Below are 121,896 nucleotides of genomic sequence, written 5' to 3' on the forward strand. Positions count from 1 at the left end.
AAAAAGGTAAGATGAACTAGGTCAAAGCAAGGCTGAAACCCATGGGGGTGGGAGTCCTATAGCTCCAAGTCTGACATTCAAAGCACTTGGTGGCAAGATAGGAACCCATTCAAGACCTTGGAAAGTCTTGCCCTTATGATGTTGCCAAGTTTGGCCCACGTAGCTCTTGCAGGGAATGGGAGAGGGAGCTATTTCTGCCTAGGGCCTTCAGCAGATGTTCCATGTTCCTGGCATGTCTTACTACATGGAGTCTCCATGGCATCTTTGTCTTTCCTTCATGAACGTCTCAGAGGCTGCCTGCCTGTGAGGAGTCTAACCCTGCCACCCATGCCTGGTTTCCCAATCGTTCCTTGGAAATCTTGATGGAAGCCTGTACTACCCCATAACTCTTGCCTTCTGTATGGATGTGAAACCATCATTGGATGGCTGTCCCGAAGGTCTTCTCCCCCCAAGCAGGCAAGCAGTTGTGCCCTGTTGAGTTGTGGCTATGTGGCCTCTGAGTCCCTCAGCAGCTGAACACAAGAAACAAATCCTGGAGAAACAATTTGCTAGGTGATCTTGCCTGAGCCCCAGGGCTCTCCTCTTCAAACAGAAGATTTACAAGTAGTTCATACTTGTATACATTGATGGGTTTGGGCATTGCCTTGGTCCCATCCTTCCTTTTGGAATGGCAATGTTTATTTGTTTATTCTCTGTTATTGTGTCTAGGGGAAGTGTGTGGCTTTTTACTTTTACAGGAACTCCCAGCTTGCCTCGAGTCTCAGAAGAGACTTTGGACTTAAACTTCTGAGTAATACTTTGAGCTATTGACTTTGGGGACTCTTGGAAATGGGCCCCACCCCCTCCCAGCTCTCTTTCCACTTCTGGCCTCCAGAAGCTGAGCAGCCTCCACTACCACCCATTTCCGCCCCGCCGTCCTGCCTCACCAGAGACAACAGAGCTCAGTGACCCTAAACTGAAACCTCTGATTCCATGAGCTTAAACCAACCCTTCCTCCTTTTATGCTGTTTCTTTCAGATAGTATGTCACAGTGAAAGGAAACTTCTGACCCGACCGGGGGACGTGTTCATTTTAGTACCTCAGAGGTTCATTCCGGTCTTTGACTCCCCTTCATTCTCTGAAACCTGTGGCACCTCTTGCAAGCATGGCTCCCTGTGGTCTCAGTGCTGCATCCCTCCACAGTGGGACATTGTTCCACTATCTGGGAGCTGTTGGCTCTGGTTTCACCTCTGTGCAGTGTCCTCCCAGCTAGGACTCCATAACCCATGGACCAGCTCCATCCCAGTTCCCAAGTCCACCTTCCATAACCCCAGCCTGTGCACAGTGCTTTCAGCTTATTGGGGAGGAGGTAGCGTCCAGGTATTTGTTCCCTGGGGCCTCAGTCCCTGGAGACCTGGTCTGGAACAGTGGGTCCTGTGTGTCTTGGCATTCCATGGCCAGACTCCAGCCATGCTCTGAGGTTGTTTCATACACAGCTCTGAGTGCCCTGGGCTCTGCCTACCCAAGAGCCAGGAGCGAGTCCAGCCTGAGGCTCTGTCGCCCTCATTTGGTGGCGGCCAGCTGTGAAAAGAGAAACTGGCCAAGGGCAGATTCTGGAGCTAAAGTAGGTTATCATTTTCTGGGGGCCAAAGCAACCATCCTGCAAAACGTGAGTCCAGATGCAGCTGGGCCTCCAGTGTCATGGCTGCCCTCATACACCCTCAATGCCTCATCACAACTCTTCTCTCCTCACTGCCAATCCCAGAAAAACTGCCCGGTATCTGGGAGAACCAACCTTCCTTTTCCCAGTTGAACAGTACCAAGAAAACCACAGGCTCAGAGGTCCAGCCTAACACACATCTCCTTCTTGGTGTTACGTCAACATGGGACCAACCAACAGGATTCCTTCTTGAGGCTGGGGAGAAGAGTGAGGTCGTGTTCAGGCAATGTGGACATCAACTTGTTTCACACCTGAGGCCCCAGGCCCCAGGCCCAAGTGTTTCAGGAATAAATAAATAAATAAATAAATAAATAAATAAATAAATAAATGGCTCACAAGTCATCAGAGTTCTGGGTAGGAAGATACTAATTAGTAAGCTCAGATTCAGAGGGAAGATACCGGCCCCCATCTATCTGAAGGTTAAGGTTGTACCTGTAGACATTCATGGCAGAAACTCCTAGCGTGGGGGGAGGACAGCTGGGACTAACCAGTTCTCCCCGCAGGGTATGTGGGAAGTATGCCAGCGGCCTATGATGTCAGCACTGCTGCGTATCTTGCCTAGCAATCATGACCCAACCTTCTGCCTCAGTGTTGTCTTCTCCTGGATACCAAGCTATTGAAAAAAAAAAAAAATGTGATGCATGGAGCAAAGTTAGAGATAGAACATCAATCGTTCCAAAATCACCTCAAAGGCATCCTGGAGCCCATCTCTGTGAGAGACACTGATGTTCCCTCACAAGGACATGAACACCAAGTGATGCTGACATTCGCCTGGGCCACCACCTTCACCGCATCGTCTTCAGCCATCACCCACCGTCTTGGAAACAAACAAGAAACTGGGTAGCAACCCCCTAAGACAGAGCAGGAACTTCAATCATTTCAAGTTCAAGTTACTTCCCAAAGACACACTGTTCTTCACTGGCTAGGGCTAGAGCCGCCAGGACTAATTAGAATTAAGGGGTTTTGTTCCCCCCTCTCTTGCCTCGATTTTATTGGAGAAGATTGGGCTTATGGAAGGAAAATGAAACCCATTCCAGAGAACTGTCTGTGGGGCCCATGAGATAGATCTTCAGGTACAAGAGTTTGTCACCCAAACCTGATGACTTGAGTCCCATCTCTGTATCCCACAGTAGAAGGGGAAAACTTCCAACAGATATCCTCTAACCTCCACACATGCAACGCGGCATTCCTGGACACCCACACACGCGTACACATACACTAATAATGACTAATAAATAAAATTCCATTTAAAAATAAGAATTGGGGGCTGAAGAGATGGCTCAGAGGCTTAGAGCACTTTCAGAGGACCGAAGTTTCAATTCCAGGCACCTACACGGTGGCTCATAACCACATATAGCTCCAGTTCCAACAGATCTGATGCCTTCTTCTGGCCTCTGCAGGCACCAGGCACGCACACAGCACAGATACATACATGCAGGTAAGACAGCCGTCCATATAAAATAAAATAAGTCAAAAAGATATTGAAAACAAAAAAAAAGTCTTTGAATTCTAATGTTACCACATGCATGATTATCTAAAGAATAAAATGATCCCTCGTGAAAACATCCAGGCAGCAACTCCAACGGGATGAAAAGACACAAGATGGGAGTATCTACGCTGACTCCTGACTTGGAACAAAGGCTCATAGGGGAACTGCAACCTCAATGGTCGCCATCAGAATGGACCTTAGAGTGAACGACTCTTCTTCAAAGATCACAGAGATTTAAAGCTTTGCCGGGGCTTTGATTGTCTCCGCTTAGCACAGGCCATGGTAGTGCAGAGACGTGATTTAATATCCACAGCCTATCAGGCCTCATTGGTGGGCTGAGGGTCTGGCTCTTGGAACTGTAAGAGAGGGTGGAGACAGAGAGGTGTGAGCCCTCCAGTGGGAGCGTCCTGTTCCGTTTATGACTTCAAACCACGCCTGGATAGCAGGGGAGCGGTGTGGACCTTCCTCAGTCCCCAAAATAACCAGTCCCCAAAAGTGACCAGTCCCCAAAAGGAGCTAGGAGCCAGGGTGCTGGTGAGGTCCTGTTCTTGCTCTTGGACTGGCTACCAAAGTGTGAGAGTTTTGTGACCTGTCCCCAGTCTGAACTCTAAGCTTTGTGCTCTTTTCCACACTTGCTATAATCCAGTAAGACAAAGCCCTCCCCCACTGCCTCTGGTTCTTCCCAGCACCTACACTGGGACATTCTTGCAAGCTGTTGCTATCAACTGTCTGGTTCAATCTGAGTCATCAATAGGCTGGGGCAGGCCAGCAAGGGTCTTCGAAAGACACTTCCCCCTCTCTCCATAAAACTCCAATCATGACCTTGGCCTGATCTTTCATCCCTTTAACACATTTTTTTATGTGCAATTTCCATCAGGTCCTAACTGAACCAAACCCTTACCCTGAAGTCCATCCGGCCTCCATTACACACAGGAAGAATCCGGAAACAGGGATGCTACCTCAATAGCCCCTACCTCCTTACTTAACAGCAACCACCCTTTTAAGCCTGCTTTGGGGAATTTTTGTTTGTTTGTTTTTGTTTTGTCTCTTTGTCTTGCTGTCTATTCACACAGCCAGGTCCTAGACCAGATCTCCACCCTCTCTTCTCTCTTTACCTTGCACTGGTCTGAAATCTGCATGCTTTCTGAAGGCAACAGCACACACCTTTAATCCCAGCCCTCGGGAGGCAGAGGCAGGCGGATGTCTGTAAACTGGAAGTCCAGCTTGGTCTGCAGAGCAAATTCTGGGACACCCAAGGCTACACAGAGAAATCCCGAAGAATAGGAAAAGAGGAAGCAGTCCACCCTATTCATCCCTCCTGACCTCCGCACTCTCTGTCCTCCATGAGACCTCAGGCTCTGTGCAGAGCAGGACCAGTAGGACCGCACACACCTGGTTTCAAACCCACCCAACGTCCTGATCCTGGAGATCCATATGAGCATGCGCGTAACTCTTTCAGCCCTCTGCCTCTGATCCCTTGCCCAATACTGGTTCTTTCACTGATGAAAGAAGGAAGAAAAAGTTTCATGGCTACCTCGCCCAAAGAAAGCACGCAAAACTGGGTAGGAAAAAGCAGGAAGGCTCTGCAGGAGTTAGAGAGTTTGGGATACATTTATGAAGGGAAGAATAGGACCACGGGGCAGAGGGGAAAGCAGAGGTGAATTCGGGGAGAACAGACAACGGGAACAAAGACATGAAATCAGGATGGAGCTTTCTTTGTTTTTTTTTTTTTTTAATTCTTTATTAATTACACTTTATTCACTTTGTATCCCCCCTGCGGTTCCCTCCCTCCTCCCATCCCAATTCTTCCCTTCCTCCTCCTCTGCATGCATACTCCTCCCCACGTCCACTGATAGGGGAGGACTTCTTTTCCTTCCTTCAGATCCTAGTCAATTAGGTCTCATCGGGAGTGGCTGCATTGTCTTCTTCTGTGGCCTGGTAAGGCTGCTTCCCCCTCAGGGAGAGGTGATTAAAGAGCAGGCCAATCAGTTCATGTCAGAGGCAGTCCCTGTCCCCATTACTACGGAACCCACTTGGACACTGAACCACCATGGGCTACATCCGTGCAGGGGTTCTAGGTTATCTCCATGCATGGTCCTTGGTTGGAGTAGCAGTCTCAGGAAAGGCCCCTGTGCTCAGGTTTTTTGGTTCTATTGCTCTCCTTGTGGAGCTCCTGTCCTCTCCAGGTCTTACTGTTTCCCACTTCTTTATGGCCAACCTTTGCGCAGAGTACAGGGAATCTTATGAAATCAGGATGGAGCTTCCTTTGTCTGTGCGGGGCAAACCCAGAACCACAGGAAGTAAAAGCCGTCTCAGTGCGTGGAGGAGCTTGCCATCAAACCTGGTGGCCTGAACTCGGTCCTTGGAACCCACGTGGTAAGAGAGAACTGACTCCCTAATCCTACAGGCACGCCATGGAATGCCTGTGCCCAAACATGCATGTGCGCGCATACGTGTGTACACACACACAGGCAAAGTAAAGTGAGCGTCACACTTGGATGCTTTTTTTTCTTCTACACTTTGCAGGTAGACAGGGGTTACCAAAGAATGCCAAAGCAACCAAACCCATGTTGTTCAATACCAAAAAAAAAAAAAATTATTGTAGAGCAGAATATAAAAGGAAGTATTCCATTCTATCATCGGTGAATGGGTTGGGGAAAAAAAAAAAACAACTACTCAGTTTGCATCAGTTCGCATCAGTTACTATCAGCCAAACAGTGAAAGATCTAAGAATGCAGGAGACCGAGCTAGCTAATCCTCCTCAACCATGCTTCGGAAGGCTTGGGCTAGTAAAAGCCCAGCAAATAGTTACTGCTAGCGACCACTGTCGTGGAGGACAGTGATCAAAGTGACAAGGTGCAGAGCAGGACACAGGTCACTCTGCCAGAGAGGTCAGAGGAGCCTCCAGTGCAAGCAGCCTAAAGGTAAGTCTCAGACCTTTTCCGGGAAGGACTGGATGGCAAGGTCTGAAGCTTTGCCGGCTTTGCTGCCAAACCCTCAGCCCTGCCACTGAAGCCAAGTCAGTCACGGATGACAGACAAATGGACATGGTTGTGCTCCCCCGTAAAAGTATCTACAGACACTGAAGCTATGACCCATATAAACTTTACATGACCCATATAAACTTTAAATTGCACCAGGGAGATGCATCGGTGGTCAGAGATGCTTATTGTAAATGCAAGGGGGCCAGAGTTCGAATCCTCAGCAGCGACTTTCTAAAAGCCAGGCAGCTGTAGCAGCCCCACTCAGAATCCCCGTGATCAGCAGGCAGAAACGGAGTCTCCCTGGGATGAACATGCTCGCTGGATACCCGAATTAGAAAGTTCTGTGCTCAGCAAGAGGCCTTCCTTCAAGAAATAAGACGGAACATGATCAAGCAGGACACCTGTCAGCCCCTAGCCGCCACATACATACGTGTGAACTCGTGCATGTATGTGTGTCAGGGTGTGCATGCCTGTGTGTGTGTGCATGTGTCTGTGTGTGTGTATACATAAAAATTAAAGCCAGCAGTGGTGAAACATAGCTGAAATTCCAGCCCCTGGAAAACAAAAGCAGTGGGACCTCGAGATCAAGGTTAACCTGGGCTACATAATGAGATTCCATCTTTAAAAACACATAGACACAGTACATGTTTTTAGGGCCAGGCACGGTAGGACACTCCTGAGATCCTAGCACTCCCAGGGCTGCGATAGAAGGATCTTACATTCAAGGCCAGCCTGGGTTACATGGAAAGGTCCTATCTCAAAAGGCAAACAGAGCCTTGGAGGCATCTCAACAGGTAAAACTGCCTGCTGCTAAGGCCTGATGACCTGAAGTCAATCGCCGGAAACCAGGTACAGGTAGGAGAGAACTCACTCTCTAAAGCTGTCCTCTGGCTTCTATATGTGCTGTGGCACACACATGAACAGGGACACCTATCAAAAACACACTGTAACAACAACAGTAACAATATTATTATTATTATTATTATTATATAATGTTTATTTTTAAACATTATATGGACACACACACCCCCAAAATTGGGTAGTGGGCCAGATGAGACCTGTGGACAGTTTTCAGATCTGTGTATCAAAAGATAAATAACACACCAGGTGAAGATGGCAGAGTAGGTCGAGGATGGAAGATGTCTCGGAGAAGAGCCTCATGGGAGTCCGAAGAACACAGATTGAGGCAAGCTGTTTGGGAAACAGAGCTCCGTAGCCAGTGTGTGGGGTTGAGAGGAGCAGAAGCACACTCAGTGATGCAGTGTTAGAGGGGAGAGAGAGAAGAGAAGAGAGAGAGACGGGGTGCGGAATGAGGGGGTAGCAACTGTTTGTAACAAAGCACTTCCCGGCAGGGAAGACAGCTCAGGCCATCAAGCGTTTGTGTCACAAGCTTGAGGGTCTGAGCTCCATTTCTAGAACTCATCATGTCTTTTTGGGTTTGGATCTAAAAAAAAAAAAAAAAAAAAAAGAAGACCAGGCGTGGTCCCTGACCCACTGCCCCAGCACACACAGAAGAGTGAATAACCTAAGGTGTCCTATAGCCTCCAATGCGTGTGCGGACACGCACAAAAAGTACCAAAAAGAAACACCTCAAACCCTGGGCTCCACTGGGTTCAGCTGGGCTCAGCTCAGCTTGCTTCTTCTTTGACGTACCTTTGCACTGACTTCCAGATCCAACAGGCCCTAGTATTTGAGTCCCGGCCCCTGCCTACCCTGCGTGTACTGTAGCATTTGCCTGAAAGCGTGGAAAGAGACGCTGGCGCGGTCCGGCCAAGCCTGCCACCGGCTCTGTCAGTGTGTGTTTACATCATATACAGCCGCCCGCAAAGCTGTTCGGGCACCCGCCGAGCTCCACGGGCGAGCCGTGTGTATTTATAACCGCACAGGCATGTGTGGACAGCCCCACACCTAGATCTCACCTCCATCACTTCACACATCCCCGAGGTGCCCGGGGCCTGCTTCCTGACCTCACGTCAGGAGCTGTGTGCCCTGTAATTGACTCTGATGGGAACCGTGCTCTGCCAGCCAAAGGCATGCAGCCCACCACCTCCCACAGCCCACGGCTGCTGCCCTCCCACAGATTCAGGGGCTGAGCCTTCCTGGTAAAGCTATGCCTGCCCAGAGACGGGCTATAAACATGCCACAGGCTGACCTGCATATGGAAATGAGGCTCGCGGCTGGGACTGGCGCCCAGCCACAGGCCTGCGGCCTGGCTGCCGCCAAGTATCTTTAGCATGAACTTGGTTCCCAGCAGTCCTTTCTCTGCCCAGCCTCCCATCGCCCTGGTCTCCTGCCTTGTCTTCCACTCCCAGCTGGCGACTGAAGTCTTAAACTCAAGCTTGCACAAGGGGTTCGGCTCCCGGCTCCCGCCTCCCTGTCTGATAATAACAGCAGAATCAGAGCACGGTGCTCTTAGATCTTAGCCAATGCTCGAGTCTCCCACATTGCAAATAACAACCAGAGGCTGGAAGAAAGTCAGTCATTCCAGGCTAAGGAGGACAAAGTGAGCCCAGTCGGTGGGAGCTCCCAGAGCGCCTGGGGTGGTGGCACACGCCTGCCTTTAATTCCGGCACACAGGAGCCTGAAGCATCTAGTATCTCTCTCTCTGTGAGTTCAAGGCCCATTCGGTCTGCATAGTGAGTTCCAAGGCTGTTATACAGCCTCAAAAAAAAAAAAAAAAAAAAAAAAAAGGCACCACCTTTCAAAGAGTCAAAGAGGGTGTTACATTAGGCCAAGACAAAGCAAGGATGGAATACCTAAAATGAGGAGGAGAGTTGGCAGAGAATCTCATTGCCTAGGATGACAACAGAGAAGGCCACAACAAAGAAGAAATAAAGGATGAGAGCTATTTACAGAATTCCTTTTCTTTTTTTTTCTTTTTTTTTTTTTTCTTTTTTTTAGATCCGCCTGCCTTTGCCTCCTTGAGTGCTGGGATTAAAGGCCACCACCCCCTGCTACAGAGTTCTTTATCAAGAGACAGTAGGGTAAAGGCCATCCAGCAGGCCTGATTAGAACACTGAAGATAGTCAGGCCCCTTGAGAAGGAGCCAGGCTCAGCGCCCTGAGGGGTCTCATGGGGAAGCTCTTCTTGAAAACAGCCCAAACCTAACTCCTGACACCCTTGAAGCTATCATCCCATCTTCCCATCACCAACAATGCCCAGCCAGTCTTGGAGTGGAGTCCCAAGCCCCTTGGAAAGATGAAACGGAGGAGCACTCTCAACTGCTTCTCTGATGAGTGGACTGTGGTCCCTGGGCTCAGCTCCCACAGGGGCTCCTGTTGGAGGCTTGGGCATGCCTGTCTCCAGTTTAGCCGCCAATATATATGTGTATGTAAACCCTTCACTCTTCCTTTCCCTGTCTCCTTATCCCTTTTCTTCTCTCCATCCCTTCTTCCCATGCCCTTTTTTCTACAATTCTTAAGGATTTTTTTCTTGGGTTGAACCATGATCAACCTCCCTAAGATTTCTGGTCATTTGTTCTGCTTCTGACTGTACCAAATACATGCCAGCATCAGTGATGAAGAGGATGACAGAGAAGGTGGCGGGATGTTAGTTATCCTTCCAGCAACCACTGCCACCCACCCCGCAAGAACCTCAGCTTTGGGGCTATTCCGTCACTACCCCATCTCGAAGCCAACAGGTGGCAGAATGAAAGTCTTAGACTCTGGCCAACCGATGCAAGAGCTAGTTCCTAGAGGCACTGAGAAGCTCCGCCCCCCCCCCCCCGCCCTCCATTTGCAAATTTTTAAATACTAAATGTCCATCTACCTATCATCCATGCATTTATTTGTGTGAGTATGTGTCTGAGTGCCCAAGTCTCCTCAGGGTATGCCTTCTAGTCAGAGCTGGCAAGATGGCTCAACAGGGAAAGGCACCTGCCTGCGAGCCTTGATGAGTCAGATCCCCAGGACTTACATGGTAGAGGGAGAGAACCAGCTCCCACAAGTTGTCCTCTGAGCTCCATGACACACATGCACCCAAAAGCATGCACATACAAATAGATACATAGATGATTGATAGACAGACAGACAGACCAGACAGATACAGGATACATAGATAGATAGATAGATAGATAGATAGATAGATAGATAGATAGATGCAAGATAGATAGGTGCAATTTAGTATTTTAAATACTGATGCACTCTTCCCATCTAATTGGGCCAAAATCCATTGGCTTCCTAATCATGTGCCTGTCACATCACTAGTCACTCCATCAAGCTCTCCAGAGTGCAGTCAAACCACCTCTTCCCTGTCCTGTCCCCCTGACAGGACTTTGCAGAGCTGATTACAAACCTTCCCCCCACTTCCAATCTGCCAATCTCCACGAAAATGTCATACTGTCCAGGCACAGCCTGTGAGCAGTTGGACATGAGCGCCCTGTGAAGATCCACTCTCTAAATCACAAGAGAATGGGATCCACTGTGCTGAGCTTGCCTTGCTCCCAGTCACATCCACTAGGAAGGTCGCTCATTTGGGGATCCTCTCTAAATCAGCTCTTACTGCTTCCCATTCCCAGCTTGTGGATCCTCCCTGAGCCCTGAACCTCTGGCTTCCATGCCTCCGGCCTTCACAAACCCGGCTGAAATGTCCGTCCAATCCCTGTCCATTGTCATCCCAGTAAACAGCCTGGACCCGAAGACTGCCTCCCTCCCTCCCCAGCACATTAATAAATCAGTCTCAGACGCCCATTGTTCTGGATGCAGTCAAAGTCAATTGCAGGATTTTAAATCTCTCAGCACAGAGCAGCTGGCTGGCTATGAGAGGCCCCGCTCTGTCTCTGGGAAAGCCAGCTAGGGATGGAAATCAGAAAGAAGAAAAAAAAAAAGAAAAGGAGGAGAGATCAAATAATCAATAATGAACCTCCGTATTGGTGGTATCTGGGTGGTGTTCCCTTGGATCTTACAGGAAGCAGATCCCCAACTTTGATTCACTGTTAGGCTATCAGGGAGGGGACAGAAAGTCAGGCCAGGAGGAGCAAGGTCTGGGAGGCCTGGGGTTAACCCTCAGATGGGTGGGGCCCCTCCACACCTATCCTCCAACCTCACCAAGGGCTAATTTCATCTGCAAATGTTTGAATGGTTCCTAGGTGAGCCTTCACTGTCCCAAGCCACTCGGTGAATTCCATCTTATTACCCCAAAATTCCCAAGAAGAATTCATAGAAATCCCGGGATCTTAGACTAATTATCACTCCCTGGACACCCCCACCCCTCGGGCTCTGGTTTTGTTCTGTTGTTTTGTTGTTTAATTCCTCGCCCTCTTGGGAGACATGGAGTGTCTGCCACTGCCGCCTGAGTGGCTGCTGGCGTTTTTCCCTCCCTGTATATGTGGAAAATCATAAAAATATTTGATGACCAAAAAAAGAATGGGGAAATGCTTTGGTGGTCTGATGCAATAGAAATACTTTTACGGAGGGAGGGGGGAAGGGAAGCTGGATGTCTCGTTCTAATCCAAAAACATGCACAAACACTGTATTGATTGGAAAGTGCTAGGTGGAAGGCCTTTTCCCAGGAGATCTGGCCCGTCCCAACCCCTCCAAGCAGACAAAAGCGGTGTTGGCATCTGGCAGAGGGTAACTCACTTAGAACCAGACCACAGAGTTTGGGAAGAGCTGAAAGCCTAAATTTTTGTGGGCTATGTTCGAGGCTCCTGCCCTGGTGGCCTAATTCTCTTGACTGAAAGAGGAGCCAGTGGTGCTGGCACTGGTACTCAGGATGGAAGCTGATGATAGTGCTAAAGTGTGGGAGGTGGGGAAGGTAGAATAAAAGTGTATTTATTTGAATGAAAAATGTCCCCCACGGGCTCATGTATTTGAACACTTGGACCCCAGTAGGTGGCGCTGTTTGGGAAGGACGTGGAACTTTGAGAAGCAGAGTCTAGCTGGGAGAAATCCATCATCCAGGGCATGGCTTTGAGAGTTTATGACCTCATTCCCTTCCAGCTCGCTCTCTGCTTCTTGTAAGGGGTTGGAGTGTGATCTGTCAGCTTCCTGCCCTCCCCAAAGCACCATGAACATCTAGGCTTCTGGAACTAGAAACCAAAATAAACTTCCTTCCTTAAGTTACTTCTGGTCATGGGATTGTATCACAGGAACAGAAAAGTAACTAATACAGGAGGGGAGGAAAAGAGAGAAGGGAAAAGGGAAGTGTGCTGCTTAGATTCATGACAACTTGACACAAACTGGAGTCATCTTGAAAGAGGGGATCTCAGTTGAAAAAACCATATTGGCTTGTGGGAAAGCCTGTGGTGCACTTTCTTAGTTGATGATTGATGTAAAAGAGCCTATCTCACAGTGGGTGGTACCACCCCTGGGCTGGTGGTCCTGGGTGCTATAAAAAAAGCAAGCTGAGGAAGCAGTGAGGAACAAGCCAGTAAGCAACACCCTTCCATGACCTCTGCATCAGCTCCTGCCTCCAGGTTCCTGCCGTATTTGAGTTCCTGCCCTCACTCCCCTCAGCAATCGAGTGTGACCTGAGAGTTGTAAGCCAAAATAAACCCTTTCCTCTTCAAATTGTTTATCATCATGATATTTTATCTCACCAATAGGAACTTAAGACATGAGGGAAGAGGAAAGAAAGAGGATGGAAAGAGAGAGGTGGGAGGGGAGGGAAAACAGAGGAAGGGAGGGAAGAGGAGATGAGGAAAAGAAGGGTAGAAGAGGGGAAAGGAGGGGAGAGGGAAGGGAGATGAAGGGAGTGGTTTATTCTGTGTGTTGGTGCATGATTATCTCCTTCAAAGTCCCTGGTGACTCCCAGGAGCATTCTCGTGCCCTGATCACATCACACTCATCTCACAAAACAAAAAAATCAACCCAAGATACCAACGTGACTTAGCCAAGGGTAGATGGCTCATCAGGGGCAAAGCTACATGTCAGCTTGATACTATATGCCCCAGGTACTTTCCAACAGAAAGATACTGTGAGTCACAGGTGTCCCTAAAATTGTTCTAGCAGCCACATTTTCTTTTCACATTTCTTTTCACATAATATTTTTATTAAAGTTAAAGTTTTAAAACTGATCTTGATCCTATAAAGACATAGTACAAAATATCCAAACTGTCACTTGTATTGTATTGAGTTTGGAGATGTAGCAGGATCAGATGCATGATGGATAAGGGCCATTTTGCACGACTAATGACATATAGTATTGAATGGATCTGGAAGCATTGCCCAGGAGACAAGCCTGTAGGTATACCTGTGAGTAATCCTTTAACCTTGAGCATGCCTGTGAGGGATTGTTTATTGTGTTAGTTGTGGTTGGAATGGAACTAAAAATTGGATGGTACATGCTCTAGGCTAGGATCCTGAACTACATAAAAAGGAAAAAGTGGACTGGGCACAGGCATTCTTCTCTCTCTGTTTCTTGATTACGGGTGCCCTATAACCAGATGCTTCAAGCCCCTGCTGCTTAGACTTCTCTGTGATGATGACCTTCTGTGAACCTAAAAGAAGGTCTTTCTCCCTAAGTCCCTTTTTCATTTGTTTATCTGTATGTGTATGGGTGTTTTGTCTGCTTGTTACAAGTTAGTGCGTCACATAAATTCTGTGCCCTGGGAGACCAGAAATGGCCGTCAGATCCCCTGGAACTGGAGTTACAGATGGTTGTAAGCCAAACTGCAGTTAGTAGGAATCGAACCCTGGTCCCCTGGGAGAGCAGCCAGTGCACTTAACTGCTAAACCACATCTCCAGTCCCTTAAGTTGCTTTTGCTGTGACCTTTGCTCACAGCACAGCAACAGGAAAATAAACCGTGATACCATCATAATGAAGCAAAGGACAGTTAGCAGTCCTCTTGATCAGCCTTGTCAGCCCTGGGAAATTTTAAATATTTTATAATTTCTTCATTTCAACACTAACCTGAGACATGGTGTGTGTGAAGCCAGTAGCTATGCTAGTGGTCAGGACCAGTCTAGAAGAACATAACAACTTTAATGGTAAGGATGGGGCTGTGAGAACCTCAGCCAGAGGGAACAAGATCCTTGCTTGATGTAGAAAAAATCACCTCAATGTCAGCTGCCTATAGTCATGCAGTGAATGCACAAAGATCACTTCCATTCCCAAGCTGCATCCCTGCCCCTCCTCTTCCTGTCTTTACCCCTTCCTTCCTTCTCCTCCATCATGAGATGATAGAACATCTCATCTAGGCTTTAGTATCGAGGCTTTTTTTTTTTTTTTTGAAAGGTGAGCTACCTCATAGGCCAGTCCCCAGTGGAAACTGGCCTGGGAAATATCAGAAAGATGATAGAGGAGAGGGCTGGAGAGATGAGTCAATGGATAAAGACACTTGCCATGCACAGCCAGTGACCTGAGTTTGATCCCCAGAACCCACACATGAGTGGAAAGAGAGAGCTGACTTCACAGTTGTTCCCACGTCTCCATACTCACTTGTAATGGAAGTTTTTGGTTTCTTTAAAAACTCAGTTATGTTATATAAGTATGTTTTTGTTTTAATCCTAAGTGCGGGATTTTAGTTTGGGCTTTAGTTGTTCCACAGCTGATAATTGCCCCCTGCAGGGCGTGGTCTTTGCTGGCTGGTAACAGCCTGCCTCTTGCAGCATGGAGAGTGGTATGGGCTAGGACTCTGAGGGCTATAAAATACAAGAGCCCAGAAGGAGAAGGTATGACCGTCTGGAGAGACCAGAGACCGGCTGAGAGTAACATTTCAACACAGTGGCTTGGAGGAGACTGCTTGCTGTGTTTGCTGTTGATAGAGATTGGTTTATCCCCAAAAGAACCCATCGACCCTAAACAGCCAGAAGAAGTGAAGGGGTCTGTGCTCCCTCTCCCCAATAACCTTCTCTTTCCTACCTAGGGTTGAGGGGTTGGAAGGAACCCCAAATGAAAGAGTTTAAGAATGAGGGCAAAACCCACTATGGAACAAAACCCCACAAACACACATTCCGCATACACTCACACACAATAAGAATTGTTTAAGCTAGAAAGAGGGAGTTTTATGTTTGGGGCTTTTTGTTTGTTTGTCTTGTTTTGTTTTTTCTTCCGTCATCACAGAAGCTGCTATGGTAGAATAGGCTGAAGGCTGTTTCTGAGCAAGAACATTTCCATCTGGGCAAAAGCAGTAGAGTTAAGAAAGGGTTAATATATGAGGTGGGAACGCCCCCTCCCCCCCACCCCGTGGAATGCTATAACACAGACCCTTGCATGGACGCTATACAAATGGAGGTCCCTGATCTGCTGTGCTCACATCCCCAGTACGGCCCGTGCCACATACGTTCGCCCTGCCCTTGACCTGGTTGCTCCAATTCTCATATATTCCTAGTAATAAAGGATAGCAGTCAGAGAGCCAGGGGAGGGGCTGAGAGTAGAGAAAGCCAGGTATAGGTTACAAGTATGAGGAGGCAGGAAACACAAGTAACCAGGAAAGCCAAAAGGGCAGTGTGGATAAGAGAAAGCAGAAAATAGCATACATCCTGTCGGCTTATTTCTGCATCTCAAATGCTTTCAAAAGTTAGTGGCTCAGAACAGCAATCAAAGCATCACACGGCGTGAGTTTGCAAGTTGGGAATACGGCAAGGGCCAGCTGACTAGTTCTTCTGCTCAGTACGGAATCGACAGAAGCCACTCCATGGTAGTCCTCAGGCTGGTACAGTATCCAGAATGGTTTCCCTTACCACTGGCACCTGAACAGAGCTGACTGAAGGCTAGAGCTTAGCTGGGCTGTAAACGGAACCTTCCTGGAATCTGTCTACGATGTCCTCTTGGGGAAGCTAGACTCCACGCGAGAGTGAGCCAAAGCTCCAAAATCTGAGTGTTTCGGTGAACAAGGCAAAAGTTACACGGCCTTTTATGACCTAACCTAGAACTGACCCATTTCTGCCATATTATGTTGTTCACAGACCTCACCTCTGCACGAGAAGAGGGCCAAACGGTCCGTGGCCTTGGTTTAAAATCATTGCTCCACAGATGTGTGAGAGATAAGGAGAGCTGCTCTCTAGTTCGTGATTCTCATAACAGACACTGGGGCTGGGAAGGCGGCCCCGGTGATATATTTGACCTTTAGCCTCGCAAAATAAAATAAGAGAAACGCTTTTTTTTTTTTAATTGTGTAAATACATGTGTGTTTGTGTATAGGAATGAACACATGAGTGCAAAAATGGTAAAAGCCAGACGAGGTCATCCAATCACCCGGAGCTAAAGTTACAGGCAGGTGTGAGCTACCCAATATGGGTTCCAGACGGGAACCACACTTGGGTCTTCTGCAAGACGGGTACACACTCTTAATCACTAAGCCTTCTCTCCAGCCCCTGCCCCCAAAACACTCTCTTTTGAAAATGTGATGTTTATGGGTGTTTTCCTTGCAGGTGCATGGTTGGAGCCCACAGAATCCAGGAGAGACGTTGGACCCCCTTAAACTGGAGTTACAGACAGCTGTGAGCTGCTGTGTGGGTGCTGGGAATAAAAGCCGGGTCCTCTGAAACAGCAGGCGGTGTCCTTAAACACTGAGCCATCTCCCTAGCCCAAAGCTTTTCGCCTTCGTCTTTTTTAACCTAGATTCTGTATGTGGGCTTCTGCTCCCCACTGTGGTCTGAATTGTGTCTGGCCAAAAAAAAAAAAAAAAATCATGTTGAAATTCTAACCCTTACACATTTGAAAATGTGACTGTATTTGGAGACAGAGTACTTAAAGAGGTAATTAGGTGAAAATGATGTCATTAGGGTGGGCCCTAATCCAGTACGAATGGTGTTCTTCTATGTGGTAGAAATCAGAACGCAGACAGGCAGAGCATGAAGACACAGGGAGGCCAGCCATCCACTAGCCAAGGCAACGGGTCTCAGGGGAAGTCAGCCTTGCCAACACCTTGGGCTTCAGGTTCCGAAACTTAGAGAGAGAGAGAGAGAGAGAGAGAGAGAGAGAGAGAGAGAGAGAGAGAGACGGGGGGAGGGAAAGGAGAGAGATCTGTTGTTTAAATCTCCCAGTCTGAGGTAATTTGTTATGGCAACGTTAAAAACTTACTGCAAGCTGTGGCTAAGCCACGTGGCCAGCAAAGGTGTCCTGGTGTTGCTATGAGCCGTGAGCAGTCCAGGCCTGCAACGTGACTGGTCAGAGCAGGTATAGAGTCCGTGTGGTTCCACTGTGCTGCAAAACATTAGGACATCCTTGGCACAGGCCAGCTGCCTGCTCCCTGCGTACCAGAAGCTGAAGATGGAAAGTGGGTGGCTCATCGCTCTGTTTCCACCTCCGGCAAGGGGAGGCATTCACCTTCATCCTCCACAAAGACGATAAAATTTTTTCTTTGCAAAGATAAACACTGGCCCAGTCCAGGTTTCTTATGAACACAGATCATGAATGCAAGCAAGCACACATACGCACACACATAGATGCTTGCACGCACACACGCACACATACATACACATTATTTCTGGATCCCTTCCCAAAATACTCTCTTTCTCAGTCCATCACCAATATCCATAACACATCAGGAGTCAGGAGACCCAAAGTCGGTTGCAGCTCTACCAATTTTCCTAGCTTTCTGTTTGTTCGATTTAAAGCCAAAGAACTAGCCTGGAGATGATTTCCAATGCGATTTTCAGCACCCGGGGCTAACAACTCCTTAGGCCAAACCCCATAAAGATGCACCAGCCTGGCATGCGTTCTGCTTAGCGGTCTGCTATTGATCAGCCATGAGCAGACAGCTGGTCACTTATCCTGGCCTCCATTTCCTCTAAAGACATGGGCTTAGCGCCCTCTCACAGTCTACGTGTGAGACCTGCTCTTCAGCCTGACGATTCACCCTCTGGCCTTCCTTGATTTTGCCTTTCCTGCCTTCAACGAGAATGTCCCCTCCTCACCCTCCTGAGCCTCCTCCATGTCTTCTCAGTGCTTTTCTCTCTCTATTCCCAGCCTACGCCACATGGCTTCTCTGAGTGCCCCTGTTCACACTCCTCCTGCTCCATTCCAGGTTATCAACTGCCCCAGCCTCAGCCAAATGACCCTGATGACTCACCTCCATTTCCACCCCCTCTCCCAAGATCAGAATCCCCTGGGCCCTTTCTGACCAAGGCAGCCATCACCCTCACACACCCTTTGTTTGCTGACTCTAACCATCCCCACCCCTCATCCACACAAGATCTCTTTCCTCCGATTGCTGAGTTCCCCCTCTCTCCTGCCGTCACTGAGAACACCTTGCCTCCTGTTCCTTAGTCCCACTTAACCTTTCCTACCTTAGGGTCTTGGAATCAACCCTACAAAATACCTTATCTTGCAGCAGCTCTGGACACCAGAATTAAACAGAGAGAAATCCTCCAGCTACATGACAGGTGCCAAGCCTGATGAAGGAAAGCCTCCTGCCATAGCTGGCCCTAAACAGAGATCACCTGTCCCTAATAGTCCCTCTATCCCACACCCCAAGGTCCTTCTCAGCCTCCCCCAAGCCAGTCCCCTCAATTCCCCCAGCCTGACAAGCTGTCCATCACACCCTCACAGGATGACCTCACCTCCTCCTTTGCAGAGAAAATAGAGGCCATCAGGAAAGGACGCCCTCACCTTCCTGCCACCCCACCTACAGCTCTGCATATGTGCGCCATCCTTCCTGCCTTTCCTTTTGCAGCAGGGAAGGGCACTGCCCCCTGTGCCAGGGCCAATCCCACCTCCTGGACCAGATTCTTCCCCACCCCCTTCTCCCTAAATCCTTGTCCTGCCAGAAGTAACAGACCCTTCTATCTTTGTTTATCCTTTCATCCTAGTCATAGGCACACGTGTGTGATCATAGCTCTCCTTTTAGAAAAAGAGGACTAGACTTCAGTCCTTGTCCTTTGAAGCAACTTACACCCCCATTTCCTTTCTTGGCTCAGACACCTGAAATCAGGCACTGGTCCATGGCTTCCTTTTTATTCACCATTTAGAGATTTTAAAAGTGAAAATCTTTTAGTATTTCTATTTGTATGTTTGTTTGTTTTAATGCGCTCAAGTGAGTGTGTGCATGCTTGAGAGTGTGCACTTGCATGCCTTTCATACAAGCACAACTTTGCCAGCTCAGCTCTTGCCTTCCACCTTGCTGAGGCTTCAACTCTCATCCATACTCCTGTGCCAAGAACTCCAGGTTAGCTGTCCCCTGAGCTTCCAACAATCCTCCTGCCTCCACCTCCCAAAGGAATGCTAAGATCACAGATGTCTGAACCAGGATCCAGCTTTAGGTGGGTTCCAGGGATCAAATTCAGGCCATGAGGCTTGCGCGCCAATGCTTTTTCCCACTGTGCTCTCTTCTTGACCCTAAGGTTTCTTTCTTACTGTTGGTAAAGGGGCATGTGCTCATTGTTGATTCACAAGAGGCAGACACTGCAAGAACATCTGAAAAAAAATTTTAGCCAGCAAGATGACTCTGTGGGAAAAGCCACTGACACAAGCCTGACAATTTGAGTTTGACCTGGTGAACCAACTCCAGAAACTTGTTCTCAGACCTACACGTAGACACACACACACACACACACACACACATACAGTAAATGTACACAAAGAAAATTTAAAGCCAGGCATGGTGGTGCATGCCTGTAATCCCAGCACTCAGGGGGCAGAGGCTGGCAAATCTCTTTGTGTTCAAGGCCAGCCTGGTCTACAGACTGAGTTCCAGGACAGCCAGGGCTATACAGAAAAATACGAGAGAGAGACAGAGACAGAGACAGAGGCAGAGACAGACACTGAGAGAGACACAGAGAGGGGAAAAGAGTTTAGAATAGATTAAAAAAAAAGAAGAAGAAAAGTCAAACTTTCTCCCGCTCAGAGAGAAGTAGGTTTGGTGTGTTCCCAGGCATCTGCCCTTCCAGACTCATGGGCGCAGGCCCTGCTCTGCACAGATGGGCTTTCATAGTCAATGGTTGGCCTGGAACCTGCTTTTCTCAGCACACAGTGGGTTGTGAGTGTCTTTCAATGGTAATCAGTGTGGGTAGACACCACAGGAGGTGACTCCCTGAAGACTAGAGTGTGGCCTTATCACCACTGACTGAGCTGGTCTCCAGAGAAGGGATATTTAGCTTGCCATTCACAGACCCCCCTCAACTTGGCCATCTGTCAAAGGAGACAGCCTGGGACTAAAGCTGTAGAAAGTACAATCGAGCCTTTCCACCTGAATGGCTCTCCCAGCTCTACTTTTTCCTGAATGACTACTTCTTCCTTCCTTCTCTACTAACCAGCCTCCTGGGTCCCTCATCAGCACATTCAAGTCCACCAGGCCACCCATCTTTACTTCCCAAGGAGCAAGCTGTTCATTCACAACCATCCGAGACAGGCTGGCCTCCTCCTGGGCAAAGATTCTCCAATGTCCAGAGCCAGTGGCCAGTTGGGTCAAGTTTTCATGGCTTCCCCTTTTCACCGGTATTCATAAAGACATTATTGGCCATTCTCCCCACATCCCCCTTCCATTTGCTTCCAGGCCACTGACTCTCTACAGACCCTCAAACCAGCCTTTCCTGTACCTGAAAGTATGCCCACCACCACCCTGCCTGCCTCACCCCCAATCCCTCCCAGTATCTCTCTACCCACCATAGGGACTGACGTTCTCAGCTGCCTGACAAAAGATTCTAAGTAAAATCTGGCATTTCTGGGGGGTGTGCCATACTCACTTCAGCGCCTGCTTGACCCAGAAAAGGCACAGATAGACCACACACACACACACACACACACACACACACACACACACACTCGCACACCAGGCCACCAATGCCACAGCATTCTGAGAAACACCCTAACACAAGATCCAGGACAAAACCAGCATCCATGCTGATCTGTGGAGAACGTGACTGTGGCCAACAGCCATGTGCAGCTGTGCTGAAGACACAGCTTACCAATAACAGGGGCTTTCTTGCTCCAAACCTCTTTCTCTCATTTGGAAAATGTGAATAAAGACACAAGGTCTGTGGAGAGGTGGTAGCCTAAAAGCAGATGGAATGGGGATGCTGGGAGAGGGGTTGACAGTGTCCTTTATGGGTATCAGTGGAAAAGGAAAGCCAAGGAAACGAGGTTTAACAATGGGATGACTGAGAGATGGTGTGTGTGTGTGTGTGTGTGTGTGTGTGTGGTCATATGTATACTGAATCTTCCACTCTTTCCTCTGTCTTACCTTTTCCCCCCTGCCAAAGCTTACCAGAGTCAAGGCTCATTTCTGCCGCTGTCCTTGGAGTAGGTGCCACCGGTGCCCACTGCAGCAGTGCCCCAGCTGAGTCACCTGCTGTCTTCCAAGCCGGCTCCACACTGGCCAAAGCTTCAAGGACACATCTGGATAGCAGATTCAGGGAACCTTCCCCAGGTGTCCCCAAACTGCCTACGAAAGCAGAAGAAAGAAGCTGGGAGGGCGGGCAAGGAGTCAGAGGGAAACTCTATCAGAGGGGGACTACTTGGATATTGTCAACAGCTCTAGCAACGCCGATGCTGGCTGTAGCTGTCCAGTCCAGTGTCTGTCCTCCCTCCCTGTTCCCAGAAGTCCTAGCTCTACTCGGGAAGTCAGCAGATGCTGTGCCCGTCCATGCCCAACCAAGCCAGGCAGAGTGACACTGTGATTGATGGCTTGAACACAAAGTGTCCCTCCAAAGTGCCACTGTTGACTCTAGGGTCAGGGTCCAGGCCCTGGCAGCCTTAACAAACTAGGCTCAGCTGCCCCCCTCAATAGCTCAATTAAACAAACAAGTAATGGTGATAAGAGGATTTCAAACAAGCGATGACAACAAGGAGGTTTGTTCAACACAACCACACTAGGAAGGGGAACCAAGAGTTCCACTCACGCTTCCTTCATAACAAGTTCATCTATAGGGTCCTGACCCGAGGTTGAGATTTAAGTAGGGGGCAGAGGTATGGATAGCCAAGCAGTCCTGGTCAAGGTCTGATCAGTCTGGTGAGTCTGACAGACCTGCATAGATCTGTTGACCTGAACTGAACCTCATCCTCTGTGACAAAGGAAAAAAAAAAAAAAAAAAACACCTTGTCAAGATCAACCCTAGTGTTCAGAAAACAAAAAGTACAAGCTTAAGGTCAGCTTCAGAAGAGCTCAGTGAGGCAGATAATTTCTCCAAGTAGAGATAGAGACGCTGAGCAACAACCAACAGTGTCCTGCCCAGAGCTGAGAGGCTAGACAAGAGCCGGAGGCTGACAGGGGACCTACCGTAGGAGCAGATGTGGCATAGATGTGAAAAGAAGAAGTGTCCCCAACCCAAGCCAGGATTGGTGGCACATACCTGTAACCAGAGAACTTAGAAAGTAGACACAAGAGGACTCAGAACATGAGGCCATCAGCAGCTCTCCAGTAGGTCTGAGGCTCCTCTGGCTGAGCCACATGAGACCTTGTCTGGAGGAAAAAAAGAAATAGTGTCCCAACCTCCTGACAGTGTCTCCCCTTGGACAAACCTAACAAGAAGCCAACGGATAAGTAAGGCAAGGGCTTGTGGTCCATAGGGACCAGCCTCTGCATGGAGAAAGGGACCAAGAGCAGCCCTAGAGAAGAAGAGCACCAGGCTCTCCCACATCACTCCGGCATCACAGTGGTCAGAAGCAAATCCCTGCACTCAGCACACTCTGGTTCTTATCCTTGTCATTATCAATTACATCACTTGTCTGTCATAAACCCAGTCTCTGCTCAGCTCTTTAGGACTGCCCTTTTGTGGGACAAACTTGGTTATCTTTTATCTTCTTAGGGAGGAAACCGCTGATAACGGTGACAGCTTTCAGCTTCATCCTAGTGACCACATTTTACCTCAGATCTCACATTCCAGTATCATAGGCTTGTGGTGGCTGCTGTTCCCCAAGCTGCTGCCCCCGCTGCTGCTGGGTTTTCCTGCTGCTGCATTTGCTATTGCCGGTTTGCTGGTTTACTGGACCGCTGGATATTCTGATGATGAAGATTGGACTTGCATCAAGGAACTCTGTGTCCCTAATCAGCAGGAAACAGTGTATAGAGGTCTATGCCTCCTTTCACCTCTAACCTTCTTTCTTCCCTACTTAGTGTTGGGGGGGTGTTGAAAGGGATTAGGATGGAATAAGGGTTGGAAGGGAGGTAGAGGTTTAAGAACCCAATAAAATAGATAAAATAAATACACCTACGGACCCCAACCTAAAGCCATTAACAGCTCACACACACCCTACTGCACCTCTCCCATCAGAGGCCGTTGTTTTGAAGAAGCTTAGACAATACAATTCCGTGGTCTTGTTTTTCTGATGACTGTTGCTGAGTTGTTGGGGACAGTTGTGCATGAGTATGGGATCGGTGGCCTTCTTGGCTACAGGACTCCCTCAGAAAGAAGGATGATGGCAGCGACTTCAGCTGAGGGAAACCTGATTGTGGTCATCCACACAAGGGGGGCAGCTGAATGCATTTGTCCTTTTATTAAAAGTGCCAGTGGTAGGGACTTGAATGGGGGCCCCAGAAACCCCAGTGCTATCTCTAAGATGTCAATCTAAGCAGCCCCTCAAATCTTCCAGAGATGAAAGATGGCCCTGCTGCACCCCCAACCCCCTGCAAGGCCTTAGGACTCTGTTTCAGCACTCAGAAATCTGGGCCCCAGAAAGTCAATGTTGGGGTGCTTTGGAAATGAACGTTGAGCCGGGCACAGTGGCACATGCCTATAATCCCAGCACTCTGGGAGGCAGAGGCAAGTTCCAAGACAGCCGGGTATACAAAGTGAATCCAGGACAGCCACAACTACACACAGATAAACCCTGTCTCAAAAAAAAAAGAAAAAGAAAAAGAAAAGAAAAGAAAAGGAAGGAAGGAAGGAAGGAAGGAAGGAAGGAAGGAAGGAAGGAAAGAAAGAAAGAAAGAAAGAAAGAAAGAAAGAAAGAAAGAAAGAAAGAAAGAAAGAAAGAAAGAAAGAGAACTAGACTGGTCTCTGAGCCCTGAGGAGAACCTTTTTCTGTGTGACAATGGGAAACTAATCTTCCAGGCCTCAGTTTCCCCATCTCTGAAGCAAGCCTAACTATTGAGGTCACGTGTTTTGGGGGGGGGGGAAGGGGCACAGCACTGAGGTAGCCAAAGCTGTGGTCTCCTGCCAGCTCCAGCCAGGGATAGCAGAACACACCAGGTTCTTGAGACAGAATCAAGGCTGCTCCTGTCTGTGGCCTCAGGACTCTGGCCCCCTCTGGCCAGGGTTTCCTGTTGTCCTCCTTTACTCCTTTCAAAGGAAGAAGCAGTCTTCCTCTGGAGACCTTTGTCCTGAGCCCAGCCCTGGAATGCTGGAGGCTGTTCGCTTGTCCTGAGTATGCTGAACCACTTTCTGGGTTTAAGAAAATATATTACTGTTTACCTAACAGTTCCTCGGTGAGAAATGGGTGTCTGTTGCTTTAAACAGAGGCAGAGTGTGCAGACAGAAAGGCTCCGGACTTGTTTGCAGCTGAAAGGAGGGAGGAGGGCATCCTGTTGTTAACCCAAGAAGGACAGACAGACAGACAGGCAAGGAAAAGGTCAGCAGAGACCTGAACAGGGAAACCTAACTCATTTTCCCTTTCCACGGAGAATTATCTCTTTCCAAAAGTCAATTTTTTTTCTTTTTCTTTCTTTCTTTTTTTTTTTTTTTTTTTTTTTTTTTTTTTTTGGCATATGTTCTGCCAGTCTCACCTCAAATACTATTACTCTGCGTAAGAAAAGCAAATTTTCTCCTCTTAGGTTCTGCAGGACTGGCATTTCTACCCGACTATACCAATCCCAAAAGTTCACACAGCAGTTGTGAACAAGCAGCTCCTGAGCTCAGAACCTGGGTGCAGGAGTGTCAAAAGCCATCTCATTAGCCAAATGGCCCCACGGCTAGGACTTTCTTTCCACGGTGTCTGCGGGCGCCTGCCTGTTTAGCTGGTACAAAAGCAGAAGTGGAGGCTTTGCAGAGCCGAGGGTACGCCAGACAGGCACACAATTGACTAGGAGTGGTCCGAGGCTTCACTGTGGATCTTCGGGTCCCTCCTCCCTGCGTCCTACCCTCAGAGGCCAGGCAGCATGTGTGAGGCTGGCATGAGGGTGGCAAGAAGGAAACGGAGAGCAGCTGGGTGGGTTTCTAGCCACGTGGCTTGCTAGCTTCTGAGTGCCTCTGGTTGCGTCTGGTGACCCCTTGGTTCTTTAAGGTGCTCCAGCATCAAGATACAAGCCCAGGATTGGAATATTTCAAGGATGTTTCTGATTCCACTGTCGTCCTTCTCAGCAACGCAGTTTCCGAGCGTTTCAGAAGCATCTGCCAACTGCTCATTCTGTGTGGCTCTCCCAAACCAAACCTCCCTGAATGAGCTGATCTCTACCTACTCCTCCTATAGGTCCATCTCCTCACTTTAGTCCTATCTGGGTATGCGTCCCCGCGTCTTCAGGGGTCCCTCAGCACCTCTGACTCACCACCAGCCTAAGCGTAAATCTGAGACTCCTAGCAGATGCGCCAGCACCACCAGGAAGCTCGTGGGCAACTCCAGACTTTTGCCCCCATCTAGAACTGCCAAAGTGAGCATCTCCCTTCTGATAAGATCTGTGGGTGAGCCACACAGTGAGGGCACACGCTTTCAATCCCAGCACGCAGAAGGCAGAGGCAGAGCTAGGAGTAAGGATCTCTGTGAGTTCAAGGCCAGCCTGGTCTACAGAGCTAGTTACAGGACAACCAGGGCTACACAGACAAACCCTGTCTCAGAAAAGAAAAAAAAAAAAAAAATATATATATATATATGTATATATATATATATATATATATATATATATATGATGCACAGTAAAGTGTGAGAGGCACCATGACTACACATTCACCCCCCTCTCCCACAGGCCTGTGGACAGGCAGCACCCTCTATCCAGAACATGCCTCTTGGTTGTGTCAGTCTTGGTTGGGTCTTACTCACCCTTAGCTTATATGTCATTTCCACTGAAAGGGGTCACTTGATCCCCTGACAAAAGCATCCAGTTCTTTCCTTTTATGATATAATTTGCAGTGTGTAATTACATACCAGCTTGCATCTGTCTCCGTGAAAACTCGGGCCACGTCTTACTGGCTGATCCATTATACAGTGGGAGCTTCACAAATGCCATGTTGACTGAACAAATATATTGCCACCTAGAGACAGACTCCAGGGGATGCTTCGTCTCTCCGGGCATCGCCATGCTGTCTAAAAATATTTGCTGAGTATTCCTATACATCCCAATGATTGCTGTTACAAAGTGGAGTTTAAAATGTGAAAGAGTGGGTCTACTGTCTCGTTCAATGGACACGGTGAGGGGTCTGAATGAAACAGGCCAAGTTATTCCTGGTGGTAGCAGCAAGGAGCCCTCAGAAGTAGGGAAAAGAAATTTGTGTATCCAGCTCCTGCTTTTGGGTGAGATGTCTACATAGCCAGCAAATGCCAAGGAGTGGGGGATTTCAAGCACCTGAGAGTAACATGTGAATCATTTCTCTAAAATTCACGCCTTTTGCCTTGTTTTTAGGTAAAAGCAGCAAGGCACAAAATCTGGGGCTGGAGAGATGGCTCAGCAGTTAAGAGCATTCATTCACTGCTCTTTCGGAGAACCTGAGTTCAGTTCCCAGCACCCCCATGAAGCAGTTCACAACCAGCTATAACTCCAGCTGCAAGGGATCTGACAGCTCTTCAGACCTCCATCTGCACTGTAAGCACATAACCACACAAAGACACGTACCTGTATACACAACCAAAAATAAACCTCAGAGCCTGGCAAGATGGTACATACCTTTAATCACAGCACTGGGGAGCCAGAGACAGGCAGATCTCTGGGTTGAAGGCCAGCTTCCTCTATAGAGTGAGTTCTAGGGCAGCCAGGGCTACGCAGAGAAATCCTGTCATGACAGACCAAAAATATATAAATAAACCTTAAAATCATACACAATTTAAAAATAAAACGGCGCAGAAGTCTCTCGTACCTCTCCACCTTTAATTCTATTCCTCGGATCTAACTACACTTTAATTCATATCCACTTTTTTTTTTTTTTCTAAAAAATATTTCAGATCTCTAAATATCCTTTTATACAACTGCTCCTTGGCTTATTCATGGTAGGTGTTGCTTATGTAATTCTTTGTTTTCAAAACTCTTATGACATTGATTTGTGTGTATGTGTGCATGCCCAGCGGGAACATGGCTGTAGAGGTCAGAGGGCAACTACTTTCTCTTTCTTTTCTCTTTAGTGGAAGAGAGCATGTTACGGAAATATTCACGTGGTGGTAGGAAGACTGCCCCATGGAGTTGTTTCTCTCCTTCTGCTTTTCCATGGGTTCCAGGAATCCAACGCAGGTCATCAGGCTTGCACTATCGGCAGCAGTCTCCTTTAACCACTGAGCCACCTCACCAACCCTAATTTTCATTATGACATCAAGAAGCAAATTTACCCAGACTACCCACATCCTACTCCAAAGTCTAACCTAGTCTCTGTGCCTCAGCAAGGCGATTTCTCTTTGCAACCGATGGAGAACACTGCGGAAAACCAAAACCAATTGATGTAAAGACATGTAAGTGTCCAGTCCGAATGAATACATCTACAAAACCCTTCCATACTTAAGACTCGGGGACAACTGAGGAAGAGGGGGCGGAAAGACTGTAAGAGCCTGATCATCAGGGACTTTGCTGTGAGACTGTGTTTTTTAACACTAACAGAAGCTGTATCCACAAAGGCTCACCTGCATGACTGCCTAAATGTGAACTGGACAAGGATGACACCAATGAACATGCCAAACCACACAGGGGGAAAAGCCCTTGAGGCCTCAGTCCTACGCAAAGAACTATAGGCGAGAGTGTAGCCAAGAGTGAGAGAAGTGCCCTTTCCCAGAGAAAAGCACACCAACTGGTTGTCCAGTGCCAAATAGTCAACCCCGAAAACATGCATACAAGTGACATTATATGGACCCAACAGGCTATAGTTGGGGACATAAATGTATATACAAATACGTGTATGTAATTACAACTGATGAAAAACAAGAGGTCGCGGATTTGAAGGAGAACAGGAAAGGGCATATGGGAGGGTTTGGAGGGAGGAAAGGGGAGAAATGGTGTAAAGTACAATCTCAAAAATAAACAACATAAAAGAGAAGTGAATTTAGCTGTTCTTTATCATTGCTAACCCCTGTATCTATTTGAACTGAATGATTACATCACTGTTAATTATCGTTATAAATTCAAGCAATGCAGTAAAGGTGCATTATTCCTTCAGCTATCACTGGCCCATCTTAAGTTACCATCTTATAAAAGTCCCAGGGTCTCTCTATTAGCTCATCTCCCCAAACCCACCTAGCAATTTCAGACATCTCTGCAATTACTGTGCCAATGGTATTAGCGTTCACACTTCTGTTATGTGGCCAACATAATTGTCTTCAGTTCCTCATCTACCTAAAATTTGAAAATGCACAGCATTTATTTTATTGCTCTAATAATATTTGTAAATAATGCATGACAATACCTCCTTTGCCATAAGCTTTATTATTTTCTTTGAGTTTCCAACTGCTTTTGTTTTCCTTGCAGCATTTACCTTTGCTATAACTTCTTCCCTTTCCACTGCAAATTTTCCATTCATACAAAGTGTTCCATTGGGACTTCGTTTTTTTCCCCCAGGAGACATCTTGCTACACGGCCCTGCCCCTCACCTAATTTCCACAGCATCTTCCAGCATGGTTGCTTTCTAGTGCCTCCCAAAACTCTCATAATGTGTTCTCTTCGGTTAGATTCAGAGTATTTTAAAGCTGTGTCTTAGGGTTTCTATTACTGCAATAAATACCATAACCAAAAGCAGCTTGAGAAGCAAAGATTTTTTTTTTTTAACTTCATCTTATGGCTTAGAATCCATCATACAGGGAAGTCAGGGCAGGAACTCAAGGCAGGAACCTGAAATCAGGAACTGATGCAGAAGCCATGGAAGAATGCTGCTTACTGACTTGCTTGCTAAGCTAGGATCACCTGCCTGGGGATGGCATTACCCACTGGGCCTGCTCACATCCATCTTCAATTAAGAAAATGCACCACAGGCTTGCCCACAGGTCCACCTGATAGGGGTGCTTTTTCTTTCTTCCTTTCTTTTATTTATTTATTTAGTGCTTGAACTCTCTATGATTTCTTCTGCACCCAACTGGATGGGCCTCACACAATCACAGCCTCTAGGAAAAAAAAGAAAAAAAAAAAAAGGGTGGACCCAGAGGGGACGTGGGAACAGCAGCCTCTACTAGGACATCCTCTGAGATGCAAAGGGAGGGAAGGTCAGATGAGAACCTGGTCCCAGGAATAACATGAGCCTCAGGAAGGACCTGCTGGCTGTCAGTGCCACTACACGCCAAAGAGAGAGCCTGTGGTTCTCATGGGACCGACTCCTTGCTCTACCCTTCCAGCCTTAGGCACCTACTGGCAAGCACTACCTGCTGAGAGCAGAGACAGCAGAGAAGCCAGCAGCAGCAGACAGGACCCGAGGACCTCTTTTTCAACTCCACAAGTATGCTGGCCTCCACTCCCTCCGATTGCCTGTGGCTCAGGCATACCGGGTTCCTCAACAAACCTGTCGTTTTGGAAGAGCCTCCAGTACTGGCTGTGGTGTCTCTAATCTGGCAGTCAGGCAGTTCTGTAGGTGGACGAAGCCAGGAGAAGAGCCGCTTATGCTGATCATAGAAGATGAGCATGATCTGGTCTTCAGTAGTGTTGGACACCTGATGGTAAGTAGCCTTACAGCTCCAGAACCTGGTACCCCTTTCCCAGCATAGCTGCAACCAGGGATCATGGGAGAAGATGGCACCCAGACATTCTAGGAAACGCCCCAGGCTCTCCTCCAGCTCCTGCTAATGGTGGGGCCAAGTGCCTAATACAGAATTTGTATTTGGCTGACCTTCTGCACCTGGGCAGCCAGCTCCTTGACTTGGATGGGGATGAAGGCAAAGTGCACTAGCCAGGATCACAGCACAGGTCCGTCCTGGGACCCACCATCCCACTAGGAGGCCACTGTCTGCCGAGGCACAGCACGAGGGGAAGAAGGCCTGAGCACCACACCGCCGGGAGTCCAAACTGTAGGGAAGGGACTTGATTAGGCACCAGTGTTCAAAGGGCCCAGGTTGGCGAGGGAGCAGAGGTGCTTTTTCAATTGAAGTGCTCCCAAAATGGCTCCAGCTTGTGTGGAGTTGACATAAAACTGTCAGGCTATTAGTTTTTCTTTCTTGGTTTTCTCCCTCATTGTATGTGAATGTGTGTGTGTGTGTGTGTGTGTATACAAGAGATCAGCTTTGGGCGCATGGACAGGCCAGAGTCACCCTCAAGGTTAGTTCTTTGTTTTGGGGGGGACATTGTCTCTTGCTGGGACCTGGAGTTTGCTGATAAGGCTGCACTGGCTGGCCCCTGAGCCCCAAGGATCTGTCTCACCTCCTCAGTGCTGATACTACAAACGCAGAGCGCCACTCTCAGTTTTTCGTATGGGTTCTGGGGATTGAACTCAGGTCCACGTGCTTGCACGGCGGGCACTTTACTGACTGAGCCCTCTACCTAGTCTCTTCTCCGGCATTTCGACTGGAACATATTCTAAAGTTCTAAATAAATGAAGAGTTTGTAACAGACACCTTTTGTAGCTTTTGAAGATATCTCTCATTTATAATTGGTACTTTTCCTAAATGGAGAATCTTTTTTTTCTTTTTTTTAGATTTTATTTATTTATTTCACGAATGAGAGTTCTATCAGCATGTACACCTGCATGCCAGAAGAAGGCATCACTTTCTAGTACAGGTGGTTGTGAGCCATCATGTAGTTGCTGGGAATTGAACTCAGGACCTCTGGAAGAGCAATCAGTGCTCTTAACCTCTGAGCCATCTCTCCAGCCCCAATCTCAGGAACTCTCTAAACATTATTTTGTTTGTGAACCTTTGCCTTCTATTTCCTTTATCACCTCTCTGAAGGCCTGCCTCCTGAATGACTCCTTTATGTCTCTTGCTTCGTTTTTCACCACTTCTATCTCTTTGCCTGTGTTCTGGGATACCTTATCTCATCCTTATCGTCCAGATAGACATTTTATTTTTTTTTAATATTATTTTCATTTTTTTAAAATAAATGCTTTCCCTCTTTTTTTTAAAGGAAGACTTGTCTTTAATTTATGTGTGTAAGTGTTGGCAGAGTAAGTTCAGGGCCAGCCTGGACGATTTAATGAGACCTTGTCTCAAAATATAGGAAGGCTGAGAATATAGCTTGGTGGCGGAACACTTGCCTAGCATGGGAAGAAAAAAAAAATCCCCAGAGCCACAGAAAAGAAAGAATGGAAAATAAAGCCTCTACAATAGGAGACGGGATCCTCCTACATCCATACTCTGACCTTGACCTACACCAGGGCAAGCCGAAGGAGATGAGCAGAGGCTGAAACCAGGCCCCCTCTTCTTCCCAGTGCCTGTGGCTGTATTTCAGCCTCTCGCTGCCCTCTCACTGGAGCGTGCGTGCAGTGTTCAACCCGCTCACACATTCACAACAGCCCTGTCGCTCTGGAAGAAGACTTGATATGGCAAGAGGGGAAGGAAACCAGATACTACACCCTCCTCAATGTGAGCACATTACTCCGTGATGCCACACTCTTCACCCAGCCTGATTTCCTTATTTATGTTACCCACGTGACCCCCCCCAAGGAATTTGAGTTTATGACCGTTATCTTAAACAATATTTTTTTTATGTCGATTCATCCCAGTAATTAGTCTCGTGGCCTATTTCTGAACGGCATTTTTCTTTCCCACCCAACCCCCTTGCCCAGCACTCTTGGTTAATCTATTTGTGTTCACTCTACCCTCTTCTAAAAATACATACAATGCAACAGGATTTTTTTTTTTTTTTAGGTAATCTCTGGAATGTGCGAAAGGCATTCTGACCACAAAGTTATATTAAGGTGTTTAATTATCAGAAAATTGCTGTATAATAAACCTATCAAACAGTGAAGTGTGTACCCTGCATATATGCACTGGGGATTCCTGAGCAACCTCAGTCTGTAAATGTATTCACCTCACCCAGGCACTCAACCGACTCTTTATGCCTTTGCTTTCACTAGCCAGGGAGACTTGAAGGTTCAGTTGCTTCTGCACAGTTTCAGGATCCACCAGTTCCCGGGAGTTCTCCATGCAGTCAGAACTTCCTGTAGCTCACCCAGAAACCAAGGCCATTCTTCCTTCCTACCAGCCTACTCTTAAGGAATTTATTTGTCCACTTTCTATGTTTTAGGATATCATCGGGGCTCCAGGTCGCTATCATGGATTGTCTCAGTCAGTTAATACTGCACAACAAGCAAATACACATTACTGTAGCCTGTATCGATACTCATTTCTGAGGGGCTCATGAGGGGCTTGAATTCAGGATACGGTCTCCGGGTTGCCTGGAGCATCTTAGCTCCACACAGCTCTCGTTCTGCCGAGCCCATACCCTAGCTTTCTGATGGAGGTGGCATGAGGAGGCTGGATAAGGAGGAAGTCCAACAGCACAAGCCATTTCTACTTCTGTTCCTACTGCTTCAACCATTAGCATCAAGTAACACAGAGAAGCCTTCAAGTCAAGGGCAGGGGAATACGCTTGTCTCTGGAGTTGGGTGGGAAGGGAAGGGAGGAGTATTTACAGAGCTTCCTCACTCGTCTGACCTTTTGTCTGCTCCTTTCCTACATGCAAAAATACGCTCACTACGTCCCTGAGACATACTGAATGTCTAATCCAAACCCAGCATGGATCTGCAAAGCCAGAGTCTTGTGAACAACACCAGAGCTGCCTGAGGCTCTTCATTTGATAAAGACCTAAGAATCAACAAGACATGTTCTTTTTCCTCATACACGTAACATGCAATGGAGTAGCGTGTACTGAGTCATTGCAGAAATGCTCCCATTCAGGGTGGGAGAGAATGGAAGCATGCACCGCTCCCTCACCCCCACAGTTTCAACACTGAGCTGGGAATATTCTCACAGAGGCTGTCTGAGGTGGATTAGTGAATGTTCTTTGAACTGGTTCCTGTTCTTTGCTCTCTCTCTATGCTGGTTCTTTCTTAGGAGCTTCTGGCTCTTTCTTCCGGAGGATCTTCCCTGCCTAGCTGGCTCAGCCACTTTGGAAGAGCACTTCTGGGGGTAAGCAGAACACAGCTCCGGGCTGTCTGCTTCCAGCCAGAGGTGTGTTTAGCCTCCAACAGCCTCGTTTCTTCTTTTGAATCAGCTGGTGGAAGTTCTTTCTGATACTTTGTTAGCATTCTGTAGGGTTCCTTTCCTTTGACTCCAGGTACAAAAGCCATGTCCACCATCCTTTTGAAAACAAGCTGCTTTCTTTCCCTGTAGAGTCACACCCTTCGTTTTTGTCCAAGAGGCTTTGTGGCCAGCTGAAAGGGTACACCATATCTAGATGGCCATCGGGAGCTGCCACTTAGTGAAAATCTAAGCCAAGAGACTTCAGCTAAGGAACATCAGTGCAACTGAGCCAAAAAGTTGCAGTGAATTTCCTGATGGACAATGCAGTGAGCAATGAAAAGATTACTGCTAGATTGCTAGACAATCTAGCAATTTAAAGATCATCAAATACAGAAAGCAGGGTAAAATTCAGATTGGGGGAGAGCCACTTTTTGCAGTGAAAACAACTTCTCACAGGGCAGAGAACTTAATAATGACCTTGGAGTAAAAACAAAACAAAACAAAAAGGAGGGCCTGTTGGCAAGTATAAGCATCAAAATAGAAGATGTGCTATCCTAAAGGCAGCTTCCTGATACCTGGGAGAGAGAGGAAACCAGGGTGCTGAGAAAGAAAGGGTGTTTAAAGCCACATCCAAGGAGGAGAAACTCAAGATTTAGCCAGTTGTACTTTGTTGCGTTTTTCAAGTTGCAAAAAGCTGAAAAGAGTCCAAGCCAGTGAGCTCACTTCAGAGGCGAGGAAGGAAGACGTTTCGTTCAGCTGACCCCTTGATGGGTCCGATGTCCAAGCTCTGGAGACTCTGGCCTGATCACTGAGAGCTAGTGCCGTCCTGTTTGTCTGACTGTGTTGGGGAGCTTCCACCGAGGCTACGGGAGGTGGGCTGCCCGAGCAAGAAGCTGGCCTGCTCCCTTTGTTCTGAAGGGGTACCTGCGCACTGGTGTATCCGAGACAAGTGAGGTTGATAACAGTGGGGCCAGCGAGACGTGAAGGCTCTCGCTGCCAAGCCTGATAACCTGAGTTTGATCCCCAGGACCCACAGGGTGAAAAGAGAAAACTTATGCCTGTAAGATGTCCTCTGGCATACACACAGAGACTGTCATGTGTTCTTGCACAGCACACCATCACAGTAAGTAAAAGACAATGTGTGTGTGTGTGTGTGTGTGTGTGTGTGTGTGTGTGTGTGTGTAAGAGAGACAGAGGGAGAGACAGAGAGAGGATGTTTGTCCCTCTACAGGAATTCTAAGAAAGTGGACTGTCCTCTCCTCCAGTCAGAACTAGCCGACCACAGCCATACAGGCTTCTGTCCAGCTCAGCTGGGTTGACACAGAAGTGGGGGCTCAGAGGATGGAGGATGGAAGGCTGGAGTTGGAAAAGCGCCCTAGGGATGATGTCACCAATACAAGAGGCACTTGTGTCTCCTCCCTAGTGTCCTGTCTGGCTCATGGCTGTGGCCCAGAGCTGAAGCCAAAATTCGACCAGACTCCGGATTCCCAGCTGGGTCTCTCTGTCCCAGGTGACCGGCGTCTCCCCCACTTACTAAATGTGCGTTGTGATCTCAATTAATGGGAAACAGAAAACCCACTGCTAAACCCAAAAACGCCAGCATGTCTGGGCCGGTCCTGGGTAATACTCTGGCTTCTCCAGTCCATTCGTGCATCTCCCCATTCACAATGCCATTACCTGTCTCCTGCATCGAGAGGGCTTCTCGGGAGATGATGATTCACTCACAGTGGTGGGCACGGAGGTCAGAATAAGGCAAAAATGCCTTCTGTCTGCTGTGACACCATTTCACAGAAGGAGACTCTAATTTGAGGCTCCTTCCGGAAGAAGCGCGGTGAAGGATGCCGTGAAGAATGGGCACAGCCAGCCCATCAGTAAAGCAATTACAGAACAAAATTAGGCTGGTGCTCGGAACTGGCTTGAGGAGGGTTACGGTTTAGGATTATGGCACAACAAGGCTGCCCTCAAACATGCCTTAGCCTAAGGGCCCATCGATGGAGGGACTGTGTGGCCCCTCGGGCGGCCTCCCTGCTGGGGCTGGAGCATCCTTAGCAAGCAAGAGAAATCATCAAAGGCCCAGCAGCGGGGATGCTCAGCCGCTAGGCGGGGAAGACAGATCCCCTCTAAAACCATCCTTTAAAGGCAGCTCATTTACCTTCTGAGGGCCTCAGGAAAGCCCCAGATAGGTGCCATCCAGGAAACAGGGACGCTTTGAGATCAGCAGGGTATAATGCGGCGTAAGAGCAGCAGGTCAGGCCCAGAAACAACTTCCTGACTCCGAGGGCTTATTGGACCATGAAAGAGGACTCCCAGGGAGACTGCGAAATCGCCATCTCTCCGGACCTTTAAATGCCTGTTTATGTGAGGTAGTGGCTTCCCAGCCAGCCCAAAGACAGGCCAGGAGATGTGAGTCCCCTCCCGACACCCGAGGAAGCTATTTTAGCCCAAGAGCCCAGGTTTCCCCTTTCTGAGTGGAAAATCCAGTCCAGAAAATGGCATTATCTTTTAGTACATGGATCTATCCATTTACCCGTTTATTATTCATTCATTCATTCAACATATACAGTAAACACTCACTGCGTGAATTATTCAGTTCTGCCTACTTGAGAGGAATAGCAATGCTGTGATTGTTTGCGATTTTATCTTATTGTCTAAAGAGGAATGGTGTAAGCAGAAGGTGGCAGATCTGCCTCAGAAACAGTCTCAGCCTGGGAGCCATTTCAGTGTCTTCACTCTACGGGGCTCCTCCAACTTTGGAACAGCTGTGGATGTAAAATCGGATCCATAGTTCTAAAGTATCAAGTGGTGACTCGGGGTGGCGGAGGCAGGAGCTAGAAGCAGGGGAACGGAAACAGGCAGCCGAGGGTGGCATGAATAGCGGTTTTCTTTATGTCGTCTCACACGCATGCACTACACACACACACGCACATGTCAGGGCTAGAGAGACAACCCAACTGCTAAGAGAAGGTACCGCTGTATAGAGGATTGGAGCTCAGATCCAAGCACTCCCATGGCGTGGCCCACAGCTGCCTGGAACTCCAGTTCCAGGGTATCTGACATCCTCTTCGGCCTCCTTGGTCACTGCACTCACATGAACAAACACACACTCAAACACACACATATACACATAATTTTAAGAATTTTTAATAATTTAATATATACATTAAATATATATATATATACATATGCATATATCAATAAAACCAGAACCCTTAGCATCCCCCGGAAGCTATAGATTTTATAACAACAGAATGCCTGCGAGCTCTGGTTTGGAAATTCTCCTAAAATTTGAATGCAAACTCCCTGTGTGACCCGGTCAAGTACAGACAGGCGATATTCCCAACAGCTGGACATGAACCTTCCCTGTGGGAAGGGTGGAGTGTGGGGGTGGGGGTGAGCCTTTCATCACAGCTCTTTGAGGTGTGTGATCTTTCTCCAGAATCCCTGTGCTTGGGTTCACAAGCACAGGGATTGCACCTCCAGGCCTCTGCCGAGTCTATTGAGTTAGGAGCTCCTATGCTCTAGGCCTATTTACTGGTCATTTTTGTTACCCCTGGAAGTGAGCTACAAGGCTGGGCTGGGCTTTGACAACTGGCTCCGACTTTTCCTGACCTTCCCCACCTCCTGGGTTTGTATTCCTAGTGCCACAGAGAACACAAATTTATTCACTCACTCTATCTCTTCATCCATTCATTCATTTAATTGTTCATTGAGTTCCTTGTTCAACACATCCAGTAAATAGCTTTTTGTTACTTTTTTTTTAACTTGGAAAAAGGGCACACAGGAGCTATGTCGTGCGTGTAAAGATCAGAATGGGTCCCAGGGATCAAACCTAGATCATCTGACTTGGCAGCAAGCACCTTCATCCACTGAACCATCTCACCAACCCTGGAAAGTATTCTTGAAGCCTTGTCAAGAGCTTGTCAATTGCAGCAATGAACAAGACAGCCACAACTCCAGTAGTGCTTAGGGCTAACATTCTAGTGAGGAAGAAGCCCATAAACAAGAGCAATGGAGATGTTAGATGGATGGATGGATAGGTAGGTAGATAGATAGATAGATAGATAGATAGATAGATAGATAGATAGATAGATAATGTAGAATTTCATTTTTAATTATCAGTAGGTTATTATTATATATGCATATACACAGGTGTACAATTTCAAAACTAGGGCCAATGACCAGAAAGACTAGGGTAGGCATAGCATTGGCTCAGATGAGTGAAAAAGCTCCTTCTGTACCACTGTGACTCTATGAAGCCTGCACCAACGGGAGCAGGCCCAGGCCCTACCAACCCTGGAAAGATCCTCCAGACACAGCCTGGCAAGTGCCAAGACTGTGGGACAGGAAACATGTTGGTGAAAGAAGAGCCACAGAGGAGGACACAGGAAGACAGATCTGTAAAAGGCCACGTAGAGCAAGCTGTGACTTAACCCAGCATCGGGGTCATGTGGAAGTGCACAGATCCTGGAGTTCAATTCCCAGCTTGAGAGCTGGAGAATCAGAGGCCAACAGAGAATGCCTAGCTTGTTCACGGTGGCCCAGCTATGAAGAAAAGAGACAGAGCAGGCCCCTGAGCCTGCTGAGCCTTTTGCCCAGTCGCAGCCCCACTTTGTCACAGCCCCCACTGAACCTGAAGCTTGCACCCTGGAACCTCCAGAGGCCAGTGTGGTTTGTAGGGGAGGGATCCAGGTTGGTGAAAGCAGGAGCAATAGGAGACCAGAGGAGAACATCATGAAAAGTCCATGCTTTGAACTGACCAGAAGTGACCTTACATTCCGATGACCCATTCTCAGGTCTATGGCCTGGGGTGGGGTTAGGGTTGCATATAATCTCTCTGAGCTTCAATCTTGCCCTGTGCAGTATGAGGCGACACAGGCACACTCCAGAGATGAACGGTGGGCTTAGCGCAGGTCTGGCACATGTGAGGAGCCTCTGGGATAAGTTTACTGTTTCATAAGTTTACTGTATGCTTGCTCGTACCCTCACCAAATTTTTAGCAGGCACCTGTCCTGTGACGAGTCCCCTTCTAGTCCACTAAAATTACCATGTGGAGTAGATACAAATGTGACCATGCTAGTACAGGAGGGAGGCCATGAGCAGCCACATGAAGACAGGCAAAGACACAACCTCAAGAAACGTTAGGCCAGGACCCTGGACTGGTGGAGCATGACTTTACTCCCAGCGCTTGAGAGGCAGAAGCAGGGGGGTGTCTGTGAATGCGAAGCTAGCTTGGTCTGCGTGGTAGCTACATAGTGAGACCCTGTCAAAAAAAAAAAAAAGGGGGGTTAAGCCAGGGTTAAGGGCGAGTAACAGTTGGGTTCACTGTGAGACAACTCTATAGTATGGAAGATGGCCCAGCTTTGGCCCCTACAAACAGCTGAACAAGCAGACATATTAGCAACAACTCACTGAAGAAGGAACACTAGGCGTGGATACTGAGTTCTAGGTTCAAGTTCTAGTTCTGCCTACTGGTGAACAGCCCAGACTTCCTCAGGATTGAGGCTGAGTTTGATCATCCCTAGGTCCCAGCACCTACTTTCCAAGAAGCTTGACACAGTTAACACGGTCATGGAACCATGGAGAATACCAAGAAGGTCATTGCTGCTCAGTGCTTTTTCACTGTGAAGTCCTTTCCCCGGCCTTTTTGCCGCATGATGTTCTGACCTCACGGCAACCCTGCGATATGGATTTAGAACAGGTTACATGACTCACTAGTATAGAAAAAAAAAAAAAAATGTAGAGCTCTCAATCCAGTGTTTATACCGCAGAGCATTAAGTCAAATCTGGGTTGCTCTGAACAAGAGGTCTTGTGCGAGCATACACGTGGCCCAGGTGTGAGCCAGCCCTGAGGAAGTCCAGCGCGCAAATGGCAAGCTGAGACACAACAGAAATAATTCCGCTGCTGTCACCCGGTTCAGGAGCTGGAAGAGTGGCATCCACAGAAAACCCCACCTGGGTCCAGCTCCAACGCTTCTCGCTGACATCAGGCTGGCCTGGCTTCTGCTGGAGGGTGGAAGTGGGGGCATGACTGTTCCTTGCAGGGCAGCTCTAATCCTCTATTTCAACAGCCACATGGAAAGAGACAAGGTAAGGAAAGGTCCAGGGATCTTGCCCTCTGGAGCTTTTATCGTCTCCTGTCACTCTCGGGGCAAAAGGCAGAGCCTCGGATGGACACGCAGAGCCCTTTGGTGTCTGAGCCCTCGTGAAAATTTCCCAGCTGCACTTCCGCCCCTCCCTCAAAGTGTGTTTCCCAAGAGCACACATCTTCTTGCCTCTTCCCAAGCGGACTTTGATCCTTCTGGCTTGCAGACTTTTGCTTCTTCTAGTCACTCTGTCTCTGACGCTGTGTGCCAAAAGGTGACTAAAAGCCCACGAGGAGAACAGAAGGAAGGAAGACACCTGAGGCACAGAGAGATCATGGCCCCTCTCTCTGCATCCTTGGAATACTTCTAGGCCCTTCATTCGTTCTGCCTTCCAACCACCATCCAGCCTCCCTAGATACACCTGTCTCTCCTTTCGTCCATGTACCTGTTCATCTGCTCATTCACCTACTTGTTAATCTATTCAGTTTTTTTTTCGTGTATTCCTTCACCCTTCTGTGTGTCCTCTATCCTTCCACCTGTATTCCTATTCATCTACCTGTCCACCCATTTGTTCATCTGTCCACCCATTCACCCTCTAGGCTTCCGCTTATCCTTCAATCCTTGTGCCCCTTCGTCTCCCCCACTCATTGGTCTGTTCATTCATCTAGCTATTCTTCCATTCATCCACCTATCTTTCTATCCATCCACCTATCCCTCAATCCACCCCTTCATTCACCCACTCCTTTATCCATCTGTCTTTACTCACACACATCTTACCTCCCTCCCTGAGAAGCTAACAGTCAAAGGAAAAGGCAGCCAGTATCACCCACTGCACAGACCACTGCACAGGCCATGGCACGTGTGAATCCACACCTTGTCCTTACATTTGGTGACAACTCTCCTTTTTCTTTTCCTGATTCTATCTCTGGCAGTGGCTTCCACAGGTACCGTCCCACAGTGGGTGGTGGGGACATAACTCCGGGATTCTTTCCTAATTTTTTACAAGAAACACAACTCCAGGAGGCTTATTGTGAAGTTGGTGGCTTCTACTGTAAGAGCCGCAGCCTTGGGGTGAAGGTGATACCCTGAACCCCATAGATTTCCACTGTTTTGTTACTTTTCCTCCAATTTACTCCCTCTTCCCAGTGTCCAAGCTACTAACATGAGACCCTCTCCAAAGCATAGCCCTCTGGCGGTATAATCTCACCCTCACTCTCTGCTGCGGAAAGTCCCCAAGATCTGGTGAGCATAACACATCTCGTCCACATTTCCTCTTGGCTGTTTGCCAGACTGAAAGCCAAGACCTCCAAAATCACAAACGTGGCCATCTGGTAGAATTTCTATTAATTTCCCGATGTCTTCAGGTCAGCAAAACCTCAGGTGCACTTTTCCCAGGATCCTTTGCTCCTCTCTACATCTCCTACCACTTATTGATGCACTATCTAAAAGCACCACGGATTTCAGAGGGAAGCCTGGTCCTGGCTCTGTCCCCTTTGAATCCTAAAGCTGGATGCTTTGTAAGAGACCATGGACCTCCAAGACACCTTCTTGGGTTCCATTAGTCAGCACCTTGTTTTAGATCAGAGAAATTGTATTTTTCCCAGAACTTTGTATTCAAATTCAATATTGATGCCAGAAGCCACGAAATGTGAGTGCCTTCTAGGGTGAGGGAGGGGGATGTGTGTTCTCCAATCTCATACCTAAAGCATTCCTTGAGCAATTGACGTTGGAGGCAACTATATCATTTGACTTAACTACGTCTGCTGGAAATGAGATGCTGAGCCACACAAACACCAGCAGATGCTTACTCAGCAAATCTGTACTCCGATCCCTTCGTCATTGGCTTTTGGGGTTCACAGCAGAGGGAACCCAGGAGACAGGCCATTCCTTTCTTGAGAAAACTGGAGACAGAGTCTTGTTTCCATGTAACACATCTGCCCTAACTTAAACTTTGACTCAGTACCAGTATCCTTTCTGAGCTGTTTGTGCTGTGAACATAGCACCTAAAAAAATTTATTTAAAAAAAATTTTTTTTTTTAAAAAGAGGCGACTGTCATTTTTAGCAAGGCGAGACACCCAACACATCCTACTCTGAGTAGATTCCTTTGACAGAGTGGGATGTTGCCTGGGTGGTAAATATACCCTCAGACTGCAAGCAAACAGTCCATGGCATGGAGCTGGGGTATAAAAGAGGACATTTTACCCAACGTGGCCACACACACCTTGTTATTTCCCAGAAATTAGAGGGTCTCCCACTGACCCCATAAATTCATCACACGAGTATTATTCCACAGCTTCAACAGCAGGCTCATTTTGATAGCGTTTTCTAGTCCCAGTAGATAAGATGCTAGAGGGAGAGGGTGGGGAAGTGAAGGAGCCCATCAACGTTCCCAAAAGCAGAAACCAAACTCTTGGCCTCTGGGTTTCTGAAGGACACTCGGTTAGCAATGAGTATCTGTAGGCTGGAGGGGGGTGGTGAGAAGGCAGATGAAGGTGAATTTCACTAAGGGGTGGCCTTTTTTACTAAAGTGATATGAGTTTGTAGGGTAGGCTGAAAGAGAAGCCCACACACACTGCAAGGACTGAATCAGGCAGGTTACACGTGGTCCTGGATAGCACTCCTGGATAGCCTACAGAAGGGATTAGAGAGGTTTTGAACTAAAGATTTCACAGCCTCACTTAAAAATTATCTAGCCCCCCCAACCCCCACCTACCCCCGTTTTTACAGCCGAAGATTAAACCCAAGCCCTCAGCATGCTAGGGAAGTGCTCTCCCACTGGGCTGCGCATGCTCCCAGCCCCTTTACCAGCCTTTTATTCAGCAGCAAAGGAGAAATACAAATCCCCACGTTCTAAGCAGTTGCCCTTGATTCCCCTTAAACCGGGTCCTTCCACCACTGACAGTGAGTGACAGACACCCATCCAAGAGCCCAGCTTAGAGGGATTGGGGAGATGGCTCAGTCAATAAAGTGCCCAATATGCAACCATAAAGTCCCGAGTTCAGTCCCCCCAGAATCTATATTAAGGAGCCAGGCACGGAGGAGTTTGATGCATTAGAGAAAATACGTCCTTCAGTGTTCACCATCTGGAGTGCCGAAGATGGGAAATGAGACGAAATACAAAGAGCTCAGAGCCTGGCCCAGGGTCCCCTTCTGGGAAGGACAGAATGGGGAACAGCAGCAAGCGTGGGCTTGCATGAGTCACTTAGGCTCTCATCGGTTAGCTGGCAGCCTGGAGACTTTGTTTGGGGTTTGCTGTTCTGTTTTACAGCAGCATTTCCAATCACCCTCATTACTGATTTATCCACCCAGCAAACCTTACTGAACCTTTACCATTTATGTCACTGCTGTATATTTGTCTTATAAAGGACAGACTCTGATGTAGCCTTGAACTACAAGCCAAGATGGCCTTGAACTTTTGACCTTCTTTACAGGCATGAGCCACTATTCGAATTTTTATGCCAGAGGCTGATAAATCCTATGCTGACTGTACTACATCCCAACACCTGTCTAGACATTTTCTATAATATTTTATTTTATGTATATGGGTGTTTTGTCTATGTGTGTGTCTGTGTACCGTGGAAAAGGAATAGGGCCCCCCGGAACTGGAGTTACAAACAATTGTGAGCCACCATGTGGGTGCTGGGAATCAGACCCAGGTCCTCTGGAAGAGCAGCCAGTGCTCTTATCTACTGAGCCATCTCTCCATCCCCCCTTCCCTGCACCTAGACTTTTAATTAAGACCTTTTCAATGGTCAGGTGTTATCTTTCTAAGGTGGGCTTCATACTAAATCTTTAAGCCTTGAGCCAGCATCTCCTCCCACTCCATCTGATTACAGAAGCCAGTATCTGTTTCAAAGCTGGTGGTCCACAGAGTTCTTCGATACAGACTTAGGTGTATGAGAACCCGGCAGGAGAAAGAAACATTCTAAAGTCACGAACACGATATTGTTTAGAACAGTTGGCACTGTTTCCATTTTCATACCTATCAGACGTGAGGCCTGTGCATTTTGAACAAATGTTGGAGCCAGAAGTCAACCCCAGATCCTGAGGTGCCTGTCTCTGAACTCTTCCCACACCAACACATGAAGCCGTGTGGACAGCATCCTCTGGACGGCTACCATCAGGAGTAGCATGGCTAGATGCAATCAGCACAGAGAAAGACCCACAGGCTCCTAAGCCAGACAGCCTGGGTTACAAGTCTCACCTCTGACACTTACTAGTCTGATAGCCTTAGGCAAGTGGCTTAATTCCTTGATCCCTCAGCTCCACAAATACCAATATCAAATAATGACAGTGATCTTTACACTATTGTAAAGATCAGTGATTAGTACACACAAAGCTCTAAGACTGTCTTAATACATGCTACTCAATTGCCAATTGCTCTTGCATCGTTACAGATACCCTGAAAGTGACATGTTATGCCCAAGTCTGGTGGACCCCAAAGACCACCAAGGAGCCAATTCCAATGCAAATGCATCAGGGTGTTTATTACAAACTCGAGCTAGGCCCTACACTGTTACTAATGCAGCAGGTCTTGAATGTAGAGCACCAAGCTCAGGAAGAGGCTATGAAAAGAATACAGAAGACTATGGCGATCCCTAGCTAGGAGTTCCGGGGGAAGAGGAACTGAAACTAACAGGAACACAGTTGGCTCCCACTCTACCACTCTCTCTGCACACCCTTGAAGGCGTCCACTGCTTTCCCAATCATTGGTTCCCTCATCAGTCGGGCAAGAGAGTTCAGTCATATTAGTCACGGCTGCTTGGCAGCGACCACTGACTCCCTCGTATGTCCCAATGGTCCCTGGAGACTCAGAAGCATACCCAGATGTACTGTTTGGACTTACGACAGCTGGTGAAGATGACTGGTCAGTTCACTGAGGTCCAGACTGGCCAATTCATCCCAGATGGCTGGGGCTTTCCCCGTTCTCACGGGAAGTTCTACACTCTAGGAACACAAATGGAGGAAAACCAAGATGGCAGGCCACCCCGGTGGGGTCAACTCCTTTTTAAAATTCTAGAATCATTTTTTTCCAGACATTGCCACTCATTACCACCTTCATAGATTTTTTTTTTTTTTTTTTTGCCATAGCTGGTATGGAAACTCTTTACCAAATACACCTCTTTCCAAAGATGTTTCCCATCATCCTATCAGCAGTCAGTATAAGCCAGGTCCAACTGAGGAGATAAATATGCCCATAAAACAAAGCTTAGAGGGATTGGGGAGATGGCTCAGTCAATAAAGTGCCCAATGTGCAACCATAAAGGCCTGAGTTCAGTCCCCCCAGAATCTATGTTAAGGAGCCAGGCACGGAGGAGTTTGTCTGTAATCCCAGCTTCCGGGAAGTGGAAACAGGAGGGCTCCTGGGAGTTGCTGGCCAGACAATCTATCACAACTGACCAGCTCCAAATTCAGTTGGAGACCCCATCTCAAAAAAATAAAAATAAAAAAAAAGAGAATGAAGCCCCATCCCCACTGATCTGAAGCTAGACCAACCCCACCAAGGGCAGGAAGTCGGCAATCTAGTGAAATGGTGCCAGAAGAATCTAAAGAATGCGGCAAGGCTTTGATCCCTTTACAACAAATCTTGCGATTGATGAAGGTATGGAGATGGCTACTAATGAACAGCCCAGTTAATGCCAGGACGGTAGTCAAACAAGGAAACAGTTCATCCTGTGAGAAGCCTCAGGACAAGCTTAAACAACGGCCATTCAGCAGGGAAGCCCATATCCCTCCCCAAAGGGCTTGTTTTACTATGACATAAACTCGGATCATACACACTTTTATATGAAACTTTCCGCTAAATAAAACTTCAAAACACTCAAGAGAGGTTGGCTGGGTTGGCTTTGTGTTTAATCCCAGCACTGGACAAGCAGAGGCAGACAGGTCTCTGCAAGTTCAAGGCCAGCCTGGTCTATGTGAAGTGTTCCAGGTCTACAGAGTGAGACCCTGTCTCAGATAGATAGATAGATAGATAGATAGATAGATAGATAGATAGATAGAGGGAAAGAACAGTCGAGACATCTGATGCTGACCTCTGACCTCTGACCTCTGACATTTATGTGTGCCTACGCACGCACGTGTGCTTACACCTATTTGCACAAAAGGGGGAGCTGAGCCGGACTAAGTTACCCAAGCTGCTTCCTCCCCGCCTACCTAACTCCTGTTCATCCCTCACCGTTCATCTTGGACAACACTCCTCTGCTAAGATGAAGCCCTTAACCCCACGTGGAAACCCCATCGCACCCTGAGCCCCGTGGTCTTTTCTGTCTCAACATTCAGTACAGCAAGGCCTCACTCTGTTAGGCAGGCTCTCTCAGGCTGCAGCCTCCGTGGAGACGAACGCCTCAGGCCCACTGCACTGCTCAAGGGTCTAGCGGTGCCTCGTAAAGAGAACCGTAATCCCGAGGGCCACTCTCAGGCAGTCACCAACCCCCCCGTCACCCTCCCCCCAGTCCCGAGCCTTTCCCAAAATCAAGGCCTCCCCCCTCCCCATCCACCTTCTCAAGGAAGGCAATAGCGCGCATTCCGGCCACAGAGAACGTGGTATCTGGTGACACGACTGGGAATGCTGACAAAAATGTGGCCGTAGTGGGTTCGCCCAGCTCTCAGGAAGGACTAGATATCAGTCAGACAGCCTCACACACAGGAAGAACACGAGCTGGTGCCGGCGGCGCAGGACGGCCCGAGCCTTTGGTCTTGGCTTTCCCCTCCTGGAGTATTTATATCCATCCGGAGAGGCCGGCTGGCCTTGTCCACTGTGAGTGTGTGTCCACCCAAAGTAGCTATGCCCTGAGTATGTTCAGGACCAGGCCTCAGATGGGCATTCTAGGCCGTCTTGAAGGTTTTAATAAGACGCATGAGGTGAACGGTGGAGTACTCTTTGTCTCCTCAGAGGGGTGAGCCCCTGGCTTGAAGTATTATTGGGGTTTGGGTTGGGTTTGGTTTGCAGTCCTGAGGATTAAACCTACAGCCTCGGGCATGCTAAGCAAGCACTGTAGCAGTGAACTCCCTTTTATTTCTTTATTTATTTATTTTATGACATGCTTTCTCTGTGTAGCTTTGACTATCCTGAAACTTGCTATGTAAACCAGGCCGGCCTTGAACTCACAGAGATCCACTTGCTTCTGCCTCCCTAGTGCTGGGATTAAAGGCATGTGCCACCACTGCCTTGCTCCCAATCCTTTTCCTAATTTATCATTATTATTATTATTATTATTATTATTATTATTATTATTATTGAATCAAGGTCTTGCTAGGTTGCTCAGGGCTGGCCTTGAACTTGGGTTCCTCCTTCCTCAGTTTCCTGCATATCTAGACTTACAGGCCTGTACTAACAGGCCCAGATCGTAATGTTTGTTTTCACAGAAAGAACTACTTTATAAATGAAAGGGGCTGTGAAACCCTCGATGAATGCAAAAGGACAAGCCATTCAGAGATGGCAGCAAAGACTGCAGATTCTACGTCCAGTGTCTCCAAAGACTCAGCCCCTGTGGCCATCTTTACGGGTTAGGCTGGTTTCCGGGAGACCTGGTCCCCAGCTCTGATTTAGCCTTTCTCTCCAGAGGGCTGCGGAAAAGCTGCAGCCACCTCTCTAGCCTTGGGGGCTTAATCTTCTCAGGGAGAGCACTCTCAGGCACGTTCGATTTCCAGCCTGTGTGAGCATGCGCTCCATGCAGTGGAAGAGCCGTAGGTGCAGCAGAGCTGGCTGTCCCAGAAGACAGACAAGACGCCAGTCTAGAACTGGGGTTCCTCCGTTACTCCCACCCCGGGAACACGATAGTTATGGTGGAATCCTTGGCCAGGATCCCCCCTCCCCCAGTATCAGTATAAAATAAGAGAAAGCAGGGAGAGTCGTTTTGACACGAAATTCATTGAGCGCCCACAGGCCGTTATTTCCAGCACAGGGGTTAAGGCTATTGTTCTCTAATCTTTCCGTGTGTATTTATTTTTGCTGCTGCCTACTGACAACGTACCAGGCATAGTACCTGAGATTAAGAACGTGGCAGCCTGGTCAGGCTTCCGGATGCTCACTGTGTGAGACTCAAGTTCAGAGAAAAGGACTGATGTGACAGGAAGGTGGAAGTTGGATGTAGAAAAGGAGTGGTGGAGGGAGGTTCAAAGGATGCCGGGTAAGGCAAGGAGACCACTTATCCCTACCCCGTCTGCTCCGTGGTTGGACTTGGGGATGAAAATCAACCCAGACCGGATTCGATCTAGGTTCCAAGCAGGTAGCTCCCGTCCTGAAGCCCTACACCCAGAGGCCACTCTCGACAAAGGAACAACGAAACGCTGAAGTGACATCAGATCAAAGTGGGTGGTTTTTCTTTTTATGGCCAGTTATTTGGCTAGGTAGCCAGACTGGGGGTAAAACCGAATCTGTCATCGTCCAGAGACACCAGAAAGTGAAAGGAGAGAGAAGGGACTCCGCAGGAACTTCTTATCCGCCCGCCGCCTCCCCCTTCCATGAGTGGAATCCTGCAGTCTGGTCTCCTGGGAGCGGTTCGCTCTCCAGAAAATATGACACTATTTCCTGCCCTTGTTTGTTAACACGCCCCGTCACCATCCGCCTCGGTTTCATGTAACTGCCAACCGGCATTAACACCCTCCTCCTCGCCGAGGCAGAAAATAGAAAAGGAAGAATTCAACAGACACCCCCCCACCCCACCCCACCCCACCCCCGCCGCCGCCGCCGCCGCCGCCGCCGCCGCCGAGCCATCCTCGCGGCACCAAGATAACCAGGACAGAAACCGCAACTGGATCTGTGCTCCCTCCTCCCAGGGAGGCTAAAGGCAGCGCGGCCTCCCTCACCACCTTCTGTGTCCTCCTGCAAAGAGAAAGCGTGTTATGTAAGCTGGTCAGGCTCTCTTCCTCGCTGCAGAGAAAGATACTTTCTTTTTTTCCCCAAAATACAAAGCAAGAGGTGTTGAACTCTGCTGGGCAGGAGCTGTCAGCTAGCGCCTGCGGCAATCAGGTGAGCCACCCGCCAGCGCCTGAAGCGGAGATACACTGACCCCTACTGGCAGGATGAGCCCTTGCAGCCCTGTCCTCACCCTTGCTCAGTAAACTAGCCCTTGTCACAGAGTAATCCTGTGTGCTCCTGAATGGAGGTGGCCCGTGCTGTGACTTCACCACCTGTCCCAACACGCTCACGCATGCGTACACACACACACACACCGTGTCCCTTTCCCCTTCCAAACCACAGGGGCAATTTCTCCTCCTTTAGTCCGTTCCAGAGAATAATTTCCTGGTTATCTTAGGAGGGACCCGTGGGCTAAGGCAGGTTTCTAAGTTCTGGAGGAGTTAATGGGGAAAAGAGAGAGCGTCCCCCCACCCCCGTATAAATGGGGCCGGGGAGCAGGTTCAGTGGGTAAGGGCACTTGCTGCTCAGGCATGAGGATCTGAGTCCCACTCACTTAGCACCCACGGACAAAGCAGAGAGGGTGCTGAAGAAACGACCCAGTGTTAAAGCACCAACTCAGCAAACATGAGGGCTTGAGTTCTGACAGCTAGAACCCACAGGAACGCCAAGTGGTGCCTGCCTGTGACAGGTGAGCTCCAGAGCAAGCTGGCTAGCCAGGCTAGCCTGTGGGTGAGCTCCGAGTTCAAGTGAGGAGCCCTGCCTCGCTTCATGTGGTGGAGAGCAACCAAAAGAGTTTCCCAACATTAACCTCAGGCCTCCAGGCACACAAACACCCACCTACACACACAAATATACACACACTTTTTTAGTTAGCCATATGCCATCTGTATGCAGTTGGAACTATAGCACCATTTCACAGAAGGCAAACTGAGACCTAGAGGGTTTTAGTAATGAGGGAGGGTGGCTCCCGCAGGAAACCCGGGCAGCCTGTTTCTCGGCCACTGCACCAGGCGCTGTGCTCTGTGGGTACCAGAGGGGACAATGACAGGGCGTGGCGGACTCTTCTTTGTGTGTCTCCTTTACTCCTAAGGGTTAAGAGCCATAACCGTGCAAGAGGCTGTACAAGGGCAGCTCAGCGGGCTCATTGGCTTCACAGAGCATCACTCATTTTCGGACCCTGGGTGCAGGATGCTGAGTCAAACCTGAGCTGGACAGAGTTCGAGGAAAGGTTCTAGGAAGATGGGAGAGCAGGAGAAGGGGAACCATAACGTGAGGCGGAAGAAACACCTCATGCTCTCCAGGACCACCGTGCAGAGGGGGTTTCAAGCACACCCTCACCATTCCTTTATTTTGGAGCTGGTCCCAGCGGGCAAGGTGAGCCGCAGAGGAACCCTTCCTGCTCGCTCCACACTGCTCCGATTCACGTCTGAAAACGGGAACCCCTCGCCTTAGTTTAATTGATTTTTTTGTTGTTTCGTAGAAGTCTTATTACATAGAAGTAGATATAACCATGTGGGGTTTTTTAATGTTTTTATCACTTATCGTGTGTGTCTGTGGAGTAGGGGGACGAGTGCGGGTGTCATGGCCCACATCTGGAGGTCAGAAGATGACTTACCAGGGTCTATTCTTTCCTTCTGCCATCTGAGTCCCAGGAATTGAACTCAGGTCAGAAGCCTTGCCAGAAACTACCTTGGTCCACTGAGGCAACTCAGAAGCCCACCTGCCTTGATTCTGTTAACAGGAGAAAAAAAAAATGGAAGTCTCTACTGAAAGGACTCAGTCACTAAATCAAGTCTCCAAGGGAATGAGCAGAGGCCCCGTACACCCTGGCTTCCTGAGCCAAAGGAGCTGTCTTCCCATGTCACGACTGTCAGCCAGGATCCTCACATGGTGAAAACCCAGGCACCTGTCCCCCCATCTCCCCTGTAGCCGCTCTGTGAGGCTTGTTCCTGTCTGCAGACCTTTACCCCGGGTCCCTCAGCCGGGAGTGCCCTTCCTGTACATGGATCTTCACGAGGTTGGCTCCTTCCTGCCATTCCGGTGCCGGCTCAAGTGTCACCTCCTCCGAAAAGCCTTCCCTGTGCGCCCAACCTAAAATAGCCTTCCAGTTACTCTCTGTTGCATCACCATCGTATCTGCTTCCCAGCAGATATTAATCTCTGTGATGTGGTGTCCAGTGACCCTTGGGAGTTTCAGCTTGGTGTAATAAGGGCTTCTGTTACACAGCAAAAGCCTACCGTGCGCCATGCAAGGGTCCCAAAGCTTCGCCCACCCTTGTCCCCACTGAACGGAAGAGGAAACCAGGGCAGGGAATGTCCTACAACTTGTCCAAAATTCTACTCTTCGTAAGCCTCACTCTTAGCATGACAAGAACATTAGCCTGACAACAGCAAAAAACAATTAAAATCTTAAACAAGTGCAAGGCTTGGAGACTACAGCTCCCCCCCACACCCAAAAAAAAAAAAAGAAACAGAATTGGCCAATAAGCAACTAGAAAGATGCTCAAAATTAATATTAGTCATTAGAGAAATGCTGCTCAAAATCCCCCATGACCTCCCTTTCACACCCACTAGGAGTGCTTGATTATAATAATGATTTGTTGGCAAGGGCGTGGAGAAATCTTGGTGCTTGTGTGTTGCTGGTGGGAATGAGAAATGAGGCAGCCGCCAAAGAGAACAGCTCTTCAAAAAGTTCAATACAGGGCTGGGGAGATGGCTCAGCCAGGAAGGTGTTTGCCTTGTAAGCCTTGAGGACCTGAGTTCAATCCCATTAAGAAATGTTTTGTTTTGTTTTGTTTTGTTTTGTTTTGTTTTGTTTTGTTTAAATCGGGTTGTAATGTGACGGCAAGCTCACTTGAAATCACAGAGGTGGACAGGTGGAAACAGATGGATCCTTGGAGCTCAATAGCCAGCCAGTCAAGCCTAATGGGAGACCCTGACTCAAAACAACGGGGGTTGAGTTCCTAAGGAATCACACACCAACGGCTGTCCTGTGACCTCTCCACCCGTTGTGCACATACAGGTGTGTAGCTGTGCACGCCAAACTTGCATGCGCACAATGACAGCAAAGCTCCATGGAAATCACGTATGACCCGCCAATTCCCACTCTAGGGAGAGACCAGAGAAAACTGGAAACAGTTACCTTAACAAAAACATGTACCTGAGTGTTTATACCACTGAGGAGGGCTAAAAAGTGGGAAGAACCCGAATGCCCACTAACTAATGAATATGCAATGGGATATTCGTTGGCCCAAAAAGGAAGGTTGACATATGCTACAACAATGATATCCTTGAAATCATATGTGATATGTAAGAAGGCAGAAACAAAAAAACAATTACAGGAGTCAATGTGTGTGAAATATCCAGAACGGGCCAATTCAGACGTAACAAGCGAGTAGATGTTGCCGAGGACGGGGAAAGAAGGGAAAACAGAGAGTGACGGCTTAAGGGACACAGGGACTCTTCGGGAGGATGAAATGGTGGGGACTAGACAGCGGCGCTGGTTGCATGACACGTGAGTGTAAGAAACATCAAGTTCTGGTGTTCTGAGGTGGTTTACAAGAGGGTGGCCAGATAGACGTCTCAGCAGAGAAAAGCCCTTGGCAACCTGAGTTCAATACAAGGTGGAAGAAGAGAACCAACTCCCGAAAGCTGTCCCCTGACTTCCAGGCTCACGGCATGGCACATACGTGAAATAAACAAACAAACAAACAAATAAATAAATAAATAAGCAAGCAAGCCAGCCTTTGGGTGCAGGGGAGATGCCTCTACGGGTCAGTCCCTTGATGCAAAGGCATGAGGGCCTGAGTTCACATCCCCAGCAGCCGTAAAAGAAGCCAGCCAAGGTGGCATGTACCTGTAACCCCAGCTCTGGAAGGCAGAGAGTTGGACGCTCAGTGGCCAGCCAGGCTAGCCCAACCATGAGCAGCAGGGTCAGCAAAAGACCCTACCTCAAAATGCTTCCTCAAAACGATTAAGAACTACTAAAGACGTTGACTTCCGAACACACCGTCTGTTTGTTGGTCGCATCCCTGGACCTCGAGCGGTGTTAGGTATGTGATAAGACAGAAATGATTCCCTGAAGATGTGAGTGATGGAACAAACACCCACATCTCCCAGAACACGCAGGCCCTTTCATGACGTTCCAAGAAGCTCTGGGTCCAGGCTTCCCAAACTCCAAACACCCCTGAAAATCCCACTGATTCCGAGGGCTGGTGAGGCCTGGGAGTTTGCACGTGTGACTCAATGCCTGTCTTCCCTGGGGGCTTTAAGAACGTGGCTGCTTACCTTCCATTCAGCCACAAAAGTGGAGCCTTGGAGAAAGGAGGCACCTGGATGAAGAGCAGGGCCCACATACTGAGAGAAATACACTCAGTGTGCTCAGAGAGACAGAGAGAGAGCAGGAAAGTGAACCATACTGAGAGACTTACTGAGTCAGTTTCATAGAGAGAGGTCCCAAGCAGGGTCTCAAATTCTGTGTGTGGAAAGGGGAGTTAGAGGCATAGGAAGGGGGTAAGATAACCAGATACAGGCTCCAAGGACCTGCTCCCAGTGCCCTGTTTTCCAGGTAGGCATGGCCTCCTGAAATTGTGCCGCTAGCTGGGAATCCAGCCTTGCGGAACATGGTGGTGGTGGTTTGGTAAACGGTCTCAAGAAACTCAAGCTGAGCCTCAAACTTGCCAGGTCGCTGAGGATGACCATGATTTCCTGGTCCTCCCTCTTCTGCCTCCTGAGTGCTGGGATTACAGGCATGTGCTACCACGGCCAGTTTTATGGAGTGCTAGTGGTCAAACCCAGAGCGTAGGGAAGCACTGGTCACCGCTCCAGCCTTCTGGAGCATCTCAGATTAATAGCACGCTTCTGTGTTAGATCTGCAGTTCAAGGCTGAGCTGGGGGTGGGACAGGACAGGGAGGGGGTTCACAAGGGAACAAACAGGTCTTCAGTGTGGACCTCCTCCCACTGTGACAGAGACTTGAGGCACCTTTCCAGAAATGTCTGCCAACTTCTGGCCTATATAGTGCAGCCTCTGAATACATATGTGTCTCTCCCAAAGTGCAGTAAGTCGGTTTGAAAGGAAACCATATTCATCTTTGAGCATCTAAAAGAACAAACTCACTTCCTGGCTAGAGGCTGAGCTGGCTAAATGAAATATGAAATGCAATTTCTCACGGAAGTCTTGACGCCCATCCACTTTTATTTTTTTCTTAAATCTTATTTAGTGTGTGTGTGTGTGTGTGTGTGTGTGTGTGTGTGTGTGTGTGCATGCCTGTGTTTGTACATGCATTTGTCAGCATACTGTAGTGCCTGTGTGGAGGAAAGAGGACAGTTTGTGGGAGTTAGTCCTCTCCTTCATGTGGGTCCCAGGAATGGAGCTCAAGCTTTCAGGTTTGGCATAAAATTTCTTTATCCTCTGAGCCATGTTACCGGCCCGGGCACGTCCTTTCTGTCGACAAACCCAAACCATCTGAGCCAAGAGTCTCTGCCTGTTTCAGGAAGTACGTATTGCGTCGATCAGCAAGCCAGGAACTGAGACCCTTTTCACACAAGTGACCCAAAGTCTACACACTACCTTCCATGGTAGATGCCTCAGTGAGGCTGTTTCCTTCGACGCCACCACAGACCCTTCCCAGGAGGGATGCCTCTGATACAAAAAAGAATGTCAAAGGTCAATGTTACTTATATCAATAGGGCAAAGTTCTTGCTATATAGCCCAGGCTGGCCTCAAACTCTCTATGTAGCTGAGGCTATCCTTGAACTTGCTCTCCTCCTGCCCCAACCTCCTGTATACTGGGATTACAAGCATACATCACCTCACTCGGCCTATTAAGAGTCCCATAAGGTACATAAAACTGATGCCCTTCCCTGTGGGGGGGATGCACACCTGACCTTTCTTGAAAGATGCTAGATTTTTATCTTCCCTGGAACCACTCTGGACATCTCCCATACTCTCCCAGTATCTGCTTCTATTGACCTTTTAGTTAATCTCTAAAAGTCAGTATTTATTTAATCTCTAAAAGTCAGACCATCAGCCTGAATACCAACCGGAGATATTCTAAAATATAACGATACTTACGTGGAACCAGCGTTGTAATGGGAATACAGATGTTGTAGTAAGATGTGGGAATATTCAAAGAGGCAGAAGCAAACAGAATTTTCGAGACAAAAGGGAGTTTACATCAGATGTGTTGAATCAATAGTCCTCCGACACAAAGATCAGTAACAAGAGTAACTTCAGCCTGGTGTCCTTACAGAGCTGTCTTAGCTAGGGTTTCATTGCTCTGAAGAGACGGCATGACCAGAACAACTCTTATAAAAGAAAACATTTCCTTGAGGCTGGCGTGCAGTGCAAAGGTTTAGTCCATTATCATCATGGCAGGAAGCTCGGCAGCGTCCAGGCGGACATGGTGCTGGGGAAGGAGCTGGGAGCTCTACATCTTGATCCACAGGCAGCCGAAGGGGATTATGTGTCTCACTGTAGCTCGAGCATCTATAACCTCAAAGCCCACCTCCACGGTGACATGCTTTCTCTAACAAGGCCACACCTCCTAATAGTGCCACTCCCCATGGGCCTAGCATTCAAACACATGAGTCTTTGAGGGCCATACCTATTCAAACCACAAGAACACTCTGTATAAGGTTTCCGTGGCCTTTGCCTGAGGTCTGCTAGAGTTCATGGCGACAGGCATGGAGCAGGGTGTATGCACTGGCGACCCTGGGGGTTTCTTGCTCAGAAGGGGGTTAATGCATCATTTGGGGCTGCTGAGTTTTGGGTCATCCACTTTTATGATCAGGCAATCATGTGTAAGACCCCTGTCTCACACCAGCTTTACTGTATTGTCTTTGTAGGGCTGACACAAGGGACTCCATCTTTGTCCAGCTGGCTTTCTTTCACATTGCTATGCAGAGGTTTAATAACTTTCTCCCTAAATAAACTCACCCCTGACACCACTCAAGATCACTCCCCTGCCCTGCTTGAGCTTTGACTGTTTTATCTCTAATTCTGGGACTGAGGTACAGGTGAGGGCTATGGGGTACAGAGAAGCACCCTGCTTTCCACAAGAAACATCTTCTTTGCTGGAGGACTATGTATTTGGTGTTGCATTATGGTCCTGTTGAGATGATCTTGCGCAAATATCTTCTTTGGGGGAAAAAAAAAACAGAAAGTAGCCCTGGTGGAAAATTGCTTGAGTGTTCAGGTTTCCACTCATTTTTCAACTGTATTACATGTTTATTCATTCCATGTGTATAACTATTCTACCTATTCATATGAGTGGATGTGTGCATGCCACAGCATGCTTGTGGAAGTTGGGGAATAATTTACAGGAGCCAACTCTTTTTTCACCAGGTAGGTCCTAGGGAGCAAGTCATCAGGCTTGACAGCAGGCACACTTAACCACTATCCATCTCACCAGGGCCCGGTCACATATTTAAAGAACAGTATGGGAGCTTGCAGAGGACCCGGGTTCAGTTCCTAATGTCCCTACACACACATGGTGGCTCACAGCCATCTATTAACTCCAGTTCCAGGAGATCGATATCCTCTTTCTGATCATCCCCAGTACCAGGTGTACATACACGTACATACACGCATGCAGCCAAACACTCCATACACATGAACTAAAAATAAGCCTTTAAAAAAAAAATAGGGCTGGACAGATGGCTCAGCTGTTAAGAGCAATGGCTGTTCTTCCAGAGGTCCTAAGCTCAATTCCCAGCAACGACATGGTGGCTCACAACCATCTATAATGAGATCTGGTGCCCCCATCTGTCATAGAGGTATACATGCAAATAGAATAGTCATACCTATAAATAAATACATCTTTAATAAATAAGTATCAGTATACTTTCTGGAACTGGGTTTACAAAGATGAGCAAGGGAAGGAACTTTCCAGTATTCTCCTCGTAGGAAAAAAGACACAGAAAGATTAAGCACCAGCCTTTATTTAGTTCAACAAAGAAATGAAAAAGCAGATGACCCAAACCTCAACAGCCCCAAATGATGCACTTTCTGTTTCTGAGCAAGAAACCCTCAGGGTCTCCAGTGTGGAGACCCTGCCCCGTGCCTGTTCTGTAGCCCCAAGCTGCATCCCTCTCAGGGAGAGCTAGGGTTATGCCTACACTTACAAACCGACAGGAAGGCCTTCGGGAGCCCTGTGATTCAAGCTGTTAGTTCTCAAGACGTAGACAGGTTAGTAAAATAGAGCAGACTATGTATCTGTCATGTTTCCCCAAAAGCAACTTCTGGCCTGTCCACAAAGGGCCACAAGTTTCCTGAGGTCAGAAGACATTGTTTCTACAGCTGCAGATCAAATGGAAGATGAACTCTGTCCCAGCAGTCTCCAGGTCACTGCCTGTCAACCTGCTGCTGGAGAAGAAAAGAATGAGAAAATAACATTAGAATGGTGCTGGGGGGGGTGGAGAAAGAAGAAAGGGATGGAGCCACCAGCCGTTATTTCCTGAAAAAAAAAAAATCCGCGTGCGCGCACCAATTTTTAAGGTTTTGTTTATTTATGTATATGTGTACCTGCACAGTGTACAGATGGGTATGGATGCAGCTGTGCCAGGAGGCCAGAAGAGGGCATCAGAGTCTCCTGAGGCTGGAGTTAAAGAGATGGCCGTGAGCTGCCTGACACGAGTGCTGGGACTTGAACTCAAGCCCTCTGGAAGAGGAGCAAGCACTCTTGGCCACGGAGCCATCTCCTACTTTTTGGGGCCTCAGACAACAAAAGGAGGGGTTCTCATTTAGCTGCATCTTACAGGAGAAACAGAAAGTAGCCAGAGCAGACTCGGGATTTGCAAGCTCTTGACTCTAAATTCCAGGCTGGGCCAGACCACCAGGGCTAGAGTCTGAGCCCCTACCCACTTCACAATTCTGTTTCCATTTTTTTTATTATTGTTATTTTAGTTTGTGTGTGCATGGCGGGGAGGGGGCGTGCACATGCCACAGTGCACATGCAGAAATTGGAATGCAAGAGCACAGCTCAGGGGAAATGGTCCTCTCCTACGATTCAGGTCTTAGTATTCAAACTCCGATCGTCAAGTGTAATGGCAAGTGTCTCAGTGGCAAGTGTCTTTGCCAGCTGAGCCATCTCACCTGCCCCCACCATTCTGTTTTCTAGAAGAAACCAAGTAAGAGGGGTTTTTTTGTGTGATGGAAGACAAGGCCCTTGACACAGGAGGAAATGGCAGCCTAAAAGTCAGGAGCACATCTGTATGTAACCACCCTAACAGAGATAAACATTCTGAGGAGACACTCATGGGGATGAAGATACAACTCGGTTTTTAGGGTGCTGCCCAGCATGCATGAAGCCCTGTATTTGGTCTCCAGCCCTGCATAAAACCAGTGTCAGGGGCTGTGGGAAGAAGGATCAGAAGTTCAAGGTCATCCTAGTGTATATACAAGTTACACTGATAACCCTCCCTTTGGTTATCAGGCTATGAAGACAATAAACCACTAGAAATCGGAGGTTCTCTAGGAGTTACACGATGGGAGCGGGAAGACTGAGGCCTAGGGTCTGCGGGAGAAGGAACTGTCTGCTCCAAAGAAATCAAAACGCTCTGTCAACTTGTCACCTCCTGACAATGATGGTTGACAGACGACACGCTTTGGCCAGGGCTGCTTAGTGACGCGTGCCTCTGGTCCTCTATTTAAACCTAAACCCCAAGTCAGGACCCTGGGGAAAAAAAGGAGATACACGGCATGCTGGACCTCTGTTCCTCTTCCCAGTGTGGTCCCACGGAATAAGCCTCGTTTCTCTAATTCTCCCCATTAACTGTGTCTTTGGTTGGCCTATTGCAAACAAGCAGCTGAAGTGGAGATTTGGGGTGGAGCACGCCTTTAATCCCAGCACTCAGGAAGCAGAGACAGGTGGATCTCTGTGAGCTTGAGGCCAGCCTGGTCTACAGAGTACGTTCTAGGATATCCAAGGCTACATAGAAAAAAAAAAAAAAAACCTGTCTTGAGAAAACCAAGAGAGAAAGAAAGAAAAAGGAAGGAAGGAAGGAAGGAAGGAAGGAAGGAAGGAAGGAAGGAAGGAAGGAAGAAAACAAGCAGCTGAACCTAGCTTGTGGGAGCTTCCAAGGCCCATACTCTTAACATAACAACTCAGTTAACACCAAGCACGCCAGAGGAGCCGACCCAGCACAGGCACTGGGGCCAGAAAGTGCAGAGGAGGGAAGTCAGCCCACCCTTACCCTCCAGAGTAGAACCCCTCTTCTACACTGAGAGCATCTTCTCGCTGCGAGACTGCCTCCCAGGGGCACCTTGAACAGGACCAAGCAACAGTCTGCATAAAGCTTGCAGGACTGGGAGCTGTCAGAGGGTAGCCATGCCAACCCTTTCTGTGCCTGGGTTAGGAGCTCCATATTGCCCAGGGAGTGTCTCTGTGCCATTACAATAGCTAATCCCAGCACTCAGGAAGGCAGAGCTCTATCAGTTCGAGGACAGCCTAATCTGCACAGATCCAGGACAGCCAGGGCTGCACAGAAAAACTGTATCTCAAAAAACAAAAACAAAAAAACAAAAAACAAAAAAACCTTTGGGTTCCAGGCCAGCTGGTTGCCACGGGGAGCTCCAAGCCCTCTGAAGCTAAAAAAGCAAAACAAAAACAAAAAAGCAAGCAAGCAAACAAACAAACAAACAAAAACCTGCAGAGAAGGGGCTAGAGAAATGGCTGAGCAGCACAAGCTGTTCTTGTAGAGAACTGTTTCAATTCCCAGCTTCTACACGGTAGCTCACAGCTGGCAGTATGGGCAGTCCCAGGCGATCTGATGCCCTCTTCTGGCCTCTGTAGGAATTACATGCATGTGATATGCAGGATCTTTCCTGGATGCAAAAAGGGCACCATCCCCTCCCCATCTGGGATCTCTTGGTGACCAGTAGGCTCCCCCATGTTCCCCCTTGCCTGGCTCCCTTGCCACCTCCCAAATAAGAAGCAAGTGACACTCGGGCCCCTCGGTACCCTGCCCCAGAAAGTCCCCCCACCAACACACGCTTCCCAGAGTCCCCCTTTCCAACAGAACCCCCGGGACATACCGAGCTGGCCCCGGGTCCTTTACACAGGGTGGACGATGTTCCTGTCGCAGTGGGGTTTGCAGTGCGGATTCAGCCAGTGTTCCAGAAACTGCTCCTCGGCACGGTGCTCCAGGGCCAGGAGGTGGTGCATATATTCCTGGAGAGACAAACCCATAGCAACGGGAGGCTCCTGGGACTCACCTTGTAGACCAGGAGGGCCTGGAGCTCACGGAGGGAGCTCGGTCTGCCTCTGCCTCCCAGGTGCTGGCATCACAGTTAAGCGCCACGCCCCCTGCTTGCTCTTTCTCCTTACCCTCAGTATTTCCCACAGCCCGGTGGGAAACCAGCCAGCAAGGGAGCCAGATGGCCGTGCAGCCTGCGGGGGGTCAGCCCACTCTGAAAGAACTCTGGGTGCTATGACCCCGAGATGTGAATGACTGCCAAGTGCGTGTGAAATGGAACCACATAAGTGTGTTTAAGTAACTCTTAAACAGCAGGCTGTTAACCGGAAAAGTGGCACGTCGCCATGGGCGAGAGCAGACACATTTCAGCAATTCAGTATGTGTGACTAGACAAAATCACTTCGGTATGTGTCTATATCAAAAGCATGTTAAGGCACATATAACCTTTCCTGCAGCACTGAAAAGCCTTTAACAGAGGGCCCAGTTTGAACTTGAAGTTTTGGTGCTTTTGAGAATGTCCTCCACGAACTCTATAGCCAGTACTAAACACAATCATTAAAAAGAACAAAGGGGGACTGAGTGTGATCGTTCACACCTTTAGCTCCAGCACTCCTGAGGCAGAGGCAGGTAGATCTCTGAGTTCCAGGTCAGCCTTGTCTACAGAGTGAGTTCTAGGACAACCAAGTCTACAGAAAGAAGGGCTGTACAGAAGAGAGAGAGAGAGAGAAAGAGAGAAAAAGAAAAGAAAAGAAAGGAAGGAAGGAAGGAAAGAAGGAAGGAAGGAAGGAAGGAAGGAAGAAAGGAAGAAAGGAAGAAAGGAAGAAAGGAAGAAAGGGAAGAAAGAGAGGGAAGAAAGAAATAAAGAAAGGAAACAAAAAAAGAAAGGAGGAGCCAGGAAATAGCTCAGTTAATAAATTAAGACCTACTTAGCCAGGTGTGGTGACCTTTAATCCCAGGACTGGGGAGGCAGAGGCAAGCATATCTCTGTGAGTTCAAGGCCAACCTGTTCTACAAAGAGAGTTCCAAGATGGGACACACACAAGGCTACACATAGAGAAACCCTGTCTTGAAAACAAACAAACAAATAAAAAAGATTAAGACCTGAGTTTTAGGCCCCTGGCACTTGCATTAAACAAAAATGGATGTGGTGATGTTTGCCTATATTCCACCAATGACGAGGCAGAGACAGAAGGTGCTCAGGGCTTGCTGGGTAGCCACTATCTCAGAATAAGTGAGCGCTGGGTTCAGTGAGAGACCCAATAAAACAAGGTGGAGAGCCATTGGAGACTTCTGGCTTCCAATTGCACATGCATACCCCCCACAGGGAAACATGAGGGCCTCGGTGTAGCTCACTGAAGACATATATAACGAATACATGGAAAGATGGGTTTTTTTATCTCACTAAGTCCTCCTTCGAAGGTCCCTTGCCATCTGTGTCAATCGTCTTGCTATAATGGCCAAATGTACGTAAAAGCAAAAGTTAGTGTGTTTCACAGCAGCTGAAGTCATCACTGAAGAAAAGCCACCAAAATAGACACACACTGAGAACCAAGAAGGAAGCCAGCACCGGTTTCCATGACACTTCAGTATTTATTTTAAATGTTGGGGAAATGAATATGCCACAAAGGCCTGAAAGCAGTCATTAGTCAAAGATGAAAAGCCCAACTACAAATCAGCTAAAAACCACAAATTCAACAATTGCATTGGCCGAGTCAGAAATGACCCAGCATTAATGATCATCTCAAATGTTCCTGGACTGAGAAGGGAGAGGGAGATGGAAAACAGGTTTTCATTCCTTTAGATTCTCTTCTCTAGGGAGGGAAGAAATTAAACAAAAACAAAAACCAGTATTTGTGTTCCATGTCAAATGCCCATTGTAATGATTTAAGTGAATCATTTCTCAGTAATTGGAATGGAAACTACACATAGACCCTCGTTGGAGTGGCGTGATAATGAAATGAAATGTTTAGCAGAGCCCGACCTGACCCGAGAATGACATAGCAAATGGCCTATCAAGGCATAAACTTTTTCCAAGATGTCCCCAGCCTTTCCTATGACATTTGGGCAGGATTACAGGTCCATTGACATTTGGAAGAATTTATTTTGCTCATTAGTCAAAGTAAGGTAATCACACAGGCTGAAGGATGGCTCAGAAGTTAACTGCCCCAGATCCCCAAAGGCTCCATGCCCTAGGAAAGTCAGTACGCGCTGAGCACAACGACATCTCAGTTATTCTGAACCATCTTTGAGATCATGGGAATAAAAGGGTAATGGAGTTCCCAGGACGTTTGTCGTGGGGCTAAACATGAAAGCATGTTTACAAAGGCTACTTACCATAAAGCTAGCATGATTTATCTGCACCCAGTAAGAACATGCCTGGAAGAGACACAAGCCAAAACAGCCAAGCTCCCTAGAAAGGCAAATCCCCAAGCTACAGGAGTAGCTTATGAACATGATCACAAAAGACATCACTGAAGCCTAAATGTTGTCTTTCTTAAAGAATTCACATGGTTCTCCCTGTCAATTGGCAAGCAAATTCTTCCCTAAAGTTTGGAAAGATTAAGAGAAGCTTGATGAGCTTAAATAAAGCAATGGAAGAGATTTCCTTGAGATAAACTCCACCTTCCCAAGTAGAGTCCTATCCCGCTGAGTTTGAGCATCCCCATCCACCCTCTCCAGGAAGCACAGAGAAACAACCAGCCTTTAAGAAATGCCAATCGTTGGTTTGGCGATGGAGACCCAGAAGTAAAACAAATTGCCTATCCCCCCCTTAAAGTGATTTAGAACAGTCTAATAGGAAAGACATATATATATATAACTCAAAATTGGGGCCTAGAGGCCTAGAGAGATAGTTTAGTGGTTAAGAATACATACTGTCCTTGCAAAGAACCTAAGTTCAGTTCCCAGCGCTCACATGTATACACATACACATACATGAATACATACCCACACACAGACGAGCACACAAATGTATAATTAAAAACAAAATTAATCCTTTTAAACAAATAATAGTTAAGCGTTAAATATAAAGATCGCCACAGTGACACCTTCAATATTCCGTGAGATGGTAGGGCTGAGAGAGACAGCACTATCTTTCTGGGCCTTTCTCTAGAAATCCACAGTCACGTGAGTGCGTTTAGGTAAGTGCACAGCATTGTTCTGTAGATGAGTAGGGTAGTTTATCTACAGGAGATACCCTCTCCACACCCCCTCCCAGGGGCTGCTTCAGATTGTCCACAGCAACAGACTACTTGCCTCGTGCTGGCTCAGAGAGGGACATAATCTTTGCCAACTGCAGACAGTTTAATTCTGGGGACTCTGAGAGGGTATAAATGCCCAGAGAGGGACGGGGCACTCTCAGAAAGCAGAAAGCAGAAAGCTTCTCCCCCAAGCTGCTCCTGGTTGCTGCTGTCGTGATTTGATGTGAAGAAGTTAGAAATATCCTGAAACGAAGATTGTACTCGCCCCAAGAAACCCAACCACCCCAGTCAGCAGGAAATAACCAAAAGAGAACTATGTCCCTTCTCCCCGCTAACCTTCTTTCTCTCCTGCCTGGTGCTGGGGCATTGGAAGGGATTGGGGTGAATAGAGGGAAAGGTATAAGAAACCCAATATAGATTTTTTTTTTTTAATTCATGCCAACTGTGTTGTCAGGACCTCTGTTTGCAGTTACAGTCCTCCCAGTCAGGATAGCCATTCTAGCTCAGTGTTAACATGCAGGACTCCCTCTCCCCAGCAGGGCCTCCTACTCTCTGCCTGACTTCATCTAGAGAACATCTTCAGACATAGATGCCCCTAACCACATTTGATATATGACCTTTGACACAGCTCCCCTGTTAGTTCTCCCTTCCCTGTGCCTATAGGATACTTAGGTACTATGTTTCCATTCATATGATAGGAGTATGTTGTTTAATGCAAATCAAGCATCCTTGAAGTGCCTACTTTTAACCAATTATGTACACTTATCCAGCACTTGGAAGCCGGGTTTGGTAGCACACAACTGTAATTCCAGCACTTGGGAGGCAAAGGCAGACGGATCTCTGAGTTCCAGGCCAGACTGGTCTGCAAAGCAAGTCCAGGACAGCCACAGAGAGACCCTGCCCCAAAAGAAAAAAAAAAAATGATGACAAATAATTATAAAATAGAATAATCAAAATGTTACACTACAGAGCTAGAGGGGTGACTCTTCCAGTAAAGTGCTCACCCCCACTCAGGGAAGAGCCTGTGTCAGGGGAGGCTAGGTGGGTCTGTCAGGGAGGAAGTTACTGAACTTATCCATAATAGTGAAAAAGAAAGCTTGCAGGCCAGATAACTTCACTAGTAAAGCCCCTGCTTTGCAGGCATGAGATCCTGAGTTCAATCCCCAGAACCCACACCTGAAAATTCAGGCACAATGGCGTGCACTTGCAAACCCAGTGCTGGGGAAACCAAGTCCGGCAGACCTCTGGGCTCACTGGCCAGCCTGTCTATCTTACTTGGGGAGCTCCAGAGTCAAGAGAGACCCTGTCTCAAAATACAAGGTAGATGGCACCTAAAAAGTGACACTCCAGGGAAGCCCTGGTCTCCACATACCTAAGCACACACGTAAAAGCACAAACATGTACACACAAACATACAAAAATTAAAAAAAAAAAAACATGCTATAATAAAAAGCTTTGTAAATGCAGTTTATCTCACGCACACCCCTCAGCTCTTAACATAGCTTACTGGGCTGCGTTTTCCCTTCTTCCTACGAGAACATGAGACGGTGGGATGCCTATGGGGATGCCCATGGGGTAGGATAGAGGGAGGGGTGGGACGGAAGCTGTACACAGCTGCTGAAAGAGGAGCAATGGACCCAATAATGGAGACAGAGACAGAGACAGAGATGCTGTTCTGTTGCTGTAGAGAGTCACTATGCAGAGAGGCAACTGGGTTTTGGTTGTTTGTTTTGTTTTGTTTTGTGTTGTTTTATTTTGTTTGTTTGTTTGTTTGTTTTTTGAGACAGGGTTTCTCTATGTAACAGCCCTGGCTGTCCTGGAACTCACCCTGTAAACCAGGCTGGCCTCAAACTCACAGATATCCCCCTGCCTCTGCCTCCAGAGTGCTGAGATTAAAAGTATGCGCCACAACGGCTGGGCAAAAATGCTTATGAGAGAAAGCATTTAACTGGGGGTTGCTTACAGTTTCAGAAGGTGAGTCCATGATCGTCATGGTGGGAAACAGACAGGCCTAGCTCTGGAGCAGAAGCTTAGAGCTTTCCATCCTGATTCCCTAGGCAGCAGGCAGAGAGGGAGGGAGGGAAGGAGGGAGGGAGGGAAAAGGAGAGGGAAGAAAGGGAAGGAGGGAGGGAGGAAAAAGGAGACGAGGGAAGGGAAAGAAGGGAAAGAGGAGGAGGGGAAAGGGAGAGAGACAGAGAGACAGAGAGACAGACTAGGCTGATGTGGGCTTTTGAAAGCTCAAAGCCCACCCCCAGTGACATAACCTCCTTAAAGCACACTTATTCCAACAATGCCACACTTCCTAATCCTGTCAAACAGCTCATCAGCTGGCAGCTAAACATGCAAATATATGGGCCTGTGTGGGGCATTCTCATTCAAATCACCACAGACTAAGTGACTGACAGCTGACTTGTGGAGAGTATGGACACACTAGACTCCCCACCCCAGGCAAGATGAGGCAAGACAGCGTAAGTTCTCCTCACCCTCCCCAGAGAAGTGCACAGTTTTGATCTTATGCACTGTTCCCTGTGAGACTTTCCCCCATTTAGTATTTGTAGACCAAGGGCAACCCTAAGTCACAGAAGCTTAAGAAAGCAGATGTACAAATGTATGGAAGGCTGAGCGTGCTAGAAGGGCAGATAGGAAAGAGAGAAACACCATGACATTTGAAGGAAGAGGAGGGTGCCAGGCAGATAAAGCCACATGTCGGGAGGTGCTGGGGTCTCACTTTAAAAGGAAGGAGACGTTCTGGGTGACTGAACATCAGTTACCTTGGAAGGGTGACAGGGAGCCCAGGGATGGCTTGAGGCTAGCATGTCCCCAGGCCAGAGTGCACTGACTTTTATCTATCAGCAGAAAGAAGGTAGAAGGCTCTCTTAGGGTTACTACTGCCATTGATGAAACACCATAACCAAAGCAAATTGGGGAGGACAGGGTTTATTCACTCACACTTTAATATAACAGCTCATTACCAAAATCAGTGAGGGCAGGGACCCGGAGGCAGGAGCTGATGCAGAGGCCATAGAAGGGTGCTGCCTACTTGCTTGCTCCTCATGGCTTGCTCAGCCCGCTTTCTTATAGATCCCAGCACCACCAGCCTGAGGTGGCTCCACCCACAGTGGGCAGGGCCCTCCCCCATCAATCACTAATTAAGAAAATGCCCTACAGGCTTACCTACAACCTGATCTTTTGGAGGCATTTTCCCAATCGAAGGCCCCTCCTCTCTGATGACTCCAGCTTGTATCAAATTGACATAAAACTAGCTTTTTTTTTTCTTTAAGGAATCGCCCATAGATATCCCTATGCTGAGCGCTCACACATTTTCTCTTACAGTGGACAGTCGTGATTTCCTCATTTTCTAGCTGCGAAAACTGAGACTCAGGGAGTTGTAAGGAATTTGGCCGAGATAACAACAGTCGGTCAGCGGTGCGTGGAGAAGCAGACAAGCTGCTGCCCGCTGTGAACTGCAGGATCTTGTGGAAATCATACACAGGGTTGTTAATTATTTCAGCTGGCAATTTAAATAGTATGTCCCCCAAATTCATGTTCTGTAGTAACGTATGAGGGAAAAACCTTTGGCTTTGCAAACCGGATCTTTACCAATGTTACCAATTAAAGATGACATCACACTGGATTCAGGTGGGCCCTAGCCAACGGCTGCCGTCCTCTGTAGAAGCGGGAAATGTGAAAGACTAGGGCGCTAGCTCAGGGCCAAGGCACTGGCTTAACACATATGGGTTCAATCCCCACCGGATGGTTAATTTTCATTAACAGCTTGGCACAAGGTGGAATCCCCTGGGAAGGGAACCTCACTGCGGCCTTGTCCTTAGGCTTCCCCGTGAGGGAGAGACCATCAGGACTAGTTAACTGAGATGGGATGACCCGCCCACTGCGGGTGACATCTTTCCCTGGGTTTGGGTCTTGGGCTGTAATGAGCTGAGTGCAGGTGATGCACTCGTTCATCCTCTCTGGCTCGACAGTGGCTGTTACCGCTTCAGGCTCCTGCCACCCTCGCTTCCCCACAATAACAGACTGCAGCCCGGAACTATGAGCTAAAATAAACCCTCTCCCCTAAGTTGCACCGCGTCGGGATAGTTTAGCACAGCAGCCAGAAACAAAAACAGAGCATCCCAACACGGAGAAAAGGGGGAACATAGACACAAAGAAGCCCCGTGACAGCAGGCAGGCTGGTGTAACGCAGCCATGGGTTAAGAAACAGTAGGGACCACCAGCCACCACTAGGAGGCAGGCGAGGGACAGGTAACAGACAAGTCTGTTCAGAACTTCCGGAAAGAACTAATTCCAACAGTGCCTGATTTCAAACTCCGGCAGGCCGCGTTGTGAGGTAATGAAGGACTGTTGTTCTAAATGCCACAATCCGTTGCGGCAGCCCTAAGAAATAAATACACATGGACCACAAAGAGGACGGAGGTGAAGGTGAAATTTTGCCCCAAATCTTATCACTCAGAAACATCATCACTTTTGCCTCCCCGCTCCCCTGCCCCCCTACACACACATAACAGAGATAAACAGGGATAGGCTAAGTTTTCCTTCAAAACTTCATCTCCATTTTATATGAGGTTTTGTCAAGAATACAGGAAACCAGGCTACCAAGGTGCGCCAGGGGAGAAAGGGGCTTGCGAATACGAGCTTGGTGACCAGAGTCCAGTCCCTGGAATCCACATAAAAGTGCAATAAGAAAGCCAGCTCCATAAAGCTGTCCTCTGACCTCACATGCACACTGTGGTATGTACGCCCACAGATGCTCATGACGACAGGCACACACACACACACACAAATAATCAGTAATTTTTAAGGCAGCATAGGATGGTGGGCACGGGGCCATACACCTTTAATCCCAGCAGGCTGGAGGCAGCTGTATTTCTGAGTCTGAGACCAGCCTGATCCAATTAGCAAGTTCCAAGCCAGCCAGAGCTACAGAGTGAGACACCATAGGAAATAGAGGGACACAGACAGACAGACAGACGGACGGATAGGCAGACAAAGAGACAGGAAGAGGAGAATAGGTGTTCTTATACATACGGAGGATAGGGCATGGTACAATTTGGCAGTGACTAGTTAAAAGTGCATGAAACTCTGAAATGTTTCTTTTTGAAAAACATGCATGTGTATGAGGGTTTTTGCTTTACTTTATTATTTTATGTTTTTGAGGCCTGCATGTATGTCCATGTACCATATGCAGGCCTGGTGCCCTCAGAGGCCAGACAATGACAATGGATCCCCTGGGATTGGAGTTAGAGACAGCAAACAAGAGCTCTGAACCTCTAAGCCATCTCTCCAGCCATGTGTACAAGAATTCTTATGATATCTAAAATGCCCGTTGTTCAGGAAAATGGTAACCAAGTTGTAATACAGTTCTAACACGCATCATTTAATAATAACGAGCTGGAACACATTCTTTAAAATGCAAGCAACCGCACTGCAGAAAAGGTGTAAACAGGACCACCTTACTAGCTTACTTTCAGGCAAGTGGACTGGGCAAGGAGCGTCCTTCTCCCGACATGGTGGAGACACTGTACAGATGCAAGCAAGGCTGGAGCAAAGGCAGGACAACAAGATGGTGGAGGGTTTTTAAACAGGCCTCTCATGCTTATAGAGCCCTGGAGAATAGATGACACAATGGGGAGGGAGGAATACTGGCTGTGGGGTCACTGCTTGCTCTACTCATAGCTACCACAATAACAGCAAAGGGTAAGAGAGAGCCAGGTTCTAGGACAGGGTGCTGTGAGTGTAAAACCAGGACTTCCTTTTGGAGCCGTTAGATTGGAGATGCCTAGTAGATATCCAAGCACAAATGGGGAAGTGGACAGTTGGATAAACCAGTCCAGAGCTCCTGAGGGAGTTCAGACAGGTGGCAGAAGCACACAGCCATCTCACCAAAGCAGAGGCAAGATTCCAGGCACAGGGCTACCGAAACAGGGAAACAGGGAAGGCAGAGATGCCATGAAAAATAAGTGATGTCAAAGGCTATAGATCTGGCAATGGAAGTGCAGCTGCAGAGCCATGAAACAAAAGGAGGGAAAATGGGAGAACAGGGAGAATGAAGGTCCTAAGAGACTAAGCAACCAGTGCCCAAGGCAAAACAGAGACACCAAGTGTGTTGGGATGAAGCAAACAAGCCTATAACCCCTTTTCTAGGGGAACAGAGATGAAGCCAGGCCTTGTCCAGAGCTGGACTTCCTAACTCTGAGGTGCCCAGGAATTGCTGGGTCATGCGCAGACATGGGCCACATTTAGGGGATGTGAGGAGCAGCATGGGTTCTGCCCATCTGGTGAGCTCTGACTAAGCCTGAGCAGCTCTCTAGGGACCATGATGAGGAGCAACAGTTAAGATCCAACCCTAAACATGAAGGCAAGCACCCTCACAGCCGGGGAATCTTCCAGAGGGAGCTCAGAGGCATCCTCATGTTGGTTACTTTCGCATCACTGTGACCTCAGTACCTGACAGAAACACCTGAGGAAGGGGAAGATTTAGTCTGGAGAGACAGCTCAGTGATTAAGAGCATTTACTGCTCTTCCAGAGGACCAGAGTTCCGTTCTCAGCACCCATGTCCTGTGGCTCCCAACTACCTGCTACTCCAGCTTCAGAGAACCTGTTACCTCTTTGGGGACCTGCATTCACATACACATATCTTCACAGAGAGAGAGAGCAAGAGAGAGAGATACATGCAAACACTAACCACTGAAAGTAGAAATCTCTCTTTTAAAAGACTTAGGAAAGATTTGTGTGGCTCGTGGTTTTAGAGAGTTTAACTAGTTTATCTAGTGCATCTAGAGTTTATCTAGCAGCTATCTCTGTTCAAGGCAGCTGGAGTGTGTTCACGTCATAGTGAACAGAGGGACAGAGAAAATGGGGCAGGAACTAGAGGCCAGGTATAACTTTCAGAAGTGTACCCCTTTGGTTGGTTTGGTTTGGTTTAGTTTGGTTTGGTTTTTTGAGACAGGGTTTCTCTGTGTAGCCTCAGCTGTTCTGGACTCGCTGTATAGACCAGATTGGCTTTGAACTCACAGCAATCCGCCTACCTTTGGTTTGGTTTGGTTTGGTTTGGTTTTGCTCCACCAGCCAGACCTCAGTGCTGGCTGAGGAACAAATATTAGAAACATGAGCCTCTGGGACCATTTCAGCCTCAAACTGTTTTCCATTCCGCCTCCTCTTCCCACAGCCCTGTCTTCATGCAGTTGTCTCCTAACAAGGTTGGGTTGTTTGGTTGGTCCTGGCCTCTGTGAGCCTGGTGAAACTTCATTAGACCTATGAATCCTCTGACACAATAGAGTCACTGTGACAACTCAGTAAAACCTACCTATCTCCGCATGGCACATCCCTAAATGAATCGCCAGCCTTTGGAGAGCTCCCATCCCATTTCCATGAAGTCCAGACCCTGCTCTTTAAAACCTCCAAAGATCTGGAGCCCGGTTAATTATAAATGACCATGACAGCCAGTTTCTCTACCGCAGCAGCTTCTAGATTCTAGGGGTGACTTTCCTCTCTTGACAGCCATGCACACCCCACCAGGTACCACCTGCCAGTCATCATTCCCTCCAGAAAACCACTAACACAGATGGCTTTGAGTGGTTAGGGGTTGCAGAGGAAGCAGCAAAACCAACTGCAAACCCAAAGTCAAGTGTGTTCTGATACCTGCTGCATCAGCTGTTTCCTAGAGCAGAGAAATCCAGCCTTAAGCTCCCTTAGGCATCCTTCATCTGCCCCTCCCTCTGGCCTCTTTTTCTATCTCCCTCTTGCACCCTGGCTGCCTCCAGACATTTAAAGTCTGGGGTGTGGGGAGGGAGGTTGCCCAGAGCCATCTGTTTCCCTCTAAGTATCTTTTCTTTTTCCCTCCAGGCCCGAACTTCCTCCATCAAGGGCCCTGCTCCCCCTGTATCTCCAGGGCAGATGCTAGCAGCCTGTTCATTGCTAGCATATTGTCAGGTGAGGGAAATACTCAGGAGCTACTTCAAACAGTCAAGGCCCCTGTGTGCATAGGCCGTTTGTCTGAGCCAGTAACTCTGCAGAAGCCAGCCTGTGCGATGTTTGAGCCAAGGGTCAAGATGACAACTACCGCACCATAACTCTTCATGAGAACAGATTGCGAATCCCCACGAGTGTCTTCATTTTGAGTTAATGCACATCCCCAAAGCACCACCCACGACCCTCCTCCATGGCTTCTCCATTCTCTGAACCAGTTTTCCTTTATCCAGTCACTTAGCGAGGAACAAAATAAGACACCCCCACTAGTCAACATTTTAGTTTGCTATGTTGGCAGTAAGCACGTGGGTCTCCAGGCTTAGTTCCCAGGGGCACATGCCTTCCCCCAAAAGCTTCCCACTCTACTTATCTGCCCAAGCCCACCTATCCATCTCCTGAGTACCATGACAAGGAGATGCATAATGTTTTCAACAATGCCACTGCCTGCTTCCCATGTGCAGTGAGGTCTGAAGGCCAGCGTCTGAGAGGCTCTGTGTCCTGAACCTCTAATTCCCAGGCCTAATCATATCAGTGTCCTGCTTGAAACCCCTGGAAGGTTCCATTGTGTGTGCAGCGTGGAAATTCAACCTGGGCAAGGATGCCCAGGGCACCCTAAGACAGCCTTCCATAGGCATCATTCCAAGCAGCCCAAGGGGCTCAAGACAAGGCCCAAAGAGGAACACAAAAGAAGGATATCAGATATTCTGACACAAAATACTCTGCAAAGCCTTCTTCAAAACACATACATGTATGCCAGAGAAGGTGGCACACAACTTTAATCCCAGCATTCAGGAGGCAGAGGCAGGTGGATCTCTGTGCGTTCAGGGCCAGCCTGGTCTACATAGTGATTTCCAGACTAGCCAAGGCTATGTGGAAAGATCCTGTCTCAGACAAACAAAAGAGAGAAAGAGAAAGACAGAAAGAAGCCATGGCTCTCCAGAAGCCAAAGGCCCTTGATTGATGTCCACCCACTGTGCAGCCCTGACCACCAGCCCCTGAGCCTGCCTGGCCAGAGGTGGGACCTCACTGATATCTCAAGACATACTGGCAAGCACAGGGCCACCATGCTTTGCATTGAGATCCAGCTGTGAGTGTTCTTAAAGCTGGCGATGGCCCCAAGCCAGGAAGAGGCACGATGTCATCAAAGGAACGCACTCAGAAGTTTCTAAGTTGGATGAGGACCGAACAATGCAGAATTCAGAGCCAAGGGCAGCCCAGCTGCGGGAGGCAGGAAACTGAGCGTCAACGGTCCAAACACCTGCAGATAGAGGCTTACAAAGTCTTCAGTGAGGGTACAAGGCCATTGCCCCACAGAGCTCAAGACAGCCAGGTGCAGGCGTTGTCCAAGAAAACCTCAGAGTTCGGGATGTGGTAGGATGCTTGCCCTGACACATACAAGGCCCTAGATTCAGTCCCTGGCGTAGAGAAGAAAGTAATGGTGTATAGCAGTATAAGGAAACTTCCCCTGTACACAGTTAGAACATAGATTTAGGCTACCTGAAGGGCTCAGTGGGCAAAGGTGCTTGCTGAACGCTGACAACCAGAGTAGTCCCTGGGGCCACACACACATGATAGAAGGAGAGAACCAGCTCCCACAAGCTGTCCTCTGGCCTCCATCTGCATGCACACCCCACAAGGGGAAGAATTGAGAGAAGAAGCAAAGTACGTTGAAGGATTCAACACTAGTCCGACCTGAGCCAGCAGCATTTGCCATCATTTTTTTTTTCAATGCTGGGGATCAAACCTAGGGCCTTGTGCATTCCGGGCAAGCATTCTACCACTGAGCTTCATTTCCAGCCCAATGAAAGCCTTTTAAATATCAACGTAGGCACACTGAGCCTGCAGTGAGAGACGGCAAACACGGTTCTAGGTCCCCATGGGCCTCACCGTAAGACTCTGACTGAGAGCCAGGTGGTGACCCACACCTTCAATCCCAGCACTCCGGAGGCAGAGGCAGAGGCAGAGGCAGGTGGATGTCTGAGTTCCAGGCCAGCCTGCTCTACAGAGAGAGTTCCAGGACAGCCAGGGCTACACAGGGAAACTCTGTCTCAAAAAACAAACAAACAAAACCTGACTGAGCGCTGACACTAGTTGAGGGGTCCAGGAAAGAGGCCAACCTGAACCACAGAGATACCACCAGACAATAATCTCCAGACGTCCCTGGCTTGCTGGTACAGTGTGTGTGTGATGAACCTTCACCTCGAAGAGGCAGAAATACCACCAATGTCAGAAGTGCTTCCGGCCACAGCAGGAGCCAAGCTAGGCACCAAAACGGGCTGAACCAGCCTGCTGGGGTCTCGAAGCGTCCACCAAACACCCAAAAGAGAGGCAGGAAAGGGGGCTGTGTCATTACTTTCCTTGTTGGTGTGACAAAATATACAGCTTAGGGAGGTTTCTTTTCCCTCACAGCTTGGGGGGACCAGTCCATCGGGATGGAGGGGCGCATGGCAGTGGGACAGTGTGGCTACAGGTTTTCCTGCTGCCACAATCAGGAAGTGACCCAGCCCCAGCTGATAGGACACATCTACAACACAATTCCTCCTCCATCTAAGGCTCAGGGAGCGTTACAGAAGAGGACCCCGAAAGACTGTGAGCACCGGAGGAACAGAAACTGTGCCCCTTAGAAATGTCAGAGAGAACCGGGCGCAGTGGCACACGCCTGTAGTCCCAGCACTCTGGGATGCAGAGGCGGGTGGATCTCTGTGAGTTCGAGGCCAACTTGGTCTATAAAGTGAGTCCAGGACACAGTCAAGGCTAAACACAGAGAAACCTGTCTCAGAAAACCAAAAGGAAAAAAAAAAAGGCAGAGAGGCTGCATCTATGAAGTCTTAGTCAACACAGCTGCCTAAACAAGTCTTGAACAAGGATGGCACCAGCATGTCTGCCAACATGGAAGAGGGAAGCTTGTGAGGCTTCAACCATAGACAAACAACTATGGGCAACCAGGGAATTCTGAGAGAGGGAAAAATGGTCTTTTCCAGAGGAGGACCTCCCCCGAATTGCTATCCAATGCCAAGTTGTTAACCCTGAGATTACATGCAGACTGAGTAGGTTGTATTTCTGTATTTAGGGGGGGAAAGGAATTAAAGAAGAGGAGAGCTGGGCGTGGTGGCACATGCCTTCAGTCCCAGCGCTCAGGAGACAGAAGCAGGTGGATCTCTGTGAATTTGAGGCCAGCCTGGTCTACAGAGTGAGTTCCAGGACAGCCAGGGCTATTACACAGAAAAAAAAAAAAAAAACTATCTTAGAAAAAAAAGAAAGAAGAGGAGGCCACGAACTTGAGAGATAGAAAGGTGAGGTGCATAAGAGGGGTTAGTGAGAGGAAAAGGGAGAGGGGAGTATGCAATTATAATTTCAAAAGAAATAAGAAAAAAATATTATTTAAAAAAAAGAAAGCTAATGGTCAGCTTGCGTTCTGTTTTTTAATGCAGTCTAGGACTCAGTACAACGAATGGTGCTGCTACATTTAGGGTGGCTCTTCCCCACCTCAATAGCTCAGTCTGAAGCACTCATGGACATATCCAGAGGCTTGTCCTGGAGACGATTTTAGATCCTGTTAAGTTGGCAGTATTAACTATCACAGATGCCAGAACTCATAGGGCAGAGCTGAGGAAAGCCATGGCCAGAGGCCGCTGCAGCTGCTACCAAGATTCTGCCCAGGGAGGCCATCGCTGGCTGACGATGCTCCTCCAGCCTGCTTAGGATCCCAAGAGGCAGACAGTGGGTTGGGATCATCTCCTGAGCAAGCAGAGTGGAGGAGGGAGATGCTGAGCAGCCCACTCAGGATGCTGGGATACAGGCTCTGCACCCCCACTCTTTCTGTTTAAAGTACCCCCTTCGCCTACCCCGTAGGTGAGTAGAGTCGGCATCTCCAGGAGTGGGGATCCCACCCATCTTAGAATCCCCCCCAATCTCACAGCCCAGGGTGCGACCAGCCCCCAATCGATATCAGAACGAATGCTCACTCAGAAGATGGCACGTTCTATAAAATACCAGGGCCAAGCACTCACCCGCAGGGGCTCGTCAGGGAATCCAGGTTTGCTGGGCCTGTCCTGTCGCCTCGACCTCAGGAGCTGTTTGGCTTGCTTTTCTGTCAGAATCGGGGAGGCTTCTGGAAAAACCAGGAAGAGCCATGAGAGATTCCCAGGCCTGGGAATCCACACTCCCATTTCAGGACTCCAGAGAGGATTTGCAAGTTCAAGCTTGGTTAAAACACAAAAGAATCTGCCCCAGAGGATGTAGCATTTCTGAGGGCTCAGTTAACTCAGGGCAAAAGCTTCAGGATTTAACATCTATTTACCTCCTGCAATGGCCCATTTCTTTAAAGTGGACATTTCTGTAAAGTGTGGGTTTTCTGTTCGTTTGCTTGCTTTTGTCTGTTTTGAGACAAGGTCCTTTGGCTGGCTGGCCTTGAACCCAGTGTCTAGTTGGGGCAAGCTTGAACTCCAGATCCTCCCAAGTGCTACAATTACAGTTGTTTGCCACCGAGCCATTGATGTGGCCCTGGCACAAAACTCAGGAAGGACTTCTTCACCCATGCCAGGCAAGCACTCTGGCAACTGAGCTACACCGCCCCCCCCCATTCGGCTTTTTAAAGAGCATATACTTTCCCATTGTCTGTGTGTGGCAGTAAGACTGTGTTAAACCTAGTCTTCACACATTCCACTCACAAAAAAAAAATATAAATGGGGAAAGGGGTGATGCAGTGCAAATATTCAAAGATATTAGCATAATAAAAGTAGGTGAAGCTTCCAGCGGTCCCCTAGAAGCTTTAAAAGAAGAGGTAACGGAAGGCTTTTCAGAGTTTTTTGAAACTAGTGCTCAAATGCACTAGTTTGAGACTTTTCAACGAAAGCAACTTACCTCCCTTTTAAAGAAAAGTCCTAGAGTTTTAAAGAATAATTCTAGAGGCTTGCTCTTAGGAAAAGAAAGAGCATCAAAATATCAATATAGACCGTATCTTATCATGTCAGTGTGAAAACAGGTGGTGTCCTGGGGGAGAAAACCTACCTGAGGAGAAAGCCAGCAGAGCGAGAGCGAAGGCGAGCACAAACAGCTCCTTCATGGTACCAGGCTCCTCTCCGCTGACTGGACTCCCGGGACCAGTCCCACCTACTTGAAAGAGGCCCCGTCAGACCCAATGCCGTGTCGACTTTTCCCTAACGAGGTTCGCCACGTGATCCTGAGCGGGTCTGACTCCGGGCTTGCAATAATGACTGTTAAAATATTTCCCTCCGAATTCCTGCAAATTTTCATCCTGAGACAGGAAATGATCCCTCTGTAATGTGACCTCCCGAGTGTGGTCTTGAGAATATTCATTTCACGCAAACAGGTCTGTCCTTCCTAGTCGGTAATTGTTTCAGAGTGTTTCTCTAAAGCTTTTGCTTGCTTTATTTTTGTTTGTTTGTTTCACTGAGTAGCGCATCTCTTTTGTGACATGTAGTTATTTTGTTTCTATGGGTGTGTGTACATGGGTACTCACGTGCCTCCCTGCGAGACGGAAGCCAGGGGCCAGTTTGTGGGAGTCAATTCTCTCCCTCTACAGTGTAGGTCCTGGGATTGAACTCAGGTTGTCAGGCTGAGCAGCAAGCACCTTTACCGACTGAGCCACCTCACCTGCCCTAATTGTCTCTTATATTTCCATATTTTATGACATTTTTACCAAAATCCATTCATCAGTCTGCGTTCAAACACACACACACACACACACACACACACACACACACACACTGATAATTTCAGAGGTAGGTAGGGTACCAAGCAAGGAGCATGATGAAGGAAATAAAAATATTTTCCCCTGACTCTGGAGCCAGAGAGACCAGCCTGGAATCTGACGTTGCTCCTCAAGGCTGGAGCAATGTCTCAGCAACCAAGAGCACCTGCTGCTTTTGAGGAGCACCCAGATTCCGCTTCTGGTCCCCACATTCATACCTCCAGTTCCAGGTGATCCGATGCCCTCTTCTGACCTCCCCAGGCACCAAGCTTGCACATGGAACACATGTGCGCATACAAGCAAAACACTCATCTATAAAATAAAATAACTTTTAAAAAAAGATTTAAGGAAAAAAAGCCATGAATTAGAAAGAGTGCAAGGCAGGAGGGTACACAAGAGGGTTTAGAGGGAAAAGGGGAAAATTATATAATTACATTATAATCTCAAAAAAAAAAAAAGTAAAAGCTGAGCATGGTGGCTCATACCTTTAGTTTCAGCACTCAGGAGGCAAAGGCAGATGGATCTCTGTGAGTTCAAGGCCAACTTGTACTACCAAGCCAGTCCAGGACAGCCAGGGCTACAACAGAGAAATACTGTCTTGAAAAAAAAATTAATAATTTTGTCTTTATAAGTTGATTGTGTCAGGTGTTCCATTACAGGAACATAAAACTGACTAACACAACCAAAACACACTTCTTCCTATACAGGGCCTCGGGAAAGATCAGCTCTCAGCAGACTTAAGGTTATCTTCATAAAGATAAGAGACCCTGCTGGGTGAGACAGCACAATGCAGGAATCCCAGCTCCTCCCAGGTAGAAGCAGGAGGATCAGGGGAGTTCAAGGTCCTCCCCAGGACTTAGAGGTTCAGCGCAAACCTGGCTCTCATGACCCTGTCTCAACCGAGGAAGAGGGGGATCCAACAAGGCTGCTGAAATTCGTCAACAAGTATCACATGAAGAAGTCATTAAATACATAACAAATTATAGCCAGAAGGGATGTGGCATTTCTTCGCATAAGGCTTTCCATTCAGAAGAATGGCTGTTGTCCTGTGGTCCCTTTGCCAGCTCCAAAGAAAACAGAACCTGACCCGAGGTTACTGGAGTTGATGCTAATGCTGGCTAACTGATATGAAACCGAAATGTCCTCAAAAAGAAAAGAAAGAAGAAAAACAAACAAGATTTTTTTAAAGCTGAAATATCCTGTCACTGGGTTGGTATCCAGAGATTTTTAAGCAGACTGCAAACCGTGAAAGAAATCATGTACTGTCAGCAAAAGATGTCCTTTCCCCCTCCCTTTCCCCTCCCTCTCTCCCCTCCCCCCCCCCCCCCCCCCGCCTCCGAAATGGCCTCATTTTGTAGTCCTAGCTGTCCTGGAACTCACTCTGTAGACCAGGCTGACCTCAAACTCAGAGATGCACCTGCCTCTGCCTTCCAAATACTGGCATTAAAGGCACCACTGCCTGGCTTTTTTTCTTTTTCTTTTTCTTTTCTTTCTTTCTTTTTTTTTTTTTTTCTTTAAAGGCTGGCAAAATGATGAATACTAAGCCTGACAACCTAGGTCCAATGCCCAGGATCTACAAGGTAGAAAGCCTGAACCAATGCTGACCTCCACGTTAGTGCCAGGGCATTCTTATGCCATATACATACGCATCTAGAAACACACAAGTAAATAAATAAATGTAATAAAATAAAATAAAATATTTAGGTATGTGTTTTTTATGCACTTAGCATTTTTTTTTTTCATTTCTTCTACTCTTTGTGGTTGGATAGAACACTGTTGGGTTTGTTTGTTTACTTGCTTTTGTTTTTGTTTTGGGGTTTGCTTTTTTTTTTGTTTATTGGTTGGTTGGTTGGCTGGGGTTTTTGTTGTTTGTTTTTTTCAAGATAGGTTTCTCTGTGTAGCCCTGTCATGCTAGAACTTGTTCTCTAGATGAGGATATCCTGGAACTCAGACAGATCCACCTGCCTCTGCCTCCCGAGTGCTGGGATTAAAGGCCTGTGCCACTGCACCCATTGAACACTGTTGTTTTGTGATATCAAATAAACTTCCTCAGTCCATTAGAAAACAAATCTGTACTAGCTAGAAATTTCTAAAATGTTCGGCACACATTCACTCTGAAAGCATCTCTCTAATCTAGTAACTTCTGTCCAATAAAGAATATAAATAGGGCTACAAAGATGGCTCAGAGGTTAAGAGCACTGACTGCTCTTCCAGAGGACCTGAGTTCAAATCCCAGCAACCACATGGTGGCTCACAAATATCTGTACTGGGTTCTGATGCCCTCTTTTGGCATACAGGTGTACATACAGACAGAACACTCATATATGTAAACAATAATAATATGATAATAATAATAATAAACATAATGTGGCTGGGTGGTGGTGGCACTTGCCTTCAATCCCAGCACTCGGTGGTCAGAGGCAGGTATATCTCTGATCTCTGAGTTCTAGACCAGCCTGGTCTACAGAGTGAATTCCAGGACAGCCAGGTCTACACAAAGAAATCCTGTCTCAAAGGAAAAAACAACAAACAAACAAAAACATAATGTGAACCAGGCACAAGCACATAGCTGTAATCCCAGGATTCAGAGAACTGGTGAAAGAGAATCATGATTTCCAAGTTGGACTGAGATACATAGTAAGACCCTGAATCAAACAAACAAAACAAATGGATACAATAGAAAGAAACTTTTCTTTGGCTGAGCATGTAGCTCAGATGTCAGATGCTGGCATGAAGCCTTGGGTTCGAGTCCTTCCAGATCATAACTGAGTATGGTGGCACTCAGCAGGGAGAGGTAGGAGGGTCAGAAGAAGCTCAGGGCCATCCTCAGTAACATAGATAGTTCAAGGCCAACCTGGGCTATGTGAGACCCTATCAAAAGAAAGAAAGCAACAAACAACCTTTGAGGGAAGGTCATTCAAGACATATAGCCTAGGCTGGACTTGAACTCCTGATCATCTCGCTTCTACCTCCCAAGTACTGGGGTTACAGGTATGTGCCACCATGCCCATTTTGATTCAAGGCTGGGAATCAATCCCAGGCTATCATACATGCTGTGCAAGCACTCTACCAACTGAGCTGTAGCCCCAGTCCTGGGAAACTTGTTAAGCAATGTAAAACAGCCCAGCATAGTGTCCCATGCTATTGTTCGTCTGGGACACAGCTGTCAGCTTCTAGACAAAGAACAGAGAAACCCTGAGATCAGAGGTTCTGTTCCTCTCACCCTAAGCAAGCCTCCTGGTCTCACAGGTGGTGGGGTGGAAAGGCGGTTTCCACTGGGTATCACAGTTGGCTCTTTTAAATGAGATTGTCATTATCAGGCAGTAGTGCCTGTGATGATACCGAAGTGTTACAGCCCTTTGGCTAAGCCTCTGTGTTAATGGCAGGGGTTCCAGTCAAAGCCCGTGCCTGGTCAGCTTACAGCTGAAACACACGCCTGGTGAGGCTCATGACCAGCGGGCCAGAAGGCCGGTCTGGTGAGGCATAGGCTCAGCAGGCCAGAAATCGGGCTCATGGAGGTCAGGTAAGGCTCTAGCAGGCCTGACCAGCATTCAAGTCCTGGGAGTTCAGCAGCCTATCTCCAGGGAGGAGGGGAGCCCTCCTTTCCCCAGAATAAATGAGAAACTTCGGGCGGTCATGGTGGAAAGCTGATTGTATCACGAAGCATGTTTATTTCGTGTGAAATCGGGGCTTTATAAACCTTGGGCAGTGGAAAAGGTTCTGAGGGGGAGTGTGTTTGATTCGATGGGGCTAGAAATGCCAGAGATACGTGATTTTTGTGTAGTGGTACAGTAGCACTGTCCTAACACAGGAAGGAAAACACAGTACTTAATTATCCTAAGGGTGGTGGGGGGAGTCTCCATGCATAATTAAAGGTGTTTTGCAGAAAGCTTAGATCCCTGTAGCAGAGACTACCGGAATCCCCAGGTGCTTGCTGGACAGGTTTCTTATCAGGAAAGAGTCAGGCCTGTAATCTTCCCTGAGGGTTATGTGAGGTTTTAGGGTTCAGGGAAAGAGGGCACACGGCTGAGAAAGGGAATCCACTGTAACAGATAAAGCTCAGAGGCTATCCAGAAATGCCAGACTTTGACTTAACCAGCAGATTCCCACACCACACCTTTCATTCCAGCACTCTTGTGGCGGACACAAGCAGATCTCTGTAAATCTGAGGACAGCCTCGGTCTACACAGTGAGTTCCAGAGATCCACTCTCAAAGACCAAAAAAGAAAAAATATTATATACGAAATACAAACCAGCCATTTCTGGACTACTTCGCACTCCGTCTATTGTTGCTGAATCAGGCCTTCAAACTCTGGGTGTTGGGATCAAACAAATGAGACTTACCCTAAGTACTGCCATCTTGTTTTCAGACGCCATTTTGATCATATGGTGAAATTAGGTTCAAGCTCACAGGCCCTGAAGAAGCTGGAGACTTTCCAGGTGACTAGCCAACTTCCTTCTCATTTTTCTTTTATCCCCCAAAACATAAGGATTCTTCTTAACCGAGATAAGAACAAATGATTCTGATTGATGAAACATTGTAACTGTATCTTGGCACAGAGGTTTATGGGCTTCATGATTTTTCTTCTTAAATGGTTACTAAGATGCAGCACTTAGGGAGGCAGAGGCAGGAGGATCACTGTGAGTTTGAGGCAAGCCTGGTGTACAAAGTGAGTCCAGGACAGCCAAGACTACACAGAGAAACCCTGTCTCAAAAAACAACAAAGATAGTTACTAAGTGTTTGGGGACGTGGCCAGCTCCCCAGTCTGTGCTATTTCCCTGACTGGTCAGTTTTTGTTCTAATTCAATAAAAATCTTGCTTTGCCGGACTCTTGTGACTGCTTGGGACACTTTGGATTTTCAGATCCCCACGTTTCAAGCGTCCCACAGCTGCAGATAGCTAGTGGCTACTGAATTAGACCGCAGGGGCCTGCAGCCAGCCAGCCAGTGGTCTCTCTTGCTGCTACAACTCACCCAGCTCCTGTACCAGGTCCGAAGCTGGTCTCTCACTGTCCCTGCTGCCCATGTCAATCCAGGCTCCATGCAGGAGCACCCGGCTACCTCCATCAAACAGAAACTCAACCAGGCGACGAGGCACACAGCTTTGGAAGGCAGAGGAAGGTAGATCTCTGTGAGTTCTAGGTCAAGCTGCTCTACACAGTGAGACCCTGTCTAAAACATTAAAGAAGAAGAAGAAAAGTTTGAAAAAAAATGAAATTAGAAACCCTACTACCTTGCCAATGGACTCAGAACAAAACCAGGGTCCTTACATTGTGATACATTACCTTGGGATCTATGCATAGGGTTTTTTCCTAATCCCACTCTCACCACCCTTCCAACCCTCCCCGATCACTCTCAAGTCAGCAAATTCTTTCCTACCTCAGGGCTTTTGCTTATGTTCTTTTCCCGACCACCTCCTTCCCATCTTTCGGGGGTCAGCTTGAAACTTCTCCCATCCGGGTAGCCCTGCCCTCCTTAGCCTTCTCATAAGATTCCCCTGCTCCTGACACTCATTTCTGTCCCCGACTCTATTAAATATCGATCGTATTTACTTGTTTGCTTTTTAAAGGCTGTGTCCTCCACTGGGCTGTAAGCTCTAAATGTGTGTGCATTCTCTAATGGACTGGAAAGGTGACCCTGCAGAGGTAGAGCCTGTCTCACATCCTGGGATGCTTGGGTGGGAAAGACGCAGCGGGTGTGATGCTGGGAGAAGAGCCATTTCAGGTTTGCCTCTCAGAAGAGGGTGCAATTCCCAATATGGCCACAATGTGGCAGAGTAGAGAGCAGGACCCCAGCACTCAAACCACAGGGAGCCGCCAGGCTCCTAGGGAATCACTGGTCGTAGGGAGAGGTAGCGCTCCAATGCCCAAGATTATTTCTCTACTACGTAGTTAATGTACTACTCGAGGTCTTTCTCATTATCTTTTTCATTCCTTGGGGCTCAAACCCAAGACGCTGAGCGTGGTAGGAAAGAGCTCTAACTCAGCCCCTTACTTGAAGGTCTTCATCAGATGCCGAGGGCTTGGAGAACTCAATTACCCATTTGACAGCATCTAAGGACCTAAGAAGGTGCTCCCCAGGCTTGGAGGGGCACACCTGTAAGAAAGGAAAGCTCCTAGGTATAGTGGAGGAGAAGGTGTAGTGTAGATAAAAGCGGGAGCATAGCCAGACACAGACACATCTGGAAGACTGTGGTCAAGACCACCCGAGTGGTCATGACCTTGAACCACGAGCAAGAGAGAGGAACCAGCTGCAGCAGCCAGAAGACCATAGGTACAAGAACAACGGTTAACCAAAATGTCCGGATTATGTAGGGAAGAGCCTCTGGGGGAAGGGCAGCCCAGCCCCTGGGCAGGAGAGCTCACGGTAAGGGGCAGGTATGTCAGCCAGGTATGTAACAGCCAGGTATGTAACACGCTGAGGAAAGCTGGGAGAACCTGGCAGCCAGGTCCGCTTTGATTTGTTAAGTAGGCACCTCGGCCACTTGTGAAACTTAACACCACCCATAATCTCAGGACATTCACATAACTAATGTTTTCGTGAGAGTTCCCCATTTTCCTTAAATATCTGCAGTTTGATTTTTGATAAAGCGAATACTGTAGGGTTCTCAGCATCCCCCCTCCCCCACTCACTACATGATAATTTAACAGCAAAAAAAAGGGGGGGGGTAAAATTCCAGGAAGTAAAAAAAAAAAATTCTGAGACATAGGAAATCTATTTGAGTTTTTGTTTATGTTTGTTTGTATTTTTGGTTTGTTCTTCTTTTAGTACAGAAAGACACCGAATCTATCCCAAGCAAGAGAAATAACATGTTTCCACATTGTATAGGCCCAGACTCAGCCACATAAATTCTTTTTTGTTAGTTTGGGTTGTTTGTTTGTTGGTTTGTTGGTTTGTTTGAGACAAGGTTTCTCTCTGCAGTCCTGGTTGCCCTGGAACTCGCTCTGTACACCAGGCTGCCTTGAACTCAGAGACCTGCCCGCCTCTAGCTCCCCATTGCTAGGATTAAAGGAGTGAGCCGCCACCACCCGGCTAGACTTTGAAAAAGTAGCGACGGCTGTGTTATAAACTGCAGGTTCGCACTACCCTCGTTGACCTGCAGCTACAGCGTGCAAGCAGGTGTTAGGTGTGGGTGGGTGTGGTAGGACTAATTGTCAACACCAATTCTTCACCATCTGTACCTGGACTCTGGACCGGACCAGAGCTTCATAAACTTTTTTGCAATAGGAACTCCTTTTCCCCCTAATAAACATGTGTGTGACCCAGGTTTACAAATCTGATGTTAACTGAAAAATAAATCATAAAGAAACTTATTTTTAAAGCATGTCTTTCGTACACAAATAATGTTAGTATTAAGATTAAAATAAATTTCGTACTGATTAGGTAAATATATTTATTTTTTTAGGGTATCTTCAACAGTTTTCAGAGATGGTAGATGTTTTGATTTTGTAGATGTCAGTGTTAAGCCTGGTGTGGTGGCTCACGCCTGTGATCCCATCACACAGGGAGGCAGAGGCCAGTGGATCTTTGTAAGCTCAAGGCCAGCCTGGTCTACAAAGTGAGTCCAGGACAGCCAAGGCTACACAGAGAAACCCTGTCTCAAAAAAAAAAAGTATCAGTGCTAAGAGCATTATTTCACATAAATTCACAGCACCAGATAGCAGTAGTATGTTTAGGACCATTTTGGAAATTGTTGGAAAGCATGTCCTGATTACTAGTCAAATCCATTGCACTTTTAAAAAATACTTTTATTAGCTGGGCATGGTGGCACATGCCTTTTAATCCTGGTACTTGGGAGGCAGAGGCAGGAAGATCTCTGAGTTCCAGGCCAGCCAGGGCTACACAGAGAAACCCTGTCTTGTAAAACAACAACAACAAAAAAAAAATATTTATTTATTTATTGGGGGGGGTCATATACGTGCCAAGATATGTAGGTAGACGTCAGGAGATAACTTTGGGGAGTTACTTCTCCCCCTTCACCATGGGGGTCTGGCACTATGGGCCTCTGCTGGATCAGGTTGAAGTCTGACCTCTCCAGATAGCCTTTTATCTGTGCTCTGTCTATGATGACAGACTCCCTTTCCCCAGCAGGGTTCTAAAAGTCTCCCCTGATCTGGGTGACCCCAGGTCTTGTAAGGAGGATCACATAGCCTTCAGGCCAGACTCTTTCCTGATAAGAAAACAGCTCGAGCAAGCATCTGGGAATTCCTTTCAATGTCCCACCTTGCTAAGGATGTTACTCTTAAGCAGTGACCTTCAATTATACTTGGAGATTTTTCCCTCACTTCTAGGATAATTAAGTACTGTGTTTTCCTTCCTCTGATAGGAACATGCTACTGCACGGAAAATGAGCCATTACATGCAAATCAAGTATTCTTGACCCACTGACCCCAGCAAATCATTCAACATAGAAATTCCTCCCACTGCCCAAGGTTTATAAATACCTGATTTTTAAATAAACATCCTGACTGGCCAACATCAGCCTTACACCATGACCACCTGAGATTCGTCATTCATCCCCAGCAGACAGTCTTCCGACCCACCAGGCCTGGGCCTTGCCAGGCCTGGGCCTCAGCTGCAAGCCAACCAGGCATGTGCTGTCGCCCGCACCTCTGCCAAGTTCAGCACAGCAGCTTAACCAAGGGCTTTGGTATTGCCATAGGCTTTGGAACTCCTGAGCTTCCATTGCCACAGGCTCACGCTAAAAGAGCTAAACAGTAACAGGCTGTGGAAAACCTCTTCTACACCCCGGCCTAGCACAGGGGCCTTAGCCCTAAAGCACCCTAGGGAAAAGGAACCCTGTTCTCCATCCAGAAGCCAAGACTTCCAGCCCAGCTGAAATCCAAGCCCCAGCTGAGCAGAGAATGACAAGGCTCAGTAGCAAGTGTCTTTATCTGGCTAAGACACTTCAGTGATCCTAGAACGGAGAATTTTGTATGTGCGGCACTTAATGACATTTCATTCTGAGCTGGGGTGTTTCTGGTGGCACTCGGCACAATGCATCAGTCTGCCGTACAGTGGAACCTGAGCACCACACGGAAGCACGGTCAGAAAGGCCTTGAATTTATTACACATTTGATTCTGAGTTTGGTTTTGGTTGCACATTCAGAAACCTTTCACCACCACCAAATTTTCCACTGCCCGACATTCAGACGGAGTCACAGCTACCACTTAAAGAAGCTCTCAGGGCTGGGCCAGGCGACTCTCTTCGGGCAGCCGGACAATAGCTGATGTGACATAAATGAGGTGTGCAAATGTGTTTACGGGGCTAGTCATTCCCTGGGTCAGACAGCCTGCCCAAACCTGCTGGCTAGGCCTGGCAGGATACCTAAGTTATTAATAAGGCCTTGACAAAATGGCCATTCAAGAGCAAATGGATGCCTCTGTGTAGGTAGGGTGGTATAACAGCTGCAATTGTGGGTTTTGGAATCATCACCAAACCTGGGTTTAGCTAGGGGTGGCATCTGTCTATAATCCTAGCAGTTGGGAAGTGAAAGCAGAGAGTCAGTCACAAGCTTATGGCCAGCCAGGGGTACATGTGGTGTGAACTTGCCTCCAACACACACACACACACACACACACACACACACACACACGGGAGTTGGATCTGACTGCCCTTCTTACTCTTCCCCCTTTCCTGTGTAAAGTCACCCTTATTCGTTTCGCATACATGCATGCAGTCCCAGACACAGGACAGAAAATCGTATACCATGCCAGGAGTGGCAGTGCACGCTATGGTTGTAATCCTAGCACTTGGGAGGAGGAGACAGGAAGATTAGGAGGTCAAGGTCATGTTTGGCTCCCTAAGAAGTTCAAAGCCATTGTGGAGAACATGAAACCCTGTCTTTAAAAACAGAAGGGAGGAAAAAAAATGAGTCTGTGAAACAGTTTCAGAGGACCTAGGATGCCCAGGTTAGTCACGCGTAGCAGGATACAGAACTTCATATACTGTTTATTAGAAGAGAATTTGGCCCCTTTTTAATGCGAGGCTACTTGCCCCCACTCACACATCCACCTCATCTTCCATTTCCTTCAGGGCTTTGCCCAAGCACACCCTTCCCTTCCTGTTTGGAACTGCAAAACAATGGTGAGATGTTTTGGCCTTGGACAGAGGCCTTCCGGCCTACTGAGTGCTTCCACAAATGGACTTTAATTTCTCCTCTGGGTCCAGGGATGTTGGCCTCAATTTGCATCTGCCCAGCAGGTGAGGACAGCCAAGGTCAGCAACGGTTCTGATGGCCAGAGCCAGCCTGCTGTCCAATCTAAACAGGAAGGAGAGGCACATGGGCAGAGGAGCAGGAATGTAAGACTCAGACAGATGCTCACTGGGCAGGACCACGAAGTTTGGGCACACTGGAAAGGCTGCAGTCCTATTCCGTAGCAATCAGGAAAACCGTCGGGCCTGGAACTGGAAGACACAGCATTCATTCTGGGGAAAACACTGACCTTCTTAGGGTACTATGGAGTACCCTAAGAAGTTAGGCTGACAAACCTCCTAAGACCAGGGCCCCTGAACAGTGCTCCTTCAGCCTCTGAGGAGCTCTGATGCAGAAGACAGAAAAAGAAAAGAGGAAGATTTTGAAAGAGAACCTGTGGTCAGACATGCTGACATACCTGTAATCTCAGCAATCAAGAAGCTAAGACAGGAAGACAGAGCTCAGGACCAACCTGTACTTCATAGCAGCATAAGGAACGAATCAAACAAATCCTTAGGGGCAATAAGAAACTGTAAAAACAGAGAAAATGGATAAGTGATATTATTATTTCCTGAGGGGTAAGAGAACGTGTTTGTTCAAAAGCTAGAAACGGGATGCTGGAAAAAAAAAAAAGAAAGAAAGAAAGAAAAACTTTCCCAACAAAACAACAAAATTCTAATCTGGCTGTGATAGTACATGCCAAGGTCCCGGCTGCTACAGCAGCTGAGGCAGGGGGATCACTTGAGACCAACCTGAGCAACACGGTGAGAGACGAGACCATATCTTAAAAAAATGGAGAAGAGTTAGGCAGGGGTAGGACATGTCTTTAATCTCATCCTCAGAAGGAAAACCTCTGAGTTTGAGGCCAGCCTGGCCTACAGTGTGAGTTCCAGGACAGACCAAGAAACCCTGTCAAAAGAAAGAAAGAGAGAGAGAGAGAAAGAAGAAAGAGAAAGAGAGAAAGGAAAGACAGAGAGAAAGAAAAAAAGGAGAAAAAGAAAGAAAGAAAGAGAGAGAGAGAGAGAAAGAAAGAAACAGGAACAGGGAGGGGGAAGAGAAAGAAAGAAAAGAAGGAAGGAAGGAAGGAAGGAAGGAAGGAAGGAAGGAAGGAAGGAAAAATGAAAGGAAGAAAGGAATGGGAGAGGTGGAAAAGAAAGAAAAGAAATTTCTAGAAATTAAACAAGAAGGTTGGTGAAGGACGTAGCAGATTTGGGCTGGATTTTAACCTCCATACCTATCTTGGAAGAAGACTGCTAAGTCCTGCAACGTATCCCTTGACTTTCAGGCAGTCACTGCCACAGGTGTACACACACACACACACACACACACACACACACAAGTTAAAGATTTTTTTCAACACAAGAGCAGAAAGTAAAAACTTAATAAAAAGATTTAAAAGAAAAACTGAAGAAATGTTTTTAAAATAATCAAGAATGACAGGGAAGCTCAAGAAAACAAGAAAAAAATGTTTTAAAGAGAGGGTGTTTGCCTAAATGACTTGAAAGCTGTGTCCACATGAAAAACTGCACATGGATATTCATAGAGGTTTTATTTGTCTTCGCCAGACCCTGGCAACCATCGAGATGTCCTTCCAGAGTGGATAACATGACCTGAAAGGAAAACAAAACAAAATTTAATAGTAAATGAAAGAAGCCAGACTGGAGCCAAGGTGTCTGGTACCACGGTACAAAGGGAAACGGGAGCTGTGAAGGTCTCCACCTCCTCCCCGAATTCCTGAGCCACGTAAACATACTGATCGCCCACAGCATCCTCCCTCTAAGAAGCATATTTTTGCCAGATGTTCAAACTATAGACCCACCAGGAAACTTCCACCATGCTGAAGATCTTCCTCCCAGCCCACTGACTTCCCGGGCTGGGATCTCCTTCTCAGGGAGGCTGAATCCACGCTCTGTCCTTGAGACATTCAGCCCAGGTGGCCTTCACAGGCATCTGGCCGCCAGGGGCTGTGGAGAGTTTTCTGGCTACTTCTGGATAGAGCTAAATTGCGGCTTATTTTACAGTTTGTCAGAACAAAACTACATTGTTTGGAGAGATTCCTGGGGATGGTAAAACTAAAGAAGAATAGAAAAGGAAGACCCCCCCTTCCTCCCCACCCCCAATTTCCGGACAGCTATTTCCTGTGACAGGGAAGGGACGAGACAATGCACACAGTAGTGCTGTTAGAGTGCAATGTGTCCATCTGGGTAATAGTTTCACAGGTGTACGTGTGTGTGTGTGTGTGTTTAAAAACATCTTTAACCATTATTTTACGTGTATAGGTATTTTGCCTGTATGCAGGTCTGTACACCACGTGCATGCAGTACCCCAAGAGACCAAAAGAGGGCACCAGACTCCTCTGGGACTGGAGTTACAGCTCGTTGTGAGTTGCCACGTGGGTGCAGGGAATTGAACCGTGGGAAGAGCAAGCACTTCTTAGCCGCAGAGCCATCGCAGAATGGAATATTACATGACCTTCTCCTCTCTAAATATTAAGTGTATATACAAATACATACACAACCTTCTGGGTCCATTTAGTGTTGTTCGTACACAGGTGTTTGTAAGGCTGGACACCGGATAACCAGTCAGGACGCTTATCCCTGGGCATGGCTGGTTCTCCCTCCCTCAGCAGTCATTAACGGATTGCAGCTTTTCATCTGCGGGCCTCGTTGAGACACGCTGTCATGTCAACTTGGGTCATTTAGGTCTTGATTAGGCTATAAATAGGACTTTTAAAAATATGTAATAGTTATTTTGCTGCCAAGCCATGTGGCGCACACCGGTCACCTCAGCACTGGGGAGGCTGAGACAGGACGACACCACGTGTTGAGAGCAGTGGTTCTCAACTTTCCTAAAGCTTCCACTTTTTAATACGGGTTCCTCGTGTTGTGGCGACCCCCAACCTTCAAACTGTTTTCGTTGCTACTTCATAGCTGTAATTTTGCTACCGTTATGAATCATAAAGTAAATCTTTTTTGGAGATAGAGGCTTGCAAAGAGGTTGAAACCCACAGGTTCAGGCTTACTTGAGCTACATAGCCCGACTCTGTCAAAAATACATGCACACATACATCATCTTGAAATCTAAATTTAAAATGCAACCAGATAAAGAATGTGTTTACCGGGGCTGGAAAGATGGCTCAAAGGTTAAGAACACTGGCTGTTCTTCTAAAGGTCCTGAGTTCAATTCCCAGCAACCACATGGTGGCTCACAACTCTCTATAGTGAGATCTGGTGCCCTCTTCTGATGTGTTCTTGGAGGTACCTGCTGGTTGAGGTTGCAGTTCTTTTTTTTTTTTAATCTTTTTTTATATATATTACAGTTTATTCACTTTGTATCCCAGCTGTAGCCCCCTCCCTCATTCCCTTCCAATTCCACCCTCCCTCCTTCACCTCCTCCCATGACCCTCTCCAAGTCCACTGATAGAGGAGGTCCTCCTCCCCTTCCATCTGACCCTAGCCTATCAGGTTTCATCAGGAGTGGCTACATTGTCTTCCTCTGTGGCCTGGTAAGGCTGCTCCTCCCTCTGGGGGAGGTGATCAAAGAGCCAGCCACTGAGTTCATGTCAGAGACAGTCCCTGTTCCCCTTACTAAGGAAACCCACTTGGACACTGAACTGCCATGGGCTACATCTGTGCAGGGGTTCTAGGTTATCTCCATGCATGATCCTTGGTTGGAGTATCAGTCTCAAAAAAGACCCCTGTGCCCAGATATCTTGGTTCTGTTGCTCTCCTTGTGGAGCTCCTGTCCCCTCCAGATCTTTCTATCTCCCCCTTCTTTCATAAGATTCCCTGCACTCTGCCCAGACCTGATGGCCATTATGAGCTCAGCCCTAAAGGCTGAACTCCTCCCCTCAGCGGGGTCCCCTGCTCTCTGCCTCACTTCATCTGGAGAGTGCCTTTAGAGTATAGATTCCCCTGGCCACAAGTGATATATAGCCTCAGACACAGTCCCCCGCTAGCTCTCCCTCCCTGCCCTTATCTATATGTTAATCAAACACTGACATTCTACTTTTATGATTGGAGCCTGCTGTATAATGCAAATCAAGCATCCTCGACGTGCCTAGCTTCAACCAATTATGTTCACCTATTCTTGGAGCCCCCTAACCACTCCCCTAGAGGTATATATTCTTTGTTCTCTGGAAGTAAAGTTGAACTAGCCATCAGCTGTTCCCGGGGTATGTGATCCCTGTCCGGTTCTTGAGGGCCATTCCAGTCACGCTCCTCAGTCTCCAGCCCCTCCTGACTTCGTGCGTGGGCTGATGACAGGCAGCCCTCAGCCAGGAGGAGAACAACAGTGCTCGGGCACACATGCAGGCAGAATGCCGTCTAAATAACAAACAATAAATTAAAAAAGACAAATAAGAGCCACTTGCCCCTAAGTATGTACACAAAAAGGTAAGCCACTATCTCCAAAGAGAGCAGCAGAAGAGGGGTGGAATTCAGACTTGCCTACTGTTCCATCCCCAATCACCAAGTAAACCAAGCTTGATGCCACTTGCCTGTAATCCCAGCACTTGGAAGGTGCAGGCAGGAAGATCAGAAGCTCAGGATCATCTCCAGCTACATAGTAAGTTCCAGGCCAACTTGGGATATATGAGAGCCTCTTTCAAAAGGAAAAAGAAAAGAAAAAGAAAGAAAAGACAACAGAGGGAAAATAGGTCAAATGTTTAAATAAGAGTTGTCTCTGGAATGACATTTAAGCGATGGTTTTTTTTCTTGCTCGCTTCCCTTTAAAAGGTTGTATTTTCCAAATATTCGACACTGAAACATGAAGACAAGTAGTCACTTTTTAAGAGTATGCTTTGCTGTTGCCTTTTAATAAGTTTAAGGGTTCTGCATCCAGGATCTGTAGAACGTGGTGACACTGAACAGGGTGCGGTGGCACACATCTGTAATCCCAGCGCTCCGGGAAGCTGAGGCAGGCAGATCTCTGTGAGTTCGAGAGGCTAGACTGGTCTACAGAGTGAGTCCAGGACAGCCAAGGCTGCACAGAGAAGCCCTACACCTGAAAAAATAAGTGGTGACATTTGTGCACTTGGTGCCAGTGGTCAGAGCAGAAGTTATGCCAGTTTTCAGGTTCACGGCGTAGTCCTGAGCTACCAGCAGCATCATAGCCCTAATCTATGACAGAAGCAGACTCTCACAGCCAGGCAAGGCGGTACTTGCCTCTGCTCCCAGCCCTGGAGAGTCAGAGGCAAGACGACGGCCACAAATTTGAAGCCAGCCTGGCTTGTGTAGTGAAAGTGTCTTGAAGTGAAAAATAATCCTGGGTCTCCTTCCCAAGGAAAGGGGAAGCAGAGCCTGCATTTTAGAACCCCAGGACAAGGTTCCCACAGGAACAACGAATTATTGAAACTCTTTCTTCCATGGCTTAGACTGAAGGTGACCTGAAAGACCAAAGCGGTTCTTTTTAGAATTATATGTATTTATTTACTTATGTATGTTTGTGGGTGCTCACGTGCCATAGAGAGTATTTGGGTCCCAAGAATCAAACTGGGGTCGTAAAGCTTAGTAACAGGTGCCTGTACCTCTGGAACCATCCCCCTAGCCCATGAATGGCCGAAGTAAAACAACATGATCTGGGGTGTGATAAACTAGTATTGATACCATTGTTTTGGGTTTTTTTTGCGGAGGGGGGGTGCTTTTGCTTTTGGGATGGATTTTTTGTATACCCTTAGCTTGCCAAGAACTTGTGTTTGTTAAGAGACGGTTTTCTGGATCTAGCCATCTCAGGAACAAGTTCCATCTTGCTGGCAGGGTCAAAACTGAGTTCATATTTCCAGGCCCCGGAACCCAACTCCTATCCTGCTTCTTCAGGTGTTTCATGTTTGTCTGTTAACCAGTAAAGGATGTAAAGAGGGAAGCTGCCACCACCCATTATCTAAACTAAGGCACACGGGTTGCAAATGTGCTACCTGTCTTGACTTAAAGCTTGCCCACTCCTTTGTTCCCCTATCCTTCTAAATTCTAGGCCAAAATTCCAAGTGGGGACATTACTGCAAAAAGCTGAGTTGAGGGTCCTGAAAAGACCTGGAAAGGCCCAACCTCCCACACTTTCTTCTTTGCTCAACCAATTGTGTCAAAATATGACTGGTCAACACAACAGCCCACCCGGCTCCTGTTCTCATCCTTTAAAAATGTCGTACAATCTCCCTTTGGGGATGCGGTTCAGATCCTGAGCTGGCTACCTCCCTGCACGCACAGAAAATAAAGCTTGCATTTTAAGCTTCTGTCTCTGAAGTGAGCTTTCTTGGCTTCCACCCCAAAACCAACAGTGTTAATCCCACCAGTCAAGAAAAAGATCACCACCGTAATTTAAAACCAAATTTAAAGAAAGCTTTAATTAAATAGTGGCCAGCTTGGTAGGCTCTCTGGCCAGGTCTATCTCTGGGTTCCCAGAAAATGGTCACTAGTCATGCTTTTCAGAGGCTTAAAAAGGCCTCTGAAAACCCACATCGCACTGCATTTCCCGTCAGGTCCAATCAGGAACAAACATATATCCTGATGTATTTCCTCCATGTACATCCGGCCCACATGTAATCAAGCGCACCCATGCAGATGGGTCAAACAAACATAAGACAAACAAATTTATTCTTAATTGCAAACACAACTCTTTTTTTTTTTTCCCCTCCGAGACCAGGATTCTCTGTGTAGCCTTGGCTGTACTGGACTCACTTTGTAGACCAGCCAGACCGGCTTCCAACTCACAGAGATCTGCCTACCTCTGCGTCCCCGAGTGCTGGGGATTGCAAGCATGTGCCAAACAGAACTCTTAACCTGCTACCGTTTCCTATTTTGATTTCAAGCTTGCTATGTAAGTGCGTGTAGGTTCCAGAGGAGGCCAGAAGAGGGCGTCTGATCCCCTGGGGCTTGAGTTATATAATCAGTTATGTGCTACCTGACAAAAGCGCCGAGAACCAAATTCAGTTCCTCTGGAAGAGCTCTCAACCGCTGAGCCATCTCTCTAGCCCTTAATAATTGTTGTTAGGCGTGTTTCTACAGGCCTGGCATCCTGGTTGGGATTTCCCACATACTGATGCATAGCAAACACCCGTATGTGTGTAATAATACTGAGAAGACTAGGATAGCGAAATAGTGTTGTCTAGCTTGTGATACCTCTGGGTTCAATCCACAGCACCAATATATACATCAGTAAACACAGACAGACAGCAAGAGCACTGGTAACTTTTAACTTGTGCCTTTCAGAGTGGAACACTTTCAAAAGAGCCAGTTTTCCCCCCTTCCAATATCCATAACCATGCCAATCCCACATCCACCGGTGAGGAAGGGGTCAGGCTGAAGATCAAATTGCTAAAAGTCACTTGTGGTAGAACTTCCTTTGGTTCCGAACTTAGGACGGTCAACCACGTACCACTAACATTCTCGTTGATACTCCGCCCTGATTCTCCGAAGCCACACCTCATTCCACGCTCTCTTGCCGCTTCCACTGTGTTCATCCTTTCCTAGCGCCCAGATCCTTGAAGCCTTTCAACTTTCCCAGACACCTCCAGGCTCCGCCTCCCGCTCTTATCTGACCCCTCCTAGCCAAGGGGAGCGCCGCCGCGGGCCCCGCCCTACACCCGGCCCCGCCTATAAATGGGTAGCACCCACACAGGCCCCGCCTTTCTTTAACCCCGCCCACGAGCGGAATGCGCCTCCATAGGCCTTGCCCTACCTGGCCCCGCCCATGCCCTGGGCGCGTCGGCCCCGCCCATTCCTCGCGGAGCTGCCGGCCGGTGGGCGGACTGCGCAGGTGCATTCGGCACTGCCGCCTCACCCCACGCAAATCTCGCGGCGCAAGGGTGGGACGGAGGCCGCAGGCTCGGCTGGAGGTAGAACCCGGGGCCAGGCGAGCGGACGCGGTTCTCCAGAGACCTCGCGAGAGGGACGAGGCCCCGCGCGACGGCCGTTGCGAGCGCGGTGGCCGCAGGCCGGGCCTGTGCGTCCTGCGCCTTCCCCGGGTCCGAGGCCGCGCGCGGAGAAGACGAGCCGCAAGCCCACGCAGGGAGTCCTAAGGCGAGCCCGCTGGGCCCGGCCACTCCCTAGGCCACGCCCCGGCTTGGGAAGATGGAGGAGGACCAGCGGTCCAGCACATCCTCCCAGGGCCTGCTCCCCGATGGCCACTTGGTCCTGTGGACGCTGTGCTCCGTGCTGCTGCCGGTATTCATCACCTTCTGGTGCAGCCTGCAGCGGTCGCGCCGGCAGCTGCACCTCAGGGACATCTTCCGCAAGAGCAAGCACGGCTGGCGCGACACGGACCTGTTCAGCCACCCCACCTACTGCTGCGTGTGCGGGCAGCACATCCTGCAGGGAGCCTTCTGTGACTGCTGCGGGCTCCGCGTGGACGAGGGCTGCCTCAAGAAGGCCGACCAGCGCTTCCCATGCAAGGAGATCGTGTTCAAGAGCGACTGCAGGGCCGCGGATGACATGCCCCACCACTGGATCCGCGGCAACGTGCCTCTGTGCTCCTACTGTGTCGTCTGCAGGCTGCAGTGTGGCAGTCAGCCTAAGCTCTGCGATTACAGGTACGGCCCTTGTGGGAGGCAGGATTGCAGACGGTGGGGTGGCGAGACCCAAATTCATCTCAGCGAATGACCTAAACCATTCGCAGGCAATCCCTGGTACCCTTGGCAATTGTTTGTTTGTGTTTCTTTTTTTCCTTTCTGAGACAGGGTCTCCTGTAGCCAAGGCTGGCCCCAAACTCACTGGATAGCAGAGGCTGACTTTGAACTTGTGGTTCTTCTGCCTTCACTCCCCGCGGCACTGTGCGCCGCCAGAGCCAGTACATGGGGATCCAACCCAAAGGCTTTGAGCGTGTTACTCGAGCACTCTGCCAACTCCACCACCACCCCCGACTTCGCCACCCCTGCCAGGGCTCTCCATTTTTCATCAAAGGCCTCTTAAGTGTTGCCTGCCTCTTGGCTACTCTATAGCACCCCATTTTATATAAGGAAAACTGGATGGCACGAGAAATGACTTTATGCCAGTCACCAAACCAATGGTTTCTTGGTTTGAAACTGTGAAAACAGTGCTTTAAATTTCTTCTGCTAACACAGCTGTTGGGGTCAGAGTGAAAGGAGTATTTTATGTTTCCCATTTGTTTATTTACGGGCGGGGTGCACATTTGCAGTGGAGTTGTGTATGCAAGTTCCACCCCTTGAATCTATCTAATAGATCCATCTGCTCTGCCTCCCGAGTGCTGGGATTAAAGGTGAGCACCACCACCAGCCAGGCTGGCCTAATCTTTTATTCTTTTATATATATATATATTTATGTATATGAGTAATGTGTTTTCACACATACCCAGAAGAAGAACTCAGATCCCATTACAGACGGTTGTGAGCCACCATGTGGTTGGTGGGAACTGAACTCAGGACCTCTGAAAGAGCAGCCAGTACTCTTAATCACTGAGCCATCTCTCCAGCCCTGCCTGGCTTAATTTTTTATTTTTGTCTTTTGTAGTTGTATGGTTGTGGGTCTTTTTACTTACAGGTGTATCTGCATTACATGTCTGCTTAGTACCATACCACGGAGTCCAAAAGATCCCCTGAAACTGAAGTTATGGAGGGATGTGAGCTGCCATGTGGGTGCCGAGAATCAAACACCCAAACAGCCAGCGCCCTTAATCATAGAGTCATCTCTCTAGCCTTCCATTTAACTTTTAAAAAAATGTGTTTGATTAGCCAGGCAGTGGTGACACATGTCTTTAATTCTAGCACTTAGGAGCCAGAGTCAGGAGGAGGATCTCTGAGTTCAAGGCCAGCCTGGTCTACAGTAAGTTTCAGGACAACCGTGGTAAGACTCTATCTCAAGAGACAAAACAAACAAAAGTAATTTACTAGATTTGGACCTGGAGAGGTGACTTAGCATTTGCACTAGTTGCTCTTCCAGAGAACACAGGTTCAATTCAAAGCTCCCGCCTAAGAAGGGTCAGAAAGGAATGCAGGGTCATCTTTGGCTACAGAGTTCAAGGCCAATCTGGGATACAAGAGACTATCTCAATATAATTAAATAAATTAAAGATAAACATGCATATTTCATAGCTATGACAAAAAGATTTCCAGGTAAATAAAAGTATATGCAGTTATTAAAATCTAATGAGGCTGGGCAGTGGTGACACACACCTTTAATCCCAGCAGTTGGGAGGCAGAGGTGGTTGGACCTTTGTGAGTTTTAGGCCAGCCTGGTCTACAGAATGAGTTCCAGGGTAGTTAAGACTATACAGAGAAACCCTCAAACCAATAGCAACAACAAGAAAAACCTAATGAGAGGGCCATCAAGATGGGTAGACTTTTGATTTCTCAAGACAGCGTTTCTCTGTGTAGCTTTGGCTGTCGTGGACCAGGCTGACCTTGCACCTGCTTCTGCCTCCCCGAGTGCTGGGACTACAGGTGCCACCACACCAGCTTTTGTAGACTCCAAGTTTTACACCCCAAGTTTGCCACCAAGTTTTACAGCCCGAGTTCAGATTCTCCAGAGTCCACAGAGTAGAAGGAGAAAACAGACTTCCAGAAGTTCTCCTCTGACCTCCACACATGTGCTGTGGCGTGCCCCTGTCGCACACACATGATACATTAGAAGAGAGAGAGAGAGAGAGAACTTTTTCTAAACTAATGAAAGATGGATATGGCCAAGGCTACATGGTAAGACCATGTCTCAAAAAAAAAAAAAAAAAGTGGTGGCACACATCTATAAATCCCAGCACTCAGGAGGCAGAGGCAGTCAGATTGCTGTGAATTCAAGGCCAGCCTGGTCTACAAATCAAGTCTAGGACAGCTAAGGCTACACAGAGAAACCCTGTCTCAAAAACAACAAACAAACAAAAAAAAGATAACTGTGGGCTGGAGCTGGTGGTACATGCCTTTAATCCTAGTACTTTAATCCTGGGGAGAGGCAGGCAGATCTTTGTGAGTTCAAGGCCAGCCTAGTCTAAGAAGCACATCCAGGACAGCCAAGGCTATTTTTACACAGAGAAGCCCTGTTTCGGGGGGAAAAAAATAAAAGACTGTTGTTATGTTATGCAGGCACTTCAACTGTAGCACATAACTGACTTCAAAAAAAGGCAAAAAAAAAAAATCTAACCTAGTTATCTAACCCTCTGAAGTAAAACAATAGAATATCTTTTTTTTTTTTTTTTTTTTTAATCATCAGGACTAGTTTTTAGGTACTAATGAATAGCATTTTTTTTTTTTTTACTATGGAACACTTCATGAATTTGCAGTCATCCTTTCAATGAACAGTACTTTAAAAAAATGTTTTGAGGGTCATAGGAGGAGAAGAGGGAGGGAGGGAAGGATTGGGAGGAGAAAGGGAGGGGGCACAGCCAGGATACAAAGTGAATAAGTTGTATTAATAATAAATAAATATTTAAAGAAGTTTTTAGAGACTGGGATGTAACTTAGTTGGTAGAATGCCTGTCTAGCATGTATCTAGAAGCCCCAGGTTTGATTCCTAGTACCACGTAAACTCCTCTGGTCGTGTATGCCTGTGATCTCAACACCTGAGAGGTGGAGAAGAGGATCGTAGAAGTTCAAGGCCAAGTAGGGAATTTGAGGCCAGCCTGGAATATATGAGACCCAAAGAAAGAAAGAAGAGAAAGAGAGAGAAAAGAAAGATTCAATAGAGCAAAGATTGAATAATTTATTAATTAATCCACATAACATAATATTACACATTTCTTTCTAAACCTTGCTTTTAGAAAATATATACTAGCTTAGGAAAATATTCCTGATACCAACTAGGAAGAACACAGTATCCAGAATGTACAGATCATGTTCCTACCTGAAAAGCATTTTTATACTGTAAAACTGGGAATAAGTGTTCCAAAAGAATTGAGTGGCTGGATATAGGTGATTTTATAAGGCCACAATCATTTGTAAGCCTGTGCCAGGAGACTGAACCAAGGCTCTGCCCTTGTTGGTGGGGAGGAAGGGTTCTTCAGGGGGTTAGATTTATTTCACGTGCACTGGGTGTTCTGCCTCCATGTATGTCTGTGTTCCACATGCGTGCCTGGTGCCCCCAGGTCAGAGGAGGGTGACAGATCCCCTAGAATTAGCATTACAGATGCTTATGAGCCACCATGTGGTTGCTGGGAATCTAACCAGCTCAGCCGCAAGAATAACACATACTCTTAACTGCAGAACCATCTCCCTAGCCCCTGTGTTTTTTCAAGACTGTAGGGTTCTTTCGTTGTGGTTGTTTTGTTTCAAGAACAGCACTTTCTGAAGGGAAACTGATTCCTCACAATGTGTCCCCTATGCTTGTCTCTGTGGTGGTAACAATTGACCTCCCAAATCTGATTAGCTGTGCAGGTGTGAAACCAAGGAGTTAAGTAGAACAGTGTCTCATAGTCTTAGTCAGCTTAAAAATTGGTGGAGAGATTTGACTCTCTTCGTCACAAATAAATGTGATGATATGGGGAAAAAGAAATATAATGGTTTAGAATTAGCTGGGCCACCATTGTATATAGGTAGGTTATAGGACATTTAAATAGCATGAACAAGTTCTGGATTGCATCCCCAGTACTGGGGAAAAAAATGTTTACCCAAGCCAGGTTTGGCAGCACTTGTTTATAATCCCAGCATTCTAGAGCCTGAGTCACTAGGATTAAGGTTAAAGGCCAGAGAGGACCAAATAGCAATAATAACATACAATAATAACACATACAATGGTTGAAATAAAATAGGAATTAGCTATAGGCTACCAGTAGATGGAATGTTTACATCAGCTATGTAAGCATCTGTTGCAGTTGAAAGATTTGTAAATGTCAGGAGCAAGCTATGTTATAATTGTTTCTCAACGCATCGTGCAGGCATCTGTTTTTAGCCATCAGAACTCTTGAGTAAACAGCAGTAATTACTTGACAGATTTCAACACCCAAAGGGAAAAGACACCTTTAAAATAGAAGGCCAAGATCTAACATTCAGCAGGGAAGTGTTCATTCCCTCCTTTTTAAATTAGTTAATTTTATCCTTCTCTGTTGGCCTGCGCTTGCTCAGTCAGATGTGTCTTATTTGTGAGTGGATTAAACGGCTTAGCAGATTAATAATAGAAAGCCTAAGTCGCGCCAGCGCTAGTGCCTGCCTGTTGCTGGTCCTGGCACCCAGTACAGAGGGAAATCTGAATGCACACATCCTATTTTTGTTTCAGAAGTAGATATGGAAACTATTTATCTGCTCCTAAAAGAAATGGGATTTTTACTTTCCACATACAAGTTGAAAAGTTTCCAAACCAGACCTGAGGAACCACAGATATTATAAACAGGTTTCAGCTAAAGCACACACATTTCCAATGTGTTCAGCTGTTCTGTATTGACCTCGTTATGGGGGGAGGGAGGTTGTACCTATAGGAGTTGCCATGTTACAAAATTGCCCCAAGACGTTGTTGTTTTAAAAATTATGATCATAAGTAGTACATTTTTGTGAAATTTTTTTATTGTGTTTATTTTTGTGTAGATACACTGTTTTAACCTTGACCGAATGTCATTTTTTGATTAGGAACACTAATTTTAAATTAATTGACAGCTGTCTCTTCTTTCCTCAGGTGCGTTTGGTGCCAGAAAACAGTCCATGATGAGTGCCTGAAAAGTAACTTAAGGAATGAAAAGTGTGATTTTGGAGAATTCAGAAATCTCATCATCCCACCAGGTTATTTAGCTTCCGTTAACCAGATGCGTAAAGACAAAAAAACAAATTATGAAGCGGTAATTAGTTTATTTTTTTTTATAAATTTATTCACTTAAAGTTGGTATATAAGGTAGTTAGTTCTGTATATTTGAGAAAAATTGGGAAAATAAGAGGACAAGGGATATAAAATGTTATTGTGGTATGCCATAAAACCTTACCCAAGGCACCGGGCACAGTGGCATACACCTATAATGTCAGCACTTGGGGTGAGTACAGGCAAGTGGATCTCTGTGAGTTTAAGACTAACCTGGTCTACAAAGTGAGTCCAGAACAGCTGAGGCAACACATAGAAACCCTGTCTCAAAAAACAAAGCAAAAAAAATTTACCCAAGACCCAGCATGATGGCAGCCAACTTTAATAGCAGCACTTGGGAGGTAAAGGTAGCAGAACCAAAAGTTTAAGGCCAGTTTAGTCTATAGAGCAAGTTCTAGAATGCTTAGCAAAATCTGATTTCAAAAACTGAGAACCAGGGGCTGGAGAAATGACTCAGCAGTTAAGAGCACTGGCTGTTCTCCAGGAGACCCAGGATTTGATTTCCAGCACATACGTGGAGTAAGAACCAGCTGTAACTCCAGTACGTACGTAGGGATCTAGTCCCCGTTCTGGACTCTAGACGTTGCTTTCATATGGTATACAGGTATAAGTGCAACCAAAACACTCATACAAGTAAAATAATAAAAGAGGCTTTAATCACAGTACTCAAGAGGCAGAGGCAGGAAGCAGACAGCTCTCAAAGAACAAAGCAAAAAATTAGGAATAATGAAAAACCAAAAATTTCAAACTAATACATCTTCAGATACATTCAGAAAAGGAAAACAGAAGAGACCAGAGAAAATCTAAATCCAGTGGCTAAAAGAGCGTCAAGTGTATTAACTGGGGTAGGCTCACAAATGTTAAGGTTGAGCAACATCATGAGACCACAAGTAGGTAATCATCCAATCTCGGGACAAGTAATGGTCAAAATGTAGGGACACTAAAAATGTCCTGCAAAATTGCCATTGTGTTATATATGAAGGTACATACATAAATCAACTTCATATTAAACTTGGATCCTCTCTCCAAGATACCCCATTATGTTTGTGCAAACACTCCAAACCAAGAAACACTTCTGGCCAGGCATGATGGTGCATGCGTTTAATTCAAGCACTCTGGGAGGCAGAAGCAAGTGTATCTCTCAGTTCCAGGCCAGCCTGGTTTACAGAGCTAGTTCCAGGATGAAAAAGTATCTTTTATTCACCAGAAGTAATTGTCTGTTAACCTAGGCCTAGTCCTGGAAGCTTCTAGCCTCCATACAATCTAATCTAGGCCTAGAATTTTTGAGCCTCTGAGACTTGCTAATGAATAAGCTCACCCTTTCTAGTTCTTTCTGAGTGCTGGCTGACTTGTTCTTTTTTTTCAGCTGACTAATTCAAACTGGCTTCGCTTATCTTCTGCCTGAATTGCTCTTCTTGACCTCATACTAACTTTGGCAATATGTTCTAATCTTCTGGCCATTTTCATTCTCTGGCTCATTCTGTCTTCACCGCTGTCTAGTTTGTTTTCTCTCTGCAACCTGTCTCTATACAACTGTCCTGGTCAAACTGCCTTCTCCCTCTGCCCTCTTAAATTGCCTTTTCCTGTGCTGTTCTCCTGAGAGTTGGGTGAATCCTACTCTGTCAGATACTTCCCTGATTTGTCACTTTGTCTGCCCCTCAATTAGACATCACTTTCAAACAAGGGTGCTTCCTTCTACAAACTAACTTTATCTTCATTGTTTGGGATTAAAGGTGTGCATTAAGGGCGTGTCCACATTCCAGAGCAACCCTGGTGCTGGATTAAACGTCCTGTATGGACACCTATCACTTGCTCCAGATCTGCTGGCAACAGTCCAGTAGAGGGAGAGACATAGTGTCTGTCTGTATATTAGCTGGTGAGCCCAGCAGGCTCTGATGGGTAGTTCCAAATTCAGGATCCCACAGGTGCCCCTGATTAAGATCTATGGAACACCAAACAAAACCAAAATTAGTAAATAAAAGAAAGAGGTTTATATATTGTTGGGGAGTGCTTGGGGGGTGGGGTGGTGGAAAGGAAATGGGAGGGGAGAACCAAAATACACAATACACAAGTATGAAAGAATAAAATGATGCCGTAGGCATCAAGCATTTCAGATAAGGGATACTCAACCTATGTAATGTTTTAAGTATTTGAACACAGCAGTTGTGTGTTAAATTATGTGATGACTTTGGTTGTTTTAGAAGCAAAATTAGTAAAATTATTGAAAATTAGTAAGAACCCCATTTTCAACTTAGCTTTATATTAATTTAGCAGTAGAGTGAACTGCTGTATTAATGAGTTCTTTAAATTTATTTCTTGTGTGTGTGTACGCGTGCGTGTGTGCGCATGTACTATAAGCACGTGTGTACTCATACATTACACACATGCATGCAAACGCTCAACAGGAAATGAAAACAAAGCATGTTTAACTGTGTGCTGCGTTTATTTCATGGGGTGCACATGTGCCATGGGCATGCGGGGAGGTCGGACGTTAGCTTGTAGGAGTTGGTTCTTTCTGCCAAGTAGGCTCCAGGAAGTGACCAGAGGCATCAGGCTTGGAAAGAAGGCCTTCTGTCTGCTCAGCCCTCTTGCCAGGCCCTAAATATTATTCAGAAGTTATTTAGAACATTTAAATATGCCATTCTTATTGAAAAGGACTTCTGGCTGTCTTCTGAGAGGCAGTTATGAGCCACCTAAAGTGGGTTCTGGGACCCACACTCAAATCCTCTTCAAGAGCCCCATGAAAGTACTGTTTAAAGAATGATAAAGGGGCTGGAGGGAAGGCTCAGCTGGAAAGAGCACCAACACTTCAGAGGGCCAGAGTTCAATTCCCAGCACCCACCCAGCAGGTCACACTGTCTGTAACTCCAGTTCTAGGCTAAGGGATCTGCTGCCCCCTGACTTGGGAGGGCACTCCATTCTCATGGTGCACATACATGCAGACAAAACACACATGCACATAAAAATAAATTTAAAATACATTAAAAGTTGATTAAACTCATCCTCTTGGTGGTGGCACACACCTTTAATCCCAGCACTGCAGAGGTACAGGCAGGCAGATCTCTGAGTTCAAGGCCAGCCTGATCTACAGAGTGATTTCCAGGACAACCAAGGCTACACAGAGAAATCCTGTCTCAAAAAACAAACAACAAAAAACAGTTGATTAAATTTGATTTCTTAAAAAGGATGATATGAAAAGAATACAGTAGAGACTGGGAAAGCGATTCTCTCAGTAAGTACTTGCTGTGCAAGTGTGAGGACTCAGTTGTCACATCTATGTCAAAGGCTGAGCATAAGGGCATCTGTTTGAGACCCTGCCCTAGAAAGGTAGAACTCCTAGGGCTCAGTGGCTAGCCAGCCTAGCACAACTGACAAGCCCCATGACTATCAGGAGACCCTGTCATGGATAACCTCTCATGGAACACCTTTCATCCCAGCACTTGGGAGGCAGGGACAGATTGATCTGTATGAGTTTCAGGCAAACCTAGTGAGACTCTAAAGAGAGGTGGGGGAAGGGGCCTCCTGAGGAACATATCCAAGGGGGTCATCTCACCTCCGCATGGAGATATATACTGTTATGCCAGGTTCACGGGACCCTCAGAGACCACCAGGAGGCGACTCGATGCAATTGCAAGAGAGCTTTATTACGAGAGTGATCGAACTCGGGACCCAAGTCTCACTGGTGCAGCAGTAGAGAAGTGGGACCCCGAGCTCTGAATGAACAGGATTTTTAAAGAGAAAGTCTGAGCAGGTTTCCATGGCAGCAAGCAGGGGGGCACAAGCCTTGACGTTACAGAATTGGGTGAAGTTTAACAGGGTGGGGTGACCTTTTCTGAGGCACACAGTCACAATGGCTATTTTTCTAAACCATATCTGAAACATTGGGGAGAATTTTCCCACCCGATCTCAACTGATTCCCATTGATTATTGCCAGGGAGTTTGTCTCTGTTTTCTATGAAGCATTTATTCTGTTATATTTCCTGGAGGCTGTTGCTAGGAGAGTTAACTTTGTTTTCTGCCAGGTGTACATTCTGTGGTATTTCCTGGTACCTGAATTCAGTTCCCAGTCAAGATCTTTATTTCAAAATGGAGTTCTATTCAGGCTATCTTAAGCTCTTCGATACTACATAAGAAGTCTACATGGCGTGGAAGGTCAAGCTAGAAGGGCCTCTGCCATTCCTGGGCTTGTTCTTCATTAGTGTGTTGGTAGTACTGGCGTGGTTCTCACTTGAGCAAAGTACAACACCGTTGTTACTAAGGAAGGTTTTATGTTTATGTCTCCCAAACACGAACCCCGTTTTGTTCATCTTCATTTTTAGCTAGCTTCTAAGTTTGGAAAGCAGTGGACCCCATTAATAATCCTGGCCAACTCGCGGAGTGGAACTAACATGGGAGAAGGACTGCTGGGAGAGTTTAGGATCCTGTTAAATCCAGTCCAGGTAACTAAAGAGAAAAACCTTCCTTCCTACATCACCTTGTTTTCAGCTTTTCTTTTCTCTGAAATGTAGTAGTTACTGATGCCCTTTATCACTACCTAGTCATAGGAAAGAATCATAATTATAACAGACTCAAGCCCTTCAAATATAAAGTAAATCAAAAACCCTATCACCTAGGAATCCTGTTTCAAGGGAAATGAAGCTTGATGCCCCACAGAGATGGGTGCAGATGTTTGATGGCAGCATTATCCATAATTGTCTAAAAGTGGAACAGCTTGACGCTGTCGGCTGCTGAGTGGATAAACAAAGTGTGTATTCACAGAGTGGAATACTTTTCAGTGGATGAAAGAAATAAACTGTATATGATAGTGAGTGAACTTTAAAAAAAAAAAAAAAAAAAACACTGCTGGGCTGGAGAGATGGCTCAGAGGTTAAAGAGCACTGACTGCTCTTCCAAGGGTCCTGAGTTCAGTTCCCAGCAACCACATGGTGGTTCATGACCATCTATAATGAGATCTGGTGCCCTCTGCTGGCCTGCTGTCACACATGCAGGCAGAACACTGTATTAAAAAAAAAAAAGTCTTAAAAATAAATAAATAAAAATTAAAGCAAAACAAAAAAACCACTGCTAAGCCATTGAGGCTGAAGGACTCATACTGTATAATTGCATTTATGTGACCTATCTAAAAGTCATGTCAGTAGAGACGGAGATGCCGGGGGCTGGAAGTGGGAAGTGACTATAGGGACCTTCTTGAAGCATCTTATTAAAAAAGAAGCGTTAGAAATTGGATTATGTTAATAGTTGCACAAACTAAAACCTTCTGCTTGTTCGTTTACAGAAAGAATCTTTTTGATAAGTAAATTATACCTTTACTTTTAAAATGGGGGAGGCATGCCCTTAAAATTGAATGTACATAATCCAGGTGTAATGGCACACTCCCATAATCCCAGTACACACAAGGCAGAGACAGGTAGAACTCTGAATACAAGGACAGCCTGGACTACACAGTGAGATCCTCTCTTAAAACACATTTTTTTAGAAAAAGATTATATGTTTGTCCTAGCAGGAAACAATCTACTTTGTAGCCATCAGAAATGTTACTGCTGTTTTTCCCTCCAGTTAATGCTTTTTATATCTTCAGTATTGAAGCAGTAACCCAAAATAAAGTGTCTTCACATGTAAGAACACATATTTAGTTCCTAGTACTAAAGAGAGAAAGTGATGTTAACAGTAAGATACACAAATTTGTGTTTCCTCAAGGTAAATATTTTCTATGATTGCAGTATAGCCTCATGATTACAAGCCTGGTGACTAAGGTAACTTAATTTGTGGTGATTTATTGAGTTTCCTACTGTTGGAAGTTGAGATTGTACCTGCACTTGGATTACTATAAACTATATCACAGAAGCCACCTATACAGAGAACATTAGTCTCTTAAGTATTTTTCTGTATCAATAATAGTTATAAATATTCAGAGTCCTTACATTTTAGGTTACTGTGTATTTGTCAAAATTATTTTCTAGGAATTTGCTCTAGTGCTGTTTTGTTTTTAAGGCATAAAGTACGTAACACTAACCAAAGGTGAATTTAACACACTGTAGTTTGATGTGAATAGAAAATCAAAAACGATCACAGACTTGGTTTGAATTGTATTTCAGCATCTGCAGAATCACAGGCAACTGACTTTAACTCTTGGGTCTCAGTGTTCTACCTAGTCAGTAGAATGAGGCTGGTTCCTCCTTTGTAGGTCAGTGGATAGGACGAGCCACAGTGAACAGGAGGTTCCCTGTCTCTGGAGAACTGTAAAAGGAAAATACATAATAGCCAGTGGTGCTGCTCAGCTACAGGCCTGTTCATCACAAGGTAGTCCTCGGCAGGTGAAGGACAATGTTGGGTAAAATAATTTTTTTCTTGTCCTCTCACTTTTAGGTGTTTGATGTAACCAAAACTCCCCCAGTCAAAGCCCTGCAGCTGTGCACTCTTCTTCCTTACTACTCAGTTCGAGTCCTTGTCTGTGGAGGGGACGGGACTGTGGGCTGGGTCCTTGATGCAGTTGATGAGATGAAGATTAAGGTATCTGTCTTTAATACTATTGTAATGGGGGCTGATGATACAGCTTCATAGTAGAGCCCTTGCCCAGCATGTGTGGGTTCAGTCCTTAGCACCGTCCCCCAAAGAATGAAATTAGCAGGTGATTATTAGAAGATGAAGCCAATTTGGATAGTTGGGAATGAGACACTGATTCAGTAGTTAGCACAACCTACAGTTGTTGTATTTGTGTCTTTGTTACTTTTAGTCTTTAAATTTTATAAAATACTATTATGCTGCAATCTAAAGAGGAAAATCTGCAGTACATCTTCTATATTCTAGGGACAAGAAAAATACATCCCACAGGTTGCAGTCTTACCGCTGGGAACAGGCAATGACCTGTCCAACACCCTGGGCTGGGGTACAGGCTATGCTGGAGAGATCCCAGTTGCACAGGTCTTAAGAAATGTGATGGAAGCAGATGGAGTCAAGCTAGACAGGTAAGCTACACTGTGCTAGCAAGCCTGTTATTTGAGCTTGGGGGTGTTATTTGCTACACATGAAGACTTGTGTAGCCATAAAATTTAATGGAAGTTTGGCCAGGCATCGTGACTCATACCTGTAATCCCAGCACTTGAGAGGTTGAGGCAGGAAAGAGTTACCATGATTCCAAAGCCAGCCTGGGTCATAGAGTTGAGACCCTGTCTCAAGAAACCAAAAACAAGTTAAATGCAATTTAAGTGAAAAGAACTGTATTTGTTGTTGTACTTTTAACAGGTGCTGGTGTCTTGCTCCTGGTGTTATATGTGGTTCAGTTATAAGCTATACCAAAATTTGTATACTGATGTAGATGTGGATACATCTTCAAATGCTTTAAAATAGAAATTTTCATCTCTCAGGCTATCTAGAATAAAGGTTTTTTTGGTAAAAGTACTGTTTTTTTTTTTTAACTTCTGTTTTTTAGATGGAAAGTGCAGGTAACAAATAAAGGATACTACAATTTAAGAAAACCCAAGGTACGTTTCTAGCAGTTTAGTGAATGCACACCGAGTGTCTGTGGTACAGGATTCCAGGCGGGTAGGATGGAAAGATGGGGTAGCTAATGGGAGCTGGGTACAGAGCAGAACACCCAAGTGCCTGCCTTAGTCACTGAACTAACTGCACTGGCTTTGGTTTAACTTCCCCCCCCCATTGACTTATGTCTGGGGAGGTGCTAGACGAATAGTTTGCCGCTGAGCCACGTCCCCAGGCCCCAGCTGTGCTATCAAATGTGCTACGGAAAAGGTGGTGCACACCTGTAGTCTCAGCACTTGGGGAGGCAGAAGCAGGCAGATCTCTGTCAGTTTGCCTGGTCTACAAAGTGAGTCCAGGACAGGACAGCCAAGGCTACACAGAGAAACTCTGTCTCAAAAAAAAAAAAATGAGAGAGAGAGATTATTGCCCAAGGGCATTTATTTAACCTGGCAGACCAGGTTAACGTGGGTCAGCAAAGAAACAGGGTTTCCCACACAGAGGTGGAAAAGTGTCAGCAAATAGCAGATAATACAGAGATAACTTGTTACTGAGAATCACAGTCGAATCTCACGTGTGCTGCCCCATGTGCTCTGTCACTGAGCTACCCATAATCTCAATCTGTATTTTAAGAAAAATCCTGAAGATAGTGTAACCATAGCTTACAGACACAAGGAGAGCCTGGAGAACAATTTAGACTTTCTTTTCAGTTTAAAGACATTTTAAAGTTAGACTGATCAAGACTTAGCAACTGATGCCAACAAAAGGAGTAAAGCAAATATATAGCTACTAGAATTCTAATTTTTATAAGAGACATCAAAACGATGTTAACCAAGTATTACGGTAAATAAAAGGGATCAGGCTAATAATGCTTATTACTAGCCCTATTATTATTATGGCAATATTATTTAACCTGCTATCACAATCAATTAAAGACCAGACACCTGTTAGATTTTATAACTGTCTTATAACACCGTGGGCTGGGCAGATAATTCCACCTACACTCTCTCAAATTATCCTCCCCATCCACCTTCCAGCCCGCATCCAATGCCATCTGCTTTAACCATTCCTAATTGGGCTGCCTCCCATCCATAATTCCATAGATACTTGTTTATTGTCATCTGGGTCACTTTCTCCATCCATGCCATTCTCAAAGTCATTCCTTCTGGCCCATGGGGTTCTCTCTCCACCTAACCCATGGGGGCTTCCTCTTCTCCTCCTGTCTCTCTCCTGTGATTCTCCCGTCCCTAAACCCTGGAAACCTTAGCCACACTTACCTCCTTCTGCCCTGCCTAGGAACAGGGCTTTTAATCACCAATCAGGGATAATGGGGACATTCCTTCTCATCACATGGTTACAGGAGCTAGTTCAGCATTATTAACAGTGCCCATGGCAGGGCGGTACCCAGATGTCAAGGCACTGAAATCAGCATTTGAATACATAGCACCAACAACCAAGAAAATAAAAATGAGGAATGTTAGGCTTGGAGTTAAATAAAATGCGTCACTTGGCATGGTGACTCAAATGACTGTGGTGTTGAACAAGAAGCTGGAGGCTGATGCCTGCTGAGAAGTGAGACCAGAGCTAGACGTGTCGACAGAAGAATTGAGAAAACACAAACTAAGGGAATAAAGAGTTAAGACACACACAGTCTGAAAATTGCAAAGAAGGAACAAAGCAAGACTGCATGCAGAATACAGAACCATTCCAGGTGGGAAGCTCTGGGGTGCCAGTGTAAGCAGAAGCGGAAAGTGGGACTCCTGTAGTTCACAACCTCACCAGGCAGTGCGTGGCAGGCTGTGGAAAGTAAACAAAGTATGGAGACTGAGCTTGACCTGTGCTTGGCACAGCTGTTACAGTCTGCTCCTCTCTCCCAGGAGTTCACAATGAACAACTACTTCTCTATTGGACCTGATGCCCTCATGGCTCTCAATTTCCACGCTCACCGTGAGAAGGCGCCGTCTCTGTTTTCCAGCAGAATCCTTAACAAGGTGTGTTGGATAAAATAACATTTCCTGCCTATCACCGAAGGTACAGTAAAAACCAACAGATTCAGATCCCACTGACTTATGGAAACATTTGTGTGCTCTGTTGTGTATAGGGTTTCAACTTAATATTGTGAACATACTTTGTTAATGATAAGAGTGTTAAAATCAGAAGTTGGACTATTTTACTTAGATGGAAGTTAATTGGAATATGTTGAAGTTTATCTTAAATAGCTGAAAGAAATTCTAGGGAAAATAATTTTTTTTGGTTATGTCACTAATAGAGAAAATATATTCTGTTGGATTAGGAAAGTCCCACAGGCAGATGAAGTAAGGAAAGGGGTATTTGTTATGCATGGCTTTTAGCAAAGTCATCCCTCCAGTTCCTAGCATAGCTGAATCCTTTGATAAAAGTGGTGTTTGTATTTGTGTGTCCCCCCACACGTGTTCATGTCTTCCCCTCCCCCATTTTGTATTTATTAAGACAGTTACTTTATGGACTTTGCTGTGTAGACTGGGCTGACCTTGAACTTACAAGGATCCACCTGCCTCTGCTGGGATTAAAGGTGTGCTCCATCGTGTCTGCCTCTGTTTAGTTAGTTTTTTGTTGTTGTTGTTTTGTTTTGTTTTTTATAAGTGGTGGCGCAGACCTTTAATCCCAGCACTCAGGGAAGCAGGGGCTAGTATATATGTCCGTGAGTTCGAGGCCATCATGGTCTACAAAGCAAGTCTGTGACAGCCAGACTAGACAGAGGAACTCTATCTAAAAAAAAAAAAAAACATTTTTTTTGATTGTAAGCCAGAGGCAATGTTCTTCTGTCCCTTAGTACCCAGGCCACAAAGCAGCAAAGGCTTACAGCAGAGGAGGAGCCTTGCCACAGTGTCTTTGTGATGCGTTCATGCTACATTTACAGTGTCTTCCTTGGGTTGTTTTTGGTTTTGCTTTGTTTTTGTTTTTGTTTTTTAATTTTTGAAATAGGGTTTCTCTGTCTGGACTCGATGAAGAGCAGGCTGGCCTCAAACTAATCTTCTAGATCTGCCTGCCTCTGCCTCCTGAGCGCTGGGAATAAAGGCACATGTCACCACCGCCCAGCTGTCTTTTTAATGATGTTTTAATTATAGTGTCTTCATAATGTTTTAATGTCATATTATTGTTCATTTTTTATAGGCTGTTTATTTATTCTATGGAACTAAAGATTGTTTAGTGCAAGAGTGTAAAGACTTGAATAAAAAAATTGAGGTAAGCTACCAATGTCTTTCCTAAAAGTTTGGGTATTGTCTGGATTCTGAAGTTCTTTAACAAATGCTGAATTTTCTGTCACCATACTTTGTTTGTGGATGTGGAGTGTTTGTATGCCAGGCACTTGGCTATGTTCTTTCTCTTTGTTTGTTTTATGTGTATGAATGTTTGGCCTATATATAATGTAAGTGAGCCACTGTGTGCCTGGTGCCCTCAGTAGTCCAAAGAGGGCACTAGGCCCCCTGGAGCTAGAGTTCAGGACAGTTGTAAGCTACCATGTGTGTGCCCGGGAACTCTATAGATAGAGTAGCAGGTGCTTTTAACCCATGAGCCATTTCTTCAGCCTCCACTTAACTAGATTCCTTTATATTCATGATTCCTCTAAATTATCACTACAACCCTATATGGCAAGCATTACTAAAATCCCACAGACAGATCTTGTCTGAAATTAATTTTCCTAACATAGTTCATGGCCCTAGGAACTAGTAGTCACAACTTGAGCCCAGGTTTGTCCGCAGAGTCTGTGTAACTGGTAAGCTGACTGATAGCACATTTAAAGTCCCTAACACAGCGCTGACTCATCTGAATGTTCAGGAGAATCTTAAAGATTAATTCATCTTTTTTGATACCTCATATATTAGAGCAAATAAAAATGTATAAACAGTAAGAATAGGGTGTCGTCGAGTGTGTATTGCCACAGAACCCTGGCATCATTTTTAGCAGTCTGTGTATCTTGCTTACTTCTAGAAAGATTCTGTTATGGTTAATAACAACAAAAACATGAACTAGAAAATCCCGAAAGTACTGAGAGATAAGAAGGGGAGAAATGATAAACATCTTGGGGCAAGAATGGACAACGTGAGCATGCAGTGAGGAGCCGGGAACACTAGCCCTAGAAAGCTGCTGCCATTCAGCAAGCCCTTAGCTGAAAGCCTCTGGGAAGCCTCCCAGCAGAGAAGGAACTGCAAGATTCTCAGCGAAAGTGTTCTTGAGTGTGGTGCTGGGATCAAACCCGGAGCCCAGACACTTGTAAAAGAGCTTCAGTGCAGAGCATGGCTTGCAGGGAGGAAGAGGGCAAGAGCCACAGCTGAAGACAGACAGACAGACAGAGGCCAGGCCACAGAGTATCATACCAGCCTGTTTGGAACTTGCATTCTGCCCCAGTACAAGGGTAAGCCGGTGAAGGCTTGTAGTGAGGGAGTGATGGCTTGGTGTGTCCCAGCTGGTGTGTTACGGTCCTTGAGAGGCAAGTATACAACCTGCTAGAAACCTTAGAGGGGGATGGCGCGTCTTGCCACACTGTATTGTCAGGAATGCGAGGTACAAACAGTGTCATCTGGTTTCCTACCAGAAACCACTGTGGGGAGCACAGTATAGATCGAGCAGGCTCCTGGTCTGGGAATGTAAGGCGCCATGCTTCTTTCTCCTAAGATGGGAGATGAGAGTAGGTTGCGGAGGAGCATTTGCTGACTGTTTTGTATTGAGTGGTTTTTGTTTTATTACTTTTTTTAATTATGTGTGTGTGTGTGTGTGTGTGTGTGTGTATCTAGGAAGGTACTCAGGGTATGCAGGTACTCAACCAGTTCTAGGGCAATCTGATGCCCTCTTCTGGCTTCCCTGGACACCAGGCGTGCAGGTGGTACACGGACATAGAAGCAGAAATTCACACTACACATCACATTTTTAAAAGACATAAATCTTTAGGAAAAAGAAAGGCTGGATAGTCGGGATTGAGAAGGGCGCTGTTGGTAACTTGATTAAAAACTCTTCTGCTCGGGGCTGAGGGGACAGCTCGGTTGGTGAAGGGCTTACAGTGTAAGTGAGGACTTTCCAAGCTCCAGAACCCAAGTTAAAAAGTAATAGCCAAGTAGTGACACTCTCAAAACCAGTGTCTGCAGCACCTGTGAGGTGACACCTGAGAGTGACTCCACGCACATGTGGAGGAATAAACCAATTAATAAAGAATTAATTTTGTTCTATGAGGAGAAGACAGGCCGGGCTGCCCTGAGTTGAGGTAGGAAATTGTCTTCTGCTCGGGCATGTCTCACATCCATGAATATGCTTGTTAAAGTTCGAGTTCCTGTAGAGAGGCGTGGAGATAGGTGCCAGGTACTGACTAACTGCTTACATTTCTTTAAAGCTAGAACTGGATGGTGAGCGAGTTGAACTGCCCAACTTAGAAGGGATCATCGTTCTCAACATTGGCTACTGGGGCGGCGGCTGCAGGCTGTGGGAAGGGATGGGCGATGAGACCTACCCTCTAGCCAGGTACGTACCTTTGCAGTAGCACTGGGTGATTGGTTTGCTTTGGTTTCGAGACAGTCTCACTATGGAAACCAGGTTAATCTTGAACTCCCCAGTGCTAGATGATAGTTGTTAGTTACCACCGCTGGCTACATCCTGGCTTTGTCACTTTTCTCTAAAGTGCTCTGTTTTTTGTTGTTTTGGTTTTTGTTTTGTTTCAAGATAGTCGCACTGGTGTCCTGAAACTCACTATGTAGATCAGGCTGGGCTTGAACTTAGCCTTTGCCTTCCAAATGGTAGGGTTAAAGGTGTGAACCACTACCCCCAGCCTTCTGTTTTATTTTTGGGGATTTTTGTTTGTTTTTAAACTTTTTCATTTCCCCAGGTTTTTCCTTTTTTACTTCTGTGTATGTGAATAATAAGATGACAGAGTAGGGTATGATGACACAGCATTCCTTTAATCCAGTGAATGAATGAATGAATGAATGAATGAATGAATAAGTTGATGGCCCACCTGTAAGTGTTTTCCGTGGATAATTTGATTTTACTGCTTTCTGTAATCCATATGTTGTTCTTCCAATGTTAGACATGATGATGGCTTGCTGGAAGTCGTTGGAGTGTATGGGTCTTTCCACTGTGCTCAAATCCAGGTGAAACTGGCAAATCCTTTTCGAATAGGACAAGCACATACAGTGAGGGTAGGTGACACAGTAGTATAACGAGCTATTTCCAAGCCATTGATATGGAGAAAACAGTATGCCTCTATCACTTTCCCTAACCTTTATAGCCTATAGCACAGGCTTGCAGGAAGCTGGCCAGTTAAAGAAATAAAATGCCCACTGGAAAAGAATCCCTAAACAGTCTATTGAAAAGGTATATTCAAATTAGTTTTTTTAATGTCAAAGGTTAAGGTCCTATAGGAGATAGTGGCAGTTAGGAACACTGGCCTGTAGCTTCTGGAACTGACACTTTTCTGACTGTCTCCTGATTGCAGCTGATTTTGAAGTGCTCCATGATGCCCATGCAGGTGGATGGGGAGCCGTGGGCCCAAGGGCCCTGCACCGTCACCATAACGCACAAGACGCACGCGCTGATGCTCTACTTCTCTGGAGAGCAGACAGATGATGATGCTTCCAGTCCTTCGGATCAAGAGGACCTAAAGGAGGCTGAGTAGAGGGGTAGAATGGAACAGGATCTGCCCAGACCAGTAGAGACACGGTCATCCACAGGAAGGACTGTTGGCACTCCAGTCTCCATTTCGTTCCTGATGTATGTGAGCGGAGTAAACAGCGTTTCCACAGCCGGGCTTTGGTATCACAAACACATACTCTTTTGTCAGCAAGGCACTCTGATCATCGGTTATCAGAACTGAAAGAAACAAAGTTCCACGGAGAGGAAACGCCCCTCCTGGCTGGATGTTTTAAGACTGGAGCTCACCCTGCAGTGTGCATTGTCTTGATGGACAGGACATGGATGTTTTTGATATGGTGACGACAACATAACATGTTAAAAATTAACTTGCCTTTTGGACTGTCGTGCTTAACACTGGGCTTGCTCCTGCTGTGTGCTTTCTAAGATTCCCCACACCCCAAACCACACGGACTCTGCATCCTGACTTCTAGGAGCGCCTGAGGAGAAAAGTGAAAGAGAGTCGGTACTTAGAATTTTCACAGTAGTATATTTTCTGTCATTTTTAGGCCTTCAGGTATTTAATGATCATATTGAGCTGAAATGCAAATTTTTGGGTTTTGTGAGGGTTTTTTTTTTGTTGTTGTTGTTTGCTTGAGCAATACTAGGGGTTAAATCTAGGTCCTCTGGAAGTCTAGATGATTGCTCTACCATTGAACTACACTCCCTACGCTGGTTATATATATATGTATATATAATCAAATAGGGATCAGTGTAAAGTTTAGAGAATTTTTGAATTAGAACCTCTATAATTCCCAGCTTCTCTTTAGACTAAAAGTAGTGTTGGCAGTGGGGGAAAAAAATACACATAATGGAAGCTTCTGAGTCAGATTAATTACTCAAAAAAAAAAAAAAAACCCAGGCTGCCTGCCTTCACGCTGAGTGGTCTTGTGTTGTGAAACACTGCAGGACCCATGACAGTATCACCCTCGGAGAGGGAAGCGCTGCCGAGATGTTTGTATCGTATTTATTTCAAAGAGAGAAAGATATATATTTTTAACTTAATTTATTATTTACCTTGTAGCATGATGCTCGTGTTTAGCGTTTACATTGTTTTGTACAGCTTTATTTGGTGAGGTGGTCACACAGATCTGCTGGTCACAGTCACGTAGAACTCTCTTGGTTCCCATGGCATATATACTCATCTTTGCTCATTCCTCAGACTTTAAAAGGGAGGGCACATGATGAAGAACTTGGGGTTTCAAAGCGCCTACGCGTCGATCTTCCGTTGCCGAGTACTTACTGAAGGCAGTTCCATGGCTGTCCGTTAGAGGGTGCTCTTCTGCTGTTGTCAGCGGCCTGCCTCTGCAATGAGCTGTACCAGTGGGCATCTGGCTTGGTGTGTTTCTGACAAACAACATGTTTTCACTTGGTAGTCTTGCATGAATTAACTTCTGAAAGACTAGAATCTATTCCCCAAACCACCATTTATCTCCTTTTTAATGGCTTATTATGGATCTACAGTTGGTGAATTGCCATAAATGTCAATTTGAGTCACCTCAGGCCGAGACCGTGTTTTGGAAAGTACAACTTAGTGATATGTATTAGTGAGTACATCATTATCTAAAGTAACTTTACACTGCTAAATTAACTTCTTCCACCTGTTCCTTTATGGTAGCAAATTCTACCACTGAAGGTGTTCCACAGGTTTGTCCCAGCTTCCTCACACAGCTTCACTCTGATCACTGCAGCCGAGGGCGGGCCAGGGTTTGCAGCTTTTCCCTTGTGACCTGATCCTGTTCGGAGTGTAATGAAATTCAACCTCAGATTCATGGTCGGTTTGTTAGTTATCCTCTGAGGCGCACTGTGAGTTGACTTGGTTATCATTCATACCTGTAAATCATTGTAACGCTCATTTGTGATTGCAGCAGATCATTAATTCCAGGCTGGCAATCAGAATAGTTGGGGTAACTGTAGAGCTGCCCTACGGAGAACAGGCCGTGTCCCCTTCCCACACACACCATGTCCTTCACTCAGGTCCCTTCTGTAACTTTGATAATACCCTGTCACAAAGCACACCAGTATTTTGTGTTTACCACAGCTCACACTTCAGGCACCAGGTTACCCAGCATTCCAGATACATGTACAGGCACAGGCCTTATTTGAATACAATTTGTAAGACTTGGGATTTTCAAGTTATATTTTCAGTGGCAAGAATGTCTCACCAGAGCTCTATACTTCACATACTGGTTCACCGTGAGACCCCTCTGCTCTGTTTAAAGTTGTCTCCATAGCAACATAACTTACACATTCTCGGGAAAAACTATAAACCATCTCTTTATCTATTTTCACATCTTTTTCTTCCCTAATACATTCCTCAGGCCTCATGAACTTAGCGGCTTAACCTCCCAAATACCAGGCAGCTTCTCTCAGTTCGTAGGCATCTGTTCTACTAGTCAGAGGCATTTCTGTCTAGAATACACGTTGCCCCGTAGTGCAGTAACTGAGTTGAAATGTTTTCCATTTTCTGTAACTCTTTAGCTGTGAGCCTGTAATGTAACTGATATTTATAAAAATTTTATAGTGAAAACTATGTATTTTATTTTTTTAGAGTTTGAAAATCTGTAGTACTTGCCTTTTGGACATTTGTGTATCTGGTTGTAACATAGACTGACGCAGAAAAGTTCTTTTTGTGCTGTAAACGTAGCATGTCAGAAAGAGTAATTTTCATCTGTAATATAAAGTAAAATATTTCTAATGTACACTGTGGGATTTTTAATTTGCACTAGCTAGAAAACTTGAAAGGTCATGTTAGTTTGCACATTGTGTAGACCTAAATACATAATCTGATCAGAAAGGTCACTAGAATAGGTATAATTTCTACTTTTGTTCAAAATGAAGTATTGAAGCAAGAAACCAGCACTTTATATTTAAAATGTGATGGGTGGGATGGGGTTGTTAATTTGGTAGCTGTGGCTTTCTTTAACTTCTGAACAGTTTGGAACAGGGAGTGTTAAGTAGATTTGTTTATTTGTGAGATAAGGTTTCTCTGTGTAGCCTTGGCTGTCCTGGGATGCTTTGTAGACTCACAGAGATCCGCCTGCCTCAGCCTCTCCAGTGCTGGGATTAAAGGCCATGCCCAGCTGTTAGGATTATAAATTCTAAATATATATTCATATATATTTAGGAATTTTTTTTTAGTCTAGAAATTTTAGAAGAAAAATAGTTTTGTTAGTTCACCCCAGTCCCCATGAAGTCCCATGCCCAGCAGCATGGGCTCTGGCTTTGGCTCACCTTTACAAAGCCTGTCCTGTGTTTCTAGAACCCTCAGACCTAGCCCTGCAGCTCAGGTATCCATCCGAGCCAGGAGGCCAGGCGTGTGGTTGACGGGTGAATTCCTGAGCCGGGTTGTAGGACCGAGGAGCCCCCTTTGTTTTAAACAGCGCCCTTGTTTGTATTAAATTGGCAGTGTACGCTGTTATAATCCCTACACCTAGAGGCCAAGTTCAAGGCCAGCCTTGCTATATGTAAGGACCTTTTCTCAAAAAAAAAAAAGAAGTTTACATCCTAACCCAATTGGTGACCTAACTACTAAAGCAACCATAGTTCCTTGTGTAAATGCGGTCTTTAGACTGCTGTGCAGACCCTTGGAGGACTGGGAGCAGAGCCGGTGAAGCAGAGTGAGCAGGTGAGCGGGTGACCCTTCACTCCCGTGCAGCACAGCAGACTGCGCTGAACCTGCACCGCACTGAGCCATACCCAGTGACGGGAGACCAGTAGGTCAAGGGTCCCCACTACTTAAAACACGATTCTCAGTTGAGCATGATAGCGGTAGCTGCAATCTCAGGAAGGGGCAGGAGGATCTCTGAGTTCAAGGCCAGCCAGCCAAGACTACATAAACCCTGTCTCAAAGGAACAAGGTTTTTATGTGTAGGGGTGTTCTGTCTGCATGTGTCCACACCGTGATGGTGCCCAGTGAGGCCAGGAGAGGGCGTGAGAGGGGCTACACTGTGAGCGCTGGGAGGTAAACTCAGGTCCTCTGGAGGAGCAGCCAGTGCCCCTCACTGCTGAGCCGTCTCTCCAGCCCCAAGATTATATTTTTGTAAAAGGGATTTGGAAAGTACTTTCTTTGATGACTTTGATACATGGTTGATTTTCTAATGAGTTTTTAATGCATTCAAAACTGTGTTTTTTTCTGGAAATGCTCTGTGGGGGGGTGGGTGTCTCAGTGCCATTTGGAATATACTCATTTGGCTATCTCACAGCGTTCAGAGGAATTTTTGTTGCGTAGTAAAATACCAAACTTGGCCTCCGTTCCTTGTGTTGTGACTGTCATGTGGAAATTGCCTGTGTATTCAGTGACTACTTTACCTAAATACACACGTCTTTACCCTGATGCCCCTTGCTGCATAGGGAGTATGAGGCCGCTTACTGGTCTCAGAGTCTATATCCTAAGATTCTTGAGGAAAGCATATTAAAAAGTCAAGTTCTAATACAGACATTGGCAATATTTAGCCCTCTGGGAATACCTGTAGAATATAATCTACCCAGGAAGTATGTAGTCATGATGCTTATCCTGGACCAAAATCGTTTCCTCAGTCTCTGTAAGGATAACCTAGGCTACTCAAAGGAGGAGCCAGCACAGAATACACTGAACAGGAAAAGAACTCTGGTGACTGGCATAGAATGTTGAAACAGGGAGAAGATTGTTTCCTAAGGTTTTTTTTCTTTCCCCCTGTTGGAGCAAGACAGCATCCTGATTGGATGGGCAGATTTGACAGGCTAAGAAATGAAGCATCAGACGGCACTGCGTGGCCCTTTAGGTGGTGATTGCCTCGTACAACTTTTCTTCTAATTGCCGGGTTCAGGGCCCTCCTAGTCCTTACAGCTCGATCCACTTGAATGATTGGGATGAACAGACTGGCCCTCTGTTCTGTGATTCTGCCCTAGCCTCACTGGGTCCTCGATCCTCTCACAAGAACTCGTACCTCTTAACTCACGGCCTTGAAGATAGTCAATGACTCCACCGGAGCAGCCAGCCACAGTCACCCTGCTCCGGGCGCAGTGCTGACCTCTGCCAGTGTTAGTTATCCTATGTAATTGCTTCCGTTTGAGTTGGGTCTGCCTCCTGCGATCAGTGCCTACAAACAGAAATGTAAATGAAAGCATTTGATATGTTGAAGATGTATCTGCCTGTTTTAAAATAAAGTTGAAAGTGTAGCACTTAGAAAGCGCAGCGGGTGTGTGTTTGTCAGACAGCAACGACACAAAAAGAAGCTGTGAGTCTCCACCAGTGCTCACCAGTCTTCAGCAGGGCCAACATACTTCATGGCGAATTCTAAGTCAGTTATTTTTGGGTGGAAAAAAGAAAATAGAAAAATTACAGTGCCCTCTGGGCGTGGTGACGCACCTTGTGGTGGTTCAAATGAGAAACGCCCCATGCACTCACGTAATAATCGGTCCCAGTTGGTGGAACTTTGCCGAGAGTTAGGAGGTGTGGCTTTGGAGGAGGTTTGTCCCCAGTTGGTGGAACTTTGCCGAGAGTTAGGAGGTGTGGCTTTGGAGGAGGTTTGTCCCGGGAGTGGACTTTGAACCTTCAGAAGCCTCCCCGGGTGCTCTCTGCCTCCTGTTGAGGGTTTGAGTTGTGAGCTCTCAGCTGTCCCAGCCGCCGTGTCTTCACCGCTCTTCCATTAGAATTTAATTAAATGGCTCTGAAGAGGTGGCTTATCAGTTAAGGACACTTGACTGTACAAGCATGACAACCCAAGTTCGGATCCTGGCACCCGCATGCCAGGCTGGTGTGTTCCCTCAAATCCCTGTAGCCTCGGCGTTCAGGAAACAGACAGAAGGATCCTGGAACTTGCTCCCTACCAACCAAGGAAAAACAACCCAGGCCCACACACACCTTTAATCTCAGCACTTAGGAAGCAGAGTCAGGGATCTCTGAGTTTGAGGCCAGCCTGGTCTACATAATGAGTTCTGGGACAGCCAGGGCTAAAAAGTGAGAATCTGAGTTGGAGGGTACAAGCCACACCGTATGCCCCACAGTGTGGCACAATAACATCCGTAGAACATGTGTCATTCATAAAGCAGTTCCAACCAAGTGTTTTATTCCTTTCAAAAAAATTCAAGTGAGCTAGTTGTGGTGGCACAAGCCTGTAATCCCAGCACTCGGAAAGACAGAGCAATCGGGTCTCTGTGAGTCGAGGCCAGCCTGGTCTACAAATTGAGTCCAGGACAGCCAAGGCTACACAGAGAAACCCTGTCTTGAAAAACCAGGAAAAAAAAAAAAACTCAAAAAAATCAAGTGAATCAGAAGAACAGATATAATTTCTATTGCCCAAATCATGACCTTTATTCAGAAAGGTTAATGGCATGTTTGAGGTTGTCCTGACTCCATTTTGCTTCTGCCCAGAACACTTGTCAGGCAGCCTTCTGCCCTCCCTCCAACAACAGCCAGGTCTCTCTTGGCAACACATTAGGGGTTTCCATGACCCTAACCATGGCCTAGATGTTTTAACCAAAATAATGATTATACAGGCAAAACATAAAATAACGGGAAAAGGTATAAATCAAAATTAATTGTCATGTTGTACCTAAAATAATTAGGTTCTGTCAAAACAAATGTTTCAGGGTTACTCTGACCTCATCTAAGATTGATAGAATTGTGTTCTTTTGCCTTTAAAAACACTACCCTTGAGAGTCAACACCAAGAGACTCCCAGGTATTGGCTTCACCCTTGGTCATAGGCCAAAAAGTCAAAGAATTCACAATCTTGAGATTATTGGCTTAATCGGTATGATGCTCTGTATCTTTCTCGTGTGGATTTATGTCATCACCAATGTTGTATAGAGTGAGAACACCAATCCACAGTCTTTTTTTTTTTAAGTTTATTTTTATTTTATGTGCATTGGTGTTTTGTCTGTATGTATATCTGTGTGAGGGTATCAGAGCTTGGAGTTACAGCTAATAGTGAGCTGCCATGTGGGTGCTGAGTCCTCTGGAAGAGCAGTCAGTGCTCTTAACCACTGAGCCACCTCTCTAGCCCCAACCCACAGCCTTAAGACTCTGAAATTCAGTGTGTTTGGGTCTCCCTTTCCCCAGCTAAGTCATACCATCTTCTGGTAGGTGAGGGGGTTCTAGCTTTCATTGGGTCACAGGCAGACTTCTCTAGGCAAGTGTTAGGGTTTCATCCTGTTGCTGGGATCAGAGGCAGGGACAGGGTTTGTTTCCACAGGATGAAATGCATTGCTGGAATTCAGGGCGAGGACTGGAGCAAGGCTGGAGGGAGGCACGCAGGCAAACAGGCACAGCAGAGCCGGAAGGAGGTGCTTGCTGGCTTGCTTTCAGGCCAGCTTAGGCTCAGGACCATGTATGTCTGGGGGGTGGGGGGTGTACAGCCATAACTCCGGGTTGTCAAGTTGACAGCTGAAGCAAACTAAGACAGGGCTGGACAGATGGGTCAGCAGTTAAGAGCAGGTAATTTCGGGGGACCAGAGTTTGGTTCCCCGCAGTCGGATTGGGTAGCACAAAATCGCCTGTAACTCCAGCTCCATGGGAGCCAATGCCTCTTCTGATCTCCAAAGACACGGTACACTCATGTACAAACCCATGCGCACATTTTTTTAAAAAATTAACTAGGATGGCAAC

The 121,896-nt window shown here is 46.9% G+C and overlaps 2 protein-coding genes across 5 annotated transcripts; one reads left to right on the top strand and one right to left on the bottom strand.

Moving 5' to 3' along the window:
- Window positions 1-59,215: 59,215 nt before the first annotated feature.
- C7H17orf67 (chromosome 7 C17orf67 homolog) lies at window positions 59,216-75,664 on the bottom strand. Its single transcript, XM_021648800.2, has 3 exons — window positions 75,556-75,664; window positions 74,556-74,656; window positions 59,216-59,336 (listed from the first exon to the last, which is right to left on the bottom strand). Exons 1-3 carry the CDS (start codon window positions 75,608-75,610, stop codon window positions 59,220-59,222), a joined length of 273 nt encoding a protein of 90 aa, XP_021504475.1. The 5' UTR covers window positions 75,611-75,664; the 3' UTR covers window positions 59,216-59,219.
- Window positions 75,665-94,221: 18,557 nt separating this feature from the next.
- Dgke (diacylglycerol kinase epsilon) lies at window positions 94,222-119,477 on the top strand. Of its 4 annotated transcripts, none has more exons than XM_060386996.1 (11): window positions 94,222-94,979; window positions 99,997-100,156; window positions 104,493-104,612; window positions 106,540-106,683; window positions 106,981-107,138; window positions 107,603-107,654; window positions 109,527-109,640; window positions 110,803-110,874; window positions 113,015-113,142; window positions 113,705-113,768; window positions 114,113-119,477. In XM_060386996.1, the coding sequence occupies exons 1-11, from the start codon at window positions 94,522-94,524 to the stop codon at window positions 114,290-114,292; spliced, it is 1,650 nt and encodes a 549-aa protein (XP_060242979.1). In that variant the 5' UTR covers window positions 94,222-94,521; the 3' UTR covers window positions 114,293-119,477. The 4 variants fall into 4 exon arrangements, with proteins under 4 accessions (XP_060242979.1, XP_021504485.1, XP_060242980.1 ...); XM_021648809.2 differs by having other exon boundaries at window positions 94,230-94,979; window positions 113,705-113,816; XM_021648810.2 differs by lacking the exon at window positions 113,705-113,768 and having other exon boundaries at window positions 94,224-94,979; window positions 114,113-114,247.
- The last annotated feature ends 2,419 nt before the right edge of the window (window positions 119,478-121,896 follow it).

The sequence above is a fragment of the Meriones unguiculatus genome, chromosome 7, assembly GCF_030254825.1.
Source record: "Meriones unguiculatus strain TT.TT164.6M chromosome 7, Bangor_MerUng_6.1, whole genome shotgun sequence".
In the NCBI taxonomy this organism is placed as follows: domain Eukaryota; kingdom Metazoa; phylum Chordata; class Mammalia; order Rodentia; family Muridae; genus Meriones; species Meriones unguiculatus.

Excerpts from the sequence above, each read along its gene's own strand:
- C7H17orf67 (XM_021648800.2), bottom strand. The coding sequence starts at position 75,610 with ATGAAGGAGCTGTTTGTGCTCGCCTTCGCTCTCGCTCTGCTGGCTTTC. Across the intron at positions 74,657-75,555 it reads TCTGCTGGCTTTCTCCTCAG|AAGCCTCCCCGATTCTGACA; the intron begins GTAGGTTTTCTC and ends TGGTTTTTCCAG. Across the intron at positions 59,337-74,555 it reads TCCCTGACGAGCCCCTGCGG|GAATATATGCACCACCTCCT; the intron begins GTGAGTGCTTGG and ends TTGTCTCTCCAG.
- Dgke (XM_021648809.2), top strand. The coding sequence starts at position 94,522 with ATGGAGGAGGACCAGCGGTCCAGCACATCCTCCCAGGGCCTGCTCCCC. Across the intron at positions 100,157-104,492 it reads AAAAAACAAATTATGAAGCG|CTAGCTTCTAAGTTTGGAAA; the intron begins GTAATTAGTTTA and ends CTTCATTTTTAG. Across the intron at positions 106,684-106,980 it reads TTGATGAGATGAAGATTAAG|GGACAAGAAAAATACATCCC; the intron begins GTATCTGTCTTT and ends TCTATATTCTAG.